Source organism: Saccopteryx leptura, chromosome 2, assembly GCF_036850995.1.
Source record: "Saccopteryx leptura isolate mSacLep1 chromosome 2, mSacLep1_pri_phased_curated, whole genome shotgun sequence".
In the NCBI taxonomy this organism is placed as follows: Eukaryota; Metazoa; Chordata; class Mammalia; order Chiroptera; family Emballonuridae; genus Saccopteryx; species Saccopteryx leptura.
The window spans coordinates 138714166-138858344 of NC_089504.1; the positions used below are offsets into that span (position 1 = coordinate 138714166).

The 144179-nt window shown below is 40.9% G+C and overlaps 1 protein-coding gene, 1 non-coding gene and 1 pseudogene across 2 annotated transcripts; 1 reads left to right on the plus strand and 2 right to left on the minus strand.

Moving 5' to 3' along the window:
* Positions 1–2584: 2584 nt before the first annotated feature.
* On the minus strand, positions 2585–2660 carry TRNAD-GUC (transfer RNA aspartic acid (anticodon GUC)). Its single transcript has one exon. It is a non-coding gene; the product is annotated as a tRNA-Asp (tRNA).
* A 4894-nt stretch (positions 2661–7554) lies between these two features.
* PKP2 (plakophilin 2) lies at positions 7555–107078 on the minus strand. The gene is made up of 13 exons (XM_066368940.1): positions 106792–107078; positions 89405–89517; positions 88136–88818; positions 79222–79357; positions 67428–67635; positions 54180–54357; positions 36615–36732; positions 35459–35623; positions 34240–34413; positions 28583–28736; positions 15056–15245; positions 7964–8051; positions 7555–7818 (listed from the first exon to the last, which is right to left on the minus strand). Exons 1-13 carry the CDS (start codon positions 107012–107014, stop codon positions 7750–7752), a joined length of 2499 nt encoding a protein of 832 aa, XP_066225037.1. The 5' UTR covers positions 107015–107078; the 3' UTR covers positions 7555–7749.
* On the plus strand, positions 93069–94225 carry LOC136393911 (ras-related protein Rab-32 pseudogene; annotated as a pseudogene).
* Positions 107079–144179: the final 37101 nt, after the last annotated feature.

The window sequence follows — 144179 nt, forward strand, 5'->3', positions numbered from 1 at the left end:
TTCCATTCTATTGATTTGGTCAATAAAGATGTAATGTGGATTTTACAGTGAGTAAAGGTGAAGAATGGTAGATATCAAGAGAGAATGAAAAAGAAGCACAGAAGCAGCTTCTGAAACGATTTTATTCCACCCTATTGTCTAACCGTGGTCGGCAAACTGCGGCTTGCGAGCCACATGTGGCTCTTTGGCCCCTTGAGTGTGGCTCTTCCACAAAATACCACGTGCGGGCGCTACCTCGATAAGGAATGTACCTGCCTACATAGTTTAAGTTTAAAAAATTTGGCTCTCAAAAGAAATTTCAATCATTGTACTGTTGATAGTTGGCTCTGTTGACTAATGAGTTTGCCGACCACTGTATACCAACCTTACCATCTTTAGTGTTCTCCTTGAAATCGTGAGTATTGGTTTGCCTGCAGTTCCTTGCTCTCTCATCGTTCTTTATCCACAATTTTTCACGGACTTTGTCCTAAATGCAATGTAACAGCCATAGCAGAAAAACTTCTTTCACCTGCATCCTGTCAAAGAATACTGTTATCTCACAGGGCAGAGGAAATCAGTTTGCTAAAAAACGTTGAATTCTTTCTTTCAGTGTCCCTACATAGGGAAGATGATGTTGGTCTACTACCCTGCAGCCCTTTTTCATTGTTTAGTAAAACCCTGACTTTTAAGTATTCACCATCAATGAGGCTTAGGGAGATAGGCCCAGCTTTGAGTGAAATATGGTTGGTTTAAGAAAGGAACACTAGTTTCATTCTTCTCACCAGGGTTGGTTTAGAAATGGAAGTGTGATATAATTCCAGGCAATAGGAAATGAGATGTTTTATGGAGGATTCTTGGAGGAAAAAATTTCTTTCCTTATTAAAAAAACAGATGCCAGAAAGAAATGTTACTTTCTGGCCTTGGAAGTGGCTTTGTGAAGATGGGATGTTCGGAGCTGCTGTAACCATTCTGTCAACATGAAAAAACCAACCAGGACACAAAAGGTCACAGGACGAGAATGGTACAGCAGAAGGATTGAAGGAATCTGGGTTCTTAAATGACTTTAATGAGCTAGTGAAATGACCAAGCCTAATCCTGAACCTGGTTTTCCCGTTATAAGACCTTTATGTCTTTGTTATAGTAAAAACATCATTTGTTGCTTATGCCATTTTGTGTTGAATATTTTTTCGTATTCAAATATAAATAGAGTATTCTAAGTGATAAACTAAAACAGGAAAAATAGAACATGACATGCTGTTTAACATGTTCATATGTAATTCTTATAAAAAGCTACTTAGGCAACACCACAAAAACAGATTACTTCTTCTATTTTTTTAAATTAGGAACCAAAAAAAATGTCCAGAGTAAGGAGTAAAAGAAATAAATTCTTAAGAAAAGAAAAATTTAAATTAATTTTATTTACTGTATTTATTTATTTTAGTGAGAGAAGGTAGGTAGGTAGAGGGAGAGAGAGAAAATCAATTTGTTGTTCTACTTGGTCATACATTCACTGGTTGGCTCCTGAATGTGCCCTGACTGGGGATCAAACCCACAACTTGGCATTTCGGGATGATGCTCTAACCAACTGAGCTATCGAGCAGTGTGAAAAGTCTTTTTGGTCAGTTTTCTAAATATTAGAATTTTCACACTCTGATTACAAGTTGTCAATTCTGACAACTCCTGGCTAAAAATTAAGATATCTTCTTTTTTTTTTTTTTTTTTTGTATTTTTCTTAGGTTGGAAACGGGGAGGCAGTCAGACAGACTCCTGCATGCGCCCGACCGGGATCCACCTGGCATGCCCACCAGGGGGTGATGTTCTGCCCATCTGGGGCGTGCTCTGCCGCAATCAGAGCCATTCTAGCACCTGAGGCAGAGGCCACAGAGCCATCCTCAGCACCCAGGCAAACTTTGCTCCAATGGAGCCTTGGCTGCGGGAGGGGAAGAGAGAGACAGAGAGGAAGGAGAGGGGGAGGGGTGGAGAAGTAGATGGGCGCTTTTCCTGTGTGCCCTGGCCAGGAATCAAACCCAGGACTCCTGCATGCCAGGCCAATGCTCTACCACTGAGCTAACCGGCCAGGGCCTGAAGATATCTTAATGATTCTCTACTTCTCACTAAGCATTTCTTGTTTTATAAGAGATATTCCAGAAGATCCTTATGTGTCTAGACCTCCTTAATCTTCACCCTACAGTTGATGATTTTGCATTTCCAAATATACGGTAAACTGTGACAGTGTCTATCACAATGAAGCCAGTTTCACTAAGATCAGAGCAATTTCTCATAAAGGTGCTTCTTCTTCTTTTTTTTTTTTTTTGCATTTTTCTGAAGCTGGAAACGGGGAGAGACAGTCAGACAGACTCCCGTATGCGCCCGACCAGGATCCACCCGGCACGCCCACCAGGGGGCGATGCTCTGCCCCTCCGGGGCGTCGCTCTGTCGCGACCAGAGCCACTCTAGCGCCTGGGGCAGAGGCCAAGGAGCCATCCCCAACGCCCGGGCCATCCTTGCTCCAATGGAGCCTCGCTGCGGGAGGGGAAGAGAGAGACAGAGAGGAAGGAGAGGGGGAGGGGTGGAGGTGGAGAAGCAGATGGGCGCCTCTCCTGTGTGCCCTGGCCGGGAATCGAACCCGGGACTTCTGCACGACAGGCCGATGCTCTACCACTGAGCCAACCGGCCAGGGCATAAAGGTGCTTCTCACTGGTCCTCAGCTCCAGCAATAAGTTCTCAATACATGCATGTTGAAAGATGTAATTAGTAATGGAAGCCCCCTTTTTCTAAAACAAACACCCAAAGAACTAGTTGTTATTGGGAAGAACATCCCAGTCTAGTTCTAAGAAAATCTGTAACAGTTTGGACTTGTTTTTATTCTTTGCTAGATGTATTGTGTGTTAGCAGCATACAGGTGAAAATCAGGTTTTGTAAAGATTTAAGTGCGTCTTGATGTGAAATTTATGAGGTCTGATGATCAGCCAGATATAGGGATGTCTGCTGCTGCCTCACCTGCTTCTCTGGGCTAATGACTACCTTAGAGTTCTCCTCTGGCCTGTAGATAGCAGCACTCCAGGTGGTGAACAGCAAATCGATGTTTCTCTGTCCCTTCCCCTCTCTCTCTAAAATAATTAAAGAAAAAAGAGATGGACTAAAAAATAAAAGCAAAGACACCCCAAACCAGGGAACTCCAGAAAATTTAGTTAGCATTTATTGAGGACATACTGTTAGGGAATGTTTTAAGTGCTTTATAATTAGAAACCTTTAACCCTCAAAACAACCCAACAAGGTGACTACTGCTTCATTCCTATGTAACAGATAAGGAAAGCTGAGGCCCAGAGAGAGCAAGAAACTTAACCCAGCCAGTAAGTGGAGAAGCCACAATTTGAGCTCAGGTGGCTGGTTCTAGAATCAGTCCTCTTCAACACTGTCAGACTGCCCCTCTGAACTCTCCAAGAGACAAGCCAGAAAGATCCACATTTCTCCAGCATGGAAACATGAGTCTGTCGTTTTTGCTCCCCACAGAACCCCCAGTCACCCCTACCGCTGTTCACATAGCCCCTGTGCCCTTTTTAGCTGTGACTTTGGAATGTAACTTAAACTCTGTTTCAGGCTATCTTCATGTATAAAATACAAAAAAGAAAATATATACACACACTTCATGAGGATACTGTAAGCAGGGGTCCCCAAACTTTTACACAAGGGGCCAGTTCACTGTCCCTCAGACCGTTGGAGGGCCGCCACATACAGTGCTCCTCTCACTGACCACCAATGAAAGAGGTGCCCCTTCCAGAAGTGCAGAGGGGGGCTGCATAAATGGCCTCAGGGGGCCACATGCAGCCCGCGGGCCGTAGTTTGGGGACGCCTGCTGTAAGGCATGCTCAATACGTCCACGACTGTCAGGCTAGTCTCTCGAGTCTCCACCTATGGACTCTGGTCTGTCCTCTACTGTCAGGGTAACACGGTGTCATCTTCTACACGATGATCTTTCAAATTTTTAAACGCAGGTAACACAGTGCCGTTCTCCAGGCTAAATAATGCCAGCTTCTTCAACTGTGTCGCCCAAAGTATTGCTTTCAGAATGCTTCCTCTTTCGCTCATATTTCAAACAGCTCTTCTACCAACGTGTGGCATCTTGATTGAGCACTTTCTTGAAGAAATCATAAAAAGAGAGAGCTCTTCTTTTCCTTATTTCTTAAAAGGTTGAAGTTAATTTCCTAAGAGTTGAAACAGTCAGTACCAGCATAAACTAAAATGTTAAACCTAAAACAGAATTTTATCTTGAGAAGTTTGTTTCCTTTTTTATCTATTTTCCTTCTTCCAACAAATTCTTTACTATATTAGTTACTGAGTCTTATGATGGACCCATTACAGGGTCATGTTGGGGATGAGTTGAATGAATGTTTGGACATTTTTCTTCTCTGTCACTTTAACAAGAACAGTCTTTTCTAATGCAAGAAGTTACTTTAAGGAGGCCATGACCAGATGCCTTCTACATTCCCTCTTAATCCTCAGATTCCATGACTTGAGGCTGCTGTAATTTTGCTCAAAGTACACATATACTGAAGTCTTCCTTATTCCAATGCAGTAAATTCATTACACCTTAGTAAAAGGAAGTTTCATTTATAACTTTAGTATCTATAAATTATAAATATATATATATATATATATATATATATATATATATATTTCTCATTCCCCTTATAGCAAATTGCTTCTTCAGAGGGTGATTACATTGGTTTTAAAGTGGTTTATCTCCTCATGCTGTTTATATTCCCATTTGATACGTTAATCCTCTATTCTGGCAGATAATCCTTTAATTATTTCCATCAGGTATAAACAAATGTTTCCAGTTTTAGAAACCCAGGGCAGCAACATACCATATTCCAGAAGACCACTGAGAATTCTTGACAAGGGAGCAGCCCTTTGGAACTATCAGCACAGATCAACGCAACGGCCCAGCTCAGCAGATCAGTTCCTTTGATCACATGGGCATGGTCGGGATACACGGGAAATAAAAGTGCTTTGTGTGTTGATCTGTGATCAAAACTGATAATCAGTTTTGATAAACACAAGGACCTCCCTCAGAGGTGTTCACAGCTAGCAAAGTAGTAAAATCTTTGTAAACAGTGACGAAGCAAAACACAGGGATCTAGCATAGTCTTACCTTTTGTGGTCACAGACTCACTCCATTTACAGAAATCTAACAATAAGTAACACATTTGTGTGTCTCTTTGTTTTTATATGTTTTAGTCACTAGCTAGTTCTATCTTTCTTACAGGAAGTGTTTCTTGGTAAAGAATTTAGGACTTTAATTTTAAGAAATATAAGCAATTACAAAGTATTAAACTCTTAGTAATCAGAGTTAAAATTTATAAAGTCAAACCCTCAAATGCCATGTCAATCATACCATATATTCAAAGATACACAAATAAGATCACAATACTGATGCAGGCAATGTTATTTTTGCCTTGCTTTGTGTTGAACTTTATTGAAGGCTCCACTGGTACCTTAAAAAGTACAGAAACTTCGCCTGACCAGGCAGTGGCGCAGTGGATAGAGCATTGGACTGGGATGCGGAGGACCCAGGTTCGAGACCCTGAGGTCGCCAGCGTGAGCGTGGGCTCATCTGGTTTGAGCAAAGCTCACCAACTTGGACCCAAGGTTGCTGGCTTGAGCAAGGGGTCACTCGGTCTGCTGTAGCCCCACGGTCAAGGCACATATGAGAAAGCAATCAATGAACAACTAAGGTGTGGCAACATGCAACGAAAAACTAATGATCGATGCTTCTCATTTCTCTCCATTCCTGCCTGTCTATCCCTCTTTTCTGACTCTCTCTGTCTCTGTAAAAAAAAAAAAAAAAAAAAAAAAAAAAAAGTAAATAGTACAGAAACTTCTTGAGCATATATCAAGTATCTGGAGGAGTAAGCTACTCCAAGTGCTTATTGTCAAAACTCTGGAAAAAGAGAATTTCTCTCTTCAGTATTTTAAAAATTGGTATCTAAATAATTTCAGTTTAAACTAGGTTAGTAAACTTCACTCTTCTTCATTGAGCTGTTAACACTGAAAAAAAGTCAAGTTCTAAATATAACAAAGACTTACACATTCAAATTGAAAATGGGAATTTATTGTCTATTATACTTTTCTGGCCAAAAGAAGAGGAAGAGTTTTTTCCTTATTACTTTCTTATAACATTGTCGTATTTTTTTAAAGCAAAATATAACAGACCTGTAGTTGAGAAGACTAATTTTTATATGAATGGTATTAACTACAGCCCTGTTAAAATAGCAATGGCAATAGCAACAGCAATACAGATTTGCTTTAACAGATGATGTTGTCAACTTTTAAATTTAGCACTTCTCATATCACTTCTGGATGGCCCAGCCTCAATGTAATTTCTTCATTTTTCTTCTCTAGAGTTTCCTTGACATAAGATAATGGCTTGAGGAAGATCACATGAGACTTAATGGCCTTGTGCTATTTTTTAAATGTTGGGTGGATAACGTAACTCATTAAAATGAGCTGTGTTGCCTGACCAGGCAGTGGCGCAGTGGATAGAGCGTCAGACTGGGATGCTGAGGACCCAGGTTTGAAACCCTGAGGTTGCTGGCTTGAGCGTGGGCTCACCAGTTTGAGCACGGGGTTCCCGGCTTGAGCGTAGGATCATAGACATGACTCATGGTTGCTGACTTGAGCCCAAGATCACTGGCTTGAGCAAGGGGTCACTCACTCTGCTGTAGCCCCCTGGTCAAGGCACATATGAGAAAGCAATCACTGAACAACTAAGGTGCCGCAAAAAGAGTTGCTGCTGCTTATCTCTCTCCCCTCCTGGCCCAGCAGTTTGAAAGGCCTAGGTCCCTTCTGTAGCCAGAGTCCGTTCTTCCACCAGCCCCCTGCAGTGGCTGAAGAAGTCCAGAAAATCGATTACATTGAATGCTACTGCTCAGAAGAGATTTGCATTTAATGCTGTTGTTAGAGGTAAAGCACCTCCTTGAGCAAAAATCTCATTTCCTCAGTGTTTAGAGGAAATACTGATTTTCATAGGGAGTTTCCTTTCTCTGTGGAAAAGATTTAAAACCTGCTAAGAGCACTACCTTTCAGTTCTTTTTCTATAGTCATACATGCTCTGCCATCTAAACCGAAGTTCACTTAAAAGCAAAGAAAAAAATTTAAGAGGATAAAAATAAGCACAAATAAAAAAAACAACAACAAACTGTTCTGCCATTACATTTTCTCCTGGAAAATTTAGCAACTCTTTCTCGTTTCCAGTGTTTCAACACTGCCAGACAATATGCTCATGGCTCATCGGTAAAGCACTCTGCGTGCTAGTGACAAAGTACGGGAACCAGGAAATATGCACGTAAGTAAAATCACTAAAATCCCAGTGATGCTGCAACAGCTTCTTACTTATTCTGTTACTGTCCATTCCATGTGAACTCACATTGTGCTTCCAAGAAGGCCATGCGTTGTAAGCCCCGACCACAGGGACCCCTATTTGTAGAGGGTAAATAGAGCCTTTGCCAGTATCATCTGGTGGCAAACTTGTGAAAATCTTCCAGAAGGTCAATAAAATCATATTCTGATGATCTGTTTTCTGGATTTGGGGGACTATGGACACAGAAAAGAATAAAAACACGGCATGCTTTTTTTTTTTGACGTTTCTTGAACTGGAAAGTAGAAAAATAGATGTTTTCTTTTCTTTCTCTCCTTCTCCCTTTCTTTCTTTCTTTTGTGGCTGAGAATGGTGAGGTTGGTCTTTCTGAGAGCACTTTTTCACTTTCCTCAGTCTTTAAGGGTGTGGTAGGCTTTAGTAGTCCGGCTGTTGACAAAATCTGTCTTCTTAAACTGAGCCTTCAGAATAAACAAACAAAAATGTGAATGGTAACATTTGGACACATAAAAATGCTATTCTTAGTGATTTCTCACAGGGGGCAGTCAAGCAGCCCACAGGATCTGGCTCTGTCGGCTACGACCCACGCCCTTCCAGCACTCTTACCTTCTTGTAGGCATTATGGAGCTCCGTGTGCGTCCACAGAGAATATAAGAGAACAGAAGCGGCTTTACTTGCTTTGTTGGAGGCATAGCTGAAAGAGGAAGAGGGCACGCCAGGATCAGTGAGAGTGTGTGTGGGCTCCCAGAGGCGGCCTCTGACGTTCTGTACAACCTCTTTGAGGGCTGTCACTCAGCAGCCCTCCATTAAGTCAGGCTACTCAACAGCAACAAGAGAATTAAGTCTACGGCCGCACCACCCTGAACTCACCCGATCTCGTCTGATCTTGGAAGCTAAACAGGGTCAGGACTGGTTAGTACTTGAATGGGAGAATGAAATGGTGTCACAGACCAGGGACCACTTTTCAAAAATTATTAATACATTTTTTAAAACCTGTAACACAGTGCTAAAACTAAATAGTTTACAGAGCAAATTCTTGATATTTTTTAAGGACTATATCCTTAGACATGTTATAGATCCTTTATTTAGAGAATATAACTTACACTTGTATATTTATATTGTCATTTATAGATAATAAATACATTTGTATGTTTATATGTGTATACATATATATATGAATGCAAATGTAAGAACGTAAGACTGAAAAATATATATCCCTCTCTTGACTGACTGCCTCTATAAAGGTAGGGGTAAAGTAATATTTTCAAGTTAATGAAATAAATTCTTATTGAAACATTTGTTAAAATAGTTTTTTTCTTTCTTTTTTTTATTAGATGAGAGGCAGGAGGCAGGTAGGCAGAGATAGATTCCCCACATGTACCTCAATGGCAATCAACCCAGCAAGCCCCCCACAGGGCGATGCTCTGCCTATCTGAGGCTGCTGCTCCGCTGCTTGGCAACCGAGCTATTTCAGCACCTGAGGCCTTTCTCAGCACCCTTGCTCAAATTGCTCGAACCATTCGACATTTGAGCCATGGCTGTGGGAGAGGAGGAGAAAGAGAGAGTGAGAGAGAAAGAGTGAAAGAGAGAAGAGGGAGAGGGTGGGGTGGAGAAGCAGATGGTCATTTCTCCTGTGTGCCCTGACCAGGAATTGAACCCAGGACTTCCACACACCAGGCCAATGCTCTACTGCTGAGCCAACCAGCCAGGGCCTGTTAAAATAGTTTCAAAATGTCTTTGTTCTTATATAGAGCAAATGTAAAATGTGTTCCTACTTTAAATTCAACCTCATTGAATTTAATTTTGTACTTAAGTTTTTGATGTTTTGCTTTTAAATTTGTCCTTCATTTCCTGTTTCTGGCTGAGGAGAAAATGCTTTGATTGTTCTCTCTTCTATCACTGAACTACCACATGGCTGAATTTTTTTTTCTAACAAAGAAACAGTATCTTTTATTTTTCCTACAATAGGAATTTGTAAACATGCAGCCCAAAATAGACAACACAAATCAGAGCTGTATGGAGAGGCACCTGCTGGTTTATTCATCAGCTAAAAGCCTTGCTCTTCCATATCAACACGGCAGAGAGGTTACAGCAAATCACCCCTGACAGACTTCCTGGGCACCTCGTGGACTCTCAGAGCAGCTTGCTCATAACCAAGATACTAAGTAATCCATTAAAGCTATGGTTCTTGTTGGGCAGATAAAATGTATTATGCTCACTTTGTTAAAGAGGCCGTTGCCCAGGTGATATTAATGTGTGTTGGGGTGGGCTAAAGGCAGGCAGAATCCTTGTAGCCTGGGGCTTGGTTTTGGGATTAAGCCTTTCCTACCCTTTTTGGTGTAAGGTGGTACAATCCTATCATGCCTCAGAGAAGTGACTTTGTATTAGAGACTTCCCTATTATGTATATTGGATTAAGGGTTTGGATTTCTACACTATAAAATGGGGATGGAACGAGAGTTTGCTCTCTTGGTTCCTGAGGTTAGCATGAGAGAGCGGAGAGAGGAGAGCCAGCAGCTAAAGGAGGCCACGTGGAGGAGGCCAGGAGAAGCAGCCAAGATGGCGGAGTGCTGAGTGAGATGCCAGTTTGTGTAGAGTTTGTATCTGGGATAAGGAAGGAGATGGGGAACTGAGGAGAAGAAGGCTGGTGAGCTAGAAACCTTTGATTCTAGGAAACTCGGATAAGTCAGTGGCTTTGTGAGCACTGAGTGTGACTGGGTTTTGGAGCCCAGTGTGTATTCTTACTTGCCCGCTGGGTGCAAGGTAGGATTAAAGGCTATGGCCCATCAGTTTTTGGCTCCATGGTTTCTTTACCGACTGTCCGAATCCAATGCGAACCTGCATGGGCCGGGCGGCTGTGATAGTGGCCCCGGCCCTGCCTGCTGGCTTTACAGTTCTCTAATATTTAAAATTGGGAAAAGTTCTTAAATACCAAGTGAAGGGGAACAGAATACATCACCCCACAAAATGCCTCTCTGGCACAGGATTATTCTAGGCTAATTATTTTAAAGAAACAGCAGACACAGGGAGAGCTCTGAAAACTGAGAAGTTACCCTTTGTAAAAGAAGACATTTGCATTTATAAGGGGAATCTCCATTTGTAAGGAGTGTTTTCCCCCCTCTGTATCAGAAAGTGAAGGATGACAAAGTCTTTAGAAACTTTTATCAATGGAGAAGGCAAGGACTTAAATCTGTATAATAACCTTTGTTTACTGTGCTTTTTTCCTGGTAACCATCTCCATCCCAACATCTTTTGTCTTTAGCTGGCGATGTTATTTAAGGAGGCGGCTTGGGCCATTTTAAGGAGTTACTCAGTTATTCTGGGTCTCTCCCATGTGTACAGGTCTACCATGTTATCAAATTTCTGTTTATCTCCTGTTAACTTGTCTTTTTTTTTTTTTTTGTATTTTTCTGAAGCTGGAAACCGGGAGGCAGTCAGACAGACTCCTGCATGCGCCCGACCGGGATCCACCCAGCACGCCCACCAGGGTGCGATGCTCTGCCCATCCGGGGCGTTGCTCTGTCACGACCAGAGCCACTCTAGCGCCTGGGGCAGAGGCCAAGGAGCCATCCCCAGCGGCTGGGCCATCCTTTGCTCCAATGGAGCCTTGGCTGCGGGAGAGGAAGATAGAGACAGAAAGGAAGGAGAGGGGGAGGGGTGGAGAAGCAGATGGGCATTTCTCCTGTGTGCCCTGGCCGGAAATCGAACCCGGGACTTCCGCACGCCAGGCCGACGCTCTACCACTGAGCCAACCAGCCAGGGTAACTTGTCTTTTTTATTGCAAGGATGTCTCAGCCAAGAACCTAGAAGGGTAGAAAAAAATTATTTTTCCTCTCCCTCACAAGAGTGTTATATTTGCAAAGTTTGTTTATAAGTTGGTTGATAGCACTTGGGAACTCATTTATTCAAAGATAAAATATTATAAATGACAACTGGTCCCCAGGCTGGCCCAAGTGAAAGGATTTAGCCTAGAATAAAACCAGAGGATATGAAATAGAGAATGTCACACATGCCCCCCTCAGAACAGAACTTATGAGCTGGGAGACTGATTCCCTGTACAGTGATACCTCGGTTCTCGAACATAATTCGTTCTGGGAGAACGGTCAAGAACCAAATTGTTCGAGAACCGAAACAATGAAACCCATAGGAAATAATGGAAACTGGATTAATTTGTTCCAAGCCCCAAAAATATGCCTATTTACTGGTGCTTTCTCACAAATAACGACTTCATTGATGCTGTCACCTGCTAACTCTTTTTCTTTAATGAAAATAAGAAGCAGCTTCTCCATTTCCTCCATTATCTGAGGCCTTTGCTTTGTTAACAATGTAACACCTTTGGCAACATTGGCAGCCTTTATAACAGCTTTATTCTTAAGGAAAGTTGAGATAGTAGATCTTGGCATGCCATACTCAGCAGACAGATCTGAAACACGTGTGCCCTGTTCCTATTTGGCAATGATTTCTTTTTTCAGCTCAATCGTTGTTCTCACAGCTTTCCGCTTACCTTTGTCTGCATTACCACTTCTGGCTTTCTTTGGACCCATGTCTAAGGGTTAAATTCAGTGTACAAAGCGTGCACAAAGCGTGAGTCTCTCCACAAAGCGTGAGTCTCACCACAAAGCGTGACTCTCACCACAAAGCGTGACTCTCACCACAAAGCGTGACTCTCTCCACAAAAACGTGATTCTCTCTCTCCACAAAGCGTGACAAAGCGTGACTCACACTGATGACGCAGGCAAGGCGCGCTCGGCCGAATGAACGCCATTCGGCTCAACTCGGCTAATCTCGGACATTTGAGTTCCAAATATTTGTTCGGGTTCCAAGACAAAATTTTCTCGAATTTCCTGGTCGAATACCGATTTGGTCGAAAGTCAAGGCGTTCGAGAACCGAGGTATCACTGTAAATGCTAATAAAAGAGGACAGACCCCCTCCCCCTCCTCTCCCAAGTAGCTTGTTGCAGCACCATTTATCAGAATTGCAATTCCTCTGCTCTTCACCAGTGAACTCATATTCTGGTCATTTGAGCTTGCCTCAGTTAATGTCTTCACTTAGGTAGACCCCCACAAATTATAGGTCAGCTATACAACACTCTGGCAAGGAAGCAGCAGGCAGAGCCAGCAGAGGTTCCTTGTTGACTTATTTTTTCTTTTTTAGACAGGGCATATGAAGACTAGCTCACAAATGGACACTCGGCAACACAAAAGCAACAGAGAAGCATATCTATATGTTGCTAAGCTATTAGAAGTTTCTAAAAGTGCATATTCCAATATGCTGGTTATGCCTGAATACACAAGTAATTAAAATCATATGGTCTTATGGAGATTTGCTCCATAAGAAATTTGGATGACTATCTGTTGGGCAGATAAAATATATTATGCTCACTTTGTTAAAGATGGCGCTGCCTACATGGAGGCCGTTGCCCAGGTGATATTAATGTGTGTCTCTGTGGGCTGTGGGCAGGCAGAATCCTTGTAGCCTGGGGCTTGGTTTTTGGATTAAGCCTTTCCCACCCTTTTTGATGTGGGGTGGTACAATCCCATCATGCCCCAGATAAGTGACTTTGTATTAGAAACTTCCCTATTTTGTTTATTGGATTAAAGGTTTGGATTTCTACACTATAAAATAGGGGCAGAACAGGAGCTTGCTCTTGGTTCCTGAGATTAGCATGAGAGAGCAGAGAGAGCACAGCAGAGAGCAGAGAAAGGCCACGTGGAGGAGGCCAGGAGAAGCAGTCAAGATGGCGGAGTGTTGAGTGAGAGGTCAGTTTGTGCAGAGAGAAGGAAGGAGATGGGGAACAGAGGTGAATAAGTCTGGTGTGCTAGAAACCTTTGATTCTGGGAAACTCGGATAAGTCAGTAGCTTTGTGAGCACTGAATGTGAGTGGGTTTTGGAGCCCAGTGTGTGTTTTTACTTGCCTGCCGGGTGCAAGCTAGGATTAAAGAAGATGGCCCATCAGTTTTTGGCTCCTTTGTTTCTTTACCAACTGTCCGAATCCAATGCGAACCTGCATGGGCCGGGCTGCTCTGATGGTGGCCCTGGCCTTGGCTACTGGCTTTACACTATCCCAAATAGTAATTTTTATTTTGCAGAAATAATTTGTTGTTTCCATGAAGACAGAGCAACTGCTATCTGCCAGGATCTGCAGACAGGTAAATAGTCTTTGCTCTCGAGGAAATGACCTTCTAATAAGTACTCCTTTTAATCACGTGACTCTGTATGTGGTCTTCATTCTCATGAGCTTTGCCAGAGGAAGACTGCAGAGCATGGGTGGGTTTAACTGGGTGGCGGGTGGTGGCGGACATGTGTGATTGTCCCGGCTACCACACACCCCTACGCTCATCGTTGTGTGGCCAAGCACACGTTTGTCCATTATAAGTGAAGTCTGTTTGCTTTGCAACTCATTAGAACTGAGCTGCAACATTTCTTTTTTGTTTATTTACAGAAGGAACTTGTATTGAACACGTCAAACAATTCAGAATTGCATAAAGAAAAAAGATAATAATCTTCATGCCCCGTTTGAATCCCATCACTATAAATTAAGTAATAATAATAATTTGGTTACACTAAGGTTTTCATTCTCTTGCTCCCTTTTTTAAATAGGGAAAATTCAAAGACAGAAACTGGGATGTGGGCTGATGTATATGCATTAGACCTTCTGTTCTCAAAAGGGAAAAAGAGGTGGAAAGAGATGAGATAAACTGGGCTAGAATTTATTATGCTGCCTCCCACTTCTTGTGTTATCACTACTTCTTCTTAGCCACATGGGCTGATACTGGCTCCACAGACTTCAGAGAGGAAAAGGGTACTCCCTGTCCACAGGACTCCCACTCTGCCTACATTCTGCTGTTCTTAAATCACAGCTGTAGTTCTCAGAAACAAATTCATTAATTTGGCCACCTGACCAAGTGGTGGAGCAGTGGACAGAGCAGCAGCTGGGAATGCTCAGGACACAGGTTTAAAACCCCGAGGTCACTGGATTGAGAGCAGGATCACCAGCTTGAGTGGGTGGTCGCCGGCTTGAGCCCAAAGGTTGCTGGCTTGAACCTCAAGGTTGCTGGCTTGAGTAAGGGGTCACTGGTGTGGCTGGAGTCCCCAGTCAAGGCACATATGAGAAAGCAATCAATGAACAACTAAGGTGCCACAAATTAACTCATTAGTGGTGGGCAAACTCATTAGTCAACAGAGCCAAATATCAACAGTACAACGACTGAAATTTCTTTTGAGCCAAATTTTTTTTAAATGTTTATTTACTGATTTTAGAGAGAGAGGAAGGAAGAGAGAGAGAGAAAGAGAGACAGGAACATCAATCTATTCCTGTATGTGCCCAGACAAGGGATCAAACCGGCAACCTCTGTGCTTCGGGATGATGCTCCAACCAACTGAGCTATCTGGTCAGGACTGAGCCAGATTTTTTAAACTTAAACTATATAGGCAGGTACATTCCTTATTGAGGTAGCGCCCACATGTGGTACTTTGTGGAAGAGCCACACTCAAGGGGCCAAAGAGCTGCATGTGGCTCGCGAGCCGCGGTTTGCTGACCACTGCATTAGGTCAATAAAATACTGGAAGCTATGGAGTATGATTATCTCTGAATCCTGTCCATGGCCCTCAATGACTGAATGTTCACAACCATATTTACACATGGGAGTGGTGGTGGGAAAGGGGAGACAGCTGATGGGCAGATGCTAAAGAACTTACGTGTCGCCTGTGCTGATAGTCATAATTTTCTGCAGGCCCCCAGTGTTTAGAAGGTCCTGGGCATTCTGGTAACTATTCTGGATTATGTTGTTCAAAGTGTAACAGGCAGAGGCTGTAGTTTCAATGAGAAGCTCAGTACTTGGAACTGTGTCAGGAATTATGGAAACCAAATCGGGCAGAGTTTCTTTGGCTAAAAAATGAAAGAAAAAGAACACTTGATTAAAAAAATTGTTTCTTTTTTTTTTAAAGATTTTATTTATTTATTTTTTAATTTTATTTATTCATTTTAGAGAGGAGAGAGAAAGGGAGAGAGAGATGAGAGAGAGACAGAGAGAGAAGGTGGAGAGGAGCTGGAAGCATCAACTCCCATATGTGCCTTGACCAGCAAGCCCAGGGTTTAGAACTGGCGACCTCAGCATTTCCAGGTCGACGCTTTAACCACTGCGCCACCACAGGTCAGGCAAAAAATTGTTTCTTAATCACAAGATCTCAATATATTTTGGGTAAAGAACATTTTGAAAAGGAAATACAACTGGTTAACAGTACATGGAAAGATGTAACCTTTCTAATACTTGAGTTTTAAAAGGATTTTTATAAAGATGACGTTCTATGCTCAATACACTGGAAATCTTTTTAGAAAGTAATTTGATAGAAATGTCAAGAATTTAAAAAATTTTGATTTAGTAATTCTACTTCTGGGAATTCATTCTAAAGATATCACATTAAAGATAAAAAAAACTTTTATGCAGATATCTTTATTATATATATATATATAGTATATATAAATGGAAAATTATGATAAGCCTAAATATTCCAATAGAATATAATTAACTAAAATATATCTGCAAAAGTTTTTATGTATCACAAAATCTATCTATGAAGCCTGTAAACAACAAGAAAATATTTATATTACTATTCCATGTGAAAAAATCCATATATTTATATAAAGAATACATAATATTGTAACATTAGGAAACAAAATGCACATAAGCATCCTTAGAAGAAATATATTAAAATGTTTATAGTTGTTTTTTCTACAATATTGATAATGACCGAAACATATTTTTTAAAAAAATTATCTCTGCTGCCCAAAGTTTCTTTCCTGTATAATTAATATTATTTTTTTAAAAAAGGCAGATTTTAAATTTATTTTTTTCACTAAGTATATAAGTTCTTGGTAGTAGGGTTTTATTTTGGCTTCTTTTGTAGTAACAAGAGAGGTATTAAGAGTTGATGATTTCATTATAACTTGCCCTATGGTATATATTTTGGGAAGTATGAATTTGTACTTGATGTTCTGCAGTAATTCTTTTTTTTAATAAATAAAATTTTATTAATGTTATTGGGGTGACATTAATAAATCAGGGTACATATATTCAAAGAATACATGTCCAGGTTATCTTGTCATTCAATTATGTTGCATACCCATCACCCAAAGTCAGATTGTCCTCCATCACCCTCTATCTAGTTTTCTTTGTGCCCCAACCTCTTCCCTCCCCCTCTCCCTCCTTCCCTCCCATGCTCCCCCTCCCCAGCAACCCCCGGTAACCACCACACTCTTGTCCATGTCTCTTAGTCTCGATATTATGTCCCACCAATGTATGGAATCATGTAATTCTTGTTTTTTTCTGATTTACTTATTTCACTCCATATAATGTTATTAAGATCCCACCATTTTGTTGTAAATGATCCGATGTCATCATTTCTTATGGCTGAGTAGTATTCCATAGTGTATATGTGCCACATCTTCTTTATCCAGTCTTCTATTGAAGGGCTTTTGGTTGTTTCCATGTCTTGGCCACTGAACAATGCTGCAATGATCATGGGGTTACATGTGTCTTTACGTATCAATGTTTCTGAGTTTTGGGGGTATATACCCAGTAGAGGGATTGCTGGGTCATAAAGTAGTTCTATTTTTAGTTTTTTGAGGAACCACCATACTTTCTTCCATAATGGTTGTACTACTTTACAGTCCCACCAACAGTGAATGAGGGTTCCTTTTTCTCCACATCCTCTCCAGCATTTGCTATTACCTGTCTTCTTGATAATAGCTAATCTAACAGGTGTGAGGTGGTATCTCATTAAGTTTTGATTTGCATTTCTCTAATAACTAAAGAAGATGAGCATCTTTTCATATATCTGTTGGCCATTTGTATTTCTTCCTGGGAGAAGTATCTGTTCATGTACTCTTCCCATTTTTTTATTGGATTGTTTGTTTGTTTGTTGTTGAGTTTTATGAGTTCTTTGTAAATTTTGGATATTAGGCCCTTATCTGAGCTGTTGTTTGAAAACATCATTTCCCATTTAGTTGGCTGTCTGTTTATTTTGTTGTCAGTTTCTCTTGCTGAGCAAAAACTTTTTAGTCTGATGTAGTCCCATTAATTTATCTTTGCCTTCATTTCTCTTGCCTTTCGAGTCAAATTCATAAAATGCTCTTTAAAACCCAGGTCCATGATTTTAGTACCTATGCCTTCTTCTATGTACTTTATTGTTTCAGGTCTTATATTTAGGTCTTTGATCCATTTTGAATTAATTTTATACATGGGGACAAGCTGTAGTCGAGTTTCATTCTTTTGCATGTGGCTTTCCAATTTTCCCAGCACCATTTGTTGAAGAGGCTTTCTTTTCTCCATTGTGTGTTGTTGGCCCCTTTATCAAAAATTATTTGACCATATTTATGTGATTTTATTTCTGGACTTTCTAATCTGTTCCATTGGTCTGAGTGTCTATTTTTCTGCCAATACCATGCTGTTTTGATTGTCGTGGCCCTATAATATAGTTTGAAGTCAGGTATTGTAATGCCCCCAGCTTCATTCTTTTTCCTTAGGATTGCTTTGGCTACTCGGGGATTTTTATAGTTCCATATAAATCTGATGATTTTTTGTTCCATTTCTTTAAAAAATGTCATAGGAATTTTGATGGGAACTGCATTAAATTTATAAATTCCTTTGGGTAATATGGCCATTTTGATTATATTTATTCTTCCTATCCAAGAACAAGGAATATTTTTCCATCTCATTGTATCTTTTTCAATTTCCCTTAACAATGCTTTGTAGTTTTCGTTATATAGGTCCTTTACATTCTTTGTTATGTTTATTCCTAGGTATTTTATTTTTTTTGTTGCAATCGTGAAGGGGATTATTTTTTGAGTTCGTTTTCTAATATTTCATTGTTGGCATAATAGAAAAGCTATGGACTTTTGTATGTTAATTTTGTACCCTCCGACCTTACTGTATTGGTTTATTGTTTCTAGTAATCTTTTTGTGGAGTCTTTGGGGTTTTCGATGTATAGGATCATATCATCTGCAAAAAGTGATACCTTTACTTCTTCTTTTCTGATATGGATGCCTTTTATTTCTTTCTCTTGTCTGATTGCTCCGGCCAGAACTTCTAGTACCATGTTAATTAAGAGTGGAGAGAGTGGACAACCCTCTCTTGTTCCTGATTTAAGGTGGAAAGTCCTCAGTTTTATGCTATTTAATATGATGTTGGTTGATGGTTTATCATATATGGCCTTTATCATGTTGAGGTATTTTCCTTCTATACCCATTTTGTTGAGTGTCTTAAACATAAAGTTGTGTTGTATTTTATCGAATGCCTTTTCTGCATCTATTGATAAGATCATGTGGTTTTTGTTCTTTGTCTTGTTGATATGGTGTATTACGTTAACTGTTTTACGTATGTTGAACCATCCTTGAGATTCTGGGATGAATCCCACTTGATCATGATGTATTATTTTTTTAATATGTTGTTGTATTCAATTTGCCAGTATTTTGTTTAGTATTTTAGCATCTGTATTCATTAGAGATACTGGTCTGTAGTTTTCTTTTTTTGTGCCGTCCTTGCCAGGTTTCGGTATGAGGGTTATGTTGGCCTCATAAAATGTGTTTGGAAGTATTGCTTCTTCTTCAATTTTTTGGAAGACTTTGAGTAGAACAGGAACAAAGTCTTCTTTGAATGTTTGATAGAATTCACTAGTATAACCGTCTGGGCCTGGACTTTTATTTTCGGGGAGGTTTTTAATATTTTTTTCTATTTCCTTCCTGCTAATTGGTTTGTTTAGGCTTTCTGCTTCTTCATGACTCAGTCTAGGAAGGTTGTATTGTTCTAGGAATTTATCCATTTCTTCTAGATTGTTGAATTTGGTGGCATATAGTTTTTCGTAGTATTCTACAATAATTCTTTGTATATCTATGATGTCTGTGTTGATTTCTCCTCTTTCATTTTGGATTTTGTTTATATGAGTCCTTTCTCTTTTTTCCTTGGTGAGTCTTGCCAAGGGTTTGTCAATTTTGTTGATCTTTTCAAAGAACCAGCTCCTTGTTTTATTAATTTTTTCTATAGTTTTTCTGTTCTCTATTTCATTTATTTCTGCTCTGATTTTTATTATTTCCTTTCTTCAGCTGGTTTTGGGTTGTCTTCTTCTTTTTCTAGTTCCTTAAGTTATGAAGTTAAGTGGTTCACTTGGGCTCTCTCTTGTTTGTTCATATAGGCCTGAAGTGATATGAACTTCCATCTTATTACTGCTTTTGCTGCATCCCATAGATTCTGATATGTCGTATTGTCATTTTCATTTGTCTTTATATATATTTTGATCTCTGCGCTTATCTCTTCTTTGACCCCTTCATTTTTTAAAAGTATGTTGTTTAGTTTCCACATATTTGTGGGGTTTTTTCCCACTTTTTTTGCAGTTGAATTCTAGTTTCAAGGCTTTATGATCAGAAAATATGCTTGGTACAATTTCAATTTTTCTGAATTTGCTGATGTTATTTTTGTGGCCCAATATATAGTCAATTCTTGAGAATGTTCCATGTACACTAGAGAAAAATGTATACTCTGTTGCTTTGGGATGAAGTGTCCTGTAGATGTCTATCATATCCAGGTGCTCTAGTGTTTCATTTAAGGCCAAAATATCTTTATTGATTCTCTGTTTGGATGACTGGTCTAGAACCATCAGCAGTGTATTGAGGTCTCCAATTATGATTGTATTTTTGTCAGTTTTTGTTTTAAGGTCAATAAGTAGCTGTCTTATATATTTTGGTGCTCCTTGGTCTGGTGTATATATATTAGGAATTGTTATGTCTTCTTGATTCAGTGTCCCCTTAATCATTATGAAATGACCATTTTTGTCTCCAAGTACTTTTTCTGTCTTGTATTCAGTATTATTAGATATGAGTATTGCTACACCTGCTTTTTCTTTGATGTTATTTGCTTGGAGTATTGTTTTCACTTTGAATTTGTTTTTATTCTTGTTGCTTAGATGTGTTTCTTGTAGGCAGCATACAGTTGGATTTTCTTTTTTAATCCATTCTGCTACTCTGTGTCTTTTTATTGTTGAGTTTAATCCATTTACATTTAGTGTAATTATTGACACTTGTGGGTTCTCTATTGCCATTTTATAAATTGCTTTCTGTTAGTTTTGTATCTTGTTTGATTCTTCTCTTTTGTTTTTCTATCATTTGTTTTTGTTTGATTGTATTCCATACTTCTTTCCTCTGTTGCTACCTTTTTTAAGTCATGTGCTTCTGTGGTGGTTTTTTCAAGTGTGGTTACCATTAAGTAATGAAAAGGGTACCTACCATATTCATTGTAGTACCTTATCTTATGAGTGTTTCTGCACTTCATCGTCCTTTGCTACTGTTAATCTCCATCCTTTCCCTTTTTTTTTGCTTTTGTTGTCACAGTTTATATTTGGTTTTATTGTATTCTTGGTGGAGCTTTTACTTGTGGTTTTGTTTTGTTCTTTGAATCTGGTTGGAAAACCCCCTTTAGTATTTCCTGGAATGGGGGTTTTCTGATGATAAATTCCTTCATCTTTTCTGTATTTTTGAATGTTTTTATTTCTCCTTCGTACTTGAAGGATAGCTTTGATGGGTATAGTATTCTTGGCTGAGAGGTTCCTCTCTTTCAGGGCTTTAAATATTGGGGTCCACTCTCTTCTAGCTTGTAGAGTTTCTGCTGAGAAATCTGATGATAATCTAATAGGCTATCCTTTATATGTTGTATTCTTCTTTTCCTTGGCTGCCTTGAGAATTTTTTCTTTGTCGTTGGTTTGTGCTATTTTCATTATGATGTGCCTTAGAGTAGGTTTGTTGTGGTTAAGAAAACTCGGTGTTCTGTTTGCTTCTTGAATTTGAGGCTTTAGTTCTTTCCACAGGCTTGGGAAGTTCTCGTCTATTATTTGTTTGAATATATTCTCCATTCCATTTTCTCTCTCTTCCTCTGATATACCTATTATTCTTATGTTATTCTTTTTGATGGAGTCAGACAATTCCTGTAGGGCTTTCTCATTTTTTAAAATTTTTGAGTCTCTCTCTTCTTCTCTCTGTTGTGCCTGAAGTTGCTTGTCTTCTATGTCACTAATCCTACCTTCTATCTGGCCTGTCCTAATAGCTAAGCTTGTTACCTCGTTTTTCAGTTCATGAATTGAGTTTTTCATCTCTGTTTGATTTGTTTTTATAGTTTCAATTTCCTTGGTAATATATTCTTTGTGTTCGTTGAGTTGTTTTCCGAGCTCCCTATATTGCCTTTCTGTGTTTTCTTGTATATCTCTGAATATTTTTAGGATTTCTATTTTAAATTCTCTGTCATTTAGCTCCAAGGTTTCCAATATATTAAATTTTTTCTCCATAGATTTTTCCACATCTGTGTTACTTCTCTTTTTTTTGTATCCATGATATTCGATTTCTTTTTTCTTAATGGCATCTGAGGGTGGTCTTGTTGATAGCACTAATGAGAATTAATAAAGAATAAAAAGTAAAAAAATAAAAAATAAAAAAAATTAAAAAAGGGAAAAAAATTTGGAAAAAACCCCACAAAAAACCCAATAATAATTTATTATTCCCCCCCCCCCCATTTCTTTCTTCTCTTCCCCTCCTCTCTCTTCCTCCTTAGGAAAATATTGTGATGAACTGTGAATTATATTATGCTAAATGGAACAAAAACTGCCTATAACGGAGGGCCTGAGTTGGGGGGAAGTGTTCAAGGGGCAAAAAAATAGGGACCCACAAAATGCAAAAAAGGAAAAAATTTGGGTCAAGTATAAAATGATTTGCTTGTGAGTGATGGTCGACTAAGAGATATAATGAGAGGGATAAGAGGGAAACAGGAAAAAGGAAAAAAAATAACTATTGTAATAAGTGGAGCAAAGACTAAATAGAATGGAGATCCTGGGTTGGGAGGAATGCTAATGAGATAAAAAGCAAAGTAAAAAGCACCCAAAATGCCACAAAAAAACCCACTTGAGTCCCAAATTAAATAATTTGTTCGTGAATGAGAGGAAAAGTAAAAGGAAAAAAGAAGAAACTAATAGAGAGGGAGAAATAAGAAAAAGGGGAAAAGGAAAGGAAGAAAAAAGAAAAAAAAGAAAAGAGAGAGTTAAGGGTTTTGGAGTGTAACCCTCATGGAGAGTAAGGAAGAAGAAAAGAAATAAAATGTAACACTTATGGGTAGTGTAGTTCAAGAAAAGGAAAGAATAAGACGGGCAGAGAATAAAAGGACCAAGGTGGAGGAAATAGAAATAATAATAATAAAGGCAAGAAGATGAAAGAATCAAAAAAATAGTGGAACAAGTTATAAAGTCTGTGGATTTTTCTTGATTTTGAGAGGTTAACTTCTTCTTCCTTTTTCTTTCCTCTCCCTCTTCCTGATATGTGACTCTGTACCCCAGGCTCTGCCCCTGTGGCACGCTTAGGTAGAGATTTGCAGTTGATGAGACTCTATGGCAATGTCATATATTTGGCTTCATTCTTGTTGGTAGTCAAGGCTTGTTAGCATTTGCAGGCTCCTACAATGAGAGAGTCTGTTTTCCCGGAGCCTCTCTCCTAGTCTCTCCTTCTTGAGTTAGCAGCCTGATGATCCAGCTATGAGGCTGCCGCCGCCTCTGCCTGGGGAGTAAGAGGCTCAAAGAGCTGGCATATCCCCACTCTATCCCCACTCAATGCAGGGCTCTGGGTAAGGCTCTGGCAGTCAGAGCCGCCAGCGTAATCAGGCGGGGCTGGGAGCCAATTGCTCTCAAGGTGACTTTCTATGAGCCTCCAGGCCTGTTCAGCATGCCTAGCACTCCGTGGGACAATTCTCCCCAGGCTTTCCGCACTTTGTAACCTGTTTTGGTTGGGAAGAAGATGCCGTAGTTGCTGCCTGCAGTACAGGAGGTCTTAACATCTGCCAAGTCCCTCTTTTTAGCGTATATCCCTGAGTATGAAAGCTCTGCCAATCAGAAGTTGCCCCCACCCCTTTAGCAAGAGGCACTAAAAAATATCATGCCTCTTGTCTTGGATCGCTGAACTGAGAGAGATCTTGTCAATTGGAGCTGAGTAGGTCAGTTGGGAGGTGAGCAGACTGTGGGTTAAGCTAATTTCAGCGATTGGATCTGCTGATCTGCTACAGAAAGGACTGCAAGTTGCCCGCGCACCCCTCCCCCAATGCTTGATTGTCAGCTTGAGTGGCTGGGTGAGGCACCATGTCACCTAGAGAAGCTTGGGCGTAGGGAAGTTCGCTTTGGCGCACTCCCTGCACGCTGCTGGCAGGTGCTGCTTGTGGCACGCGGGCAGCTGCTCAGGTGGCTGCTCGCAGCATGCATGAGCGGCTGGGTTGCCTAAGTGGGCTGACCCACCACAGGCACACTCTTTCCTCGGCTTGAACGAACTCCGTGCCGCAGCCTAGCCTCCTCCACACCCTTAGCCCCCCGACTCTCAGTTCCAAGTGAAAGCAGCCTTTGCTCAGGTTAGTGAGGAAGGCAGAGTGTTTCTTTGTCCGACTTATTTCCTTCAGGGTTGATTATATATTTAGTCAATTTTTCGCTCGATCCTACCTTCGCCCTTCAGTGTGTGGAACTTCCATACGCTCCAAGGATAGATTTTTCTGTCTGGTTGATGAACTTGTTGAAATTTTGGGGAGATTTGTTGGTCGCGCTCCTTATGGCGCCATTTCTCTAATAATTCTTTTCATGTATGTTTTCCTCTTTTTCTCTAAATACTTTGGACTCTCCTTAAAAGATATGAAGCATGCTTCTCTTGCTTTTGTTGCTCCTCACAGCTGTGTAACAGTGTTGAGTTCATTGCGGTTATACAACAAATACTTCTGCTTCATTTTATTTTTTCATCTGAGTTTATGTGGCACCCTGAACTGTACTCCTCTCTCTATGATACTGGGTTATAATTAGTTTTGCTGTTATCTGAATTCCCAATGAGGATTATCTCTTGAAGATAATCATTGTATTCATTTCTGGTTTTCCAGCAACCACTATGCCTATAACGGAGACTTACTCAATAAAAGGATCTGCCGCTATGTCATCCTGTGATAATACCTGGACCCACAGACAGGAAAGATGTACTTTCTGCTCAAAGGCCGGAACACTTTCTCTGCATTTAAGCATTACAGCATAGCATAGTGCTAAGAGCTTAGATCTCAACCTGTGAAGCCATAATTTAGCTTCAGTCCTGTCTCTGCCATTTAATGGCTGTGTGGTCTGGGAAGCTACCTACCCTCGCCATGCTTGATTTTTCCTAATTTATAAATTGGGGTAATAACAGTATCTACTTCACACAGTGAGGAATAAACAAATTAATATGTGTCACTGTATCATAGTACCCTGGGCACAGTAAGTTCTCAATAGAGATGAGTTGTTACCAGAAGGCTTCCTCTTTTTTAATAAATTAAACCATAGAATTAAAGGCCTTGATGACATGAATTTTTCTTCCACTGAACTTAGGTTGAAAACATAAAAAAGAAGTCTGTGGCAATCACAACAGAAAAGGCCCAATCCATGTGTCTGCAGGGTGCAGTAGCGGCTGCGGAGAGCCAGGCTGCCCACGTGGAGACCGATTCCCGCGGAGGGAGCCCCACCTCTCCTTCCTCACCACAACCAGCATGGACGTCCACGGCTACAGATTAATTTTAAGGCTGAAATGTAGGGTGCCATGTTTAAGGAGCAGTGAGAATTAGAGAAGATAGAGCAGGGGTCCCCAAACTTTTTACACAGGGGGCCAGTTCACTGTCCCTCAGACTATTAAAGGGCCAGACTATAAAAAAAACTATGAACAAATCCCTATGCACACTGCACAGATCTTATTTTAAAATAAAAAAAAACAAAATGGGAACAAATACAATATTTAAAATAAAGAACAAGTAAATTTAAATCAACCAACTGACCAGTATTTTTTTTTTTTCTCTGAAGCTGGAAATGGGGAGAGACAGTCAGACAGACTCCCGCATGCGCCCGACTGGGATCCACCCGGCACGCCCACCAGGGGCGACGCTCTGCCCACCAGGGGGCGATGCTCTGCCCCTCCGGGGCGTCGCTCCGCCGCAACCAGAGCCACTCCAGCGCCTGGGGCAGAGGCCAAGGAGCCATCCCCAGCGCCCGGGCCATCTTTGCTCCAATGGAGCCTTGGCTGCGGGAGGGGAAGAGAGAGACAGAGAGGAAGGAGGGGGGGGGGAGTGGAGAAGCAAATGGGCGCTTCTCCTATGTGCCCTGGCCGGGAATCGAACCCGGGTCCCCTGCACACCAGGCCGACGCTCCACCGCTGAGCCAACCAGCCAGGGCCCAACTGACCAGTATTTCAATGGGAACTATGCTTCTCTCACTGACCACCAATGAAAGAGGTGCCCCTTCCGGAAGTGCGGCGGGGGCCAGATAAATGGCCTCAGGGAGCCGCACGTGGCCCACGGGCCGTAGTTTGGGGACCCCTGAGATAGAGTCTTCAAGATTTTGTAGCATGTTTGTTTTTCTTAGAAAAGTAGTATAACTGTTTATATCAACAAAGCTTAACTCTACAGTATACCAAGGGAGGGTCTTTAGGTGTCTCTCTCTCTCTGTGCATATATATATGTATAATACCGGGTAAGGCAAAAGTAGGTGTACAGTTGTTCATATGGAAAATAATACAATAACTAATAATGACAAGAATAAACCTTCATGTACTCACAACTGTAAACCTACCTTTGCCCCACCATATGTGTATGTACACACACACACACACACACACACACACACTGGGGGTATCCATAAATACATTTACATTAGAACAATTAAAATTGGACCTTTAATAGTGACATATAAAATTAAAGGCCTTATCATGATATTGGAAAGTTATAGCTCAATGTCATATTGTTGAGGTAGATTTATTGACTGGCTAAAAACTCAGCCAAGACATTAGCTGGATGTTTGAAAATATTTGTAACAATGAATGTGACCTGAGATTCTAGAGATGTATCCAAATACTTCCTCTTGCTTGCACATACTGTACAGTATGTCATCTGATCCCAGGGAAAACACTGTTGGCAGCAAATATTAATCTCCCTGTTTGGGGCAGTTAAGTGACTGGCCAAGGTGACCTGTGGCAAAGGAGCATTGCAGGATGCAGACCCACTATTCTGTCACCACACAGTTGTCTTTCATTTATTCCTGGCTATTAATACTCTGACTCATGGACACAAAGCCAATTTAGAATTTAAAAACTATTTGTCTTGCTGAGACCTCTTCCCACTATTGCCTTTAAAGTGAGGGGAGGGTTAGCAGTGAAATCATCTTACATAAACTATGGAACTGCAGCTCTGTCTTCTGACAGTGAGAGGACGGAACCCGAGACCGGGCAGCACTGCCCTGAGGCACAGGTGTAACGTGTACAGTGCACTAATTTTCATCAGCGAGGTTTTAAAGATGGAGCCAACCCTTTATTTGGGGAAAGAAAAATAATCAAAGGATAATACAGCTGATTGAAGTAGAGCACAAAAGTCCACAGAAGACAATGGGGAGAACACTTTCATCATTTTGAAAGTGCCGATGGCAAAGTTTCTTTTAGATTGCCTAAAAAATTTCCAGGCTCTCTTTATATTTATATTTATAATGGGCATGAAACCACCTGTCCAGTGTTGCACTGCTGGCTGCCTTTGCAGATGACGTTATTAAAACATAACCACAGGCCCTGGCCGGTTGGCTCAGTGGTAGAGCGTTGGCCTGGTGTGAGGAAGTCCCGGGTTCGATTCCCGGCCAGGGCACACAGAAGAAGCACCCATTTGTTTCTCCACCTCTCCCCCTCTCCTTCCTCTCTGTCTCTCTCTTTCCCTCCCGCAGCCAAGGCTCCATTGGAGCAAGGATGGCCCGGGTGCTGGGGATGGCTTCATGGCCTCTGCCTCAGGCGCTAGACTGGCTCTGGTCGCAACAGAGCGACGCCCCGGATGGGCAGAGCATCGCCCCCTGGTGGGCGTGCCGGGTGGATCCTGGTCGGGCGCATGCGGGAGTCTGTCTGACTGCCTCCCTGTTTCCAGCTTCAGAAAAATACAAAAAAACCCCAACAAAACATAACCACAGACTTCAATATCTCTGATGCCATGTGTGTGTAATTTCAGAATAATCCAATCTGTTAAAAAATTTAAAAAAATTTGTTCATAATTTTAGTGAAATGACTAATTTAGGGAGCATTAGGATGCATAATTAATGTTAACATTGCCTAACGAGGTGGTGGAACAGTAGATAAAAGTGTCAACCTGGGATGCTAAGGACCCAGGTTTGAAACCCTGAGGTCAGTGGCTTGAGTGCAGGCTCACCAGCTTGAGTACAGGGTTGCCAGCTTGAGTGTGGGATCATCGACATGACCCCATGGTCACTGGGTTGAGCCCAAGGTTACTGGCTTGAGCAAAGGGTCACTGGCTCAGCTGGAGCCCCCCAGTCAAGGCACATATGAGAGGCAATCAATGAACTAAAGTGCTGCAACTATGAGTTGATGCTTCTCATCTCTCTCCCTTCCTGTCTGTCCTTGTCTCTCTTTTTCCCTTAAAAAAAAAAAAAAGAAAAAAAGGTTAACATAGTCTTCCTATTGTCCCATTTTATAGTTTTTGAGTTGATACACAGTTAGCAGATATTTCTAGGTATGAAGCAAATAAATGAAAAACTATTATGTGAGTATAACATAGTTACTGTTTTTGTCAATAATACAGACTCAAAAAAGGAGCAAACATGTTCAATGTATTTATTCTAAAACCATGTAGCTGAATCCACATATTCAGTGACTCTTTTTTGTCTTTTTTTTATTTTTAATGATCATCTGTCTATCCATGTTTCTAGTCCAACAATGGCCAAGTTTCTAAAGTGAACAACCACTGTGTGAGTGATTTTAATGTTTCAGAAGAGTGGTGCTTCAATAGACCACACAGAGGACATTCTGAAAGGCAGCGCATGGATTAAAAAGACGGCATTGGATGGCATGGCTGAGGGCTGAAAAATATCGAATATATTACTTATCTTGTTAATTATTAGTATGGTCTGAATTTGTTCTCCCTCAGTAACTAAACAACAAAAATAATGCTAGATATGAAGAAAGTCCTATTTGAGACCTAGTGAGAAAGTCTGCCCTTGATGTCTGGGTGCATACAAGTCAGGACTGCTTGTCACATTTTGCTCTTTATTCACATTTTCAGTCTATCATTGTAAAAAAAAAACAAAAAACGTGATAATGACAATGTTTTTTACTGCACTTGTATTTTGCGATATGGTCACATTACATCTAGACACTCTTGGAGACTCACCAATTTCATTGCACAGGGGAAGGTTCCGTGACAGATTCCTCAGCAGGGAGACTGCAGTCTTTTTCACACTTGGGTCACCAACATGCAGCATCTTCCGGGTGTGCTGCAGGCCATTTTCTTTCTGGACCACCGTCTGCGCTACCGACACCGGCATCTGTTTTGTAAGACACATCCTATAAATACGATCGCATTAGACTTCATGGTAATAGTAAGGTTCTGTAGATTACTAGAGCTTGAGCAAGGTGTTTTAAAAACCAGAGTTGCGATAAAATCAGCTTAAAGATATTGTCTTTAAATTCTCGTTGGGTTTTCAATTGCATTACTGGATAAAAAGAGTTTATGCAGTATTTTTAAATATAACACTGGATTAGCTACATCTTTTTGCATCTGTTATAGATAAAATGGGCCTGTCTTTTCCTTTTCTTTCTATTGATCCATCTGCCCTCTATTAACATCTTGAGCTCATCACTGTGAAAAAAACGTGATAAAGACAGTGTTTTAGAATCAATGTTGTACAAAGTGACATTATATTTATTGGTTGTTGGCTTACTCATTTTTCTCTGTTTTTCTTGTTCAAATTTTGGCATTTTATATATTTTAATAAACTTACTCATTTCTTAAAAGTCAGTTTATTCTTAAAAAAGACATTGGGCTTTTAAATAGATATGTATTGCCAGTTAGTTTATCTGTAATTCTATGCTTTGTGTCAGGCACTGCATATGCAAATTGCTGTTCCACATCCACTAGGAGCAAATCTCATTGGAAGAGGCTGGTCACCTATTTTCATGGCATCTGAGTTCTGACTAGATTCTTCCTAGCATTGATAAACCTCTAACAATACTGAGGCCTTATTTTCTGTGTTGCTAATGTTATAGATTTCTATTTGAAGCTATCTGAGGTCACCATAATTTCTGTAATTCATGACCATTCTTCAGGATGTATCTTCTCTGTTATCTTATTTAAACACTGCTTGTTTTCCCCCACCTCCTACAGATTGTTGTTCTTCTTACATTCTCCCCTGTACATTTAAGAACAGGGGCTCTTAAAATAGGGTCCAATATATACGGAGGGGACAGGAGATCCTTAAAACTACTTTTGCGTTTATAATAAACATTCTCAGGGAGAGGATCCATAACTTTTAGATACTCAAAGCCTCTTTGACTCAACAAAGCTTTAATAACCATTATTTTAGAATGTTTGTCTTTATCATAAACAAGTTATATTTTGTCTTTCACTAATTCACAAAACATTTCCACACTATCAGCTCTCCTCTGAGAAGAATCCTGCCTCCTGGAGAGGAGGCTATTTATTCTGTACAACCCCTATGTCTCGGGTACGGAGGTACATTTAACATGCCTCTCTTCCCAATGGCTCGTCTAGTATTTGTCTTCCCTCATATCTAAAACTCTGCTTTTTTGAGTCACTGACATTCAGCTCTATCACTCCCATAGCATTTCCTTTGTCATATCAAGACCTATTCGTCATTTCCCAACATCCACTGGGGGCTTCAGAGCCTGGCTCACAGTCTTCTCCACCGCCTATCCATTGCGGGCGACCACATCAAAAGTCACTGACCTTTAACTCTTCTGTACATGAGCCATGCACTTCTATGGTCACACAGAATCCATATCCACGCAGACACAGCTTGACTTTGAGAACATCAACTCCAATGTTAGACTCTGAACACAATTTCCTGTTCTCCTTGCTCTCTCTCCCACCATGTTCTTCCTTAGCCTTGCCAAGAACTCCTGCCCCTTCATCTCAAACTTTACCCCACACCTCACATTATCCATTCTCTCCTGCCTTTAAGTTCTTTCTTATTTAGATTAAGGTACAGAAACGATCACATCAAACACTAACTTTCTAATACCCTTAGCTCTTTTATCATTCTAGCTTTTTTTCACCTACCCCCTAAAACTGAAAAATTGATTTTATACTTGGTCACCATATATTGCGAAATGGTGCATTTGCAGGTTGCCACTTCGTAAATGTATGGTCTCCAATCTCCACCAGGAACCAAACGTTGCTAGTAAATTTGCTGTTTCTTAGACACCAGTGGGGATTTCTAAATCCCCAGAATGATCCTTTTGAAATTTGATCTTATTATATTCCACCTCAAGTTTAAATGCTGTGATGACTCCCGATTGCCTTCAGAATGATGTTGAAATGTCCTAGTATTGGCATATATAGTCCTTCACAGCCTGGCATCGTCTTTCCTCTCTTTCCTTGCTGTTACTCCTTAATTCTTTTTTTTTATTTTTAAGAGAGAGAGAGAGAGAGAGAGAGAAGAGAAGCATTGATTGATAGTTAAGTCACTTTAGTTGTTCATTGATTGTTTATCATATGTGCCTTGACTGGGGGACTCATACTGAGCCAGTGACTCCTTGCTTAAGCCAGTGACCTTGGGATCATGTTGCCCTGGGACCTCAATGCCCCAGGTCAATGCTCTATCCACCATACCACCACCATTACTTCCTAATTCTTTAGGTTACAACTATACTAAATTGTGTATCTCTACTATTATAGCATAAAATCTTTGAAAGGAGGAAATGTATCTTATCCATTTTTCCCCCTCAGTTCCTAGAATATGATAGGTCTTATATAAATGCTTATTGAAATGAACTGTATAAATAAATATGCTATCAAGTTTTCCTAAAGATTTACTATCATCTCAGAAGGCACTTGATAAGATGAGAATCAAGACGGACTAAAGTCACATATTATTATTGATAGATATGTGAATTCCAAACTGCCCTCTTTTTTAAAAAATTAATTAATTAATTAATTTTTTACAGAGACAGTGAGTCAGAGAGAGGGATAGACAGGAACGGAGAGAGATGAGAAGCATCAATCATTAGTTTTTCATTGAGCGTTGCAACACCTTAGTTGTTCATTGATTGCTTTCTCATATGTGCCTTGACCGGGGGGCTATAGCAGACCGAGTGACCCCTTGCTCAAGCAGGTGACTTTGGGCTCAAGCTGGTGAGCCTTGCTTGAACCAGATGAGCCCACACTCAAGCTGGCGACCTTGGGGTTTTGAATCTGGGTCCTCTGCATCCCAGTCTGATGCTCTATCTACTGTGCCACTGGCTGGTCAGGCTAGTTTTACAGACTAGAAATTATGTCATGATTTTATACTTACACTATATAATTATCTTTTAGGAAGCTATTCATTTCAGATTAGGTTCATTGCCATTGAAGGCATATGGCCATCAGTTGATCAGCACTATCTCAGTTATGAACATAAGGTTTACGGACTGGTTATTTTCTGGAATTATACGTAATGATTTGCTTTTCATGATTTTCTATCTAATCATTCCTTTTGGAAATTTATTCTTTGCTTTGATCATAAAATGATTATAAAATCAAGTATTCTTTTAATCACACAATCTAACAAAATTAAGAAAATTAACAATTATTCATAGAAGTCAAAATGATAATAAAAAGCATCTCATAAGTTATAAGAACAAAAGGTCTTTATAATATTGTTCCATGTTGCTAATCCTTTCTCCTATAAATCTTGAGGCAAGTTCAGTTCTAATGAGCTTGAGTATGCATTAATACTAGGTTAGAGTAGGCCAGCTTTCGGGGGACTGGACGGGTCTAAGGTTAGATAGATATGATTTTCAATGCCTTGACACATTTGGGGCAGTTATGCAGGTATCTCTGTTGTTTGGATTCCATGAGTGATGTTGGAGTGCAAGAGGCTAAAATCCAAGCTTAAAGGGTCTTGTCATAGTGAGCTATACTCGGATCAGAACAAGCTTAAATACACACACATACCACAATTTAATTTCTGACATTTTCATGTATGTTAGTAGTTAATAAGATGGCTTCTGTAGTTTGGGAAAGTCATAGAAATGGTGCTGGGAAACGTAGCTTGGGAAAACGAGAAGGTAAGAATGATAAATTAATGTCTCAGTGTCATTCAGGTCTCTTTAGTAGTTTCCCACTTCTATTTGTATAAAAGTACATTTGGCAGAAAACCAGATTAAAAGTTTGTTTGTATTCTTAACCATAGTGAAAGATAAATGTTGGCTTTAGTACTTCACAATTTTATTCAAAGCAGAGCAAGATTCTATGTAAATACATTAAAGAATTAATATGGTTTCTTGAAGAATAAATAATATTTTTGTGGTCTACAAGAGTGCTTTCCCCTATAAGGATGGGTACAGAGATTAGCCATACAATAAACTATTTTGGGGAAGCTTATTCTAATCACGTTATGACCAAAGCAAAGAATATAAGTTTAGATCAATAGTTAAATTATATTCAAAGAATATAAGTTTAGTTCAATAGTTAAATGCTATTATATTTATAGCATCCCGCCTGACCAGGCGGAGGCGTAGTGGATAGAGCGTTGGACTGGGATGCAGAAGGACCCAAGTTCGAGACCCCGAGGTCACCAGCTTGAGCGCGGGCTCAACTGGTTTGAGCAAAAGCTCACCAGCTTGGACCCAAGGTCGCTGGCTCGAGCAAGGGGTTACTCCATCTGCTGAAGGCCTGCAGTCAAGGCACATACGAGAAAGCAATCAATGAACAACTAGGGTGTCGCAAGGAAAAACTGATGATTGATGCTTCTCATCTCTCTCCGTTCCTGTCTGTCTATCCCTCTCTCTGACTCTCTCTGTCTTTAAAAAAAATAAATAAATAAATAAAATAATTTATAGCATCCCTAACTATGTGTAACTAGGTGCAAAAAAAAAAAAAAAATGAGGAAGGGAATAAGCTTTTACTGTTTTATGTATTTTGACTTTGCTAGTATAAATTAAGTGAGAAACAGCTCTTTATATTGTGTAATTGAATTTCTTGAACACAGAAGCACAGATGTCCCTTCCAATGCCATGCTGCAGTGGACATCTGTTGTGCTTGCCTGCCCAGCATTCATTAGTCCTTTTGGCAATAACACTGATTTTCCATAAGGTGCTACTTACTCCTTTACTATGCCAGTCCAGTCCAGTGGGTACAAGTGGCAGTGACCTTCTCCTGCTCCAACCCAAGTTCTGAAATTCACACGTAGACACATGACCCAGACCTGGCCAATCAGAACATCACAGACTCTTGGCCGCAGGTCCTGACTCAGAATGGGTAAGGGAGACTCATTCTCTGAGTTCTTAACGGAGCTACTGGGGGAAAAGTAATTTCTTTTCTTATAAGGACATTAGGCTGGATAAATGTAGCCTGAAATCTGTAGTGGCTACCTTTGCTACAACATGAAGAGAGCTGTTAAGAATGAAACCAACAAAGGAAAACAGAGCCCGGAGATAAGAGTCATGATTCTAACTGCTGGGGCACCTACGTCCCAATGACGAAGGGAAGACCCGTCCTGAGCTTCTCAGTTATATAAGCCAAGAAATCATTTATTATTTTATTATTATTATTATTTTTACCTAAGCCAGTTTAGATAGGGTTGAGATGTGTAACTGAAAGAGCCCTGACCAGTATCAGTCTGTATGAATTTTTCACTTGCAGTGGCTGGGCGGGGCGGAAGCTGAGGCAGAACGTTCTGGAATTCTGCAACTCTGGCAATTCCTGAGACCTGTCTTCACGGAAGTGAAAAAACTTTTGTTCTTACTTCACTGTCTCATGTCTAACCCTAATGTGGGTATGTCTCTAATGTCATTACTTTAAAGTCATAAAGCAGGCGTGATACTCACTGGTCCACTTCCTGCCGTGAGATTCTGGAGTGCTCCCAAAGACGCCTCCTGGGTGTAGCTTCGGACACTTTTGGCGATCAAGGACAAGTACATTCGTATCACAATGGAGTGCCACAGCCACTCCACACCCTTGGGGTTGCTTTTCTCCTCTGGCATGGGAACGTCCTGGTATTGCTTACCACACACAGGATAAAATCTGAAATTAATGCCTTTAAGGGATGTCTACAATTCTATACCCACATCAAGAGACTAGAAATACTGCCTAGTCTAGAGCAACTAATAGTTGGTATAATAAGAAGCCCCTGAAACAGAAATGAAAAGGCAAATATGTATGATGACTTCCAATCACTTAACTTTTAGCCCACGATGATGATTTCTCCCTAGCAACATCCCATGCCCCTCAACTTTACATTTCACGGAGAGAAAGGACTCAAGAATAAAGCATAGGCTGTCCCAGAATAGTGTTCAGGTTGCTGTTAAACTAAAAGCTAAATTAGGCACAAACTCTCTAAAGATAAGAAAACCAGGCCTCTTCCCTCAGAGTCCAGTAAGTGGTCTGGAATCACATCAGAATTCTAAATTGACTGGCTGTTCTCCTAGTTCACAAATACGACACTCTGAAGGGCAGGACAGGCCCCGCTCTTTGGGTTTGCAAGAAATGCCAGGACGGACAGTACTGCTTCCTATGGGTTTTGCCTTTAGGATGTCCAGAGTTTATTTTTATAATGTCCAAATCTGAACATCAAGGCTGTTTTTAATGTTAAAACAATTTATACACCATTGGCCATGTTGCATTAAGCCTATTTCCTAAGCTATAGAGCATAAAGCAGCTTGATTTAACAGCTAACAATGCAAATCAGAAGCCTGACTGCTTGGAACTGAATCCCATCCTCTCAACTAATCTGCTACATTATTTGGGGGAAGCTGATTAACCTTTCTGTACCTCTGTTTCCTCTTCAGTAAGTGAGGGTATTAATAGTATACACCTCGTAAGGACTAAAAAAACTCAAAATAACGTCTGATTAGGGGTGGGCCAAAATAAGTCTCTCACTGTTTATATGGAAAATAATACAATGATTAATGAATAGTAATACAAAAATAAACCCTGTGTTTCATGTGTACTCACAACTGTAAACCTACTTTTGCCCACCCCAGTATAGTCAGCACTCAGAAATATACTCACATAAACACCTTTTCTTTTGAAGCCCTCCCAACATACCTCTTTCACTTTCCTGCTTCGATTGCCAAAACACCCAATACTTTTGTTGTTGTCAGTCTGGATATTCCGGTTTTGAATATAGATACTCTGGGAATATTTCTCTGGGAGCTCTGTCTCCAGCTGGTAGGAGAGGTTATGAAGAATGCACACACAGTTCTCTGTGGCCTGAGAAAAGACATAAATATTGATCATATATATACGGACATCCCTTTTTTTCTTTTTTTTTTTAAATAAGACTTTATTTACTCATTTTACAGAGGGGAGAGAGAGAGAGAGAAGGGAGTAGGAGCAGGAAGCATCAACTCCCATATGTGCCTTGACTGGGCAAGCCTGGGGTTTTGAACTGGTGACCTTAGCGCTCCAGGTCAATGCTTTATCTACTGCGCTACCACAGGTCAGGCCAGACATCCTTTCTTAAGTGTGATCTCACAAGACTTATTAGGCTTTAGCTCTTACCAGGTTTCCTGGATGCTTGAACTATAGGGAGCTTGGGGGAGTGGAATGGGTATGGTTAGAAAGGTTAAGGCTAGATCATGAAAGGTCTACACACACGATAAGGAGGCTGAATTTCTTATAACTTTGTAGAGCCGTTCTAGTTTACTTTTCTAAGAGTATGTTTGTTCAGAATAATTCTGCATTTGAAATACATAACTTAGTAGTCATGTGGGGTTGGAAAACAGGGGGGAATGTTGTTTGTAGGGACCACTCAGGAGTCAGCTGTGATAATCAGTATAAAACTTCTACAAACTAGGACTGCAGAGGTAGTATTAGAGAGATATGGATAAACCAAACGGTATTTCAGAGGGAGAATTTCAGTAGATGAGGAATGGGGGGGGGGTAGTGCGAGATTTCTCAATTTCTATTTTTATTTGGTGGATGGTAGTAATGATCAAGAAAGATTATACAGAGGAGCACGTTTGTGGCATTTGGGCTCTTTTCAAATATCTACATAGAGTTGCTAAAAGAAATTTAGATCTGAAAAGGACAAAGCACTGGGCCTTCACAGATTTTAATATTTCTAAGCATGTATGGGAAATCTTAAGCTCAGTAAATGAGTAAATGAATAAAGCTAAACTCAAACAGGTACTTCAGAAATCCTCTGAGGAGTCTTAGACAAAGAGAAGTCCATATGTGAGAGATTTAACTCCCGCATCACCTTGTCATCTGGCTGGTAATCTGCAATGGTTCCTCGGACATAATGGACCAGCGAGTCAATCAGGCCGTCACACCTTCTCATCACTTTCCTCCCATCAGGGCCAGCTGAACTCATATTTCTATCAGGAAAAACAAAATGAAAGAGCATGAGACTTAAGCCATGTTTCCCACAGGCCTTTGTTTCAAAGCTTTACTTGATGTTTCTTTCTAGGGTTTGGCAAACTGGCAAATTTGTCAAAATGTAACAGACTTGTCCTGGGGTCGATATCAAATGGTTCAACGGCCATTAAATCTGGATATAACTTCTAACTATATTCACATAACATGTCATCATTAAAGGTCTTCTGTTTACTTCTTTCCAAACACCAAGGTCATAGCCTTGTTTACTTCTTCATCCCATTTTTGAGAGGTAAACATAGGAAGCAAAGATTTTGCAATTAAAAGAACAAATGAGCCTGACCAGGCAGTGGCGCAGTGGATAGAGTGTCGGACTGGAATGCGGAGGACCCAGGTTCGAGACCCCAAGGTCACCAGCTTGAGTGTGGGCTCATCTGGTTTGAGCAAAGATCACCAGCTTGGACCCAAGGTCACTAGCTCAAGTAAGGGGTTACTCGGTTTGCTGAAGGCCCATGGTCAAGGCACATATTAGAAAGCAATCAATGAACAACTAAGGTGTCGCAACGAAAAACTGATGATTGATGCTTCTCATCTCTCTCCGTTCCTGTCTGTCTGTCTGTCCCTGTCTATCCCTCTGTCTGACTATCTCTGTAAAAAAAAAGAAAGAAAGAAAAGGGTGTTAGGCTATATTATTTGGGGTTTTGTAGGTTTCGGTGTAAACTGTTATTGACAAATATTAAACCAGGTGTTCTAAAATGTGATGATTCTATCATGAAAATGGCAGAGAGATGTCAGGAAAAATGCAGGGTTTCACAGTGTGTTAGACCCAAGTCAAACACATAACCTATAAATATCTTTGCACTTAGTCTATTTCTAATTTTGCTAAGCCATGACACCTTTCTATAAACAGTAACTAAATCTACAAGTGGAGGTTGTTTCCTTATAGAGAATGAAAGCTTAGCTTATAAAGTAACGTATTTGGGAATCATGTTTCAGATTCAAATCATGTTTATATTGCCATGTTCCTTTAGATTAAGTTTTTCTTGTTAGCATTAACCATTTAAAAATATTTTTTTCCCCTAAAATGTTAACATCTTTGTCAATAATAATGGCGAAAGCACAATACCGTCTGCCAACTTCGACTGCTGAGAATGATTCCTAATACATTTATCAAACCAGTTCCTTATACTGGCAGACAGAACATTCAAAGCACATTAAAGACTTGTCTATAATGTCTCAGTGTCATTCTGGACAACAGAAGAACTACAATTCCGAGAAATATGGAGGTCTTATTTTCTTCATTTTAAAAATAAAATATTGAACTGAGTGATTTCAAAAAGACTTTATGCTCCCAAATACTACATTCAAGAACATTGAAGAACAAATGCCCAGCGTTATTGCAAGAAACAAAGGGAACCAGGGAGGAGCACAGAGCGCTGTTCTTGGTTCCCCTGGAGATCACATTTATAGGCTGAAACCGATGATGCCTGGCTATGCTTAACCCACAAAAATGCAATTTCATGACTCAACCTAATAGTTGAGAAGTTAAGACCACTACACCTAAAATGAAGGATATATTAACAGTTTAAAGGTTGTTCAATTGATACAATGAATTTTAGATTTCAACAAAATCTTATCTGTGACTTTGGTTCTCATTTGATATTTCTAATTAAACATTCATTTCCTTACTTTTTACTGTACCTGAATAACTCTGACACCTTCTCCATTAAAAAAAGACAATGAAGGGTTCATAAACTTAATGAAATCATTTTTATTACAGTTTATTCTCAAGAACTGACCACTGGAAACAAGATCCCCTATCTAATTTCTGAGCAAGTCCCCTTATTTTTTACACTTGGAAAAACAGAGCTCCAAAGAGTTTAAACTACTTTTCCTGGTGACAGTAAGTTAGCGGTAAAGTTGGGACAGGAGAGCTGCTCTTAATTCTGTGCCCTGGGTGGCTCCAGAGCAAAGTGCAGCTCATCTAACATTCATTCAGCCTGCCATTTGTTTAGCAAATACCATATGTCTCCAATTCCAAGACAATGTTATCATGTTTTAAAGCTTCCCTTTGAACTTTTCAACCTCTGGCTTGGAAACATGGCAGTGCTTTAAGATTGCTTTGACAATCAAAGGCCTGTCTTTCCCACTAGCTAAACCCCACTACATATCTCACAGATGGATGACTTAGCTTTGTTTAACTTCAGGGTGTTTATTTTGGGTGAGAACGGTCATTCAGTTTGGCAGTACTGACAGTTCACATGCACTAACTGTTGTCTTGTAGTCTGGCATTATCCAGACTCTACTTGCTTGAAATGGGACTTATCAGGGATTTCTGGCAGTTGATATCTTTGCTGACAGAAAGCGCAGAGAACCCACTGCTTCAGCATTTGCTCCTGCATGTCAAAAATAGTTCCTACCTCACTCAGCCACCCAGAAATACGAATGATAAGAATATATTACTTTATAGCACTACGTCCATGAATAGAAGTCATTAGTCAGAAAGGTATTTGTTACTGTAGCAACCAATAATTATTAGAAAATAATAGATCCATCTTAAAGTATTTTTCAACGGCTCATACTTCATTTTGTGGGAACCAGAGAATTAACATGGCTAATCTTAGGCAGAACTGACCCTTTTATAATGTATCCCCTGAATCCTGAGAAGAATTTACCCATAACTCTTTCCTATGTATAGCCCAAAAGAGGTTTAATATGGAAAAATATCTGAGTAAATGTGTGTGTACCTTTTAGGAAACTAAAACTGTACACTATTGTATACCAAAGTTTTTTGTTTGTTTGTTTGTTTGTTTTTTTGTGGCAGAGACAGAGAGAGTCAGAGAGAGGGACAGATAGGGACAGACAAACAGGAAGGGAGAGAGATGAGAAACATCAATTCTTTGTTGCAGTTCTTTAGTTGTTCATTGATTGATTTCTCATATGTGCCTTGAACGTGGGGGCTACAGCAGACCAAGTGATTCCTTGCTCGAGCCAGCGACCTTGGGTCCAAGCTGGTGAGCTTTGCTCAAACCAGATGAGCCTGTGCTCAAGCTGGTGACCTCAGGGTCTCGAACCTGGGTTCTCCGCATCCCAGTCAGATGCTCTAACTACTGCGCCACCACCTGGTCAGGCTATTGTAAACCAAAGTTTAAATGTAAAAACCAGGCCCTTAGACCTGGACTTGGAAGCTGTCCCCCTCTTCACATAAAGGCAGGATTATTTTGGAACTTTTAACCTCCACTGGGCCTGAGTAAGGGGAGACCAGCCTGATCTGTAACTTGTGTTTGAAGTTAAAATTTTTTCTGGTAATATCAATTGATTTGTAAGGGGTGGGAAAGACATAATCTGAACTCTGTACATCTCTGAATAAAAACTTCATGTACTTAGGAGGATTCAGGTGTTTTTTTCTGAAAGCAAATCAGTAAATCATGACTTTCCCCAGGACCACTCATACATTCCAAATGAGTGTCACAGTAAAAAGGCAGAAAGAAAACCATACTCTCTGGACCTTACTAGAATTAAAAGGAAGACGGGCACATCTTTAAGATTAGTGACAGTGTGACTAAACCTTCAATTCATATGGCACACAAAGAACAGACAATGTCAAATGATAAAAAGAGTTGCGGTTTAGTGTGTGTGTCTGTGTGCTAGACATTATCCTAGGTACTTTACAAATATCACAATCTGTGATTTTCACAAAATTCCTGAAATTAAGGTTCGCTAACATCTCATTCAGAATCTTGACCTGTGACTCTTGTTTACAATCAGAATGACTTGCTTCTAACAGGGTTTGTCCTGGCCCTTCCTTGTGTGCAGGTGGCTACAGGCAGGTGCCCCCTCAAACAGCCAGTCTGCCCGCACTGAAAGTCCAAGCCCAGCGATGGTCACCTGCTCCAGGGAAACAATGTGCTGACAGGCAATGTTTAAAGTAAAAGGGTATAACTATTTCCAGGACATGAAAATGGCAGACAATAATAGGAATGGAGTGAATCTTTTCAAGACACTTTGCCAACAAAATAAGTAATTCTAAGAGGCAGAGATCTTTTTTTTTTTTTAAATGGGGCCATTTCTACTTATACTAGGTATGGTTTCCTACCAACACACAATTTACGTGTTCATCGTATGCAAGACCTGCTGCACATGGGACCAGTCTTAAAGTTCTACCAGCACACTGAGACAGTGATCATCTCAATGCTTTTTAAAAACTGTGGGTACGTCTTCCTCTTCCCTAATAATCACAGGCTTCCTCATACTGTTATAAATTGTGCGTTTAAGGCCCCCAGTAGTACCAGTCAATTAAGTTCTTGGTCAGAGTCCATTCTAAGACCCAATAGGCACTTGATAAGACACTGGCAGATAAGGAGGCATCCTTCTTCCTCTCGTTATTTGAGATTTAGGTCTGTGCTTTTGTATAACTCTCAGCTGATACATATCAAACAGTTGGGCCTTGTCTGTGATTAACCCAGAGAAAGCAGGAGAGGCAGCCTGTGGTTGCATAGAACAAAAGGGGAGCCTCATTTGAACTGACAGAGCAATAGAAGTCTCTGCCCAAAGAAGGGCTTGTCTGTTATTCTGAAGTCAACATCAGATCCTGAGGGTATCCGCAAACATCAGCCAAAGTCAACTGTTATATCTGTAGACAGAAGGAACGCTGGAGGTAGAACAAAGCTCTACAACCTACACGTTTTGTTCCTCCCGGGACAAGGAACATTCACTGAACAAAGAGATGTTAGTATCTATTACACATCAAGAAACTAGAACGTGGAGGAGAAAATCTATCCTTGCAATCCTTTAGTTCTGCTTTCCTGAATTTTTGGATCTTCCAAAAGTATGCTGACGAGTCTATGCAGCCAGTAATCATCTGGTTGGTAGGCAACAGTCATTTCCCCTTGATTTAGCAAGCTGTTCAAGGTAGAGTGCCAAGTTCCACTTAAAATCAATTATAAACAGCAAATGAATTTCTAAAATATGCCCAGAAGCCACTGGAACTTGAGCAGCTGTTCTTGACACATCAAGTAGAAGTTTAGGATGCCAGACTAGGCTTGATGGAGAGGCTCAAGACCTAGAGTAGAACAGTATACTGCTTTGATAGCCTGCACCTCCGAGGCAGGGAGGGTTTTAACCACAGCATAGCAAGAAAGTCTTCAGTGGCATCCAAATATCTCAACCTACTCACGGGTTTTTTTTTTAATATAATGATGAATTAAAAAAATATTTAATAGTAGTCTGACTGTGATGATAGTTTCTACGTTTTTTGTAAAAAAGACCACCATAAATTGTAAGCTATATGCAGATTTTCTTTTTAAACATAAAGAAATTTTTTAAAATCTCTGACAAAGACATTTTTGGGAATTCCTTTTTCTTTTCAAGACTCAACTCATTAACTGATGAGGAAAGACAAGCAAATATAGTCTTCTTGATATAATAAAAGTTATTCTTCTGTTTCCTGATTCTTCTTCTTCCATATTTTCCTTATTCATGTATTTTTAAAATAATTATCCCAGGTCTGGGCCCAAACTAGGCAGTCAATATTTATGGACCGATAAGTAATAACAAAGAGTTTTTTTGGCAAAGAGAAATGTCATGTTTTCTGGGAAGTACATCTTTTTAATCTGGGTCCACCTGCGAAAGCCATGAATAATAGGGTAGTGGAAAATTTAGTCTGAAGAGTGGGTACCTTTGCAAGCGAGGTGGTTGTAGCTGTGCTGCTTGACAATTCCAACGAGACACAAACTCTCAGAAACATTGGGGTCAGAGAGCAGAGAAGGGTTAGCAGGTAAGCACGGCTGCTTTGTTTTGTTTGATTATTTGATTTGTTTTCTTCACCAATTTAATTATTGTTAAGAGATTTCAAAATAATGAGCTAAAACCTTTGAGCAATCATTTTGTAAAATTATGATCTAATTTAGCCATTTAAATACCTCTTACACTTTTTAAATTTACTTAAAGAAAGTTTACAAAATAATTCATTAAAACATGTTTGTTTTTGTATGTCTAAAATAACCAATTTATAAAATGAGATTATGACTGACTGTGTAACATTACTAGAAATACTGCCAATTCCATTATTTATATTTACATATCAAATGTAAAGAGTTTAAGTAATTAACCACATAACAGGTTGAAGTTCGTGATTCAATAATTGCCTTTATATTTCTAGAAAAGTCACTCTTCAGAGTGAACAATATGGATACTTCTATCAGGTTTACAGTGTTTCAGCTAACATTCTTATAGTTTTATGTTACATATTTTCTCAGAAGTAACTAACCATGATTAAATTAGAAAAAAAGAACAAACTTACAGACACAGACAACAGCCTGGGAACTGCAGGGGGAAAGAGGGCTAGAGGGAAGTGGAGAAGGTTAAAAGGAGGACAGACAGTGATGGAGGGACACTTGATTTGGGATGAACACACAATACAATATACAGATGAGGTATTGTAGAACTGTGCTCCTGAAACCTGTACAATTTTATTAACCAAAGTCACCCCAATAAATTCAATAAAAAATTTTAAATGATTAAAAAAAGAATGTAGATTCTGGATATTAAGCTTATATTCTTATAGAAAGAAAAACAGGCCTGGGCCAGTTGGCTCAGTGGACAGAGTGTCGGCCCGGTGTGTAGATGTCCTAGGTTCTATCCCCAGTCAGGTCACAGAGGAGAAGCAACCATCTGCTTCTCTCTCCCTCCCTCTCTTCTTCTTCTCTTCCTCTTTTCCTCCTACAGCCAGTGGCTCAAATTAGTTTGAGCATCAGCCCCTAGCACTGAGGAGAGCTTGGTTGATTTGAGCATTGGCCCCAGATGGGGGCTGCTGGGTGGATTCCAGTTGGGGTGCATGTAGGAATCTGTCTCTCTATCTCCCCTCCTCTCACTTAATTAAAAAAAATAGTTATTTGATATCAGGTGAATTAGACCCTCATTTAATCAATTATCTTCTTAATTATCTAAATAATAATCTGGGATAATGTATAGGTTAAAACCAAACAATTCCTTTTCTGTCATGAGTATTCAGAATAAGTGGTGAGTGAGCAAAGGTAAATAGAATGAAAATGGATAATTAAGGAAATGTAGAATCAGTAAAGTTCTGAAGTCTGATATTCAGAGAAGCATAAAAAAGTGAAATTTTGCCTGACCAGGTGGTGGTGCAGTGGATAGAGCGTCGGACTGGGATGCAGAGGACCCAGGTTCGAGACCCCGAGGTCACCAGCTTGAGTGTGGGCTCATCTGGTTTGAACAAAAGCTCACCAGCTTGGACTCAAGGTCGCTGACTCAAGCAAGGGGTTACTTGCTCTGCTGAAGGCCCGCGGTCAAGGCACATATGAGAAAGCAATCAATGAACAACTAAGGTGTTGCAACTTGCAATGAAAAACTAATGATTGATGCTTCTCATCTCTCTGTTCCTGTCTGTCTGTCCCTGTCTGTCTCTGTAAAAAAAAAAAAAAAAAAAAAAAGTGAAATTCCGTGTAACAATGATTTTTTTGCATGTGTGCTGTAATTGATAGATAGACACTCTCTTTCCAGAGAATGGCTAGTATAGATATTCAAAACAATTTGCCACTAACCTCATGGCTAATTTAGAACAAGACTGATAGTTATAGCTTTTCTTTCTAAAGGTACAGTTTGCTTTAACCACTCCCCATCCCAGCTAGATTTACTGATAGGTGACAACAGAAATTTCTTTTAAGACAGTTAAAAATTTTAGTACATATACCTATATTATACATTCACCAAAACACATTTACCACACCACAACACATGGGAGAAAGTGAAGGTTAAGTCAGTTATAGGAGAAATGCATTTTTGATTAACTTGCATAAAATAGGGTTAAGAAAAAGGAATATGCTTTACAATGTGCTATAGTAATGTTTGTCATTTTGTCCTATCATCCTAAACAAAGTGGCAAATTCTGGGGAGGTTTATACAGTACAATGCAGAAACAGTAGTTAGTCACACTGTGGTGATAAGGTTAAGGCAGCAATTTTATGATCCTTTCTCAGTATGATCACATTGAAAAACGACAGAAATGAAGCAGTGATAGAATGGTGAGCTAAATATAGAGAGGAACATTCAAACACTCATTCTCTTATTTTTCTTTTTTAAATTGATTTTATAGAGAGAGGAACATTGATTTGTTGTTCCACTTCGATTGGTTTGATCCAATTATTTTCGCATTCATTGGTTGATCCACTCATTCTCCAACAGCTCCTTCAAGGGGACTCTCCCGTCAACATTTTTTTCACAACCACCAGGCAACTTCAGTTAAGCAACTCAGTGCCTCCGCACCAGTCTTCTCATACCTCTTTTATCAAATGTAATGTGATTATCTCTTTAGGTGCCTCTATCTCCCACCAACCCTCGAGTTTCTCCAGGACAAAGATAGGTTCCATGCCCCTTTGAAATTTCAGAAACTTAAAAAGTGCTTTGGATATTACAGGCACTTAAGGAATAATGATAGGGTTGGATTAGAGCAAGAGGAAAAACAGACCAAGTGGTAAAATCCCAAGACGGCTGGACTGGTTGCCTTTCTCAAATATCTGTAACTGTGGAGGAGTCAGTGGCACTTAATTTCTTCAACTGAAGGAGGAGACCATATCACATGCTGCCTAGATGTATCTATATTTGGCTTGAAGTACTTTTTGTCATAACTTTGAAGCTCACTGCTCTTTGAAGTAAGCATTTGTTGCCATTCTCTAGTTTGAAAGACCCTACCATTTCCCAGGGTGTGACACCTGTCCACTTACGTACATGCCAGCCCCCTAGAGGCACATTAATTCCTGCCCTCTCAGCTGTTTCCAAACCTCTTCTTTAAGAGAACAAAGACTTAGGGAAGAGGAGGGAAGAAAGAAAAGAAAGAAGGAAAGAAAAGGGAAGAAAGAAGCTATGAGAATGATATGGAGGAATAAAGAAATAATAAATGTTTGGTAGAAATTTTGAATGTACCTTTCATAACCATTGGTTTTATATATGTCACATCCAAAGGTTTTCCAAGTGTGAAAATCAGTGAGGTAGAAAACAGATTTGATAGCCAGGTCACCCCGACTCCCAAGCACTTACCGGTCCGAAAGGAAAGCAGGGACGACAATGAGTGTGTAGGAGAGGCTGCATGCAGAGGAGGAGGCTGCTGCTTTCCGGTAATTACAATTCTGTGACTGTCACTTAAGTTCTTTAGAATCTGAAATATCTGGAAGAGTATCTTACTGATTGCAGTAAGTTATTAAATTAGCTTAGCTCTTACACTTCTTGCTCTAATAAAAATAATTTTAAAATATAAAGCATTTTAGGTTTTTTCCACTAAAAGAAAAAGGAAAATGCTCAAGTTTTAGAATCCCTTCCAAGAAAACAATTGTTTCTTCTTTGAAAAAAGATGTGTGTGGAGAAATAGGCCTATAACCTAATAATTCACATTTTTTGTTAAAGTAATCATGTAATGGAAATTCAGTATCCACAGTTTGCTAGTAACTGTTTAACAACCAGCTTTCTCAGGCAGGGGAGCAGGAAGATCTCTGATTTGTAGTGCTTGCCAATTTCTGTGGTATAATTACTCCACCATGGCTGATTTCAAGCTATGAACATGATGTCACGCATGTGTAATTATGAAGAGATGTTGGCGACTGCTCCTGCTGGTTCTAGCACAAATCAGAGTATACCAATTCATTTTTCTCTCTCCTACCTTGGATTTTACTACTCATTATGCTAGTATAATATGGCTTAAGAAAAATGTTGAAATTTGCATGAACACATTGTTTTCCTTATCGTGAAATCTGTGTCCCCCTTCAGTGAGTAACGTCAGCCCTGAGAAGTATGTAATTCCAAAAGGACCTAAATAAAGCATCAAGGCCCATGGGAAATGCTGCTGTAAGCAGGTGTCAGCCCTGTAAACAATGCCATACTTGACAAATATGGTGCACCAGTGCTAGCCCTTCTGAAGGATAAACGTGCATGTTCTGACATAGGAGCACAATCTCACTGTAGCAGCTTCAAGAGGGCAGAACCCAGGCACTGCCACAAGTTCATTAACAAAGCAAACAATTTCACTGAAAAACACTGAAATGCAGATACAATGTCCATAATGAGACCTGGACATGACTGCAAGTGGCCTGCTTGACCCTGTGAGGCTGCCAGACTGTGAAGGGGGGAGGTTTTATCCACATCAGCATAGTCTGTAGCCACGTGACTAACCTTCATGTATCCAGTACCCTACTGAAGAGCTTTGGCTTTGGGAACAGGCTTCCTGGATTAAATTCCAGCTAGTAAGTTGTGTGTGATGGGAAAATCACTTAACTTCCCCAAGCCCTAGTTTCTTCATCTATAAAAGGGAAAACATACTTTAAAATGGTGTCATTCTGATGGGAGTACATTCAGCAATTACAACTTCTGGAAAATGGGTGACCACTAGGGCACTGCATCACCTGAACCACACAAGTCTTTTATTCCTCATTCACAGGGGAGACTAGGGGAAGAAATTGTCCAACAATATCTTTCTCTTTAGATTTTTGCCTTCTCAATATACCTTTCCTGTCGATATAATTATTCTTCTTCATCCAGAACGTATAGTCCTATCCTCCCCACACTAGCACATAATGAACTCCTTTACATGACCTTCATAGTGAACTCCTTTACATGACCTTCATAATGAACTCCTTTACATGACCTTCAGGGCCTCCAGAGTCTGGCCTTGGCCTGTTTTCCAACTTCTGTTTCATTACTTTCCACCACAAATTATAGATACTCTAGCTAGACTTGATCATTCATCTAATGTTTCATGTATTTTCATTTGTGCTCTCACTCATTTATTCTTTTCATTTGTATACTTTATACTTGCTTACCTTAGGCTAGAAACTTTTCTAGGTGTTAGGAATTAAAGATTTTTAAAATGCATAGGCTTGTCTGCATTTGTCATGAAAGCCCAATGTGCAAAAGAAGAGGACGCAGAGATGAGATTAAAAAAAGAAAGAAAGAAAAGAAAAAAGAAAAAAGCGAGTCCCAGGGGTGCTGAATTTCAGTCCCAGCTTTGGAGCCGTGGTTCCTGGTGTGCTTCCTTCACTTCCACAAGTGACTATCAACAGCTCAGCCACATGAGCCAATGAATCCCAACTTGGCATCAGCAAGCTGAGTTGAGCTTCAGCCTTTTCAAATGAAAAAATCCTGACTGATGCCACATTAAGAACTCTGCTGTACATGGTAAGGTAATGGGTACTAGAGAGAAATTTAAAAATGCAAAATGTTTTAAAATGGGTCAAAATGTTTTAAAGGCGCAAAAGTGTATTAAAAAAGCAGTTCCAGCCTGACCACAGGAAACAGAGGGACAGCTGTCAAAGGGAAGGGGGATGAGGGGATAGGATCAGAGAAGGTGAAGGGGTTAGTGAAATTATATATACATAACACAGAGATACAGATAACAGGAGCAGCAGGTCCCAGAGGGAAGGGGGGTGGGAGTTGGGGGACGGAGGCTAAGGGGGGGTAGGTAGGTACATGCGGGGGAGGGTGTTGTATTCAGAGGGACGCTTGAATCCATGTTAACACAATAAATTAAAACTAAAAAAAAAAAAAAAGCAGTTCCAGCCTGACCAGGCAGTGGCGCAGTGGATAAAGTGTCAAACTGGGATGCTGAAGACCCAGGTTCAAAACTCTGAGGTTGCCGGCTTGAGCACGGGCTCACCAGCTTGAGTGCGGAATCACCGACTTGAGCGCAGGGTCGCTGGCTTGCACAGATATGACCCCATAGTCGCTGGCTTGAGCCCAAGGTCACTAGCTTGAGAAAGGGGCCACTCGTTCTGCTGTAGCCACCCCCACCCCCCTACCCCTGGTCAAGGCACATGTGAGAAAGCAATCAATGAACTAAGGTGTCACAACAAAGAATTGATGCTTCTTATCTCTCTTCCTTCCTGTTGTCTGTCCTTATCTGTTCCACTCTCTGTCTCTGTCACACACACACACACACACAGCAATTTCAGTGGACTGTACAAAAGATGGATTCAAGGGAGACCATTAAGGCGCCTCTTATGCTGTTCAAGAACTTAGTCCTTCATCCTTAGAGAACTTCTGAGTATTGAAAATAGACCGCCAGGGCCCAGCTCACCTGGCGCCTCTCCTCCAGTGTCTTTCTAATCTCACTCAGCTGGCATGAATGGTCCTTTGTTGGGCATTCCCGCAGCACTGCGCTCGGACCTCTGACGCCGGCAGTGCATCGGAATCACCCTGAGAGCTTCTGATTCAGTAGCTGAGTGGTGGGACCCAAGAATTCCAACAAGTTCTGGGTGATGCAGATTCTCCTGCTCTGGGGACCCCACTGTGAGAACCACTGCTCTAACACATTTCACGGTAGCAGTATTCTAGATGGTCTGCTCCTCAGCATCCCCTGCCAAATGAAAAGTTCCTAAAGGACTTCCTAAATTAGCCTTGTAAAACTCTCAGAAGCTAACGTTATGTATTACACAAAATTGGCATCTGATATGCACTACTGTGTGATTAACTGTGGAAATAAGAGAACCATCTTAGTATAACAGAAACATCAGTTAACACCCAGATTCCCTTACAGACAACAAAACAAAACTCCCTCGCAAGAGAAAAAATCAAAAGGCAGAATGTATCCTGACTTCTTTGGAATTGCCTAATTTTGATTACATCCTCTATCTGATTTCTTTTTATCCTTGGACATAAGGACAATAATAATTTCCCAATATGAGAAAACTTGATGTAAGTGGACCCTAGAGAAGTTAAGACTAGCACTTTCCCTTCCTCCTGCATGTGTTTCTGTTTCTTCTTGATTTAGTTGGCATCTGATAGTCCAAGCGGAAAAACATTTCAAGCATTTTTCATTCCAGTATTTAGAAATGCTGATCAAAATAACTTCTTTATAGCTGTTCTTATGGTAAGACTTTCTGTCCTGTTAAGCAGTATTGCCTAATAGCTATTTAAAAACACCTAGGGATAAATTTAATCAGGAGGCGAAAGCTTAAGACACTGAATAAGACACACATAAATGGGAAGATATTCCATACTTGTGCCCTGGAACAACTGATACTGTTAAAAAGTCCATACTACCTAAAATAATCTATAGGTTCAGTGCAATCCATATCAAACTTCCAATGGCATTTTTCACAGAAATAAAAGAAAAAATTCTATATGGTAATTTGTATGGAACCACAAAAGACCCTGAATAGCCAAAGCAGTCTTGAGAAAGAAGAATAAAGATGGAGGCACCATGTTTCTTGATTTCAAACTATATAACAAAGCTATATTATTTAAAATAGTATGGTATTTAAAAAGCAGTATGGGTATTGACACAGATCAATGGAACAGAATAGAAAGTCTAGAAATAAACTCACCTATATGCAGTCAATTAATTCACAAGGATTCAAGAATATACAATGGGGAAAGGAAAGCCTCTTTAACAGATAGTGTTGGGAAAACTGGACAGCCACATGCAAAAGAGCAAAATGGGCCTGACCAGCTCATGGCACAGTGGCTAGAGTGTCGACCTGGGATGCTGAGGATCCAGGTTTGAAACCCCAAGGTTGCCAGCTTGAGTAAGGGCTCATCCGGCTTGAGCACAGGCTCACCAGCTTGAGTGCGGAGTTGCTGGCTTGAGCATGGGATCATACACATGACCCTATGGTTGCTGGCTTGAGCCCAAAGATCACTGGCGTGAAGCCCAAGGTTGCTGGCTTGAGCCCAAGGTCGCTGGCTTGAGCAAGGGGTCACTGGCTTGGCTGGAGCCCCCTGTCAAGGCACATATATGACAGCAATCAATGAACAACTAAGGAGCCTCAATGAAGAATTGATACTTCTCATCTCTCTCCCTTCCTATCTGTCTCTCTCTCTCTCTCTCTTTTTTTTTTTAAAAATGAACAAATGGGACCAATATTTGGCACATATAGAACAATTAATTCAAAGTGAATTAAAGACTTGAAACCATAAAACTCCTAGAAGAAAATACAGGCAATAAGCTTTCTGACATTGGTCTTGGTAATGATATTTTGGATTTGACAGCAAAAGAAAAGGCAACAACAATAAAATACAAGGAAGACTACATCAAACTGAAAAGCTTCTGCACAGCAAAGGAAATCATTAACAAAATGAAGAGACAACCCACTGAATGGGAGAACAATTTGCAAATCATATATCTGATAAGGTGATAAGGGGTTAATATACAGAATATATAAAGAACTCATACAACTCAACAGTAAAAAATAATTAATTAAAAATTAGGCACAGCCTGACCAGGCAGTAGCATAGGGGATAGAACATTGGCCTGTGACAGAGGACCCAGGTTTGAAACCCCAATGTCACCAGCTTGAGTATGGGCTCACCAGCTTGAGCACAGGGTCACTGGCTTGAGCGTGAAATCATAGACATGCTGGCTTGGGCCCAAAGGTTGCTGGCTTGAGCAAGGGGTCACTGGCTCTGCTGTAGCCCCTGGTCAAGGCACATATGAGAAAGCAATCAATGAACAAGTAAGGTGCCACAACAAAGAATTAATGCTGCTCATCTTTCTTTCCTTTTCTGTCTGTCTGTCTCTCTCTCACTAAAAAAAAAAAAAAAAAAATAGGCAGAGGATCTGAATAGACATTTTTCTAAAAAAGACATAGAGATGGCCAACAGGAAAAGATGCTCAACATCACTAATCATCAGAGAAATGCAAATCAAAAACCACGGTGAGCTATCAACTCACACCTTTTAGAATGGCTACCATCAAAATGTGAATAGGCAAGTGTTGTGAGTGTGTGGAGAAAAGGGAACCCTTGTGCACTGCTGGTGGAAATGTAAGTTGGTGCAGTACCTACAGAAAACAGTATAGAGGTTCCTCAGAAAATTAAAACAGAACTACCACATGATCCAGCAATTCCATTTCTGGGTATTTATCTGAAGAAACCAAAACCACTTACTCAAAAAGATATAAGAACCTCATGTTCATTACAGCATTATTCACAATAGCCAGTATATAGAAACAATCTAAGTGTCCATCGAAAGAAGAACGGATAAAGGAAATGTGGTTCACACACAAACAATGGAATATTATTCAGCCATAAAAAAGAAGAAAACTCTGCCTTTTTTGGCAATATGGGTGGACCTTGAGGGCACCATGCTAACTAAGTGAAGTAAGTCAAGCAGAGGAAGGCAAATATTGTACGATCTCACTTATATGTGGAGCTGAAGAAAAAACCAAAACCAAAACCCGAAATCACAGATCCAGAGAACAGACTGGTGACTGCCAGAGATGGGAGAGGAGCTGGGGGGCTGGGGCTGCTGGCAAAGTTGTTGAAGGGAATCAAAAGATGTAGATACAAACTTCTAGTTATAAAAAGAAGTAAGTCCTGGGGATGTAATGTATAGCATGGAGACTACAATTATAACTGTATTGCATGTTTGAGAGTTAAGAGAGTAAATCTTAAAAGTTCTCACCACAGGCCCTGGCCGGTTGGCTCAGTGGTAGAGCGTCGGCCTGGCGTGCGGGGGGACCCGGGTTTGATTCCTGGCCAGGGCACATAGGAGAAGCGCCCATTTGCTTCTCCACCCCCCCCTCCTTCCTCTCTGTCTCTCTCTTCCCCTCCCGCAGCCAAGGCTCCATTGGAGCGAAGATGGCCCGGGCACTGGGGATGGCTCCTTGGCCTCTGCCCCAGGCGCTAGAGTGGCTCTGGTCGCGGCAGAGCGACGCCCTGGAGGGGCAGAGTGTCACCCCCTGGTGGGCAGAGCGTTGCCCCTGGTGGGCATGCCAGGTGGATCCCGGTCGGGCGCATGCAGGAGTCTGTCTGACTGTCTCTCCCCATTTCCAGCTTCAGAAAAATACAAAAAAAAAAAAAAAAAAAGTTCTCACCACAACAAAAATAATCTATAACTATGTATGGTGATGGATGTTAACTAGACTTATTGTGGTGATCATTTCACAATATATAAAATAACGAATCATTATGTACCTGAAACTAATATAATGTATGTCAATGTATATACCTCAAAGAAAAAAATTAAAATAATAAAAGCACCAGGTTCAAAATTATTTTTCTAACCATGTCATTAAATTAGATGTTTGTGGATTAAGAGTAACAGGAAGGCTGCTGTGAGACCAGTAGCTGTGGCCGTCGTGGCCATGCAGGTGCAGGTTCCCATTAGATTCAGGCAGACGGTAAAGCAACAGTGGAGCCAAAAAATGGTGGGCCATTCCTTTATTCTAGCCTCGCAACAGCAGGTGAGTAAATATACACAGCGAGAAAAACACTTCCCTTTCACTCAGAGCTCACAAAGCTACTGACACGTCCGGGTTTTCCTAGAACCAAAGGCCCCCACCAGTCTCAGTCATCTTTGGTTCCCCTTCTCCTTGCACAAACTCTGCAAAAACATGACTTCCCCTTCTCCTTCCTTCTTCTCTCCTTAACACTTTTTTTGGGGAAAACTCTTCCTCCAGCAACATTCACCTAACAGTGGCCCTTCCCAAGCAGGAAGGTAATTAGCAATTTCACAGATCACATACTTGGCTTGCTGCTCAGTGCCATTTTCTTTTTTTTGTGTGTGACAGAGACAAAGAGAGACGGAGAGAGGGACAGACAGACTGGAAGGGAGAGAGATGAGAAGCATCAATTCTCTGTTGCGGCACTTTAGTTTCTCAGTGATTGCTTTTTCTTATGTGCCTTGACCAGGGTGCTACAGCAGACCGAGTAACGCCTTGCTCAAGCCAGAGACCTTGGGGTTAAAATGGTGAGCCTTGCTCAAAGCAGATGAGCCTGCACTCAAACTGGCGACTTCGGGGTTTCAAACCTGGGTCCTCCACATCCCAGTCCGACACTCTATCCACTGCGCCACTGCCTGGTGAGGTGGCCCAGCAGCCATTTTTAATAATAAAAGTGAGCAAACTCAAAAGATACAAATTTTACAAACTCATTTGCCCAACACCTGCCTTAAACCCTGTGAGACAATGAAGGCCTGTCTACACAGACTTCTAGGTGGTCAGATCAGCTTTCTGGTTTCTCTACTGGAACTAGCATCCTTTCTCTTAGGAGCTACTGTGTGGATAGCTTCGGAAATCAAACATATCTGGAAAAAATACTCTGTTGAGACTTAAACCTTAAAAATTGTCTCCACATCAGTGTTTTTCAACCACTGGTCTGCGGGAGTCGGTGTGCCAAAAATTTCGTGCTGATCCATGAAAGAGCTAACAACCTCGATGTTGTATGAAGATCATGAGTCTTTAACCATTGGGTCTGTAATCTTCATACAACATCAGAGTGGTAAACTCTTTCACACACTGGCATGAAATTTCTGATGGACCAGCAATTAAAAACCACTGCTCTACACTGTGGTTCTAGTAGAGTGATCTTATAGTATCTCCAGGTAATGGGCTAGAGTTTTAGACAGACATGGATACAGTAATTAAGGGGTGCACAGAGAAAAGGTGTGTGTGTGTGTGTGTGTGTGTGTGTGTGTGTGTGTAGGGGGGAATGAGGAGTGGCATTACCTTAGGCATCCTGTGACATTGTAGAATATATCAAAATCGAGCAAACCATTTGCTTTAGGGTAGTCTCCTTCTGGCCACCCCGAAAAGGGGATGATGATATTCTCAGTCAGGATAAGCAAGGCTTCTGTTATCATGAGATTCTTGAGTTTGTCACTAGAGGACAAATTCCACAGCAAACCTAGAATCAGAACAGTGCAGGGTTGGTTCAGAAGGACTGCTGAACAGATCAGAGGCCAGCACCCCTGGGGCTATGGCCTGTTATAAAAAAGAGTGGGGCCGGGGTGACAACCCCTTTCCCAACTGAAAAAACTTGTTTAGAGCTAATTAGATGACAATGCAAGCTGACCCTCTCTCCCGCTCTCTCTAAAAATCAATCAATAAATAATCTAAAAAAAAAAGCCCAAACAAACCAAAAAGATAGATACATAGACAGAGAAAGGGGGGGGGGGGAGAGTGCTTACAATATAAAACTATGCAGTTTTAATTCATCAGGAATGTGAAAGCAAGCCAGAAATCCCTAGACATTTATTGCTGTTTCTCTTAAACCCCTACCTACAAAGCTGAGCTCATTGAGATAATAAATTCTGAGCTCATCAACAAAGAGGCTTGAAATGATCCTCTTGTTACTAAGACTTCAACATTTTTAAAGGGTCATATTTATTCTCCCTTAGATGCATGGAAAGAATACCTTCCTCTGCCTCCTGCTCCCCACTTCCTGCAACTTCCACCTGACATTTGCCTCCTAACCATGGCAGAAGGCCCGCAGAAAGCCTCCCTACGCTGATGCCTGTTAACAGCAGGCTGAACAACGTCAGCAGTCACTACTTATTGACTCCCACCCAGTCAGAGATTTTTTGTCCTCCTGGAATCTAGGCTGGCAACCTCATGTATTTCTTACATTATAGTCTGGCAGTGAGGGAGAGACAAGAGTGTCTTCTCTATCTGCCAACGTGGATGGCCTCAGCATTGGTCTAAGTAAGGCTGGTACCACATTTACTCATTTAACTTTCCCTTTCCTTTTGAACTCTCCCCACTCCCCAACCCCATTAAAGAGAAAGGCCATCTGTTGGGCAAACAAATTTGTAACAAGTGTTTTTTTAGGTTTGCTCCTTGTATTGGGGCAGCGGCATATGTGTATAGCTATGGAAGGATGTGGTGCTTGCACTCAGGGCGGCAGATTGCAAATTGAGGACTGTCTGCCGTTGTGGGGAGGGGCCACTGTTTGCTATGGGTCCCCCTCCTTGGGGGGCTGCTTTGCTGGGAGAGCCTAGAGGGAGAGAGGGAGTGCTGAGGGGCTTGGGAAGCGGTCTTCCCTGCCTGTTTGCTCATCCAACTGTTATGAGACTTTGATAAACAGAACGGCCCACCATTTTCTGGCTCCACGGTTCTTTTACCATCTGCCTGAATCCAATGAGAATCTGCAGGGCCACAGCTGCGGCCACTGGCCTTACACCATATCAACTCAGGAAAAAATGAAGAAATAGGACACTGTACTTTCCAGGGCATTTGTGAGACCAACTGCAGCTGGGTACTGAGAAAGAACACAAAATGGTCTATACATTTAGGGTTTGTTTTTCTTACAAATTTTTTGCTCAGATACTTCTGGTTCAGTGCAAGGGCTCCACGTCTATTGCTTGTGATTCCAGTGTCTCTCAGGAGGTATAAAGTTGCCTGGCCACCTTTCACTCCTCAGTAAAGTTCCTTGAGCTCACTAACATCCAGAAAAGAAGAAAGAAAGTGGGACAGAAAGAGAAGCATTCTTCATTTCCTTCCTTATTCACTCGCCTGTTGTCCTGTCAATAACTCCTGCTTGATAAATTCACCGCTTTGTCTGCACGAAGGAGAGGTATACAGAACAGTCTCCTTTATGTAAAACGCAAGCATGGCCATCTTGGCAGAATTACCTGGTGATATCATCTCCCCCTAACTTTAATGACTGAAATAATACTCTGTATATATAGTTAATGCTTGGTAATTATTCAAGCATACTTGTTCTTGGCCTGTCAGTTAGAATACGCTAGGCCTGATGCAGTCTTTTGTGTTTACAAAGTTTACTTTGGCTGTACAGGTAACTAATTTCTAAAACAACAAACTAATTTCCACTGCAGCCTGCACTTAGCTTCCTTTAGACATAGCAACTCTGGCTCTGGCGTCTTGTAAGGGCTAGAATTCTGGCTAAGGAGGAGGTCTTTTCCTGATCAAACTAGCACTGGGGGTTAGTCATCAGCAGTGTTGTGTGGTGTGGTGTGCCCCCCCACCCCCGCCACAGGTTTTGCAAGACAATGACTTCATTCCTCCCACTTCCTCTAAAGAGGCTCCAGAAGGGAGAAAGAAAGGATTAAACTCCAAAGGTGGTTGGAAACAATGAAAGGCACATCTGAAGTTGAGTTTTGGTTACTAAGATACAAAATAAAATTAAAAAGAAATGAGAGAAAAAGGAAAAAAGCTTCCTGTACTAAATAAGCAAATTAAGAGTCTCTGCTTACGGTGATGGTGATGGCATGAGACTTGAGTTGGGGTGGTGAACACACAATACAGTGTACAGATGATGTGTTGTAGAATTGCACATCTGAAATCTCTTTGATTGAATTAACTAATGTCACTCCAATAAATTAAGAAATAAGTCTCTGCCTGCCAGAGAGAGGCATAATGACATTCCCCCTTGTATAAAAGACCACACAGGCAGTCAAAGGAAAAGTACACCTTACAATAAAAGCCAGAGAAGATTTATTTGAACAAGGGAGTGAAATTTTCCTTCAACATTCAAGCTTGACATGCAATTACTATTCCTACATTATTTCTATGGTTTGTGATGTTTTTAGTATATATAATTTAAAAATTTTAAATGTAGGATATTGTATAGAAATGTCATGCCTGCCAAATTTCTGTATGGTACAAAGCTAGGAAAGAGCTTAAATGTTCCCTCGAGATATGAGATCATAAACTCATATATACACACCCTCACACATATGCACATAAAATCAATAAATGACCAATTACAAATTGGGAAAATAAGTATGACAATATGAGACAAAGAGTTAATACTCTTAAAATACAAAGTTCTTATAAATTACTAAAAATTAGTATGACTAGAGTGAGATCGGTTGGCAATGGGGGAAGGTCACGTGGGGAACCAGGCCTGGGAACTTTGGTTGGAACCGCCCACACCCATGAGCACCAAAAGAAACTTCCCAGAAGCCCTTTGAAAAAGAATGACTGTCAGCCAATGAAATTTCGCCACATCATATCAACTTGACCACCCTAACAACCCTATAAATTACTCCCACATGGATCCCCCACAAGTGACTTCTCTGGCCCCTGTCCCCTGGACCAGAGAACCTCGTCTGGGAAGTGCTCTACTAAATAAAGCTTTTGCTTATCCACACTTGGTGGCTATGCCCTTCCTTCTTCCTCAGTGGGGAAAATACCTTACATTTGGTGCTGAAACCCGGGAGGAGCTTGAAGCCTGTTGGGGCCACTCCTCTCCCCTTCCCCTCTGAGGAAGAACCAGGACCTCCGACTTTCCACCCACTTTGGCACATGATGCGGTAAGTCCCCTGCCTCCAGCCTTCCCCTCAGTTCTTTCTGCCGAGACTCCCTGTCCGTAATCGCAGCTGCGTCAGGGACACCTATTATCTGTTCCGAGTGTGTGTATGCCTGTGGAGACATCCCGAACACATCCACTCTACTCAACCGTTTGGTGACCAAAGGCTGAGTTGCGGAATGCCAATTCTCATCTCTGATCACTCCCAGACTGAGGGTGGCCCTGGGGGCACAGAAATCTAAACCTGATTCAAAAACACTCCTGGAGTGCCTTATCCAAAATCTCTCCCTCCCTAAAGAAGAAGAAACTGTTCTTTTTATCCACTGTGGCCAGGCCACAGAACCCACTGAATAATCAAACCAGGTGGCCTCCTGAAGGGACTTTCAATTTTAACACCCTCACCAATTTAACTATTGCCAAAAAATTTGGAACTGGTTGGAGATGCCTTACATTCAGGGCTTCTAGTATTTGTGCTCCCGTCCTAATCTCTGTGCCGCCTCTTCTACGGCACAGGCCCTCTTTGGCCAGAGAAACCTCAGCTAAATCCTCCACTTCTGATCTTTCCTCCTCCGCCGATCCCCAACTCTCTTCCCCTCCTGCACGGCTCCCTCCATCCTATCGGGCTCCTCTCCCCCCTTCTCCGAATCCTGTTTCTCATTCACCTGCAAATACCAGTCCTTCTTTCTCCTTCCCTGCTGGCCAGGAGCCTCTCCCTTCTCCGCTGTGTTCTTAAGCCCCTCCCCCATCAGGCCACCCTCCACCGGCCATCAGCCCTCATGCGGGTTTGCCAACCCCAGTCTTCTTGCAGGAAGGCATGGCCTTGTCCTGCCTCTGGCTCCGGCGTTTCCGGCCAGATCTGGGTGCCGGGCTCCCCAGGAGCCTGCCCTCCTTTTATTCTCAACCCCCAAGCCCCTATCCGAGACCTGGTGAACATGGCATTTAAAGTTTTTAATAGTCGCGGCTAGTAGAAAAAGGCTGAAGCTGTTTGCCAGGCTCGCATGCAGCAAAAGGTAATGCTCCAAATCCAGACTCTTGTGGCAGCCCTGAGGCCAGCACAGCAACAGGGGCAAGGCACAGGAGGTGCCTGACCCAAGTCCGGGCCGCAAAGAGGAACCCTACCAGGAGCTTGCTTGAAGTGTGGCAAGGAGGGTCACTGGTCCCGGCAGTGCCCCTGCCTGAGGCCACACACTAAGCCTTGCCCTGACTGCAAGCAGCCTGGTCACTGGCAGAGCGATTGCACCTTTTGGGCAACAGGCTCTTCTTCAGCGTCTCCACATGGAGGACAAGCCACTCAAATGGGAGGCCCAGCCAGCCAGGCGGGCCCACCACTCGACTCCTAGGCCTCATGGACGACCGACACAGCCCGGACTCGAAGACCCCCATCACCCTCGCCAAGCCCAGGATAATGTTGCAAGTAGCGGGTAAGTCCATCTCATTTCTTGTGGACACGGGGGCTACCTTCTCTGTTTTGCCATCACATTCTGTACCTCTAGTTCCCTCACGGGTCTTGGTTATGGGAGTGGATGGGACCCCTTAATTTCCCCTTTGCACGCCACCCCTGACATGCAGTTTGGACGGAATCCCCTTTTCACACTCGTTCTTAGTTATGCCCTCATGCCCTGTACCCCTTCTGGGTCGGGACATTCTACAAAGTCTTGGAGCCACTATCCTGCTGAGAACATCTTCCTCACTACCAAGGGCTCCCCCATAATCAAGACTACCCTCATTTCTAACCTTGTCTCTCACCTCAAGCTTGCCCCCACGCAGGACCGCTGGCAGTCGGAACCACTGGGCCCTACCCGTCTCCGGCTCACTAAAAGGTTGGGCCCTGCAGATCCTCCTGTTGCTCCTGACCCTCCCACTGAGAACCTGCAGCCAGAGTGAGTTCAAGCAGGGAGCAATGCTGTTCAATGAGACTGGCCTGATGGAAGAAAGCATCGGGGTCCTCCACTGTCTGCAAAAGAAACTGCACAAGGACCTCTCCTCCCACAACCCGCTTAACTCCTGGGGGCAGTCACCCATTCTGACCTGAACTGCCCCTATCCTAGGTCCTCTTCTAATTATCAACATATTACTCATATTTACTCCTCTTTTTAAAATTCCTATGGGACCGCATCCACGAAGTTTCTCGAGTAACAGATGCTCCTACACCCATATACATGACTCCCCTCAGAGCCACCACCTTCCGACCTCCCTTTCCCACAACGCCCCTAACCAGCAGGAAGTAGCCAGATGAATAGCAGCGCCCCTATCTAACACAAAAGGTCAGAATGTGAGGTTGGTTGGCAATGAGGGAAGGTCATGGGAATTTTGGCTGGAACCGCCCATACTCATGCGCGCCAAAAGAAACTTCCCAGAAGCCCTTTGAAAAAGAACGACCGCCTGTCAGCCAGTGAAATTTTGCCACATATCAACCCGACCACCCTAATGACCCTATAAATTACCCCCCACGCGGATCCCCCTTGCGCGACTTCTCTGGCCCCTGTCCCCCGGACCAGAGAACATCATCCGGGAAGCTCTCTGAATAAAGCTTTTGCTATTCCACACTTCGTGGCTATGCCCTTCCTTCTTCCTCAGTGGGGAAAAATACCTTACAACTAGTACAAAAATTAACTCAAATATAAAAGATATTAAGAGTCTATTATACACAGGAATGCATGTTCTCTAGTAACTGAAGAAATGCAACAGCTAGATATCATTTTTTGTGACCGTAGGAGGTGAAACCAGAACTAGTGGTGGAAATCTCAGGAAGGAGATTTTGGCTCACTGAAAGTATAAACTTCTAAGAGAGCATTGAAGAAGAGAAAGAGCTGCTTGTAAGATCCAGCTCTATTGCCAGTGGAGCTGATAAAAATTAGCTCTTTTACCAAAATATCGATAAGAGGGTTTTATTCTGAAATCAGTTTTAGACTAGACTAGCCGTTTCCAAATGAGGCCAGTGGCAAATCAAAATCACATATTTCTGGTCTATATCCCAAAATGAATGAGCCAGAATCTCAGGATGAATTCCAGGAATTCATTTTATTTTTTTGACAGAGACAGAGAGAGTCAGAGAGAGGGATAGGGACAGATAGATAGGAAGGGAGAGAGATGAGAAGCATCAGTTCTTTGTTGTGGCATCTTAGTTGTTCGTTGATTGATTGTTCATTGATTGTACTCTCATATCTGCCTTGCCGGGGTGGGGGTGGGGGCGCTACAGCAGAGCGAGTGATCTCTTGCTCAAACCAGAGACCTTGAGCTCAAGCCAGCAACCTCGGGCTTCAAGCAAGCAATCTTTGAGCTCAAGCCAGCAACCACGGGGTCATGTCTATGATCCCACGCTCAAGTCGGTGAGCCCAAGCTCAAGCTGGTGAGCTGTGCTCAAGCCAGAGACCTCGGGGTTTCAAATCTGGGTCCTCAGCATCCTTGTCTGATGCCCTATCTGCTCCACCACTGCCTGATCAGGCCAGGAGTTCATATTTTAAAACTAATTCCCATTTCTTGTATTGGGAAACCAATGGCCCACAAGACTCTGAATACATATTGTTTCCAACAATCTGATCTTAGACTCCCTGACATAATATTTAGATGTTAGATTTTCATTTGTCTTGCCTTTAACTTCTGGTCAATTTATTCACAGTGCCTAATTTCAATTATTATAGTTCTCTGTTGCAGCTGGTCTGTCTGTAATTTCTATCATTAAGATTTCATTCCAGCCAAAAAGAGAGAGAACTGGATTCTACTAAGAGGTATACTTTGAATAATGAGCAATAATGATAATTGCATTATCCAGAAATGTATTGCCAACTGTGATATTTGCAAAAAAATTGCTAACAATAAAGGGATCTTATAGATATTAAAACCCATGTTTTATTAATATTGCCCTCTAGGACTGGAAGTATAGCTATTTAAGTCTGCATAACAATTAGGTAGCAAAACTTGCAAATTTTATGATTAAGTGAATCCTTATCATCGGTACAGGAGAAGGGGGAACAGGACAAGGAGGAGAACTGGGTTTTTTAACCTTGTTTTTCAAGTGATCACAGAATATGAGGATTTTTTTTTCTTTCTTTCTTTTTTTTTTTGTATTTTTCTGCAGCTAGAAACGGGGAGAGTCAGTCAGACAGACTCCTGCATGCGCCCGACCGGGATCCACCCGGCACGCCCACCAGGGGCTATGCTCTGCCCACCAGGGGGCGATGCTCTGCCCCTCCGGGGCGTTGCTCTGCCGCGACTAGAGCCACTCTAGCACCTGGGGCAGAGGCCAAGGAGCCATCCCCAGCGCCCGGGCCATCCTTGCTCCAATGGAGCCTGGGCTGCGGGAGGGGAAGAGAGAGACAGAGAGGAAGGAGGGGAGGGGGATGGAGAAGCAAATGGGCGCTTCTCCTATGTGCCCTGGCCGGGAATCGAACCCGGGTCCCCCGCACGCCAGGCCGACGCTCCACCGCTGAGCCAACCGGCCAGGGCCCATGAGGATTTTTTTTAACAATCTCCTTTGCATGGATATACTCTTCCTTTCACCTAAATGCTGTCAGTTTTACATAGAATATCACATTATCATAAAGGCCATTTATTCCAAGTCATAAATAAACCAAGGGGACATTGTTGCACATTACAAATGCAGAAAAAATAGTACACACTTTAAGAAGGTGCATAATATTTTATAGCAAAATGTTTTTGATATTTTATGAAAATACAGCAAATAAATTAAATTATTTCCATAAAATAATGCAGAGGTTAATATGAATTTGCAACAAATTTCTTTGGCAGTCATTCCCTGACTCTTCCTTATGCAATATTCAGAAGAGGGATAAGACTCTCCTGCTTCAGCCTGACTGGTGGTGACATAGTAGATAGAGTGTTGATCTGGGATGCTGAGGCCCCAGGTTTGAAACCCCAAGGTCACTGGCTTGAGCGTGGGCTCATAAAGCTTGAGTACAGAGTTGCCAGCTTGAGTGTGGAGTCATTAACATCATCTATAGTCACTGGCTTGAGCCCAAAGGTCATAGGCTTGAAGCCCAAGATCAATGGCTTGAGCCCAAGGTCTGGCTTGAGCAATGGGTCACTGGCTCAGCTGGAGTCCCCCAAGTCAAAGCACATATGAGAAGCAATCAGTGAACAATTAAAGACCCCCCCCCCCAAATACTTCTCATCTCTCTCCCTTTTTGATGGTCTTTCACGTGCAAAAAAAAAGAATCCTCTGCTTCTTTCGATTCCTACCACCTGTCTGATTTAATCCAAAGCAGAGCCCTGCACACTACAGTCAGTGCTCATTACTCAGTGACCTTGAAGATGAATCTCTGAGACTTGTATGTACTGTTCTTATTTCAACGTACACTACCACACTCACTGTAAGGGAGGGGGAACAATCTCATGGAAGGCGGGAATCTGATCCTGAAGCGTTTTCATTGGAAGAGGGAAGAGCTTCCCTCTTTGGTACAGAAAACACCAGAAAGGTCAGTGAGTTGACATTCCCTACAGCAAACAAAGCTCTGTTACTAAACTTCTTAGGCATATATATATCTGATGGTTATAAACTGATGGTTTATATATATAAACTGATGGTTCTTTTAATAACTTGGTCAGAAAAGTCAAGGTCTTACCTGAAAATAGATCTGATTCTCTTATTTATATATAATCTAAATATTCCCAGGCCACAAATCTCTCTTTTTATATATTTGATCAGACAGCCAGAGTTGCTGAGAAACTTACATGAGCACCACATTGTTACTGCAATAAACAGACAGGCACAAAGTAAGTGTCCACCTAATAATAAAGGATGCAAAGGTAGTCCAGAGAAGCCCCTTCCTTCAAAACTAGGGGTGAGGGTGGGAGGGGCTGACAGTAAATAATGGAGGGATGGCATCTGACAATACTTCATAGAAGTGATATTTGAGACAACTAGTGAAGGGCGAGAGGGCTCTCTAGGAGTGGAAGAGGACACCAGTCCAAGGCAACAGTGGCAAAGATATCAAGACAGAAAGGAAACACGGCACAGACCAGCAGATCCTTTAGGATTGAGAGCTTGGGATGGATGAGCATGAGAGGAGACAATGCTCCAGGGGTCACCAGGCTCAGATCGCAACATCTTCGGGTGGTATGCTACAGATCACAGACTTTATCCTACAGATACTGAGCATAATGAGACAATACTTTCATTTTAGAAAGAAATCACTAGCAGAGTGCTGGAGAGGCGGGGAATATGTGATACTGAATCACAGAGGTCAGGTATGAGGCTACAGCAAGAGCAGATCAGAGGGAGGAAGGCTTGAACCCAGGCAGTGACAAGAGGAGAGAGGGAGTGTCAATGAGGAGTTGGCAAGAGCTCTTTGAGCTGTAATCCTCAAAGACAAGGCTCTTATCAGAGACAGGTAAAAGTTCGTCATCCCCTGCCCTCATGCTATATGTAGTAGACACTTTTTTTTTTTTTTCCTGAAGCTGGAAACGGGGAGGCAGTCAGACAGAATCCTGCATGCGCCCAACCGGGATCCACCCGGCACACCCACCAGGGGGTGATGCTCTGCCCATCCAGGGCATCGCTCTGTAGCGACCAGAGCCACTCTTGCGCCTGGGGCAGAGGCCACAGAGCCATCCCCAGCGCCCGGGGCCATCTTTTGCTCCAATGGAGCCTCGGCTGCGGGAGGTGAAGAGAGAGACAGAGAGGAAGGAGAGGGGGAGGGGTGGAGAAGCAGATGGGCACCTCTCCTGTGTGCCCTGGCCGGGAATCGAACCCGGGACTTCCGCACGCCAGGCTGACGCTCTACCACTGAGCCAACCGGCCAGGGCCTAGTAGACACTTTTGATAGAGCAAAACACCCAGTAAAACTGGATTCAAATCTGGGCTTTGTTCTTTACTAGTTTTGTAACCTTGGGCACTTTACTTAATTTCCCTGAACTTCACATTGATCGTATGTAAAACATCAATAATGCCTTATGGAGAGGAAAGGAGAAACAGAGATGAAAAATGAAAAGCCCAAGTTTAGAGACCCATAGTAGAGGCTCAATAAAACAGACAAGAAAAGATTCACATATATGGTTACTCACTTTGTGTTTCTAAACAAAGAAGCTTCTGAGGCCCCGAATGACACTTATTTAACTTTTCTATTTGTAGAGCTAAAGGAAGTGATTTAGAAGGATTTGTATCAAACATTGAAAGTTCAACCCAATTCAATGAACATGCAATGAACACCCTCTGGAAGGAATATTTTGGCTTATACTAGAAATCCTGGGACTTGCATAGTCAACCTCCATTTATCAGCTCTGTAGATTACATGAAGATAACCAAATGGTTTCTGTGGCATCAATACCACAGAATGTTCTCTGACCTTAAGTTTCCTATTGCCTACACAAGAAGAGGAAGCCCGGTTCAATGGATTACTTCCCTGACACACACCCCTCCCAAGCGTTGTAGCAACCACGGTACCCTAACTCCAGTCACTCTTATTGGCGCTTCTATTCAATGACCAGCAGCTTCTTTCTGCTTCTCTGCTGTGCTAGTTGTGATGTACACATTGCTGGGAATAACTTTCACTTTCCTTTAAAACACCATTTAAAGCCTATCCCTCTTTAAAGGTCCACAATGAAACATACCTCCTTCATTAAATCTTTTCTTTTTTTTTTTGACTCATAAATATGGGACATGTTGGCAGAAAGGTAATATGGTACAAACCTCCATATAGTTTTATAAAATTAAAATATATCAAGATAGAAAAAATTTGATATTCTAAGATACAAATGAGTAGAGGACATATAACATTTCATAAAAGAAAAAAAGAAACTTGTTAAAGTGGGGATGGCATAAGTGCAGTATATTCAATTTAAAACCATATTTATGAAGTACCTCCTTTTTACATAAGAACACTGTCAACTATTACCATTAAAAAAAAAGTATATAGCCTGACCAGGCGGTGGCGCAGTGGACAGAGCGTCTGACTGGGATGTGGAGGACCCAGGTTCGAGACCCCGAGGTCGCCAGCTTGAGCGCGGGCTCATCTGGCTTGAGCAAAAAGCTCACCAGCTTGAGCCCAAGGTCGCTGGCTCGAGCAAGGGGTTACTCGGTCTGCTGAAGGCCCACAGTCAAGGCACGTATGAGAAAGCAATCAATGAACAACTAAGGTGTCACAACAAAAAACTAATGATTGATGTTTCTCATCTCTCTCCGTTCCTGTCTGTCTGTCCCTGTCTATCCCTCTCCCTGACTCTCTCCCTGTCCCTGTAAAAAAAAAAAAAAAAAAAAAAAAAAGTATATATATTAAAAGGGTTAACTTCTTTGGGTCTTAAGTTTCCTCATCTGTAAAATTGAGATTTAATACCCAATAATACCTAAAAATAACTGAAAACCTAAGGCTTGGCTTATAATTAAATTTCAAAGTGTTTGTGTATCACCTGGGACACTGGAGATACTTAAAGCTTCCCCAAGACAATGCTACCGATGACTCCGCCAGGAATGCTCCCTGCACGCAGTGATGTGGCAGGGAGCTGCCGCAGAGAGCTGACTGCGAGGCAGGGAGGGTGGCCCGAACGTGGGTGAACCACCTTCTCCTCTGCCATATGCACTAGTTCTTCAAATAAAACTAGCCTCCCTTCTCTGTGCTTCCCATATTTCTAAAATCTTTGCTTGAATTCTATCTGATTAGGTCATATTTTCAATCCATTGGGTGGAAAGGAGGTATTTATTGGTTCAAATCAGTATTTGAACAGGCTGACCAGGCAGTGGCGCAGTGGATAGAACGTTGGACTGGGATGCAGAGGACCCACGTTTGAGATCCCGAGGTCGCCAGCTTGAGTGCAGGCTCATCTGGTTTGAGCAAAGCTCACCAGCTTGGGCCCAAGGTCGCTGGCTCAAGCAAGAGGTCACTCGGTCTGCTGTGGCCCCTGGTCAAGGCACATATGAGAAAGCAATTGATGAACAACTAAGGTGCCACAATGAATTTATGTTTCTCATCTCTCTCCCTTCCTGTCTGTCTGTCCCTATCTGTCCCTCTCTCTGACTCTGTCTCTGCCACAAAAAAAAAAAAAAAAAAAAAAAAATCAGTATTTGAACAGAAATATGAAGTACAGAACTGAAAAACATATCCAGTCACTCATTTTTTTTTCCTTTTTTGGGGGCAGGGGGGTGAAGAGCTAGGTGGGCTAGGGAGCTGGCATTTTAAGGAATTCGGGTGATGGAAGGATTGAAAAATATAGTTTCTGATATTTTGACCAATTTGACTAAATTGATCCTCTACATCAGGACACTATTTGACTCTCCAATTTATTTTCTTTATATAGATTTAGCAAATAGAATGTTGCGTAAATGATAAAAAAAAATTTGGCGTGGTTCTTGTTGGGTTTCTTTCAGAATGTTTTGGACTCTTGGATAATATTGGAACCCCAAACATTCTCAACATTATAAAGTTCGCTGTTAGTGAATTTATGCAGAATTTTCATGCAGGGAGTCTTGTCAAGAAGTTGTTTTAAAGACATGTAGTCAAAGGTGCATAGACTTTGTAATTAAAAATATTAAGCAAAAGCCTCAGACTAATTTCCCAGTCAGAAGAAAAGGAATTCAAACTTAACTTGAACCTGGGGTCTAGCCAGTGGGCAACAATGTTCTTTGAAAGCCATCTGTCAAATAACAATGAGCCCGTCAATTAAATTTGTTCCAGGAAACTTCAGAAAAAAAGACGATATAACACATCTAGCTGTGGTGCACCTTGTATGCCCTGTAATGTTTGGTAAGCTACCTGTTATTTGTTTTTTAGTCTCCAGGTCTCTGGTTTGCTTCAGCACCTGCAGCAGCCGAGGTACCCCGTTGAGTTCAGCTACCTCCAGCTTGTTGTCGTTGTCTTCAAATACCAAGTTCCTCAAGGCCCCACACGCGGCTCTCTGAACGTCTTCATTCTGAACTTTTAGGAGCTGCAGAAGCTTGGGGATGCCGCGAAGCTGATTAACCTGAGGAAGAAGTGGATACATATTCATATTTCAGATATTTATTAATTTTTATGTGGTGTAAAAACATTCAATGAGATATAAATGAACAGGTAAAGCTGATTTTAACTCCCATCAATCAACCACTATGTGTGGTACAACCTGAGACTCACAGCATACAATGTACTCCTGCTGTAAGAAATCTCTAATTGAGGAGCATATGATGAATTAGGGAAATTCAAACAAAAACCTATGGCTCTGGCCAGATAGCTCAGTTGGTTTGAGCATCGTCCTGAAGCATAGGGGATGCCAGTTCGATCCCCAGTCAGGGCATATACAGAAACAGATTGATGTTCCTGTCCCCTCCTCCCCTCCTTCTCTCTCTCAAATCAATGAAAATAAACATTAAAAAAAAATCTTATGGAAAAATGAAGGAAAAAGTTAAATGATAAAGGGTAAATCAGTGATAGCTAACTGGACAGAGTTAAGTGATAGCCCTGGCTGGTTGGCTCAGTGGTAGAGTATCAGCCTGGCGTGTGGAAGTTCCGGGTCCGATTCTGGCCAGGGCACACAGAAGAAGCGCTCATCTGCTACTCTACCCTTCCCCCTCTCCTTCCTCTCTGTCTCTCTCTTCCCCTCCTGCAGCCAAGGCTCCATTGGAGCAAAGTTGGCCCAGGTGCTGAGGATGGCTTCATGCCTCCAAGTCAGGTGCTTGAAATGGCTCTGGTTGCAACGGAGCAATGCCCCAGATGGGCAGAGCATCGCCCCCTGGTGGGCATGCTGGGTGAATCTTGGTAGGGAGCATGTGGGAGTCTGTTTCTCTGTCTCCTTGCTTCTCACTTCAGAAAATAAAATAAATAACTACAATAACAATAAAACAAATTTTTTCCTCCTCTTTCTCCTCCCACTTCCATCACTAGGAAGAATAAGCACAGTGTTAAGAGTATTACATATATTATCTAATCAATAGCTTGCTAGAACTTTAAGAAGAAAGTACTCTTTTTGGTCCCTTGAGGCTTCACTGTAATGGGGAGTAATACTTCCTTCGGAGGAGACGTTTGCAGAACAGGAGACAATGGAAAGGTGGACCACAGCAATTTCGATGGGCAATGTCTAAAGCCATTCGAATATTATAATGACAAGGCTAATGATAAAGATTTCATTTCAGCCCTGGCTGGATGGCGCAGTTGGTTAGAGCATCATCCGGAAGCACAGACACTGAGGTTCTGATTCCCAGTCCGGGCACATACAGGAACAGATCGATGTTCCTGTCTCTCCATTCCCTCTCTCACTAAAATCAATCAATAAAAATTTTTTTAATTAAAAAAATAGATTTTATTTCATAGCTATCAGTTAAATCTGGTCTAACAGAATATCTATTTGATCACTTTATCTATAACCATTACTATTTTACCTTAAAAGCAGAAAGGCACAATTTATTTTAAAACAGGCCTATGTTTCCCTAATTTAGTCAAATTCTATTACATCGTTGGGTTTTAAGGTGGTTCAGCTCACTCCATAAAATGCCAGCAAGACTAAATCTTCACAGTAGCAGCATAAACATCAGATGCAGAAAGAAAATCCCTTGTCCTGAAGGTAATTTGGCAGCTTTGGAAATATTACTTAACTTAAAATTTATAAATTGCCTTCTTCAAAATACGATATGAAGTGGCTTACTGACCACACTGCATTTCCAGCTGCGATGCTAGCATTAGTGAGAGGTGGCCCACGGCAGCTTCCACTGCCCTGTCTGGGAGCGTGGACACGGGCTTCTGTGTGAAAGCCTTCTGACCCGTTCTCTCAGCCTGCCACCTCGGTCCCCATGGCTTTCAGCACTTGCAGACACACCATGCTCAGATAAAGGCTGAGACCTGACTACCGTTCCACTTTACTGTAGATTTGACTTCCTAGTGTCTGGCACCTACCCCACATTTAAAAATAGAATTTAGTTACTTTAATCCTTTTTATCAAGCAAATGGATAGAAATCATACCAAATGCATAAAGATGATCCCAGTCCCCTCATTGCATAGAACTAGAAGGACACTGGAAATGAATTCTGTATATATTAGAACCAATGTCACAGGGGCTGTTCTTGCCCCTTTAAATTTAGGGCAGCAGCTGGAACCAGAGAGGTCACATCTGTTTCCCAGTTACACTAAATCCTCAGGGGATTTGTTCTCTCTTTGGGGTTAGGAAAAAAGATAAAGACTAACATGAATGTCTCAGAACTTCAAAGGAGCTTTCATTTGAGATGGTTTCTAAATATATGAAAGGGCAAAATCACATATTAGAATTTTAACTTTTTCTTGGACTCTATTCTGATTCTCTTCCCTGCCAACTCTAAAATAATTAAGTGATCTGGATTTGTGGTGGCAAATTCTCAGAGGGAACAGACAGCCTCTGTTGGGCAAGGGCCCCCTCGAGCCTATGCCTTTGCTCTCACTTCCTTTCCTGCTGGGAGGGCCCGGCCCCCACTGCCTCTCACCAGCAAAGCCCTACTCATCCTGCAGGAGCCAGTTCAAATGTCACCTTCTCTGTGAAATGTCACTCCCCTTCTCTTCTTTCCCTCCCTTTAGAATTAATCACTCCTTATAAAATGGTATAACCTTCAGGAAGGCAATTGGCAATTTATATCAAAAAAATAAAAATCTTCATAAGGAACCAATCTGAAATGCAGACACAGAATAACACACAATAATAGTACCTACGTTACTCATAATAGTGAAGAAGAAACCATAAATGGCCAACAACAGGGGAGGGTTGGTTAATGATTACCAAGCATATCCATGGGAGAGGTAGGACAATGTTCAAACTGACAACTATTGTATTAGTCATATAGTTTCCTCATCAGTCAGAGGAAGATTAGCTACTGAGGAAGATTAGCTACTGTGTAAGATTAGCTACTACTATCACCATTAATACGCCATCATTAAAATGCCTACAAACTATTAAAGTTATGAGAAAATGCTCATGATATACTGTTATTAAAAAAAACTGAGTTCCCAGCTGGTGGTTCAGTAGATAGAGCATCGGCCTGGCATATGGATGTCCTGGGTTTGATTCCTGGTCAGGGTACACAGGAGAGGTGACTATCTGCTTCTCCCCCTTCCACCTCCCCATTCTATCCCTCTTCTCCTCCCACAGCCAGTGGCTCAATTGGTTTGAGCATGGCCCAGGCACTGAGGATAGCTCATTTGGTCTGAGCATGACAGCCTCAGGTGCTAAAAATAGCTCGGTATTGGAACATTGGCCTTAGATGGGGTTGCTGGGTGGATCCCGGTCAGGGTGTATGTGGGAGTCTGCCTCACTATCTTCCCTCCTATCATCTTAAAAAAATAAAATAGTTGAATAAAATATCTGCATTTCTATTCACAAATACAGACATAAAAAAGGGAATGAGTTTCAGAGGTTTGGGAGAAATGGTGGGGGTATAAATTATGAACGGGGCTTGCTACTTTGTATATTTTTAAATGGCAGTATTTGTGCATACTTTTAACAATCACAACAAAAAGTCCCCACAGAGCCACATATTCAATTGATTACAACAATCTTCATGTGGGGTTAGGCAAAAGTAGGTTTATAATTGTGAGTACAAGAAACAGTTTATTCTTCTGTTATTAATTTTTTTAAAATTTATTTATTTTTTACAAAGACAGAGAGTGAGTCAGAGAGAGGGATAGACAGGGACAGACAGACAGGAATGGAGAGAGATGAGAAGCATCAATCATCAGTCCTTCATTGCGCATTGCAACACCTTAGTTGTTCATTGACTGCTTTCTCATATGTGCCCTGACCGCGGGTCTTCAGCAGACCGAGTAACCCCTTGCTGGAGCCAGCAACCTTGGGTTCAAGCTGGTGGGCTTTTGCTCAAACCAGAGGGGCCCGTGCTCAATCTGGCGACCTCATGGTCTCGAACCTGGGTCTTCTGCATCCCAGTCCGACGCTCTATCCACTGTGCCACCGCCTGGTCAGGCTGTTATTAATTTTTATATTATTTTCTATCTAAACAACTGTAAATCTACTTTTACACCACCCTGTATATGCATTAAAAAAATCAGAGAACAAAACATAATGATAATAATGGTGAAACCATGGGTATGTTTTTTTTTCCTCTTTCTTAATTTTTCAAATTTCTTATAATAAATCTGTATTAGTTTTACAGTAAGACTTTACAAGACAGGTACGGCAGTCACTACTTCTGTGATGAGGTCTGAAGCAGCCATAAAAATAAAACCCATTTAAGAAGGGAGGGTCATGCCGGTGAAATTATGGAATTTGTTCTTTCTCCTGCAAGCAAACAGGGCAGCTCATAAAAGGTCTCCTGGAAGCTGTGAGGAGAACAGATGAGGAATGGATAAGAACAGAGGAAGGGAGATTAATTAGGAGGCAGCTGGATTAACAGAGGTGATGGTGACTGGGGTGAGCTGTACCGCTACCTGGGTGAACTACCGCTCATAGAGGCTATGGTGACCAGGGTGAGCTGTACCGTTACCTGGGTGAACTACTGCTCACAGAGGTGATGGTGACTGGGGTGAGCTGTACCGCTACCTGGGTGAACTACCGCTCACAGAGGAAATACTAGTCCTTGAGTTACTTATTCTGGGGCAGGCATTGCAACATGATCTGATTGCATTCTCACAGCTCTTCGTAGGACAATTACTCCTCTATATAGATAGCAAAACTGAGGCTTAGAGAGGCAAAATATCTTGCTTGAGGTTACCAGGTAATTAGGGTACTAGGATTCAAATCCATCCCTGAGTGACTCCTGAGCATCAATGCTCAAACCACCAAGTGTCCTACCTGCTAAACGCAGGAAGAACAAGTTTAGAAGGAGGGTTGGATAATAGGGAAGTAAAGCAAAAATAACGCATACATCTTTTTGATAAGTCGATGTTGATTTTAGTGGGAAGTCTAGAACATAGATGGACATGCAGTTTGGAACCCGGGGGGTGGGGGGGATGAGCTGGAGATGACTATGGGTCCTATGCATGTAGTCACACATTAACAGAAGCCACAGAAGTGGATGCAGCAGGTCAAAACAAGGTATTGAAAAGTGCCAGGGAGGCATCTAAGAAATATTCAAGCATAAACTTTTCACAGAGGAAACCTGAAGAGGCCACAGAGGTGGTGAAAGAACCAGGAGATTCTGCACCAAAGAAAAGAACGTTTCAAAAAGGAGAGAAGCTCAACAGTGTTATACGCTGAGACTCCTAATTGTATAAAATAAGAACTGAAAAGTTGCCACTGGTTTTAAAAGTTATGACTTAAAATTTTTATCTTTATGTCCAAATTGTAACTGTTCTTTACACATATTCAAAAATTACAGCATTATACTTAATGTTAGCAAGATTTTGTTAATATTCTTGAGTTATTACATCATAATTCATAAATTTTCTACAAAGCATGTTTTTATTTTTCAATATCATTTTTATGTTTCATTATTCTCAAATCTGGTCTTTGTTTTAGCTTTATCACAGAATGAGAGTTAAGAAGGCAAGCACAACTTTAATTCTATATTTAAGCAAAATAATATTTGTAATCAAATCAGCAATTTAAGAGATAGTGGAAATCTAGCCCAACTTGGGTAACGAAAGAAAATCCAAGTCTATATTATAAAATAGAAATACACATAATAATGACCAGTTTTCAAAGCCTGGGAATAAATAAGATTTAAACATTTATCTGCGTTAGCCATAAAAAGGACCAATTTTTAGCCCAATGCTCCTGCAAACCGCCACCGCCGCCAACTTTGCAGTCGTCTAAGAAGTCCCCGCAGAAGCAGACCCTCCAGCCACACGCAGGCCTGCGGGCACAGCAGCTCCAGCCAAAACCCTGACTTGCAACGACCACACTGCAGCTGGAAGTGCTTCCCTCTGACTAGGCTTACCTGAGCTGCAGGACTGACCACACTTTCTTTTCCCTCTGTGAAATCTACTGATTTCCTGAGTATTATCAAAGCTGGTAGGCTCTTCTATGTTGGGCTTTGAACCCCTATGCATACCTAGTTGAGTTATATGTTTAAGTTAGGTTTGTTTCCCAGTGTATTGATGTAAACTGTAATTGTTATTGTAATGCAACTTATTTACCTATTCTGAAAATGAATGAAATATAAGTATGAAAAAACTTTTGCCTCTGTGAAAACATATATGAATGCTTTGGAAAGATGAAATTAAAGTGAAGAAAAATAATATTAATGTAGAAGACTAGAGAAAATGTAAAAATATAGAAGCATCTGAACTCATATGAGTTAGTACCATTAAGTTCTTATCTCACCTTAAAGAAATGAAAAATGGCAGATAATACATAAAGGGCATGTTTATATAAGAAATAAGATGACAAACTCTTTATATATGTGTTTTATTTTTATTTATTTTTAAAAATTTTTTTTAATTTATTCATTTTAGAGAGGAGAGGGAGAGACAGAGAGAGAGGAGAGACAGAGAGAAAGAAGGGGGGAGGAGCTGGAAGCATCAACTCCCATATGTGCCTTGACCAGGCAAGCCCAGGGTTTTGAACCGGCGACCTCAGCATTTCCAGGTCGACGCTTTATCCACTGCGCCACCACAGGTCAGTATGTGTATTATTTTTAAAAAGATGTTCTCTGTAACTGTTTGATGAACTGACCAACTATTAATCTTGATTTCAAAACACAGGAGAATTTCTACTATAAATGATACTTTTTGGGGGGCTTGTCAGATTAACAAAAGGAAACAACAAAAAAATAATATCCTGTGGTAGTAATGGCTCACACTGTTGGTGGGAGTGTAAATTTGTACCATTTGGGGGAGGAGTTATTAGGGAGTTATTTATCAAAATTAAAAATGACTTAATAGTAAAAAGGACTGAATTACCTACTGCCTGAAACAATTTTAAACACCAGACAAAACATACAATGGTTTCAATAACTGGACATGGGGCAACGACAGAAAGTGATTCTGAGGATGGAAAACAAGCACGCGAGCCTCACTGCGGCCTCAGGGCCCTTTCTGCACAGAGCTCCCAGGCTCCAGTGGGGTCCCTGCCTGGAGAGAGCTCCCAGGCTCCGGTGGGGACCCCGCCTGGAGAGAGCTCCCAGGCTGTGATGGGGTGGCAATGCAGTGAGAGGAAAGTGGAATTCAACAAGTGGAGTTGAGGAGACAGAGTCTAGAAGAAGCAAGAGGAGAGTGTTTGCAGGGAAGCGCACCAAAGACCTGCACAGGAGAACTCCTGAGATGTGCAGAGGGTCCCACCCCAGCATTCAACAGTGCATCAATTAGTGCACATGTGCGAGAACACTGCCCGGGGCCAGGGAAATAACCCCCAAAAAAGGATAGCGAACAGCTCCTCATGCTAGCAGAGGCCCAGGCACTCTGCCTGTTTTCATCCAGCCAGAAAACCTCCTAGTGGATGGGAATTCGTCAGAGTTCTCAGAAGCGTCTTGCTTTAAGAAATGAGGACTAGTTAGTTTTAGAAGAAATGCTGCTCTGGTCCCACCAAACAAATCTCCAAAGCAGGATTTGAAAGGATCACACTGTTTTCAAATAACTTACCAGTAATTGCATCCTAGAATACAGCTCAAGTATATGTATTTACAGCAAAATAAAAATATCTAGCAGTCAACATAGATAAAATTTATAAGTGGCATTCAATAAAAAATTTTCAGGCATGCAAAGAAGAAGAAAAATATGATTCCTAGTGAGAAGAAAACACAGTCAATTGAAACCTACCAAGAATGAACACATATGTAAGAATTAGCAGACAAGGTCATTTAAGCAGCTATTTTAACAGTCTTCCATATGTTCATCAATCTGGGGGAAAGATAAAACATGTTACGTAGGGACATAGAAGTTATAAAACAGACTCAAATTTAACTTCTAGAGATGAAAATATAATTTATGAAATACAAAAATATACTGGATAAGATTAATCGCATATTAAACATTGCAGATTAGTGAATTTCAACCATAGCAACTGAAATTATCCAAATGGAAGCACAGAAACAAACTAAGAAAGAAAAACAAGTATGAATGAGCTGTGCAACAACTTCAAACAGCCTAATAATATGCATGTAAATAGTTCCCAGAGGAGGGGCAAAAACTATCTGAAGAACTAATGGTTAAATATCTATTTCCAACCAAAATTCCTAATGTGCTAAAACCCAGAAATCTACAAATTTAAACTAAATGAACTCCCAAGCACAAGAAACCTAAGGAAAACGACACTAAGGCATATTGGGAACAAATTGCTCAACACCAGTGGAAAAAAAAAAGTCTTCAAAAACAAATTGGGTGGGCAGGATGTGAGGGGTGGCAGAGACACATTATGTATAGAGGCAGAATAAGAAAGACAGGAAATTTCTTGTCTGAAGAAATTACAGTTAGACTCTTCCAGAAAACTGAAGAGGAGAGAACACTTCCCAACTTATTCTGTTAGGCTAGTATCAACCTCAATCCAAAACTGGACAAAGATATTACAAGGAGAGAGAATCATAGATTAATATCCTTTATAAATATAAGTGTAGGCCCTGGCTGGTTGGCTCAGCGGTAGAGCGTCGGCCCAGCATGTGGAGTCCTGGGTTCGATTCCCGGCCAGGGCACAGAGGAGAAGCACCCATCTGCTTCTCTACCCTTCCCTCTCTCCTTTCTCTTTATCTTTCTCTTCCCCTCTCACAGCCAAGGCTCCATTGGAGCAAAGTTGGCCCGGGTGCTGAGGATGGCTCCATGACCTCTGCCTTAGGTGCTAGAATGGCTCCGCCTCAAAAGAGCAACACCCCAGATGAGCAGAGCATCGCCCCCTGGTGGGCATGCCGGATGAATCCCAGGTGGATCCCAGTCGGGCCCATGTGGGAGTCTATCTCACTGCCTCACCGCTTCTAACTTTGGAAAAACACTAAATAAATAAATAAATAAATATAGGTGTATAGTTTCTTAACAAAATTTTTGGAAACAAGCTAAATGTTCATTGATAGATACATGGGTAGAGAAAATGTTATATATATATGATATATACTCCATATATATGTAACAAAAAATATATACAACGTGAGAATATTAAGTCATATAAAAGGAAATCCTGCCATTTGTGACAACATGAATAAATCTTATGTGCATTATGCAAAGTGAAGTCATAAAAAGACAATACCATATGATCTCATTTATATGTGGAATCTAAAAAACAAATAAACAAACAAAGCCCTCCCCACAAATCACAGATACAGAGAACAGATTGGTGGTTGCCAGAAGTGGGTATTTGGGGAGTGGCTGAAATGGGTGAAAGTGGTGAGAGGTAGAAACTTCCAGTGGTAAAATACGTAAGTCATGGGGATGTCGCACAGGGCATGGTGACTCTAGTTAATACTACTACATTACATATTTGAAAGTTGCTGAGAGTAAATATATCTCAATTTTAAAAAAAGATGTTAACAATACTAAAATATAAAACATTGTCCTTTCTTAAAAAGAAAACTACTCACAAATACTCCCTAGATTAAATCTCTCCAAATAATAAATAAACAAACTCACAGGGAGCACACCACTTAATAGTGAAAAAAGACTGACTGCTTCAAGGACAAGTCTCACTTTTTAACAATGTGCTGGTGGTTCTAGTCAAAAGAAAAAGTAATGTAAGTCACTCATATCGGAAAGGAAGAAACAAAATTGTCTTTGTTCACAAATGGCATTATCTTCTATGTAAAAGTCTGATGAATCTACAAACAGCATACGAGAACTAATAAGTGAATTTAGTGGTATGACAGGATACAAGATGAACTGTATTGATTAAGCTGTATTTCTATATACTGGCACTGGACAATGAAAAATTAAACAAATAAAAAAAAGAAAATAAAGAAACCTGGCCATTTATAAAAGTACCTAGAAATATGATATCCTTAGGGATAAATCGGACAAAAATCACTGAAGACTTCTAGAGTAAAAACTATAAAACAATGCTGAGATAAATCAGAGATCTAAATAAAGATTGCAATATATCTTGTTCAGGGGTCAGAAAACTCTATTGTTCAGATGTCAGTTCTCCACATGTTGATCTATGGAGTCAATGTAATCTCAAACAAAATCCCAGAAGTTTTATAAATATAGAAATTGACAAGCTGATTCTGAAATTCAAACAAAACTGCTAAATACCGAGACTAGCCAAAATAGCTAGAAAAAGAAGAAAAAGGACTAACATTACCTAATTTCAAGGCAATATAAAACGACAGTTATTGTGACAGTGTGGTATTTGCATAAATATAGACAAATCAATGGAATAGACTACACAGTCCAAAAACAGACTTATTCACGGTGATGAATTACTTTTCAACAAAGGCACAAAAATAATTCAGTATCAAAAAAGTCTTTCAACAAATGGTGCTTGAAAAATTTCATAAACTTATTTTTTGAAAAGCAATTTGAACTCACATCTTGTAATATATACAAAGATTAATCCCAAATGAGGCCCTGGCTGGTTAGAGTGGATAGAGTGTTGGCCCGGCATGCAGACGTCCTGCTCAGGGCACGCATGAGAAGTGACCGTCTGCTTCTCTTTCCCTCCCTCTCCTCCTTTTCTTTCTCTTCGCTTCTCACAGCCAGTGGTTCAATTGGTTTGAGCATCCATCCTGGGTGCTGAGGATAGCTCAGTTGATTTGAGCATCAGCCCCAGACAGGGTTGTTGGGCTGATCTAGCACAAGACACATGTGGGATTCTATCTCTCCTCCTCTCACTTAAAAAACAAACAAACAAACAAACAAAAAAACCGCTTGCATTCTTAAAAAAAAGTTAAATAATCTCAAATGAACCATAGACCAACTATAAAATCTAACACTTGTAAAACTTCTAGAAGAACATATAGGAGATTATCTTTGTGACTGTAGAGGTCAGAAATATTTCTTAGATACACCATAAAAATCATGTTTCACAAGAGAAAAAAACTGAATAGCCTAAAATACATACTCACTCCCCCCCCACCCCCCAAGTACACAGATTGCTGACAGTTGCCTCTGGGGACAGCTTCAAAGGGAGAGAGAGGTTGGGGAGACAAAGAAGGGGGCTGTTTGTGTAGTGACTTACTTTCTAAGTTTCTGAATTACAAGACATTCATAAGTGAATATTTTCTTTTAAATTAAAAACTCTCAATAAATATTTTTATTTTATGTTTTAAAAAATTGAGCTATAATTGACATACAACTCAATGAAGATGTTTAAAAATGTAAGTTAGCCTGACCAGGTGGTGGCACAGTGGATAGAGTGTTGGACTGGGACGCGGAGGACCCTGGTTCGAGATCCCAAGGTCACCAGCTTGAGCACAGGCTCATCTGGTTTGAGCAAAGCTCACCAGCTTGGACCCAAGGTCGCTGGCTCGAGCAAGGGGTTACTCGGTCTGCTGTAGCCTCCCGGTCAAGGCACATATAAGAAAGCAATCAATGAACAACTAAGGTGTCACAACGCAGAATTGATGCTTCTCATCTCTCTCCCTTCCTGTCTGTCTGTCTCTATCTGTCCCTGTTTCTGTCACCAAAAAAAAAAATAAATAAATAAAAATAAAAATGTAAGTAAAGTATTGGTTTCGGTTTGCAGGGTTGCAATAATAGATGGGGGAGGTGCTAGTTTTGCAACGGACCTCAGGCAACACTTACCCTTTTCCGAGCGTCAGATTTCTGGAAGCACTCGTGCTGTATGAAGGTGGCTGCCACTGAGATCCTGGCAGGTGGTGTGCGGTCAGCATCCAGCATACTCACTGCCCGCTCCAGCGTCATCTCCAGGTCCGCATTCCTATACAAACAGTCACAGATTCAGCTAAATCCCAAACCTGCTCTCTCCTGCCTACCAACCAATCTTCAAGAGATGACTTGGCTAACATTGGGAAGCACCCAGAACATCTGAGTCCTGGGTCATCTTTAGCCAAGAGAAAAATCAGTCCCTGACCTCAGAAGCTGGAGGAAGCGAGTAGCTGAAATACTCCAGCTTTAGTCAGACTAGCCTCAAAGATGTCAATGAATTGAGCAGAATCATAACATATACCAAAGAAAGAAACTGAACTCCGTTTAAGGTAAATGTGGAGTGTGATAATTACATCTTAAAAAGTGACTTTAAAGGCACAAGACTTTAGATGAAACTGAAATCTGGCCACAGAAATGAAAAATTATGGTTACCCTGGTAATGTCACATCTGTAGAGAAAACACTTTTCTTTAAAACTCATTAGATTTTTTTCAAAGCTGTTCAGGATCTGTTATTTCACCTGAAGATGAGCTTTTAAAAAAGCATTCTAAAAGTGTTCTTATTTAATGAATATAACAGTGTATAAACAATAAAAGCCAGGGAAACTGAGCTGATTTTGTTCAAATAAATCATGCTGGTATGACACAATCCATCAGGAAAGGTAATGATTAAGTGCAATTATAAATATATTTTTTCCTTAAAAAAATTTTTAATACATATTATCATTTGTTTTGCTGTTAAGATGACACTGACCTTTTTTCTAGCTAGTCTCATACTTTTATCCTTTACTAATTGCAGGTATTTATAGTGGCGATGAAATCTGATGCAGTTTGACATAGAGAAGATAATTTATAGAGGACAATTAAAATTGCTACTTATAAAAAATAATAAATGTTAACTCCCAAATGCCTCATAGAACTACCCTGGTTTCTCCTCTTTTATTTCTGCCTAGAGCAGGGGTCCCCAAACTTTTTACACAGGGCGCCAGTTCACTGTCCCTCAGACCGTTGGAGGGCCGGACTATAAAAAAAACAACTATGAACAAATCCCTATGCACACTGCACATATCTTATTTTAAAGTAAAAAACAAAACGGGAACAAATACAATATTTAAAATAAAGAACAAGTAAATTTAAATCAACCAACTGACCAGTATTTCAATGGGAACTATGCTCCTCTCATTGACCACCAATGAAAGAGGTGCCCCTTCCGGAAGTGCAGCGAGGGCCGGACAAATGGCCTCAGGGGGCCGCATGTGGCCCGCGGGCCGTAGTTTGGGGACCCCTGGCCTAGAGGGTGACCAGATTAGGAAGTCTACTATCGAAGTAGTTCAGCTTCCTTAAGCATCACCTCAGAGAAACTACTCAGGATGCTCATGTCATAGAATTATGGCTAAAGACATGCCTTGAAGGTAACCTAGGCCCCAGCTTTTGCTTCAAAGATTGTTACACCTGGCCCTGGCCGGTTGGCTCAGTGGTAGAGCGTCGGCCTGGCGTGCAGAAGTCCTGGGTTCGATTCCTGGCCAGGGCACACAGGAGAAGCGCCCATCTGCTTCTCCACCCCTCCCCCTCTCCTTCCTCTCTGTCTCTCTCTTCCCCTCCCGCAGCGAGGCTCCGTTGGAGCAAAGATGGCCCGGGTGCTGGGGATGGCTCCTTGGCCTCTGCCCCAGGCGCTAGAGTGGCTCTGGTCACAACAGAGCGACGCCCTGGAGGGGCACAGCATCGCACCCTGGCGGGCGTGCCGGGTGGATCCTGGTTGGGCGCATGCGGGAGTCTGTCTGACTGTCTCTCCCCGTTTCCAGCTTCAGAAAAATACAAAAAACAAACAAACAAAAAAACAACAACAACAACAACAAAAAACAAAGACTGTTACACCTGATTCATTCCAGGTAATAAACTCCAAAGACATTGTGGGAGGGTGTTTTCTGTACCTGCTGGCAAGCACAGTGAGTAAATTCTCTCTTCCATCAGGCTAACTCACAATATATGAACGTGTGTTCAGATGTGAGCATGTGTTGTGTTGTGTTGCACGTGGTGTGTGTTTGTGTATGGGCAATGTGGTGGCTCCAGTGAGGGGATAAATGAGCCTCCGGACTGAAAGCTAATCCCCACTGCTTCTGAAGCACATGTTCAAATGCCAAAGTGTTACCTCAGGAGTGTAAGAGCATTGAAAATGAAACAGAAAACAGTTTTGGCATCTATACTGAGAATTATATAATGATCTCATATTTTAACATGTTGTGCCTCAGGAGTCAATTTAATTGGTAAAAATATGCAGGCTATTACCATTAAAACCAGAATTTGAGTCATTGCTTAAAAATATAAATACACTTTTAAAAAGAGAGGAAAGTATTTTATATGCAAACATTCCACTGCCTTTACAGAGAAATCAAAACACTACCAGTCTCAATTTAAATGGCAATTTTAAGTCTTTAGCATCTACCTCTACAAGTGTTTTGAGAGACCACTCATAGCATAAGAACAGGCTTTTTTTAACTCAGCTTTTTTTTTAAAAAAAAGATTCATCCAGCCTGACCAGGCAGTGGAGTAGTGGATAGAGCGTCGGACTGGGATGCGGAAGGACCCAGGTTTGAGACCCCGAGATCGCCAGCTTGAGCGCAGGCTCATCTGGTTTGAGCAAAAGCTCACCAGCTTGGACCCAAGGTCGCTGGCTCGAGCACAGGGTTACTCGCTCTGCTGAAGGCCCGCGGTCAAGGCACATATGAGAAAGCAATCAATGAACAACTAAGGTGTTACAACGAAAAACTGATGATTGATGCTTCTCATCTCTCTCCGTTCCTGTCTGTCTGTCCTGTCTATCCCTCTCTCTGACTCTCTCTCTCTGTCTCTGTAAAAAAATAAAAAAAAATTAAAAGATTTGCCATTAATCCACTTTATAAGTCACAAATGACTCAGGAGAGTTTAAATTTCCCAAAATAATTCCATTACTTGAATCCTTTATTATCCTGAACATGATTTACAAAGAAGCTCTGCATTCACTCCTAGCCAATCCAACACCATTTTATCATTAAAAACAGTTCTTAAACTGAACAAAGACTTCTTCAAAAAAAGTCTGCCATGGCTGTCAGGGCGTCAGTTTTCCATTTTGTTCCTGTCTGTGATGCCCAACTCTAAAACATGGCGTATGTTCTGACCCCAGCCTGGCTCCACCCCTGCCATCCTCAATCCCCTCTTAATCCTCTTCTGATCAACTGCCACATCCTCCTATTACACCTGACTTTTAATACTTTTTTAGACAATGCATGCCTCCTCACAAATCACTCTCCAATTTTTCTAGAAAGCCCATCCTTCTACCTAATTATCTATTCTTCAGGACTCAATTCAAATATCCTCACTTCTATGAAATCTCTCTAGTGCCCTTTCCTCCAGCTAGAGCTATTCCTTCTCTCTTCTCCTATAGCACTCCTCCCCTCCATCCCCTTCTTTTTCTTTTTTCCTCCTTTCTTCTTCCCTTCCCACTCACCCATAAAGCACTTCCTGAAGCCTGCAGAAATGTGGCTTGGGAATGGGGTCAGGGGAAGAGAGGACCAGGAACTGCAGCTGTTCCTGGACCCCATTATCCCCTGAACATACTCGCCAGAACAGTCTTTTCAACATAGCATTGGTTAATATGTTAAAATAAGGTCAATGTAAATGAAAAATATAAGAGGAGGCGAGGTTAAATATCCTTGGTTAGAATATGAGCTATTTAGTAATAAATAACAACCAATGTTTTTATGTGTGCAATCCCTCAGCAACCAGCGTCCCTGCCAGCTAACAGCAGAGCCCTACCGCATGCTGGTTCCCAGACGCTAGAATAGGATACTCTGCCGAAGGCCAACAGACAGAAGCTGATGAGTGGAAAGCTCCTGCGTTGTGGTCCCAGATGTTCAGGAAATGCAAGTTCCCCTGCCTCAGAGAGATTTTCAGTGATGAAAGCACTGCTTTGGAAAGATGACTCTGGAGTGGCCGTGTGTTTCTAGAGACAGTTTTGAGGGCACTACACGAGTCTTAGTGGAAGCAAATAAGCCTTGAACTTGGCTGTTAAAAATGAAAATAGTTGAAGAAGACATGAAGAATTACAGAACTTAAGGAAGGTGGTAATTAAGAGGATGTGTAGGGAAGCTGGTATGACTTCTTTCCTGCTCTGCACTGCTCTACGCCACAGAACTGACTGGTGATCCCCCTGGAGATCCCGTCTCTCTCTTTAATCTCAGCAAACCGCCCTCTTGTTCTCTGAATTGCTAAACACATCAGTATGGACCACACAACCTGGCATTTGATGCATCTTACTGTCTTTCCTGATTCTCTGACCTTCAATATCCCACTTAATTTTCCTTTATGGTGCGTACTGCAGTGCTGGGCACACTGGGTGAACCACCAGTCCCCTATAAGTATAGAAATCATATTTTCAGAAAAACTGATCCAGGAGGTTTTGCTTGGTGACTTCTTGAAACTTTCTTAAAAGTCCGACTGAGAGCAGGTGCTGACTGTCTTTTACTGCCATGCCTTGGTTTTCAGCTGCACTAGCAACTAACTCTCTGACCAGACATTCTTCTTTTGGAAAGAAACATCCATTGTTTAATACCTTATGTCATTATGCAGGTTTATAGTGTTATCTAGCTACTCTACAGAAATGTTCCATAAATGTGAAAGAACAGTTCTTTACAAGTGGGACTTTCATTGGACGTAAAAAGGTAAGATTCTAAAAATAGGGGTCGGGTAGATCTGAAATGTGTGACAACACGAAGAACAGCCGCGGAGGGGGCAGGACTCTCAAGGGACAGTCTGAGAAACTGAAATGAGCCTAGGGGCACACCAAAGCAAGGGAGAGCCCGGCAGAGATGTCACCTTGATCACTTATTTTCCTCATTATAGGAAATAACCTCTGACTTTCCTTTCCGTAGAAAGCAAAATTTTCAAAGAGTTCATTTCTATGATTTCTGGTCTCTAAGATGGCAACTTTAGGAATCATCAAGAATAGATTTTTTTGCCCTTTATTTTAAATATCTTGACCCCAAGTGTTCCTTCTATTCTTTGAAATATAATTATTCTAGTAAAATCTACCCTATTTGTTAAAATAATAACCTGAAACTGTGGTTAATACTTCTAAAATCTGAGTAACAAAAAAACCTAGATGGTAAAAAGGAAAGAGTTTATATTTCATTTCTTCCCTCTTTAATTCCTTCATTCTCTCACCATTCATTTATACAGTGATTGTGATGGATCTACCTCTGTTTTATGGTGCTGAGAATATAAAGATAATAAGACACACTCACAAGAAGCTCAAAGTCTAGAGGGAGAGCAAGTAAGTAAATGAATAACTACAAGATATTATTCTGGTAGAGACACCCACACAGTACAGCTAACTGGGGCACATGGACCAGACTGGGCGGGGAGTGGTCAGGAAAGAGATGCATTCTGAGCTAAGCCAGGCAACACCAGAGCTACTGGGGGAAAAGGAATGATAGGCAGGCAGGCAGGCAGGTAGGTGGATGGGTAGGTGGGAGGATGGGTGGATGGATGGATGGATGGATGGAAGGAAGAAGAAAGGAAATATATGAATGAATACCTTCCATTAAGGGAAATAAAAGAGGTTCCAAGTGGCTTGAATGTTTGTGCAGGGGTGTGTTTGGAGATGGTGGTGATGAAGGGTGAAGATGAGAAAGATGAGACTAAAGGGATGAGCAGGGGAAAACACAGGCCTTGTATGCCATGCTAAAAAGTGGGAAAACTTGGTAGGGTTGTGGGGAGGTTATAAACTGGGGAGAGAAATAATCAGCTTTGGGAAGCTTATTAAAACAGTGCTAGAGAATGGTTCAGAGCAAGTAGGACCTGAGACAGATCAACCTAGGCAATAAAGATGAAAAGAAGAGTAAAAATTTAATACCCATTAAGGAGATAAAGATATAACATGGTGATATGTGATTGTGAAGGAAGAAGATAAGAATGACTTCCAGGTGTATAAATGGTAGGGATTTAGTATGAGGAAATGGTTAGCAGTAGAAGGTTGGGAGGGGCTGATAAACTTAGTTTTGAATCTACTGACTTTGGGATGTCCAGGATGTTATTGGAAATACAGGGTGGAGCAAAAGTCGGTTTACAGTTGTTTGTATGAAAAATAATACCATATAAATAATAATACAAGAATAAACTGTTTTGCCTACTTATAAGTGTAAACCTACTCTTGCTCCACCCTGTACACACAAATCTAGATTCAGAATAGAAGACAGCTGAAGACGAAACTCTGGGAGTCACAGGATTTATTGTAGGACACAGGGCTCCTCTGGAAGAGCGCTGAGACTTGGAAGAGAAGGATTACCAAAGATGACTTCTTTGGGCATGCAGAAAAGTCTTTTCAGAGAAGACTAAGAGGAAATATGTGTGGAGGCAAGCAGAAAACTAGGAGAGGCTGGTGCCCTGAAAACCAAAGGAAGAGAGAATTTTGCAGACAGTGGTGTAAGTGCTGCCCAGAGGTTGAGTACTGTAAGGACTGAATAGGTGTGCCTCGAATGCAGCAATAAGGCAGTCATAGGTGCATTATGGGGAAAGTGTTTCGGTCAAATGGTGAGGACCAACACCATATTGCAGTGGGTTGATGACAGACTGGAATGTGGGGGCTCAGAGATGAAAGAAGAGAATGCCAGTTGCTGGAGGAAGTGGCATGATAGCTTTGTTATGATTAAAATCATTTTATTAGGATTGTGCCTAGCACAAATCCCAGAATATAGTAGGTATTCAATAAATTTTGAATTAGCCTGACCAGGAGGTGGCACAGTGGGTAAAGCATCGGACTGGGATGCGAAGGACCCAGGTTCGAGACCCCGAGGTCGCCAGCTTGAGAGCGGGCTCATCTGGTTTGAGCAAAGCTCACCAGCTTGAGCCCAAGGTCGCTGGCTCGAGCAAGGGGTCACTCAGTCTGCTGAAGGCCCGCGATCAAGGCACATATGAGAAGGCAATCAATGAACAACTAAGGTGTTGCAACACGCAACGAAAAACTAATGATTGATGCTTCTCATCTCTCTGTTCCTGTCTGTCCGTCCCTGTCTATCTTTCTCTCTGTCTCTGTAAAAAAAAAGAAAAAAAATTTTTTTGAATTAGAAATGTAAAAGCCTTGATCAGCTTTTTCCTTCCATAACCCTTTGAGTAGTGAGTTTTTTTAATGCTCGCTGACCCCTGGGAGTGAGTTTTTTTTTTCCAAAAAATAAAATTAGTTCCAGTTCCAGTTTTATTAACTTAAAATCATGTATGTTTGATAAACAATTTATGGAAGCAAGAACATACATTTACCTTTTTTTACTGTTGCCTTACACATTTTTAAAATAAATCAATCGTACTCTGGATGGTCAGGAGGCACGAGGACGTACATGAACGTTCACTCAAAGGGTTAATTACCTCATGAATTTTTCTTCCTTATAAGTGTGTCCATATTGACAAAGATTTGCTTTCTACAAGAAATGCTTGAAGTCTCATGCACAATTTTGCTTTATAAAAAACATCTCCTGCTTCAAGTTTAGACTAGCCCTAACATCTTTTATTAGCAGGACCTGCACAGTCAATGAATCCTGTACAATTCCACTTAAAGTGATATTAAACAATTAAGCAGCATTATAATTCAAACAAAAATCACATATTTAATGTTTTGCCATAATGATACATCATTATTTCAGGACTTGGTCACTTATTCACTCATTCATCATCAACCTTTTTTTTGCAACTTTCTCAGTTTTTAAAATTTGTGCTTCAGCACGCAACTTGAATAAGGGTTAGGTTCCAAAGATTAGATTAGTCAAGACATAAAGCAAGCAAGAAGGCAAAGGAATGACTTTGAAAATTTAATTTTTTAAACTATTTGGTATTGCCAAAAAATACCCTCCAAATCACTGATATCAGAATTAAAAAGTAAATGTATTAGGCAGAAAAGGCAGGAAAGACACATCTAAAACTTAGGTGCCTTTGCTTAGCCCTCGGTTTTATGGTAGTAATTACCAGTACAGCATTTGCGGTTCACTCAGCACCAGGAATACGTCTTTTTTGCCATTTTCCTTCCTTTATTTCAAGAAAATGCCTGCCATTATCCATTTCTTCATCTGCCTTGGACTTAGCCCTTGTTCAACAAAGCGGTAGCCATTTCTGCAGCCAGCGTCTAATTTGGAACAACAGATGGACTAATCATCACATTTCCCGGCAAAGCTGCCATGAGGTAGCCTGGCCTCTGTCCCTGAAATAAATAGGCTAATCTGTCAATTAAACAGCTGCCTGAGAAGCCATTATTTATTTATTTTTTTTCCAATTCTTTTTTTTTTTTTTTCCTGTATTTTTCTGAAGCGGAAACGGGGAGAGACAGACAGACTCCCGCATGCGCCCTACCCGGGATCCACCCGGCACGCCCACCAGGGGCGACGCTCTGCCCACCAGGGGGCGATGCTCTGCCCCTCCGGGGCATCGCTCTGTTGCAACCAGAGCCACTCTAGCGCCTGGGGCAAAGGCCGAGGAGCCATCCCCAGCCCCCAGGCTATCTTTGCTCCAGTGGAGCCTCGGCTGCGGGAGGGGAAGAGAGAGACAGAGAGGAAGGAGAGGGGGAGGGGTGGAGAAGCAGATGGGCGCTTCTCCTGTGTGCCCTGGCGGGGAATCAAACCTGGGACTTCTACACGCCAGGCCGACGCTTTACCACTGAACCAACCGGCCAGGGCCGAGAAGCCATTATTTTAATCACTTATCTCTGGAAACCTCTCCGTGCAGCCTCAGAAGTGCCAGCTCACAGCGGCTGTAAGGGCTGTGGGAACAAAAAGTGCTGGCAGGGAGCGCATGGTGGTGGGAGTGGGCGCTCACCTGAGCTGGGAGTCAGTGAAAGTGCTTCTCTCCGCAAGCATGTTCCCGCTGCCCCCTGCTGCCACCTGGCCCACGGTCATGTGTGTCCTCCGCCCGCCGGAATCCACAGCGACACTGGGCCCGGCGTCTCTCACCGTGCGGCTGCTGTGGAAGGAGCTCTGATGCCAGGAGGTCCGCGCGCCCCTGTTCTGAGTGACGGGCTGCAGGGGCACCAGCGGCCGGACCTGCCCTGAAGTCAGGTAGTTCTCCTTCTCCAGGAGGTTGCCCATGCTGTGACTGGTCCCCGGCCTGGGGCATGTGAGCATCACTGGGTTGGGAGGGGCACCGTCAAAAACGCTGTCGTTAACAGATCCGTACTGGAACTGTCTGTGGTAAGTGTCATAGTAGCGCTGTCTGCTCACGGGCCCCGCGGTGAAACCGACAATCTCAGAGCGGGCGTATCTGGGGGGCATGAGAAGGGTGGACCTCCGACTTTCCTGGTGCCGCAGCGTGTGCCCCGCCTGGCTCCTCTGGCTGTACAGGTGATCGCTGTGGGAGTAATGGGCCCTCTCAGGGCTGCTGTCTGGAGAAATCTCCAGTCTTCTCAGGGGCTGCCTCAAGGATCTTTCTTCCACTGACTTCTGCGAGCTGTACTGCGCAGTTCTTCTCCCCCAGCGACCTTCGTAAGTGGTGGTAACGCCGGACTACACGAGAGAGAAATCAAGTTTAAATGAGGCATAAAGCAGTTTCCATCTTTGCTGAAGATGAACTATTCCAGAACTATTACACAAGGTGTCCGTTTCTCTGAATCACACGGAGAAATAGGGCCCCTTCTGGGTAAAATCTGTTTTTAAATAAGAGTTGATTGACTTGATTGAGGATTTATTTGCACCAGGAGTTGATACTGTAACTTATGGACACAGACAATAGTGTGGGGATTGCAGGAGGGAAAGGAAAGGGGTGGAGGAGAGGGAGAGGGGATCAATGGTGATGGAACGAGACATGGCTTAGGGTGGTGAACACACAATACAATATACAGATGATGTATTGTAGAACTGTGCACCTGAACCCTGTATTACTTTATTAACTAATGTCACCCAAATAAATTCAATAAAAATTTTTAAAAAATGTTCCCAGTTTTCAACCGTGTCCACACAAAATCAATCTTTTCACAATTCATTTAGGAAATAGTAGTATTTGGGAAAGGTGACATTAAAAAAGAATCTATGAGAGTTGAAAACTGTTTTCATGGTAATCTGATAACTAGTGTTACATTCTTTGGTATCCTACCTTGAGCATGTCATAGGTTTTAGGAACAGGGGAATGCCCGCCAGCAAAGTCATTTTCAACCAAGTGTAGGTTGTAGACATACTCAGGAACACTGCTAGTTCGGTGAAGATTTCCTGCAATCAAGCATATGGATGAAAATAATATAAGTGGGTCAACCAGTAGTTAAACATTATATGACAATTATATATTTATTTTAAATTTCAGTATGAAGGCCAAAAACACATATTAGATTTACATTACTGTTTTTAATGCTGGTTTAACCTCTTGGATGTGGCAAATGATCAGTGGTGATCATAACATTCCCTACAGGCTTTTCAAAATAAAAGTTAAATTAAAAATAAAATATAAGTTAAATTAAAAATAAAATATATAATTAATATTTTTAAGGAAAGAGAATGGGAGAGGAAATTTGCACAAACATCCAAAAATGTTTGTTTGTTACAATGCTGAGAAATTTGGGAAACCACTTATTGGCTTAGGTGGGTCTGTACTATATAAAGTTCAGCTTCTTAAGTCACACCACTCTATTCCCAGGGCTGGACCCCAGAAGCTTTCTGAGAAGGCTGGAGGTGTAGGCAATAAATACAAGGGTGACTCAACACTAGTAGATAAGATAGCTTGTATAAACAACAAGGTGACTCTGTGTGGTCAAAGAAAACATGCACCGCTTGAAAGGGACCAAGCCGAGGCTTGAAAACAACCAAGCCTGGCATGGAGGTATCTGGCCACGTGAGAGTGAGACCGGAGAGGAAATCGACCTCTGCTCTACAAATGACTGTGTTTTTGGTATCAGCTTGGTTGGCACACTCTTAGTTTGGTGATCTAACAGCCAGCCCACTCTCCTGCAATTACTGAGTAGGACACAGCCCATCCTGCTCTGCTCGGTCCAGGGAGTGCACAGGGACTCTCAATTGTTGCATGTCTCTTAAAACACTCCTCTGAGGATCAGGTGGTAGAAGACAGTGTACTCCTTGACCCTTCTCCCAGCTTTTTATTTGCTCTTCTTTTATAATCTCTTACCATCTTAAAAAAAAAAAAAAAAGAAAAAAGAAAAAAAAAAGCTGGTCAAAATAAGCAAAGATCTCTAAAACCTAAGAAATTTCTAATTCCCTAATTTTAGCCAAAATTTTTTGTTATGGCCCTGGCCAGTTGGCTCAGTGGTAGAGCAACTGCCCAGCATGTGGATTTCCTGGGTTTGATTCCTGGTCAGGGCACACAGGAGAAGAACCCATTTGCTTCTCCACCCTCCCCCTTCTCACTTCTCTCTCATTCCCTCCTGCAGCCATAGCTCGATTGGAGCAAGTTGGCCCTGTGCACTGAGGATGGCTCCATGGCCTCTGCCTCAGGTGCTAAGAAGAGCTTGGTTGCTGAGCAATGGAGCAATGCCCCAGACGGGCAGAGCATCGCCCCCTAGTAGGCTTGCCAGGTGGATCCCAATCCAGGCACATGCTGGAGTCTGTCTCTGCCTCCCCTCCTCTCAATTAAAAAAGAAAGTTGTACTTTTTTTTGTCATTTAGTATTCTTTTAGAAATCAGAGAAAAAAATACTCAATTCTTCTAAGCTTCAGAGACCTCATGAAAGATACTGAGAATAAGATGACACAGGCAGTCCCTTTCCAACATAATTGAAATACACCAACACACTTTTCCAATAAGTTGTTATAAAGTCAAAGCTTCAAAGACTAACAATAGATTCACAAGTTATTTTGAGAGAAAGGGAGAATGGAGATTGTCAAGAGCGCTGAAAAGAATGAATCCATCCCAAAATGTGCATGTATGTGTGTATTTCCTGGACCAGGTTTTAGGTCTCAAGGGGTCCTGGGGGAGGTAACTGCAGGTATGTAAATATCACTCTAAAGACCAGGGAAACTGAGTTAAGTTAGGCCTCTCCTGTTTATAGGGGGCTGATTTCTCCACAAAGGACGGTAAAAGGTCAGGCAGCCCTTTACTTTTTAATCTCAATGACAGAAAAATGCCTGAAACCAGAACAAAGAATGAGGAAAGTAATCTCCTCTAAAACCCCAGAGCAAAGTTTCTGAGTGGCCTTATGATTCAATGCTCAATGCCCACCTCAGGCTCCTGCCTAGGCTGCCCACAGTCCCTAACTCTGCCCTCACCATTCCTTCTGCCCCTACCCCAGGCTATCAGGAAGGCAGGGCTGCAAGGGTCCTGCTGGTGTGGGAGTCCAGCTAAGCAAGTCCAAGGAACATCCTGGCTCTAATTCTGACGGGTCTGGGGACCAGACCTCGTCACTGGGGGGTGTGGCGGGGGCAGTGCTTAAACTGTGCCTCTCTCCAATATAACAAAGCCCTTTACTACAGGGTTTTGTTTACTGCAGAGGTTATGGCAAGGCAGAGAATTACTGGTCAGTTGATATGTAAGAAACCAAATTTATTACCTTTAAAAAGGGTAGTTTAGGGGTATCCATGTTCAGGATTTTAAATTATATAAAAACTAAAGATAGGAAAGTCAGGGACAATCTAGAATGGGAAAACACTAATGGCATATATGAATGGTTGCCAGAATATTCATTCCTGTTACTCTATAATAAAATGGCACATGATGAAAGGGTGTGATTTTAGGAATCCAACAAAATTTCTTCAATGGGTCCCACTAGCCCACCATCACCTGCAGTGTTCCAGGAACACGTAGACGTTCAGAAACAGTTACTGGGGGGCTACCTGCATCTTTAAGCCGAGATTCCTGCAAGGATTTTTAAAAGGTATAAGAATCTTTGGACAGGACCCAGGGAAACAGTATATACTATCAAAAGAGCTAATCATTGAGTTTTATAATCAGGCCTGTTGGAAGTAAAACGTTTAACTCACATTGTTGGTGGGGGTTGTAAGGTTTTTTAAAGCAACTTGTATGAACTCCTTACATTTCAGTATTATTTTTCTTTCAGGAACTCAAATTATATGTTTCTTTTCAATATTCTGTGACGCAGAGCCAGCTATTATCATTTTCCTTTATAAAGAGGGAAACAAATTACTTGCTTTAAATTGCAAAGAGATTCAGTATCAGGTTTGAATTCTGGCTTCCTCCTTTCCATTGGGCTCTGCTGTTTTAGTGCACTGTGGCTTTCTGAAACTGCCATTTATTAAAGCATTAAAGGGATGATCATACCTAGTTTTTGATATGAGGACAAAGAACAATCATTCTCTTTCCTCTAGAACCTTTGCCTGGGCAACTCCAAATACCCTGTAAATATTAATTCTTTATTTTCTAACATAAGTCCTTATAAGGAAGCTTCTCTTTTAGTTTTCAGATGAATGAACTGAGACCAGTTTACTGGTTCCCAAAATAACTACAATGTGGTTGGTAACAGGGAATGAAATAAGACTCGATTTTTAAACCAGATCCTCTTCTTTTGCCAGCAAGGTTGTGACTCCTGATATCCAACCTGCAGGTTAGTACAACAGATGGTTCCTCTGGTCAAAAGGCCAGTCTGAAACAGCAAATGATGCAGATTAATTTGCCTAGGCAGTCATGAGTTTGAGATCAGTATAGTGGATTAAAGGAGAATTAGCAGCTGTGTTGTAAGATTTTAAAGAAATTCTGAAAGGGGTGGAATTTTTCCTTAAAAGATAAATATTAATCAGGGTGGAAACTAATCCCTTTAAGGAAAGTCATTTTCTAGTCAATCAGAGAATCAAGTATATACTATGACTATTGAACATATAAAACAATGCAGCCAGGAAATATTTTTCTCTAAAGATAGAACAAGAGAGCAAATAAAAATACACTACAAAGAGAGCACCTGCCGGCTGCAGCGGGGTGGGGGGCGCGCATGGCACCTCTTTAAAGTGCTGGTCATCGGTGAGCTTGGCATGGGCAAGACCAGCATCATCAAGTGCTACGTGCACCAGCTCTTCTCCCTGCACTACCAGGCCACCATCAGGGTGGATTTCGCACTCAAGGTCCTCAACTGGGACAGCAGGACGCTGGTGTACCTGCAGCTGTGGGACATAGCGGGGCAGGAGCGGTCTGGCAACATGACCCACATCTACTATAAAGAAGCTGTTGGTGCTTTTGTACTCTTTGCTATATTGAGAGGTTCCACGTTTGAAGCAGTCTTAAAATGGAAGAGTGGGCCCTGGCCGGTTGGCTCAGTGGTAGAGCGTCGGCCTGGCGTGCAGGGGACCCGGGTTAGATTCCCGGCCAGGGCACACAGGAGAAGCGCCCATCTGCTTCTCCACCCCTCCCCCTCTCCTTCCTCTCTGTCTCTCTCTTCCCCTCCCTCAGCGAGGCTCCGTTGGAGCAAAGATGGCCCGGGAGCTGGGGATGGCTCCTTGGCCTCTGCCCCAGGTGCTGGAGTGGCTCTGGTCGCAGCAAAGCGACGCCCGGAGGGGCAGAGCATCGCACCCTGGTGGGCAGAGCATCGCCCCCTGGTGGGCGTGCTGGGTGGATCCCCGTCGGGTGCATGCGGGAGTCTGTCTGGCTGTCTCTCCCCGTTTCCAGCTTCAGAAAAATACAAAAAAAAAAAAAAAAAAAAAAAAAAAGGAAGAGTGATCTGGACAGTAAAGTCCATCTTCCAAGTGGCGGCCCTATTCCTGCTGTTCTCTTAGCTAATAAATGTGACCAGAAAAAGGACAGTGGCCAGAATCCTTCCCAGAGTGACCAGTTCTGCAAAGAACATGACTTCACTGGATAGTTTGAAACCTCCGCCAAGGATAACATAAACATCGATGAAGCAGCCCGGTTCCTAGTGGAGAACATTCTTGTGAACCACCAGAGCTTTCCTAATGAAGAAAATGATGTGGACAAAATTAAACTGGAACAAGAGACCCTGACAGCAGAGAGCAAATCTCAGTGCTGCTGACGTGGCCTTGGCTCCTGTCTCATGCTTTCAGGATGTGGGATGTGACCTGGCTTGATTTCTCCATTTGGGGCCAATTCCTGAGAACAGATTAAGGTGGTAGCTGTGCAGCTCTGTGGATTTTCCCAGGGCTGTGCTTTAAAATGACAAAGATGGCGCCCCTGGGAGCCTACGCCTAAAAGAGGTGTCTGTGTTATAATCCTAATAGTGGCTCTGACCTTAATGTGAACACTTAGGCTTCTGTTGTTACTGCCATCAGATTCAGGGTAATGTTTACATCCTTCTTAACATCTCTTAAAGTGACAGTGTAAGCACTGGGGTGGTAATAAAACTCTCCTTGCAGTCTTACAGTAACTATATGAGTCCATTTTTTGTGTTCCATCTTCATTCTGTAGAACACATTTAGACTTTTAGCCACAGAAAGCTTGAAGTTTCTGGTCTTTTCAAATATAATAGTCATGGTCAAGGAGAGAATTTATTTCAAAGCATATACAATTAAATCCGAGGTACTGTGGTATGAGTTGTGACATAAACTGGCTCATTTGTGCTTTTATATAAAGTTTTGGGCATTTAAAGTATAATACATGAGAAACTGAAATCTGGCTCATAATATTTGTATTGCCATTCAACCAAACTAAGAACAGAATAAATATGTTGACTGAAAAAAAATGTTTTATACATCAGGCACATCCTTTTTTTTTTTTTTTTTTTTTTGGTGACAGAGACGGAGAGAGGGTCAGACAGACAGGAAGGGAGAGAGATGAGAAGCATCAATTCCTTCTTGCAGTTCCTTAGTCTCCTTAGTCGTTCATTGATTGCTTTCTCATATGTGCCTTGAGGGGGGGGGCTCAAGGCACCATGGGATCATGTCTATAATCTCATGCTCAAGCCAGCAACCCTGCGCTCAAGATGGTGAGCCCATGCTCAAGCCGGCAACCTCGGAGTTTCGAACCTGGGTCCTCCATGTCCTAGTCTGATGTTCTATTCACTGAGCCACGGCCTGGTCAGGCCAGGCACATCTTGCTTTAAATAATTAAATCCAATGTGAAAATCCACATCTTCTAACATGAAAAATGAGGGTGTGGCTATATTTCAAAGGGTTCATTTACTTCGCCAAAGGAGTTAGATATCTTCCTTCCCTAAACCAAATTCATCTGTGGACTTGCTCTGGAGCCTCCGGCTCTAACCCTTTCCATGTGTCTGGACAAATCGTTTAGATGCCTGTTTCCCTTAATTCCAGCTACTAACAGAGTTGCTGAGAGAGAGGTTTACTTGAAAAAACACATTCATATGCTTTAAATTGTAAAGCAACATGCAAAAATGAGGTGTTTTTGGAAACAAAATCTGGATCACAAAGAAACTTGTTTTCACCCTTTCTCTTGAATTAATCTGTTCTAGAAGAAGGAGTAAACCAGTTTGTGAGCTTTAGTTTACATTGTGCTGTACCTCAGAGTGTTTATTCTGGTAAATTTACCAGTGGTATTGAATTTCACTTTTTCTGCTTTTTGGGGTTTTTTTTTTTTGACAGAGACAGAGAGAGTCAGACAGGGAGAGACAGGGACAGACAGACAGGAAGGGAGAGAGATGACAAGTATCAATTCTTCGTTGTGGCACCTTAGTTGTTCAGTGATTGCTTTCTCATATGTGCCTTGACCAGAGGGCTACAGCAGACCTAGTGACCCCTTGCTCAAGCCAGTGACCTTGGGCTCAAGCTGGTGACCTCGGGGTCTTGAACCTGGGTCCTCCGCGTCCCAGTTCGACGCTCTATCCACTGCAACACCCCCTGGTCAGGCTTCTGGTTATTTTTGATTGACCCAGCCCTGAGGACCACAATAACATTGTTGCGATTTTCTTTTCTTCTTCTTCTTTTTTTTTTTTGGCCATTTATTTCACTTGCACCATGCAATTTGTATTTTGGGTGTTTCATAAAGGAGGTGATGATTTACAGGGAATATTTCAAATTAACTCAGGCAACATCACCCAAACCTTTTCTTCTGAGAACACCATGGACATTGTATGGAGCCCACTTTAAGGGAAATGAAAGAAGCAGTTATAGAACTTTAAACCCCACTCTCCTCCAATAAAAAGCAACTCAATTCAGGTCATAAAAAGCAACTCAACTCAACTCAGTTTGCAGGGGTGGGGCAGCAGAGGGGTTGGGCTAAAGGAAGAGGGTGAGAGGCGTTGGTTTTGATGGAAGGATTTCAAATTGCTCAGAAGATGGCAGAGGGGTAGTTGACCTTACAGGATAATGTAATTTTCTCTCTTTCCTGGTCTGAATGTTGATCTGAACGATATACTATCCCCTAAGCAGTAATTAGGAAAAATACCTTGATTTCTGGTCATCTATGCAAGTATTGTCCAAAATAATAAATTATTTTAGGGTTAAAAAAATAGGTTGATTTCCATAATCAGTTTTCCTTTGTGGCTTTTATGAGCAGCTTTATTATCTAATTGGTTAAATCTAATACACTTATGAAATCACACTGACAAGCCTCTATTTTGACATCAGTACCTATATTTGGGCACATTTAAAAAATCAACTCCAGCTTCCTTTATGGTAAGTTGATGATAGAGAATTGCTAAACGAACAAACAAAAGCTTCATATACCCTGCTTTTATTAGAAAAGAGTAACATTCATAGTCAGTAAAGCATATTTTATTTCAAGCTTTTAGTACTTTCTGAGCCTGGTTAAAAAACTAATCTGGTTCACACTGAGCTTTAAAAGGAGAATGTCAGAGATGGAGGTACAAAAAATTCTCATGAAAACAAGTATTGTTAAATGTATGCATGGACTTTTTTTTGCCACATTTACTGAGTGGATGAAGGGCATTCTCACCAATTAAGACTATCCACATTCCAGAAAATGTCAACATCTCTCGGAAAGGGCTCACAGTTGTTTGAGAAGGGCCCCAGCGGCACCCTGCAGAAGAACTTCAATCACAACTACAGAGAACTCAGTCTCCTTGCAAAGAAAAAGAGGCTCTGGTTTGACAGATGATGGTGAAATATACTGCTCACAAAAATTAGGGGATATTTCAAAATGAATATGAAGTGATAAAAAAAGAAAGATCTGATTTTTAAAAATTAAACAATAACATCAGAAAAGCAAACAAGTCAAAAAAAGTTGTTCGATTATGCAAATAAGATGCAAAACAAACTTTTATTTCATTGGTGAAAATGCTTGATACAAAAGGCTGAAAGCACTGACCCCTAATTTTTGTGAGCAGTGTTGAAAGGAGCTGGCTACCATTTGCACTCCTGCTGCCCTGTGTAGAACACGGACCAAGGGTGCTACACAGGGCTTTCTTTACAACTTGGGGTCTGTGTACTCGCAATTCCCTATCAGTGTTGTTGTTCAGGAGAATGGTTCTGTCGAAACCCTCAATGTCTTGGGTGAAAAATACATCCACAGGGTTCGGATGAGGTTGGGCCTAGCTTGTTCAGTATCTCAAGCTCGGAAAGACGAGTGAACTAAGGAAATGCCATTAAACTTGTATCAAATTCAGCTCTTTTGCTTCAATAAGCCATAACAGTTAAAAAGACAGGTATCAAGAAATTTTGGATGGTGTGTACAATTCTGAAAAAGGAACAGTTCAGTAGGCTGATGAATACGATCTAAGTTGACCTGGTACAGAAAATGCAAGATGTCAGGTGATTCCTCAGACTTATCAGTGACATATTAAAGATACCATAAAAGCCATGTATTGACTTGGGGGGAAATGTATGTATAGAAATCAGTAGGCATTCACTACTGGTGTTGATTTAAACGCTATCCTTAATTGTGCTCACACGCAGTTGCCTTCACAGTGGAGATGCACAATGGTCATTTTTGATGGAAAATGAACTTAGAAGTCTAAAAGCTATATCACCTCTTGTATTTGGTCTTCGTAAAGCAACCTCTGGGTAACAAGAGCTCTCTTTCTCTGCAAACCTTATAAACATTTCACTTCTTCCATTAGAGTAAAATTGGGGGCATGCTTTTACAGATGAGACATGGCATCTTGAAACTTATTAGAAGAAATCTGTACAGCAATTCATATTTCAGTGGCTCCTTAAAGTAATTTATCAGCAAAAGTAGTAACTCAAAAGAAAACATGAAAAATGTTAGGACCCATCAAGAACCATACATCAGGACTTATGAGTTAGTCACACATTTTTGCCTGTGTGGGCATATAATAGGATTCTTTCCCCTAGATCCCTGGTCGGCAAACTGCAGCTCACGAGCCACATGCGGCTCTTTGGCCTCTTGAGTGTGGCTCTTCCACAAAATACCACGTGCGGGCGGTACCTCAATAAGGAGTGTACCTACCCATATAGTTTAAGTTTAAAAAATTTGGCCCTGGCCGGTTGGCTCAGCGGTAGAGCATTGGCCTGGCATGCAGGGGTCCCGGGTTTGATTCCCAGCCAGGGCACACAGGAGAAGCGCCCATCTGCTTCTCCACCCCTCCCCCTCTCCTTCCTCTCTGTCTCTCTCTTCCCTTCCCGCAGCCGAGGCTCCATTGGAGCAAAGATGGCCCCGGCGCTGGGGATAGCTCTGTGGCCTCTGCCTCGGGCGCTGAAATGGCTCTGGATGCAACAGAGTGACGCCCCAGATGGGCAGAGCATCGCCCCCTGGTGGGTGTGCCGGGTGGATCCCGGTGGGGCGCATGCGGGAGTCTGTCTGACTGTCTTCCCGTTTCCAGCTTCGGAAAAATGAAAAAAAAAAAAAGTTTAAAAAATTTGGCTCTCAAAAGAAATTTCAGGCCCTGGCCGGTTGGCTCAGCGGTAGAGTGTCGGCCTGGCGTGCGGGGGACCCGGGTTCGATTCCCGGCCAGGGCACATAGGAGAAGCGCCCATTTGCTTCTCCACCCCCCCCCCTTCCTCTCTGTCTCTCTCTTCCCCTCCCGCAGCCAAGGCTCCATTGGAGCAAAGATGGCCCGGGCGCTGGGGATGGCTCCTTGGCCTCTGCCCCAGGCGCTAGAGTGGCTCTGGTCGTGGCAGAGCGACGCCCCAGAGGGGCAGAGCATCGCTCCCTGGTGGGCAGAGCATTGCCCCTGGTGGGCGTGCCGGGTGGATCCCGGTCGGGCGCATGCGGGAGTCTGTCTGACTGTCTCTCCCCGTTTCCAGCTTCAGAAAAATACAAAAAAAAAAAAAAAAAAAAGAAATTTCAATCATTGTACTGTTGATATTTGGCTCTGCTGACTAATGAGTTTGTCCTAGATTAACATTAAAAAACAAACAACTTCTTTTATCTTCTTTTATCCTTACTTTCTAAGAAAAATGACCAGATATTTATGGAAAGCACATTTTCACACCATACATATAAGTACTTGCTCTGGCTGGAAAATGAGCAGAATTTGTTGGTTTCAAACACCATGGTGAAAAAATGTTTTAAAACACATCAAAGTCTAATAATATTTTGCATTATTGGAAAAAATTAACGAAATGTATGCAGTTGTGATTATTGTGTAATTATTATTATTGTTAACACAGCTCACATAATCACCCTAAGAAACAATTCAGTGTACCAGATGTATAGCTGGATAGTATGGGCTATGAATTCTTACAAAGTTGAATATGCCAGGAGTTGGCATTGGTGGTATAGCGTGGTGAGCACAGCTGCCTTTCCAACAAAGCTGAATATGCCAGGGACAGACCAGTGCTCTGGGGAGAAAGGGCCACCTGCTCCACATGCTACTGAGGACTAGTCAATGGATATACCAACCAGCCACCAGAAGTCCTTATTTTTCAGGAGCCCCCTTACGAAGTTTGAGGTTATCCTCTGATATACCAGTTGATGGCATTTTGGGGATAATCTTCAAATAACTGCCCAAGGTCCTTTCATATTACTGATATCTATAGAATGTATTTTGAGTAGCCAGAACAGGTGGTTACAGAATTCGTGATTATAAACAGGTAACTCAGTACACTGGTGAAGAACTAAATTGCTACATTCTGGAAGTTTCTAAATCTCTTAATTCCTGTAATTTGTCTCCTTACTTTGGCATTCCTGCCAATTCATTTGCTGAGCTATCCCATGATGATTACTTTAGAACTGCAATGACAAATATCACATACTCTCACAATGATGCAACAGTCAAAAAGAAGAATTTAAGTGTCACACCAATAAATTCAATTTAAAGTTTAAAAAAAAACCCATGAATTTATGAAACTCATGAATTTATTTATTTAGCTTTAAGTTTACTATGGGATTTTGGAATCCGTCTTAAGTCATGATATTTCCACAGCCTCTCAATTGTCACGGCTAACCTCTTTCCTTCCAACTGATTCATAACTGCTATTCCTTCTCCTTTAAATCCTCCAAATCTGTCAAAAGTGGTTTCAGAAAACTCCTGCATTTCCTGTGTTTCTTCCCGATGAAACATCTCTGACTCACAGTGATCAAAGCTTTCACTTGTATTTAAGTTCTACCTCTAAAATATAAGGACAGAGGAGGGGTTCGAGAGAGTGCTGTGTGTGGAGGACACAACAAGACTGAGTTTTGAGGGGCTTGTAAGAGTTAACTGGGCCAAGAGAAGGGAGGGAGGAGTGCAGCAGGGGTAGGAGTAAGAATACCAAACAAGATAAATCGCACACATTTGTTTGGGCTGTGGGAGTAGTGATGATTGGATGTAGTTTGAGAAGTTGCAGGTTTGAGATCACAAAGACCTTGGAATGCCATGCTGAATGAGGGTTTACTCCTGTAGATAAGAGCAAGAAAATAAATTGAAGGAAAAGAAATCAGAAGATGATTAGATTAAATCTTAGAAAATCTACCCTAGTAGCCATGGGGAGAATGGGTTGGAGTGAGGGCAGAATAACACAGGAAAAGATTGTCTTTTCTTTCAAAGTACATTTTTACTTCACTGACATGAAGACTCATGCCCTTTACTTCCACTTCCAGTACAGTCCTGCATCAGCACTTGACAAGTTAATTGTTGATTAGTCATATTTCTTTATACATTCAAAAATGCTAGTTATACAAATTCAGTTTGTACTTAATCCTCCTGGCTGACATCTATCCTGTGGATTGCCACAATGGAGCCAAAAATCTGAGGACAATAGTTGCTTGTGTGTTTCTATTTTATAGTGGATTGAAGGTACTCAAATATTTTCTACTATTTCTCTGTCATTCTAGGAATACAGAAGAAAAATTTCCACCAAATGAAGGCAGGCTTTCTTCCTGAGTGATTAGAAGAGCTATGTTCATTTTGGCACAATTAGTTCTACATCTGGATTATATATACTTACTGTCATTCTTTTCTCTGTATGGCTTATGTATTTATCTGTAATATTTTGATGGCTTATAATAAGTTCCCATTATCTGCCAAGAAAAGTTCCCATTTTTCTCCTTCAAAAAAAGGTAATCAAGATACAATAATTCCGATGTGATCCTTCTCAACCCCCATGGATGTATTACTGAGATTTAAAATTTAGTGGGAATAACTTATTCAGCTTCTAATGAGTAACATTTTCTTCCAAAAATAAAGGAATTGCTGAAATTTGACAATAATGTTCTGGCCATATTATTTGACTATATATTTGATTATAATAGGCCTAAAGTTGATTATTCCAACAACATAAATATGTGAATTCTTTTAATGGTAATGGCAACTGTGTTCTCTTTTCTGTAAATATGCATTTTTCTCTAAGGGTACATATTTGGTTTCCTAGCTCATCTGTAAGCACTTAAAAATATAACAACTATTTTTACGTCCAATATCCAATCACCAATTAACTACATTACACAAAGATACAAAATAGATTTCTTAATAGTTCTGTTGTAAGAGGACCTGAAATTCTGTTATTATTTATGCCCTAATAAGGCAGGGGAATGGCATTCTAATACAAAGATTTAGTTTTCTCCTAATTTTGCCTATTCTCACTTGCAACATTGCCTTTTACTATTTAGTTCCCCAGAAGACTGGCATCTATGTCTTCACACATATGTGTACATACACAAAACACCTGGAAAACATTTATGGCAGAATCATATAATTTAAAATTTCCAAATGATATCTGCGATAGAACCAAATGATCCTATTAGGCCGTATTAATCAAGTCTGATTTTTAAATAGAGATTTTAGCAACATATTTGTTATTATATTTCATTACTATCATTGATAGGTTGCCAACAATCTGCGTGTTCTCTCAGAAAAGAAAAAAAAAATTAGTAATTTTTATGGATCAGACCAGAAATTCAATTTGAGTGTAAAATCAGTGTTAACTATTTGAGGATAAAATAATATAAATACGTATATCCTTATTTTAATACACGAGAGAATAATTTAACGTTGATATCCAAAACAACACTTCAAGAGAATGAGCTAATGTGAACAACAAATACCTAGAATATTTCCTTCAAGTGAGCTATCCTGTGTTCTCATGAGTGGAACCACTAGCACAGGGCATAGATAACATTAATGAGCCTTTTAAAAAGCCTAAGGGAGCAGCAGTCTTCTTCTCTTTAAGGTAATTTCCTGTATCTTATCTGTGACACATAGAGTAAAGAACTTTTATAATCACACACTGTTCCATTGATTCTGCAGCCTCCCTACCAAGCCCTGCCTGCCTCAAGACCTCACCCATAAAAGATGTGTTCTTAACATTTCTAGGGATAGAGAGCTCATTTTTCGTAAACACCGTTATGCTAACATTCTAATTCCTTTGACTAATTAAAATCAGAAGAATTTTTTAAAAAAAGACACACTTTTTTTGGCACTCATTTCAAGAGATTTGCTAGACATTGGACAAAAAGTGCCCCATGGGCTATAGCAGGCAGACACGAAGGTACATTAAATCAGGTGGCACTATTGACACTACATTTAGAGTAGCATGTCATGTCCTGACCACCCCAACACCAAACTCCTTTTTTTCCCTCCCCTCTCCAGATCTCTCCTATTGATACTTTCTGAATTACCAGTCACCTCCCTTCCAGAATTGCTTCATTCCTGGAATTCCTTTTTGGCAATCAAAGCATTCAAACAGAATTTAAACGTCTAACCCCTCCCCACCACCCACCACCAGGGGTCAGGTAGCCTTTCTTGCTACCTTAGCCAGTGTTCAGTCCTTTCTCCAGAAGGCCCTCTGATCACAGATATTCAAAAGATACTGGCCAGGAAAACTATATAAGTAAATGGCATGCCTCAGGTTTTTATGGTAGGTTTCCAAATTAGTTGCAAATTTTATTAAGATATTGTTCATTGTGTTTTATAAGTATTACATAACAATTTAAAACATGACTTTCTTCCTACACAGGCACCTAGCGGGAGACATTGTAATAAGTAAAGTAGTAGTACTTTCAAAGTAAGTATAATAATTGAGATGTAGACACTTAAAATTTTTCTTCTTGCTGATACCTGCAATTCTTAAAATGTCTTCTGGTGACTTTTATAAAAGAATTTTAAAAACTCCCTACAATACAGACTCATTTCTATATACTTCTGCCCCTCTGTTCCCACTCCCCATGAGTTATAGCTAACTTTAGAACCATTCAGCACAGCTTAACAACCAAAGGTAGAGAGATTTACAATGGAAACCACCCACCTATACTAAAGCAGTAGAGAGAACCAGATGTGTTCAAGTCCTCGCACAGTATTTATTAACAAATCAGCCCCACATATCTCATCTGTTTTCAGCCTAAATCTTACAGGTATGTCAACAATTCAGAATTCTCCAGGGCCCTGGGGCTAACAGCAGTTAACACCAGGGTCCTTTCTTCCCAGAATTTCTTGTGTTGATACGGGATTCTTTCCAGACCAGCACTGTATCAACAATTGCTTGTCTGTTTCAACTTTATAGACATGACAGTAATAGGGAAATAATAAACACAGTACTCACAAGCATCAAAAGCCCCTAGAACTTTTCAATGAACTTTAATTAAACAACATACTTGAACCACCTCTGGCAATTGTTCCATGGCAGGTTAATGTTAAATTCCTTTCAAGCCGATTACTTTTTTGAGTCTCAGAAAGCTAGCTGAGGCTTTAAAGTAAGTAGGTGTTGTTAGCTGTCTTATCACTCTGCCTGACTTGCACTTCTGTGTAGGCTGCTGCGTCTATTTCAGCTTGCTAGGAAGCCCCTGTTGCAATCAAAATATTTCAAACATTTTGTTCCGTAGTTTGAAGAGCCACTCAACCAGTTGCCCTTAGCATTAGAGCAGAAGCACCATGACAGTGCCCTTTGCTCTACCAATCAGTTCTGTGAACTATGAAATATTCCTGTTATTACTGCCTAAAATGCTCTTTCCTCCAGCCACCTCCTTCTGTCCGGTCCTAGTAAATTTTGGGGATCTAAAATCCCAACTCCTCCAAGAAGCTTTTCAAAATTCCCTTCCGTGAGTGGTCTAATTCATCCATCTAAACTCCACAATGTATTTATCAGCTGTTCTTTTTTCAGGGCTGATTACCATTTATTATTTGATAACACATTTTTTTTAGAGGGAGGTTTCTTTCTTCAGACTTTGAAGTCCTTGCTTTAAAGCAAGCAGTCTGTTAGTTAATCAGACTCATTTGACAGTTCTTGAATTCACGAAGCAACATGAATTCATCACATTGTAGAGAGAATAGGTCGTGTGTGGGTTTGGGACTAAGTGTCCAATAAATGTTGAGGGACTAACACATTTTCAAATGTGAAATGACTCCTCATGTCTATCTCATATAATTGTTTTAAAGATATAATAAAATGCAAACATATTTTTGAACAGGGTTAAGCACATAGTAGAAGCCCGGCAATGCTCCCTTTCCTTCTGTTCATTCCCGTTTATTGACTAGATGTCTGCTTGCTCTTTCTGGCTAGCGATTCTCAGAGGGAACAAAAGAATATCTCATTTGCATCCCTGTGTCCAGGAAGTAGAAGCTAGTTTGGTTCCAGTGTAGCACTGGACCAGCACAGGCTAAATAGACGCAATACCTTCATTGGTCAACAACTGGCCTCAGTTTTCCTTGAGTCATTAGACAACCTCCTAAATATAAATTTAGGGGGTTTTTTCCCCATGGACTGTGGCAATTCTGTGCCCACTGTCTCAGAAACACCTCAATTTTATTTAAGAAAAAAATGGAAGGGAGATTTAGTGTCTAATAAAAATGCTATTTTGTATTAATAACCAATAAGCTTAATTAATAATATGACTGATGAGTGGTTTAAAAATTCAGGTTTGAAGTTTAAATATCAGTTCCACTACTTACTATCTGTGGGAACTTGAGTATTACCTAACTGCTTAGTGTCCTCATCTGTAAAATGGGGATTAAAGTACTTCCCTAACAGAGTTTGTTTTGTTTTTGTTTGGGGGGGGATGGTCTGGGCAGTGGAGGATACAACACAATGAACTGAAACCATATAGCCCAATCTTTGGCACATAGTAAGCACTCAGTTGCATTAATTATAATCATTAAACATCTGTTTAACTTTTAAATATCTAAACATTGACTGCCTGATCCTTTAGGATTCTTTTACACAAATGAAAAGCAATACAGTCTCCTAGGGTGTGCTGTTTTAAATTTCCAGGATGATCTGCAAGCGTTTTTATTTTTCCTAATGTGTTCTCCATTTCCCACTGCCCAGTTACTTCCTTGAGAAATAGTTCAACACTGCAGGAAACAAACTGATATCCCAACATAATTAACTGGTCAATATCTTTCTTCTTCTCCTCTTTTCTCTAACAAGCTTATAACATTTTTATAATAAAAATAAATTAATAAAAGTGGGACTGTGTAGCTCTGATCATCTGACTTTTAGCAGGGGAGAAAATATTTAATGTTTTCCAATTTTTACAATTAGTTTGCCTTCTTCGTCACCTGCCATCTTCCCTATTAACTACTGATACAGCTTTTACTTCTTTTTAAACTCTTTTCTCCTCTGCAAGGCCGAGGGGGTGGGGATGGGGGGGGGGGTACTGCGGCCTGCAGGGCCAAAGTCCCCTTCCTCCTCCCCCTCTTCCTCTGCGGGGTGGTATGATTGTTCCCTGACCCCAAAGCCTCCTTCCCAATTTTTTCACTTCCTAGATCAACTGCTCGCGCGGTACACTGGGTGGAGCGCCCCGAAGTCCGTGGGCGAGGCTCCGCAATCCCAATTCAGTTTCCTGGAGCACCAGTACTTTCAGGTTTTCTTTTTCAAAATTTTACTGGGATCATAGACTGTTTAAAAAATCTAATAAAATCTGTAAAAAAAAGGATCATACCAAATTTCTGAATAAAATGTCAGTGTTTATGGACGCCTGGAGCCTCCAGGTTACGACTCTTGTACGGCGGGCGTGGGGAGGCGGGAGAGGGGAGCAGGTTAAGGAAGGAGTGAGAATCTTGGACTGAATTCTTTCACAGATATATATGTGCATTTAATATACGTAGATACACATATGACAAAGCTGAGTAGGAAGTTATTTCAGAAAAGAGTGCTTTCCCCAAGTACGCCAGTGGGAGTTGGGAGGCGAGGCAGCTGCTACAATGGGACCGCGAGCAACAGGTGGGCAGGACACCAGGTCCCGCACCCCCAAGAAGCAGTGAGTCGAAACAACGGGGTGAGGGAGAGGTAGAGAACGGGGTAGAGGGGGCGGTCATGGCGGTGCAGGTTGCGGCGGGGCTCCACTCACCGTTGCCCACGAAGCTGCGGCCCTTCCGGGCCAGGGTCTGCTGCACCTGTTCTTGGATCCGCAGGTTCTTGGCCGCCTGGACGCTGCGGCCGCTGCTCCCCGCCAGCTTCAGTTTGGCCTCGGAGGGCAGAGCCAGGCTGGAGCTGTCCAGCTGCTCCAAGATCTGCTGGCCCAGGACCGTCCGGATGTAGCCGCATTCAGCGGGGGTTCCGGGGGCTGCCATGGGACCGAAGGAAGCGACCAAGCTGCTCGCCCGCCTCGAGACCTGCGGGTGAAGCTGCAGCGGAGCCGGGATCACTGGTGCGAGCCCCGCCCCGCCCCCCGTCCCGGCCCCGCCTCCGGCCCGCCCCCGGCCCCGCCCCCGCACCGGTGAGAGGGGAGTGAGGCCACGGGAACCTGGTAGTCCAGCCTCCCCCGGGGAGGGGCGCGGCTCCCGCCGGGCAGGCGCAATCGGCCTGGGAGCGGGGGCGGAACCGGGGGTGGGCGCAGACACCTGGCTAGTTGGACCCGCCTTCAGAGAGGTGGGGGAGGGCACAGTCCGCCGAGGGTCGCGCGCACTCTGGAGTCACCTAGGGTTTCGCCTGCAGGGCCGCGCCCAACTTGAGTTGCCTTGCTGGGCCTCCGCCCAGCCCTCGAAGGATGTGATTTCCGCTCGATTGAGGAGGGGCCGCCCTCCGGGCAGGTGCGCCCTGGACAGTCATGTCTGTTCCTGGGCTGAGGATTGCCTCTGGAATTCTCTAGTCAGTAGTATATCTGGTTAGTCAGGCTGTGGCAGTCTGTTCCAAACATTTCGTGTATTTTCTGGACCTTAGGGTGAAAAGGGGCTACTTGGTCAGGCAGGACAAAAGTAGAAGGAAATTGTGCCAAGAAGATGACATGTGTGAAATAAAAGATTTTTTATAATATGGTAGTTTTTTTTTCTTAGTACAACTTCAGGAACTATGTACTTTTTGCACAGATGCAGTCTCAAACATATGCTCTTCCTCACTGAGATCTGTTTCCTCTTACAAATACACATTGTACCCAGTACACTCTGCTCACCAGCTCCTCTCCTACGAGCACTCCCACACAGAGAGACTCCAATAAGAGGCACTAGGGAAGAGCACACTTTTAATAGGTGATAATTTTTAATAGCCCTTTAAATGTTGATTAAGTCCTCGTTCTGACAGGCTCTGTAGGGGGGCTCGTGAAAGGGCCCTCTGACTTTCAATTGCGTCTTCCACAACTTACATTTATCGCGCTATTAATTAAGTTTCACACGTAGTTGACTGCCAGGAACTTGAGAGCTAAGCTCAACAGAAAGGGTCCTTGACCTTAACGTTTACAACCTAAGCCACTTGTCCTCTTTGGACTTGAGAAGTAGAAAGAAAAACATCTATCCCTGGTGTTAAGTAAGATAACCTTCCTTTGAATGTTTGGGTTCCTACATTGCCCTTTCCCTCAAATCACTTAGTTACTGTACAACTCCACTTATTCGGGTCTGGAGTGGCTATGGCTGGAGAACACAGTTCCCTTTCGCATTGTCCTATGCATGCCCTTTCATCTTTACATATACCCTAATGCACACGTACATGAGCTTCCAGGGAGTAAGGAGAAATCAAGGGGCTCCAATCCTGAACAAGGAAACGGGGATAGTTCTGACACCGGTTCTTAACCAGTCACATGGAATGTAGGGCTTAAGTGAAGTCATGTGGATGGTACGTCTTGGAAGTAATTCCTCCCATCTCTGCAGGACCAGTCTTGAGGTAGATTATACCTTGTGAAGAACTCAGTTATGTAGCCAGTTGAAAACATCCAACCCTGATGCTAAGATTCAGTGAAGAGAGGGGTGAACAGAAGGGGAAATGACGATAGAGACTTCCAGCAACAAACTTTGTTCCTATCTTCTCTCCTCTCCTTGGTCCTGGCCTCTTTTGGTAGCTATGAGGGTGCTGCTTTGAAAGAGGATTTCAGTACCTGCCCCCACAGGGCCACCTGTTCATTTACTTTTTTTCTCTCAAATTGATTTCTTTTTCTTTTTAAGTGTGATGTTGTAATTGACGATCCTATTAGGTAGGTACCCGTATTGAGCATGTAGAAATCTTGATTTGGGTAGTTGGGTGATTTGACAGGAGGAATATGGTAAAAAACACAGCTTGCGAGTGAGGGAGGGTTAAATCTTAGCTTATCTTTTATAAGTACGTAGTGTGGCTTTAAGCAAGTTTCTGTACATTTGTAAGCCTCAATTCTCTTAATCTATAAAATAGGAGCAATAAAAAATACACCTGTTATGAAGTGCTGCTGTAAGGATTAAATGGTAAGTGGATATAAGAAATCATCAATAAATAATTGTTCAATGATCTTTAACAAACATCCCTCTGAGATCCAATTATGGATTTTCTCACCTCTTTTGGGTCTCTGCTCATGTCAGCTTATCATTTGAATGATATACTTGCATGCAAACACACTCCATAGCACTCATTTTCTTACACAGGATTTATGCTTTGCTTATTTAATTGTTTTCTCCTTACTGCAGCATAAGCTTACTGAAAGCAGGGATTTTGTTTTGTTCACTGTTGTTCTCCAGATCCTAGAATAGTACACATAGTAGACAATAGGTGTATTTTTAATTGATGAATAAATTAATGATATATAAAGCACTTAGTATATTACATGGTATATGAATGTTTAACAACTGTTAGTAATAATTATTTAAACATACATTATTGGTAACTTTTTGTGTGTGTGTGTGGCAGAGACAGAGAGAGTCAGAAAGAGGGACAGATAGGGATAGACAGACAGGAAGGGAGAGAGATGAGAAACATCAGTTCTTCATTGCGATTTCTTAGTTCATTGATTGATTTCTCATATGTGCCTTTACTGAGGGGCTACAGCAGACCGAGTGTCCCCTTGCTCGAGCCAGCGACCTTGGGCTTAAGCTGGTGAGCTTTGCTCAAACCAGATGAGCCCATGCTCAAGCTGGCAACCTCGGGGTCTTGAACCTGGGTCCTCCACATCCCAGTCTGATGCTCTATCCACTGCACCACCGCCTGGTCAGGTGGTAACTTTTTTTTTTTTTTAAGTCAGAGAACCTTATGTATTCTAGGTATTTCTTTACTATGTAATATTCCTTATAAATTAAAAAATAAACTACACTGAGAACATTTAAAAATACTTTCTGAATTCAGTGATTCGGGAAAACAATCCTTTTGATAATAAGATAAACATAAATTCATTAAGGCTCCCTTTGGAGATGAGAATCCTGTTGTAATAGCAATCATTAATTATAGGGTGAGGCAGTATGCAGACTCTGGCATTGTGCACCCAAATCTTGTCTAGAGGTGCTTCTATTCCAACAAAATGCAGGCCCTGCCATGTTTCCTGGGAAAGCTGCCTAGCCAACTTCCTGAACTGTGAGCAAGGCCTGAGATAACTGCTGAAGGTAGCTACCAGCCAACAAATTAAAGCACGGAAATAAAATGCTGTGAATGCTTCTGTGGTGTTTGGCTGCTCTATAATCTGTGACATTTTAATATTTAGGCCCAGTTTTGAAAACTCTTTTATTTCTTTTGTTTTTCACTTACCAGCAAAATTTGATAAAAGAAAGAAAAAGTAGAACCACAGGAATGTTGAAATGGAATATAAATAACAGATATCTGAATTATGAGGAAACAATTGTAAGTTTTGTTTTCCTTCTGATGGAAACTTACAATAATGATTTAGAAATTCTTGAGTTCTACACTTGCCTTTTAATTTGATTTACACACTATGGCTTTAAAGCACTCATCTTTAATTGTTTTCCAATCTACAGTTAGGGCCTCCTCAGAGTAATTTCATTTTCTTTAACCATATGTACATTCCAGTATGGGACATTTCAATATGCAAAAATTTCAGGAAGTTACTAAAAACCTACATATAGTATAAAATTTAGAGCAGAAGTAATAATTTCGTGGAGACTATCAAAGAATATGAAGGGCATCAAAACTCTGATCCATATTTAAAAAACAAACTCTTAATACATTTTCCTGAGTGTCTTCTCTCATGAAGTATTTTCCTGTTACTATTTGTAAGCTATTATTTTGTATTGCTTTTAAAAAGTATTTCCTAAATTAGTGTAAGAGATCTGGCAGGTACAGAATTTAAAATAAACCTCAGGTTTTGTTTCCTTTTTTAGCACACGGTTGTGTTGCCAAGGCAATGGGTAGCGGGTTATCATTTGCCGCATATAATGAGAGTGGATCAGGACTGGAAAGGGAGCTCTGGACGTGGAGGCTGAACACCACTCCCCAAAGGAGGCTTTCAGTAGCAATGAGGGTCAAGATGTTTCTCTTTAATGCAGATATTAATTTTGTCTGCTAATATGGATATATTGTGAATGTGTAGGTCTGAGAATGATTCTTTTTAAAAGCTCCCAAATATGGTGTGAGAGGTAGAAACCAGATGGGCAACCACTAGTACTGGCAATGAGCAATTTGTTGATAGTTACTGAAGCTTTCAAGACGGTTCCTTTAATCATGACTCATGGCATATATGAGCTGGTAGATCTGTTAAAATGATTATCTTCTGGGCCAATGGTCACAGCTACTGCATTACTGCCTGTCAGATCTCTTATCTGATGGCCAGAAAGGCTGAAGGGAGTGGACAACTTGATCGATTCCTATCACATATTCTTGTCTTTATTAGAGACCATGGTCTTCACTTTGTCTCCTCCATGAATCTAGCGATGAGTTAACTAGCAGGTGCTTAATAAGTCATGAGTGTAACTTCTCACCTACAGGCATTTTGATTAACTAGTTTGCCTCTGTGTGGGCCTAGGTGCAGCTGAACAAAAGGATCCTGAAGGAGGTGGCCTGGCCTGAAACCAAACATCCAAGTGACTGGAGCGCCTATGGGAGCACAGTGTTTAGTGATTTTTAACCTTACGAAAGTAGCAGGGAAGTTCAGGAGAACTGAATTTTTTATATAAGTTTTTAGAGGAGCTAGCATCTCAGTGTCATGTATTGTTTAAATTATTAAAATTATTGCACTATATACTTTTTTGTTTGGAAGTTATTTGAATATAAAATATTGATTAATATATGTGTATATTCTTTTTTTTTTTTTTTTTTTTGACAGAGACAGAGAGTCAGAGAGAGGGACAGACAGACAGGCAGGAAGACAGAGGAGAAGCATCAATTCTTCATTGTGGCACCTGAGTTTTTCATTGATTGCTTTCTCATATGTGCCTTGACCAGGGGTTCTGTAGAGCGAGTGACTCCTTGCTCAAGCCAGCAACCTTGGGCTTAAACCAGCAACCATAGGGTCATGTCTATGATCCCTCGCTCAAGCCAGCAACCCCACGCTAAAGCTGGTGAGCGTGCACTCAAGCTGGTGACCTCGGGATTATGAACCTGGGTCCTCTGCATCCCAGTCTGACGTTCTATCCACTGCGCCACTGCCTGGTCAGACTGCGTATATTCTTTTATAAATAAATTAGCTGTATTTTAAAATTTGTCTCCTTTTTTCATACACACAACTATTTCCTTGAAATTCTTAAAATAGAAGTATTACATTCCATATAGAAAAATAATACAATCTGATCTGGATTTTAAAAACCCCACTAAATTCCCTTGTTTCCTTCACAAACATCGTCATAGAATGGAAGGGTGATAAAAAGGTGTGCTGAAGCCAGAGCTGGGTTTGATTTGTTCCTTTACTGTGTGACTTTGGGCAAGTTACTTAAATTCACAGATCTTCAAATTTTTTATTTGTAATGTGGTGTCATTACATTACTAGTCTTGGCCTCACAGGATTGTCAAGAAGATTCATTTAGATACTAAATATAAAGTACTTAGATCTCTAGTCCATACTTAGTATATCAGTTACCTATACGTAATTGCAAAAAATCCATCCCAACATGTAAGAGGTTAAATTGAGAAAAATTTCCTTTTCATGATTTTGTGGTTGATTCCACAATACTTCTGTGGGTCTGTCCTGGGTTCATGCATCTGGTAAAGGTCTAGTGGTGGCTTGGCTGGGGCTGGATTGTCTGAGACAGTCATTGTCATGAGTGCGGGGCTTTAACTGGTATTACTGAAACAGCTGGGGTGGTTGAGCCTCACTTTCTGTGTGGCTTCTCATCTGCCAGTAGGCTAGCCCAGGCTTCTTTCAGGATAGTCTTCAGCAGCATTCTGAGACAGCAAAAGTAGAAGCAATAGGCCTTTTTAGGCTGAAGCTCTGGCACTTGCTTAATGTCATTTTGACTGTTTATTCTTACTGGCTAAACTGGGTAACAAGACTAGCCCAGATTCAGGGGGTGAAGAAAGAGATGCCTTTTTTTTAGCAAGAGAGAGAGAGAGAGAGAGAGAGAGGAGAGAAAGACAGAGACAGAGATAGGCAGGAAGGGAGAGAGATGAGGAGCATCAACTCATAGTTGCGTCGCATTAGTTGTTCATTGATTGCTTCTCGTATGTGCCTTGACGGGGTGGAGTGGAGGGCTCCAACTGAGCCAGTGACCCCTTGCTCAAGCCATGATGTTGGGCTTAAGCCAGCAACACTGAGGCTCAAGACAGTGACCATGGGGTCATGTCTCCCATACTCAATCCAGTGAGCTTGCACTCAAGCTGGATGAGACTGTGCTCAAGCCAGTAACCTCGGGGTTTTGAACCTTGGGTCCTCAGCGTCCCAACTCGATGCTCTATCTGCTGTGTCACTGCCTGGTCAGGTGAGATGCCACTTCTTAAAGGAGAGACCACAAGGAGTATGCATGCAGGGATGCAAGGAGCTATTGTGGCCATCTTTGCAAACCATCTAACACCCTTACTGTTCAATAAATGGTGGTTGCTACTGCCTGACCAGGTGGTGGCACAGTGGATAGAGCGTCAGACAGGGATGTGGAGGACTCAAGTTCAAGACCCCAAGGTCTCCAGCTTGAGCGTGGGCTCATCTAGTTTGAGTAAGGCTCACCAGCTTGAGCCCAAGGTCGCTGGCTCGAGCAAGGGGTCACTCAGTCTGCTGTAGCCCCCTGGTCAAGGCACATATGAGAAAGCAATCAACAAACAACTAAGGTGCTGCAATGAAGAATTGATGTTTTCTCTCTCCCTTTCTGTCTGTCCCTCTCTCTGACTCTCTCTGTCATAAAATAAATAAATAAATAAATAAATAAATAAAATAAAATAAAAAAATGGTGGTTGCTACTATTTTTCTCATAATCATTGTTATTATTATTTGGAATTGGCTATCTTGCAGAGGTTGGCAGGTTGTTATTACCTTTTGATGGCTGAAGGAACAAAGCCAAAGGAAAGAATCTTGATTTGCCCAAGATTAGTGAATACAAATAGCTCTCTTCTTGTTATATCACTGGGTGGTAAATTCTGTTTAGAGAAACACTGAACATCTTTAGAAATCAAGTGCGGTTCATCCAGCCATGTTTCACTGGATGTGAAGGATTCACTGTTAGTCCGCTACTGGTTTAAAAGTGAATGGAGTCCCAGTTTGCATCTCAGTGCAGTCACCGGTGCTTGAACAATCATCATCTTGGATTTTCTTCAGAGCATACACATTAATAATTAAAAGAATAATAAAAGTGCAACATTGATCCTTAAAAATGATCAATGCTATATAACAATTTTATTGTGACATTCCTATTTAGAAAGATAAGGGTGAAATACATGATACCTTTAAGATAGAAAGAAGGAAAGTGGACTATTCACTTGGAATCTAGGTGCTATGGTTCACAAGAACAGCAACTGCCAAGAGAGATGTGAAAGAGAGGACAGACCAGTGGCCGGCAAACTCATTAGTCAGCAGGGCCAAATATCAACAGTACAACGATTGAAATTCCTTTTGAGAGCTAAATTTTTTAAACTTAAACTATATAGGTAGGTACCTTGTTATTAACTTAATTAGGGTACTCCTAAGCTGGCCTTTGCTAAAAATGTCCCATGCTATTAGGTCGCATGTGGCTTTCGAGCCGTGGTTTGCCGACCCCTGGGATAGACCATTGTTTGTCCAACCCTGTTACTTTACATTGTTATTCCATTATTGTCTTTGTTTGTTCAGAATGCTATACAAAATACCATAATCTAGGTGGTTTAATAACAATAATCATTTATTTCTTAAGTTCTGGAGGCTGGGAAGCCCAAGATCAAGACACTAGCAGATTCAGAGTCTGGTTAGGACTTTTTTCCTGCTTCAGACAGCTGTCTTCTCACTATGTCCTCACAAGGCAGATGGGGAAGGGATCTTTCTGGGGTCTCTTTTATAAAGCACTATTCCCATTCATGAGGGCTTTGCCCCTGCCCCCAAAAGCATCCCCCACTTCTGACCCAAGTACCTTCGAAAAGTCCTGCCTCCTAACACTATCACAGTGGGCATTAGGTTTCAACATATGAATTCTGGGGACACAAACATTCAGACTATAACAAATATGTTTTGTCCTCTTTTATTAGGTCTGCAGCATAAACCCCAATTTAGACATTGTCCAGGTGAGGTTGTGTGTGTGTGTGAAGTAGCGTTCTTTTTTATTTCATGATGAAATACACCTGTGCATTACTTCTTTCCTTTTTCTGGATGATGCTTTTCTGAATTTTCAAGGGATTTACTTTTTCCTGTCATTCGGATTTGTTTAAATATCTTCTCCTCAGAAAGAATTGCCCTGATCAACTAACTAGTCTTAAGTAGCTACCCTGTCATTCTTCACAAAGCACTCACTATGGCCTGACAGTTTCCTTATTTACAGAGGTATATATGTTCATATGTATTGTTTTCCATACTAGAATGTAAGACCCATGCAAACAGTAACTTTTTCTTGTTCACCAATTCATCTGTAGTTCTTAGAATCCATTCATATAGTAAGCTCACAGGACTTGTTCAATAAATGTATAATAGAAAGACACTTTACTTTTAGTTATCTTTTTAAACAGAGTTTCAATGTGGGAACAAATACATATATATTTACTTATTAAGTGAAAGGTGGGGAGGTAGAGTAGACTCCTGCATACACCTCTATTGGGATCCACCAGGAAAGTCCCCTACCAGACAATGCTTTACCCATCTGGGCCACTGCTCCGTTGCTCAGCAACTAAGCTATTTTAGCACCTGAGGCAAGGCCATTGAGCCATCCTCAGGACCAGGGGCCAACTTTGCTCAAATGAGCCATGGCTGTGGGAAGAGAAGAGAAGAGAAGAGAGAGAGAGAGAGAGAGAGAGAGAGAGAGAGAGAGAGAGAGGAGAAGCAGATAAGTGCTTCTCCTATGTGCCCCGATCAGGAATTGAACCCAGGACTTCCACACTCTGGCTGACGCTCTACTGCTGAGCCAACCAGCCAGGGCCAGGGCCAAAATTTTTAGTATTTTTTATATGGTTTATAGTGAAAGATGAGATTCTGAGGTTTATATACTTATTTTATTATTATTATTTTTTAAGTATAATGATCTGAAATGATGTGTTAAATATAAGTAAGGTTAAGCAATTGCTTCTTTTTACAATTTGTTGTAAATCCTGGAATCTGAAACCCAGAGCTTACTGCTGATTTCTGGAAAATCTCCCAGAGCCATCCCCTAAATCCTCTAAAGGGCAAAGACCTTTTGGGAAGCCCTGGATTTTCATGGTTTCAGGGACATGTCTAGACAGGACACGTAATTCTGCATTCCTGAGCCCACTTGTATTATCATTACAACCCAAGTTTTCTGAAATTCCCTACTATCTCAATTTCACTGAACTAAACAAGTTTAAATTGGAACTTGTTCAGATCTGTCTTTTTTAAGCTTACAGTCTTAGTATATTTCAGGTAGTAGAAAAGCTTTGAAGAAATATTCTGGCCATAGAACCAAAGTCAAATAGGAATCTAGTGATTTGTCTGTGGTAAAGAAGAAAAGGTAGAAAAGAAGTTCCTTTGAAGTTGAAGTTGTGACTGTGGCAACAGCTTCTGATAAAAAGGGATCAGAATGATTTGCTGGGCATTTGGATCAACGCTGCTCATATTTCAATGTTCTAGATTTTAGCAGAAACATCAAGCTTTGAGGCCATGAATAATAAGGCATATTGACTCAATAAGTCAAATTTCAAAGATGTTCTCAGGAGAGTCTTTAGGCGAGGAAATGACCCTTAGTGACAGTTGCATGAGGGATCAAGGCAGCATCAGTGGTCCTGTCATTCTGAGGTCTTCCCCACCAGCCTAATCCTGGCAAGCTGACTTTATTTCACAGTATGGAACTCTTCAGCACAGACATTCTGAAGCAGCCAGGCTAAGATTCTTATTAGTCCCTAAATTACTGGTGCTCATTTCCTATTATTTTCAGCAGCTGCTGCCTAGGTTAATTCAACCCATCTCTTAAGGCCCCGTTCATGCTCCTGCTCCTTAGCAAGCCTGACTTCATCTGTTTTCCTGGTTTTCACCTTGCCCCACCTCCTAGACCCCACAGAATTATTTGTTTTTGCTCTTGAGATTTGAACAAGATGATATATATTTTTTCAGATCTTAGCCTGGTGTCCTGAATAAAGAGGCCCATTTTATATGTGTTTGCATATATAGGATTCTTAAAATAAAAATTAAGGGATAACAAATGAATAAAAATGTGTGATATATAAAGAAATACAGCCTAATGGTTAAGAGCGTAGCCTCTGGAATGAGCTGAACCTGAATTATTTTCCTACTCTGCCACTGAATAGTTATTTAACCGTGGTCAGGTTGTCAAACTTCCCTAAGGCTTAGTTCTGTCTTAAAGATGGGGGTAATAAGTACTACCACATTTAATAGGATTAATATCATAAGTAAAATAACAGTTATGAACAATTTTATAAATCATAAAGCACTATAGGCATGTTAAATTTACCTTGCATATTTTAGAATTTTAAGAATGTGTCATCAAAGTAACAAACTCTTTTAAAGTCAGAAATATGCAAGACAGTAGTTAGAAGCATAGTATCCAAAAACGTAAGGTACATTCTTGTCTAGGAGGCCTTTCCATTGCAGATTGTAGGTAGAGAGATAAAATGAAACTATGTAAAAGATAATAGCAATAGCATGTTGGAAATGATTCAAAACAACACTGAAGGAGGCAGTGTAGGGTGAGGTGCCAAATAAATTGGAAAGATCGGCAGTACCCCTGAAGTCCCAGGAGTAAGACACTGCTTTCCTGTTGGTGCAATCAGGGAGGATATGTGTAGAGATTGAGACTGTGGTTGTGTACTAATTGAGCTGAATCTGTAGAGTGGGTAGGACTCGAGTAGGTGGAAGGCAGGTGGAGGGTAGAAGAAGGTGGGCAGCAGAAATGAGGAGATAGAAGAAAAGTGGGAGAGTTGGAAGGCTGACAAGAAACTAATCTGGCTCGAGTAGTTCTGGCTCCTATTTCTAGAACCAGGTGAACATTAGATTCAAAGAAGAAACTTTAAAAATCATACAGATTCCTGGGCTCCAGTGCAGACCAATATCATCAAATCTCAGGGGTGGTGTCTGGGATCTCTAGTTTGAAAACACTTTTAATGTGCTTCTGATGAACAGTCAGGTTTGGGAACCACAGGTAAAAAGGATTAATTGACCATAATGAAAGAAATTGAGTTGAGGTCCATATTCCAAGGACTTGAATGTTAAGAATAGATTTTGTACTTTAGACAAAAGTACTTCCCAAATTTTAGTAATGTATGGATAATTTTAAAAGGGATCCCATGAAAAAACTGCAATTAGTTAGTGAAGAGCCCTGAAAAGTTTTGGAGGAATGACAGTGCTTTGTGGTATGAATCTAAGATACTCATCTACTTACTTATATTCTCTGGAATGGCCTGGAAGGGAAAAGAAAGTGGAGGTGAACTGATAAGTGAAGATTCCACAGAGGTCCTGCAGGGTTAATGGGGGTCAGAAGGGGAATTTGGGGCTCTGGAGTATGTATGTTCGCAGCCAAAGGAAGGAATAGTAGCAGAAGCCTTGGTTATACAGGAGGGATGTTTAGCACCATTCAAATGACCCCTAAGAAATTCAGTTCAGTGGTTTAGGAGGTCAAGACTGCTTCTTTTCTCTGTCTCCTTAGGCTCTTAACACAAGCAACTCTTGGGACATTTTTTCCACTCACTTGTTTGGGAATCCCAAATTTCTAGTCCTGCCCTTAAAAAACTATTTTTGTATAAGTTTTCTCTAGTCAACTTCTAAGTTTAAAGCAGTCATTTTTAAAGCACAGTGTACAGACACTCAGGGTACCCCAAGATCCTTTCAGAGAGTTCTACAAGGTAAAACATTTTCATAATATTACTATTGGAACTTTACCTGAATTTTCTGCTCTGTTGCCATTTGCACCAATAGTGGAAAACAGTAGTGGCTGGAACTGCTGGCCAGGCAGTGGTCCTGCACTGCACTGGGGTTCATTGTAGTCTTCTTGGCCATACACTTGCAGTAAAAAAGAAAATCTGCTTTCACTTAGGAATATCCTTAATGGGGAAGTAAAAATGATAAATTTTATTAAATCTTGATCTTTGAGTATGTGCATTTTAAATATTCTGTATGACAAATTTGGAAACACATATAAAAAACTGCTGCACACAGAAGTGTGAGGGTTGTTTTGAGGGAAAGCATTTGTGCAACTGTTTGAGTTGTGAGTGAAACTAGTCTCTTTTTTTTCATGAGATTTTTTACTTGTAAGAACTGACAAAATATTATTATTTAGATGTGGGTAATTGGCATGTATTTATGTGTGTGTGTGTGTGTGTGTATGAAAATAAATAAACTGTCAATTCAAGGACACAAACTATAAGTATATATATGTTGCAAATGACAAGGTTCAAGTTTCTAAGTAAAAATTAGAATTTTGAAAAACATGCATCTGCTCATTGAAAATTTCCCATGCTTTGCTGATGAGATTGATGGTGATATTAACAAATACGATTTTTTGTTATTGTATAATAAGATGTGTTATTGTATAGTAAGGAGATAACGTAACTCAGTGAACCAATATTTCTAATGTTACAATCATGCATGGATGAAAGAGCTATTCAAAGTGCTGCATGGACAAGAGAGCTTAGTGTGTCCAAGTAAGAAAAATTCATTCATGTCGTTTCAGATCTCACATCACAACTGACCTTTAAGATTCTACCATTTGTTGTTTTCATGTAGTAGTAAGGTGACCAATCATCCTCCTTTAGGGAGGACAGTCCTTCTTTTGTAAGTCCCATCCTACCTCGAAAAGTGTCCTCCTTTTTTGATATTGAAAGACTAATCTGTAAATGTTTGTTCGATGCAGAGTCGATCCATTGCATATGATGTGATGTATTTGTATTTGACATGATGATTTGTCAAGGATCAGTTCATTGCAGCAAGATGCGATTATGAGATGCATTCACTCTGCATGGGAGACCTTGAGAGAGCACGCGATATACCAAGCACGCAAATGGCTTTGTGTACTTCTTACTAAAATGTGACATGGCTCATATGACATTGTAGACTCACGATTATTTCTTTCTCAGTGAAAATTCAATCATAAACAGGTAAGCACAATTCACGTTTTATTAATTATCTATTTAATAATTTACAAATACGTATAATTTTATTTACAAGTATTTTCCTGAAATTTGAGTTTTAAAGTGGAAATCTAACCTCAAACCATATCTAGTAATAATGCATTTTGATTAAATAGTTGCATAAAACAGACGTTTTTTAATTAGAAAATGGTAAATACACCTGAATAGCACTCCAAGTTAGTGGTTTTGTTTGATATTTAGTTTTACTAAATGAGTACTTTTTTCTTACAATTATTAAAAAATAATAGACATGTAAGCATAATTACAATATAAAATATTACAAATGTTCTTTTTTTTTTTTTTTTTTGTATTTTTTCTGAAGCTGGAAACGGGGAGAGACAGTCAGACCGACTCCCACATGCGCCTGACCGGGATCCACCCAGCACGCCCACCAGGGGGCGACGCTCTGCCCACCAGGGGGCGATGCTCTGCCCCTCCGGGGTGTCGCTCTGTTGTGACCAGAGCCACTCTAGCGCCTGGGGCAGAGGCCAAGGAGCCATCCCCAGTGTCCAGGCCATCTTTGCTCCAATGGAGCCTCGGCTGCGGGAGGGGAAGAGAGAGACAGAGAGGAAGGAGAGGGGGAGGGGTGGAGAAGCAGATGGGCGCTTCTCCTGTGTGCCCTGGCCGGGAATCGAACCCGGGACTTCTGCACGCCAGGCCGACGCTCTACCACTGAGCCAACCGGCCAGGGCCCAAATGTTCTTATTATGCATTTATCATATTATTGTATGTTATTGTTGCAATGAATAAAATGTTTCTTTTATTTATGATCTTGTTTTCTTCAATTTATTACTCATACATCTCTGAAAAGGCTACTGAAATACTCTATCCCTTTTAAATTACATGTCTGCATAAGGCTGGAGTTTCTTCCTGTAGTTCGATAAAACAACTTAACACAACAAAATGAATGTAGAAGCAAGAGTGAGAATCTAGCTATCTTACATAGCTGCAAATGTATAACAATTTTACTCTTGTCATTAACTTTTTATTTTGGAAAATATAGTTATCTTTCCAAGAAATACGTTATTTATGTTTACTATATATAATGGTTCCATTGTTTTGAAAAATTCTAAGTTTTAATTACTAATATAATGAATATTGACAGACATGACCCACTCAATTAATGTTCTTTGGGTTCTTTAAGAGTGTTTGTGAATGTAAAGAGTTATAGAGACCAAAAAGTTTGAGAATTGCTGGTTTAACTAAAGTTGCTCTGCCTATTCCTACAGTTTTTTCCTTCCTTTTACTGTCATTGGAGACTAATGAAAAGAGAAGGGATATGCTACAAAAAGTATCACAGTTGTTCCTCAAAAAGTTAAACAGCCTGACCAGGCGGTGGCACAGTGGATAGAGCGTCAGACTGGGATGCAGAGGACCCAGGTTCAAAACCCCGAGGTCACCGGCTTGAGTGTGGGGTCACTAGCTTGAATGTGGGATCATAGACATGACCCCATGGTCGCTAGCTTGAGCCCAAGGTTGCTGGCTTGAGCAAGGGGTCACTCGCTCTGCTGTAAACCCCTGGTCAAGGCACATATGAGAAAGCAATTAATGAACAAGCAATCAATGAACAACTAAGATGCCTCAACGAAGAATTGATGCTTCTCAACTCTCTCCCTTCCTGTTAGTCTGTTCCTATCTGTCCCTCTCTCTGTCTCTCTCTCTGTCTCTGTCAAAAAAAAAAGTTAAACATAAAATTACCATATGACCTAGCAGTTTCACTCCTAGGTATATAGCAAAAAGAATTAAAAACTGGTACTCAAACAAATACATGTACACACATGTTCATAGAAAAATTATTCAAATAAGCCAAACGGTGAAAATAAACCAAATATTCATCAACAGATGAACAGATAAACAAATCATGCTATATACCAGGGGGCTCGCGGGCCACATGCGGCCCCCCGGAGGCCATTTATCCGCCCCCGCCGCACTTCCGGAGGGGCACCTCTTTCATTGGTGGTCAGTGAGAGGAGCATAGTTCCCATTGAAATACTGGTCGGTTTGTTGATTTAAATTTACTTGTTCTTTATTTTAAATATTGTATTTGTTCCCGTTTTGTTTTTTTACTTTAAAATAAGATATGTGCAGTGTGCATAGGGATTTGTTCATAGTTTTTTTTATAGTCCGGCCCTCCAACGGTCTGAGGGACAGTGAACTGGCCCCCTGTGTAAAAAGTTTGGGGACCCCTGCATGGAATATTATTTCGCCACGAAGAGGGATGAAGTACTAATACATTTACATCATGGATAAACCTTGAAAACACTAAGTGAAATAAGCTAAGACACAGAGGGTCACATATTGTATAATTACATCTGTAAGAAATATCCAGGATAGGTACATTCACAGACACAGAAAGCAGATTGGTGGTTGCCAGTGATAGAGGGGAAGGGAAACAGGAAGTGACTGCTTAGTGGACATGGGGTTTCTTTTTGATTGGTGGAACTGTTTTGAAAGTAGATAGAGGTGGTGGTTGTACAACTTTGTGAATGTAATTTATGCCACTGAATTGTTCGTTTTAAAATGGTTAATTTTATGTTATGTGAATTTCAAATTAATGTAAAAATATCAGAGCTGGATGATACAGGACTTGGCACTTGATGTGGATTCAGAATTTCTTTTTCAGTTTTACTCAAGCAAAATGAACAGTATCTGTTTTCTTTCTGTTGGCAGTGTTTCAAGTATCTGGTGCTAGTATAATCATTATTTTGGCTATTATCAGACTTAGCTATGCAATTTTTGCTTTGATATTCTACCCAGTTGTTGTGTTAGGAAGAAGGCAGAATTAGGCAGTATGCTAAAATTAAATCAGTATTTCTTACATAAATGATGGGTTGGGCAAATCTGTTTTTGGTAATAAGTCTCCTTTGAAGTCTAAAAGCAAGCAAGAAACTTGAGATTGCTGATATTTTCTACAGAAGAGTGAAATTCACTGAGTGAATTTATCAGGCAAAGGTGGGGCTACTCATTACTCATTGGGTTTCTATTTCAAGGTATAGGTTCTTCTGTCCCTTACTTAACAAAATTTCGGGAAATGTTTTAAGTGTGTTGGATTATGATAGGCAGTTGGCTCATAGCTCTGGAGTTTGCCATTAGCTTCTTTTCCCCAGTAACCAGAAACAGTATGACTCATCAAGAAGATTGCATATTATGTCTTTGTGTATAGTCTAATTTTCCTTGAAGTCTGCACAATAGACATTTAATAAATTGGTCAGTAGCATAGCAAGATGGTCATATTTCTGATAACACAAAGCAGCAACTAAAGAAGAGAGAAAAAAATCTAAAGAGGTCTTTGTGTTAGGATTTCTGACCTTAAGATTAGGGTGTGAGGGTGGAGAAGGCAATACCCTAACCCTAACCCTAGCTTCAATCTCATTTGTAAAGATTCATTAATGGTACAACTCATGGAGGATTTTGTGAGAGAATGTACATATGTATATGGAATATATAGGATTTTCCAGTAAAGGGAACACACACAAACACATACATTTATTTATATAATGTTATAGTTATACAATGTTATAGGCTATATATATTTATAGATAGGTTATATAAAATGCTAGAACTAAAACTGTGCTCGTCTAAAAGGAAAGACCAAGCAGCAAAGGAAGGTGGAATTAGTTCAACTTTCCTTTAGCTGAAAAAACAGATACATAAATAAAGCAAAAGATATAGTGACTGCTATTAGGAAAATATATACTGGGTAACATTTAAAGAAGAGAAAAATAAAGAAGCTCTGTGAAGGACAAGAGATGAAAGGAAGAAGGGTCGAATGAGGATAAAGTATTCCCAGGAAGTTCATTTGAATGGCATGAGGATGGGCAAATGTAACATTATTCAGTTACATAGACTATCAGGTCAGCTTACATTTTCTAATATTATAAATTAGGAGAGGTGTAGGACAAAGCAAAGCAGAGATTTACAAACCTTGCTGATATTCAGAATCACTCTGAGAAACTTATAAAAGCACACATGTCTATGCCCCACCCTGGTGATTCTGATTCTGTAGTTCTTGGGTAGAGAGTCCAGGGATCTGTGTTTTTAAAAAGATCTCCAGATAAGTTTTGATACACAGCTACATTTGAGAATGGCAGACATGGGAATATTTGCCTCTGCCCAGTGGTATCTGCTTAGTCCCTTCACATAATTCCCTTCTCTTTGCAGAGCAAGAAAAAAAGACATGGTGGAACAACCCAATTCAAAACAGAAACAATCATTACCTTTTAAAAATGTCCATGAGAAACTATTCATACTATATTTGTCTCCTTTTTCTTTTCTGATGACTTAGGAATGAGCCAACTTCTCTCTACAGCTGAAGACAAGCTACAGCAGTGACATCAAGTGGTGGTTGTCGGGTATTTTCTTTTTTATTTGAGGCTTTGATATTTAAACAAATTAACTAAAATAGGGTGTTGTTTTCCTACCGGCTTCTTCAGTTTGAGGATGTATTTTTTAGTCCCTGCATACCTCACTCGACAGAAATGCTAAAAGAATAAACAAAATTTGACCTTGATGTGAGATCTTTTGCGTGCTTTCCAATATAAACACCTTTGTTTAGTTGTTTCTAGAACCAGGTGGTTTCAGTGGAGTAAAAGAAAGCCTACACAAAACTCTACATGCAAAAAAATATGATAATGTTGAAGAAACTGTCAGCAGTTTTAAAACAATATGACTCATAAGTGAGAGAGCACTATGAACCTGACGAAAGTGAGAAAACTTTGAGCCAAGAAAATTCAATGAAAATTATAATGAAGCTCAAAGCTCCTTTTAAAACCATCTGCAGTGAGCTAAAAGTTAGGAATCCGAAGAATAACAATACCAAAAAACTGAGTTTTAAGGAAAGAAATTAAGAGGTGGCTTTCAGGATTTTTACCTTATAATTGCATTCATCAAAGATTTCCTCAAAGAGTGATCTCACAGTATATTTATACTATGACTAAGTTTATAAAAACTGGATAGACACAGTTTAAAGAAATACAATTGCTGAACAGACCGTGACACACCCAAATTACAAAGAAAAGAAAGGAGTTAGGCAATTAATTGGCATGTAGATGTTCAGTTACTCTGTACGATGGTGCTTCAAAACACTGGCAGAGGAGGAACCCTCAATGATTTAAAAACAAAACAAAAACAGAGGAGATAAGATTACTCTTGATCCCAGGGACGATTATTTTGTATGTGGAACCAAAGATTTGGTTGAATACCACAGAAATTCTGGTAGATGAGCCGCTCATCCCAGGCCTCCGATGCTGGTGTGAGAACTGTAGAATGAAGTCACCAATTCACAGGAGGTGCTTTTTACTGTTGCACTTGTGTTACTCAAATGTCATTTAGAAAATACTTTTAATATGTCTGTTTTATGCTTCTAAAATCTGAAAATAAAAGGAACTATGTTTTATTTTAAAATTCTAGAATTAGCTACCTTCTAAGTAGGGGACAGAATGGATTCTCAGTTAGCTCCTTGATGGTTACTCATTTTAAGTCACAAGTAGAAGGCTGATACATTTATAAGAACTAAAAATAGCAGCCAGCTGATAGGTAGGTCATGGACTTGCTGCTGCCTTAGACAATCAGTGTTCAGAAACCATAAACAGGGAGAGAACTTTTATGAGTTATCTATTTTTGAGCTAAATGTTCTAAAATTTGTGAATGACTAAGTGATGAGGCATCCTTCTGCATGTCACGTTCATATGTGAATAATGGGGAGGGATTAATGAGTGTTCTTCTTTAGTGTCTAAGTAATAAATCATTCTAAGATGAGGAAGAATTCTTTGCTTTGCCTTAAACTGAAAGTGTCCCTGGATTGAAATACTGGAAATACTTTATAAATCCCTATGAGATTATCTAAAGGCTCCAAATAAAAGGATAGAATTTTCCGTTTCATTTTACCCAATCAGATGTTAAAACAGATCGAAAACACAGACATAGCATCAACATTCAGCTTGTAGCCAATAATAATTGCCCTTCTGCCAAGTCATTCTATGCTTCCTTCTCTAATGACTGTGTAACACCGAGTAAGCAGGAGATCAAGTCGTTAGAGTAGACTGGGGCTGGAACATGACACTTTCTTCAGAGATAGATGGATGTTGTTAAGAAAACAAAAGAGGCCCTGGCCGGTTTGCTCAGTGGTAGAGCGTTGTTCTGGCGTGCAGGAGTCTCAGGTTCGATTCCCGGCCAGGACACACAGGAGAAGTGCCCATCTGCTTCTCCACCCTTCCCCCTCTCCTTCCTCTCTGTCTCTCTCTTCCCCTCCGGCAGCCAAGGCTCCATTGGAGCAAAGTTGGCCTGGGCACTGAGGATGGCTTTATGGCCTCTGCCTCAGGCTCTAGAGATGGGCAGAGCATCGCCCCCTGGTGGGCATGCCGGGTGGATCCCGGTTGGGCGCATGCAAGAGTCTGTTTGACTGCCTCCCCGTTTCTAACTTCAGAAAAATAAAAAAAAAACCCTAAAACCAAACAACAACAACAAAAAACAAACAAAAAAACAAAAGAGATGATCATACCTGCATCTTAGGAAGACATAACTGGTAGTGGTGTGTAAAATACACTGGTGGAGATGAGACTGAAAGGAGTGAGACTGGCAGATACCATGGCTGGAGAAATAGAAAGGAGGGTACAATTAATGGGGTTGGCTACTGTAAACTTTTCTCTCATTTAAAAAGAGTGAGTAGCCTAACCTCTGGTGGTTCAGTGGATAAAGCATTAAGCAAAATCACTGAGGTTGCTGGTTCATAACCCAGGGCTTGCCTGGTCAAGGCACATATGGGAGTTGATGCTTCCTGCTCCTCCTCCCTTCTCTCTCTCCTATCTCTAAAATGAATAAATAACATATTTAAAAAAATAAAAAGAGTGAATACTAGGGAAAAAAAAGTGAGTTGAATACATGCTGGTCATTGTTGAGGAAAGAAAATAGTTAATTAAATGTGACAGTAAAGTCTGAAGTCCTAACGGATGGATTTTTTTTTTTTTTTTTTTTTTTAACAGAGACAGAGAGAGAGAGAGAGTCAGAGAGAGGGATAGATAGGGACAGACAGGAATGAAGAGATGAGAAGCATCAATCATCAGTTTTTCGTTGCGACACCTTAGTTGTTCATTGATTGCTTTCTCATATGTGCCTTGACCGCGGGTTTTCAGCAGACTGAGTAACCCCTTGCTAGAGCCAGCGACCTTGGGTCCAAGCCGCTGAGCTTTTGCTCAAACCAGATGAGCTCATGCTCAAGCTCCTGCCTGACCAGGCGGTGGCACAGTGGACTGGGATGCAGAGGACCCAGGTTTGAGACCCCAAAGTCACCAGATTGAGCACAAGCTCATCTGGTTTGAGCAAAAGCTCACCAGCTTCGACCCAAGGTCGCTGGCTTGAGCAAGGGGTTACTCGGTGTGCTGAAGACCCGTGGTCAAGGCACATATAAAAAAGCAATCAATGAACAACTAAGGTGTTGCAACGTGCAACGAAAAACTAATGATTGATGCTTCTCATCTCTCCGTTCCTGTCTGTCTGTCCCTATCTATCCCTCTCTCTGATTCTCTCTCTGTCTCTGTAAAAAAAAAAAAAAAAAAAAAAAAAAAAAGTATTACTTGTTCCTAAGGAAATCACTCATCATTTACATGAGGGAAAGAAGAAAATGTGGTCAAGAGTGCAAAATGCGCCCTGGCCGGTTGGCTTAGTGGTAGAGCGTCGGCCTGGCGTGCAGAAGTCCCGGGTTCGATTCCTGGCCAGGGCACACAGGAGAAGCACCCGTCTGCTTCTCCACCCCTCCCCCTCTCCTTCCTCTCTGTCTCTCTCTTCCCCTCCCGCAGCCGAGGCTCCACTGGAGCAAAGATGGCCTGGGCGCTGGGGATGGCTCCTCGGCCTCTGCCCCAGGCACTAGAGTGGCTCTGGTCGCAACAGAGCGACGCCCCGGAAGGGCAGAGCATCGCCCCCTGGTGGGCAGAGCATCGCCCCCTGGTGGGCTTGCCGGGTGTATCCCGGTCGGGCTCATGCGGGAGTCTGACTGTCTCTCCCCGTTTCTGGCTTCAGAAAAATACAGAAAAAAAAAAAAAAAAAAAAAAAGAGTGCAAAATGCTGCAGAGGTGAAGAAAATGAGAAAAGACTAATGAATGTGTGTAACAATTGAAGTGGTCATTGGTGATTTTTTTGAGAAATAAATTTCATAAACTTTTAGGCTGAAAAAATCCTACAGGAAATCTTTGAACTCTCCCTTTCCTTCCATTTTTAAATGTGGTAAAACTGAGACTCAAGAATTTAAAGGATGCATGGGGTGGATAGGAGGTAGATAGGGGTGGGTGGGGGGTGGATAAAGGGTGGATGGGGTGGATAGGAGGTAGATGGGGTGGGTGGGGGTGGATAAAGGGTGGATGGGGTGGATAGGAGGGAGATGGGGGTGGATAAAGGGTGGATGGGGTGGATAGGAGGTAAATGGGGTGGGTGGGGGGTGGATAAAGGGTGGATGGGGTGGATAGGAGGGAGATGGGGGTGGATAAAGGGTGGATGGGGTGGATAGGAGGTAGATGGGGTGGGTGGGGGGTGGATAAAGGGTGGATGGGGTGGATAGGAGGTAGATGGGGGTGGATAAAGGGTGGATGGGGTAGATAGGAGGTAGATGGGGTGGGTGGGGGGTGGATAAAGGGTGGATGGGGTGGATAGGAGGTAGATGGGGGTGGATAAAGGGTGGATGGGGTGGATAGGAGGTAGATGGGGTGGGTGGGGGTGGATAAAGGGTGGATGGGGTGGATAGGAGGTAGATGGGGTGGGTGGGGGGTGGATAAAGGGTGGATGGGGTAGATAGGAGGTGGATGGGGGTGGGTAGGGGGTGGATAAAGGATGGATGGGGTAGATAGGGGGTAGATGGGGGTGGATAAAGGGTGGATGGGGTGGATAGGAGGTAGATGGGGTGGGTAGGGGGTGGATAAAGGGTGGATGGGGTAGATAGGAGGTAGATGGGGGTGGGTAGGGGGTGGATAAAGAGTGGATGGGGTGAATAGGAGGTAGATGGGGGTGGATGGGGGTAGGTAAAGGGTAGATGGGGTGGATAGGAAGTAGGTGGGGGTGGGTGGGGGTGGATAAAGGGTGGATGGGGTGGATAGGAGGTAGATTTGCCCAGTATCTAGGAGCACTAATTCTCTACATTTATTTTGATATCAGGTTTGTGTCTTGTATTCCTCTTTCTTTATCATTGTTTTCCATAAAGAATGCTCTGAGCTAATATGCTTTCTTAATCACTTAAATTTGGGGAATGAGAAAGCCTAATGAGCTAAATTCTGATAAGCAAAACTGACTCTGGGGAATACAGGAGAACATTACTGACAGCATGGGATATACAATGATCATCTACATTTAATTTTAGAGAAAAACTCAGAATTTCTTTCAGTACCTCTTTCATCCAGAGGATGGCTTTCTGTGCATCTCCTAACTAAAATAAATGTCCATGTTTGGGGGTAGATGAACAGGAGGTGAAGAAGTGGGTTTTAGACTAGGTAACTTCCAAAAGCAATTCCTTTTCTATTCCTGTATAGCAGAATGATGAGAGTGAAAGCTCAGCTGCCCAGGGTTGAGCAGTCACCAAGATGTGAGGATTGGAGGCAGGGTAAGGTGACTATTTATGAAATAAGTTTGGTAGCAAATGACAAGAGGTTGCTAGGAGAGGAACGTAATGGCACTAAGGAAAAAAATAGGAAGAGGTAAAAATAGAGTCTTTACTGGATGTTTCTGATTCTGACTCAGTCCCATCCCTGAGTGCTCTATTTACACATTTCTTTATTTGTTATTCCCTTTCATTAGACTCCCTTTGAAAATTCACTTTTCTGGCCCTGGCTGGTTGGCTTAGCAGTAGAATGTCAGCCCAACATGTGAATGTCCTAGGTTTGATTCCTGGTTAGGGCACACAGGAGAAGCACTCATCTGCTTCTTCATCCCTGCCTCTCTATCATTTCTCTGTCTTCCCCTCCTGCAGCCATGGTGCAATTGGAGTGAGTTGTCACTGGGTGCTGAGATGGCTCGATGGCCTCTGCCTCAGGTGCTAAGAGGAGCTCAGTTGCTGAGCAACAGAGCAATGCCCCAGATGGGCAAAGCATTGCCCCCTAGTGGGTTTGCTGGGTGGATCCCAGTCCATGTGTATGTGGGAGTCTGTCACTGCCTCCCCTGTTCTCACTAAATAAAAGAAATTAAAAAAAAAGAAAAAGAAAATTCACTTTCCCTCTGACATCCTTCCTAAAAATAACCATCACATTCTATACTACTGTATCCTATACATGATTTTTAGTCACATGTAATAATTATGTACCTTTGCTTGTTATATGCTTCTGTTCAGTTTTTAAAAATTCAGCAACTTAAAGATTGTGTTTCATGTATCCAACCCTAATACCTTATTACACACGCAGAGAGATGCTCACACGGGCACTAAAATTTGTTCTTATTTTTGCCATCCTCTTCAAATCATCTTTAAGCCTTTTAGTCATTCAACATATTTCTGAACACTAGTGGGATGAAGAAATAGATACAGACCAAGGTGGATGGGACTCTGTCTGCCACACCACTGGTTTCCAGTCCTGGAAAAGTGGGTAGCTTTGTGGCCCATGTAGCTGTTTATTTACCTAACAGTCATTGCCTCTCTTCCTTCATGCTAACTGAACCTTCCTTCTGTTTAGACATTGGACAGGCAGCAATGGGCCCTCCCCTTGTGCAAGAAGAGAGCCACATGTGATTAAGCTAGTCACATTAATCTTGTTCTTCTTTTCCACGGGAAGAGGGTAGGCTTGGTTCTAGTTATGGCAATGAAACACAAAGGAAGTCTTCTGAGAATATGTGACAAACATTGATAACAGAGAGAACACTTGGTGGGTTGGTACTGTCTGACCCCTCTCTACTTTTTTCCTAAGAACACCAGTGGGAGGAAGTGCTAATTGGAACTGCAGTAGCTTTCCTGTGACCTTGCTGTAAAAGCCAGGAGAATCTCAGAGACTCTTACCTGGAACACTGACAACTCTGAGCTGATAAACTGGGTTAACTTACCCAGATGTTTTGTTAACCATTAGTTATATCTCTTTGGCTTAAGCCTCCCTTAATCAGGATTTTTTTCCTCTCTCTTTTTTTGATTACTTGTATCTGAAAGCATCTCAATAGAATCTCTGATCCAAGGCCTGTCCATGAGGGTAAGGTAGCTAGGTGGGAGATAGGAACATTCCAAAGTTGAGAGAATTCAGAGAAGTTATTTATTAAGGAATGTTTGAAGTAGTGCAGCTGGAGAAAGAATAATTATTGAGGGCTAAACGTCAAGAGTTGTGGAGAATGTCTCCAAAGTCTACGCAATGTCTAGCATGCTAGATCACAATAAATACTTATTAAATGTACTTATTAAAGAACAATGCTGATGGTCAAATTTAGCATATGTGATAAGGGCAAGGAAAGTGATCAGGAGGATAATAAGTGAAATAAAAATATAAAAATGCATTTAAGAAATAGGTCAAGAATGTGAAAAAATATTTGCAAATGATACCTCCAATAAGGGGCTAATATACAAATATATAAAAAAATTGTACAACTCAGTAATAAAATTCCCCAAATAATTGAATTTCAAAATTGGCAGAAGACCTGAACAGACATGTTTCCCAAAAAGATACGTAGAGGACCAACAGACATATGAAAAGATGCTCAATGTTACTAGCTAAAATGGATATGAAAATCAAAACCACAATGAGATACCACCTCATACCTGTGAGAATGGCTATTATCAATAAGACAGGAATTAAGTGTTAGGATAGTGGGAATGTAAATTGGTATAGCCACTATGGAAAACAGTATGGGGGTTCCTAAAAAAATTAAGAATAGAGTTACTATATAAACCAGCAATAGCTCTTATAGGTATTTATCCCTAAGTTTTGAAAACACTATTTGTAAATATATATATGTATCCCTATGTTCACTGTAGCATTATTCATAATAGTCAAGATGTGGAAACAATTGGTGTCCCTCAACGTATGATTGAATAAAAAAGATGTGGTATAATGGAATATTACTCAGCCATTAAAAAATGAAATACTGACATTTGCGACAATATGGATGGATCTTGAGAGTATCATGCTAAGGGAAATAAGTCAGATGGAAAAAGACAAGAACCACATGATTTTACTCCTCTGTGGGATATAAAGTAAAAGGCAACAAACAAACAAACAAACAAACAAACAAAAAAACTCATTGACACAGACAACAGTATGGTGATTACCAGAGGGGAAAAGGTTGAGAGGAAGATAAAAAGGGTAAATAGGATTAAATATATGGTCACAGAAGGAGACTAACTTTAGACAGTGAGCACACAATGTAATAATACACAGATGTTGTGCTATAAAGTTGTACACATAAAACCTATACAACGTATTTAACCAATGTTACTTCAATAAATTTAAATTAAAAATGAAAAACTACTCCAAATAGCTCAGGATGAATAGCTGAGTGTTAAGTTTATGTGGATGTAGTGTGAAGTTTGGTGAAGGGATAGGACACTAAAGTAACCATCTATACAGCGTTAGACACTCCAGGAATCCCCGATCTTTTATGGGAGATAAAACATGCATATGAATGTAATGCACTATAGATCAGTAAGTACAGATAAAGGACTGTAGAAATCAATGGTGGGAAGGATTTTTGTTTGGATAGTAAATAAATCAAGAAGTGGTGACATTTGAGCTGGATTTTGAAAGGCAGAAATTGACATGCAGGAGGTGGGTCAGGCAAAGCAACAGGAGGAACAAAAACATGGAGTCAGGTTTGGTGAAGATGGGTGATGGGTGATAGAGTGCCCTTTCTCTCTTTTCCATTTTGTCCGTTCACTCAAAATAACCTCTTTTCCTTAAAAAAAAACCAAAGTTTAGGTGACTTGTTTTAATTCCATTTTTTACTTTTTAATTGTGTCAAATACAAAAAACATAAAACATTTACCATCTTAACCTTTTTTTTAAGTGTATGGTTCAGTGACATTAAGTACATTCACATTGGGCCCTGGCTGATTGGCTCAGCGGTAGAGCGTCGGCCCATTGTGTGGATGTCCTGGTTTTGATTTCGAGTCAGGGCACACAGGAGAAGCATCCATCTGCTTCTCTACCCCTCCCCCTCCCCCTTATCTCTCTCTTTTTCTGTCTTTCTCTCCTGCAGCCATGGCTTGGTTGGTTCAAGCGCATCAGCCTGGGAGCTGAGGATGGCTACAAGGAGCTTCTGCTTCAGATGCTAAAAATAGCTGAGTTGTGAGTATGGCTCCAGATAGGCGGAGCATTGGTACTAGATGGGGTTGCCAGGTGGATCCTGGTTGGGGCACGTGTGAGAGTCTGTCTCTCTATTTCCCCTCCTCTCACTTTGAAAAGAAGAAAAATAAAAAACAAATAAAAAAGTACATTCACATTGTTTTATAACCAATCTCCTGAACTCTTTTCTTCTTGCAAAAATAAAACTCTGTATTCATTAAACTGACTTCCCATCACCGCCCCCTCCCCCAGCCCTTAGCCCTTGACAATCACCATTTTACTTTCTGTCTTTGACTATTCTAGGTACTTCATGTAAGTGAAATCATATAATATTGATATTGGTCATTTTTTTGTGACTGGCTTATTTAGCATAATGTCCTCAAGGTTCATCCATGTTGTATCATGTGTCAGAATTTTCTTCCCTTTTAAGGCTGAATAATATTGCATTTTATATATATATATATGATATAGATATATAAATGATATATATATATCACATTTTATTTATCCATTCATCTACTTATGGACACATGGATTGCTTTCACGTTTGGCTATTGTGACTAATACTCCTATGAACATGGGTGTACAGATATCTCTTCAAGACTCTGCTTTCAGTTCTTTTGTATTTATATCCAGAGGTACAATTGCTCAATAATAGAGTTATTCTATTTTTAATTTTTTGAAGAATTGCTGTACTGATTTTTATAGTGGCTGCAATATTTTACATTTTCAACAGTGCACTAAGGTTCTGATTTCTCTATATTCTTGCCAACATCTGCCATTTTCTTTCTCTCTCTATATATTTAAATATATTTATATTTATTTCTAAATATATACATTTCTATATATATTGTGGTAGTCATCCCAGTGGGTGTAAGGTGGAATCTCATTGCAGTTTTAATTAGCATTTCCCTAATGATTAGTGATGGGGAGGATCTTTTCATGTGTTTTGTTGATCTTTTGTATATATTCTTTGGAGAAATGTCTACTCAATTCCTTCGCACATTTTAAATTTTGTTTTTGTTTGTTGAGTTGTCTCTTATCATTCTTAAAAATGCCTAGTGTTAACGCTTAAATCTGTTGAGAGAATTGTCTTAGACCACTTGTAAAGCTAGCCCAGTGGCCAGTATTATGCCACATGTGGCTGAACTTGTCATTAACAGAAAGACTGAACATAGCAGATGAAATGGTCTTTTTTTAAGTATGATAAATAATTGAGTTAAAAATAATAAAACTCACTTCTGAATAAATATTGAACATATATTTATTGAATGTTTACTATATGTTAGGCATGGTTCTCTTGGATATATTAAAATATATACATAAAAACAAGATACATTTCTTTTTTTATTATTTTATTTATTTTTTTAATTAAATTTAATGCAGTGACATTGATAAATCAGGGTACATATGTTGAGAGAAAACATCTCCAGATTATTTTGACATTTGATTGTGCTGTATAACCCTCCCCCAAAGTCAAATTGTCTTCTGTCACCTTCTATCTGGTTTTCTTTGTGCCCCTCCCCTCCCCCACCCTCTCTCTCCTTCCTCGCCTCCTCCCCCCTCCCACCACCCCCATTGCTATCACATTCTTGTTCATGTCTCTGAGTCTCATTTTTATGTCCCATTTATGTATGGATTCATATAGTTCTTAGTTTTTTCTGATTTACTTATTTCACTCTGTATAATGTTATCAAGGTCCATCCATGTTATTGTAAATGATCCGATGTCATCATCTCTTATGGCTGAGTAGTATTCCATAGAATATATATATATAACAAAGCTTTTTAATCCACTCATCCTCTGACGAACACTTGGGCTGTTTCCAGATCTTCGCTATTATGAACAATGCTGCCACAAACATAGGGGTGCATTTTTCCTTTTGGAGCCGTTCTATGGTGTTCTTGGGGTATATTCCTAAAAGTGGCATAGCTGGGTCAAAAGGCAGTTCGATTTTCAATTTTTTGAGGAATCTCCATACTGTTTTCCACAGTGGCTGCACCAGTCTGCATTCCCACCAGCAGTGCAGGAGGGTTCCCTTTTCTCCACATCCTCGCCAGCACTTATTCTGTGTTGTTTTGTTAATGAGCGCCTTTCTGGCTGGTGTGAGGTGATATCTCATTGTGGTTTTAATTTGCATTTCTCTAATGATTAGTGATGTTGAGCATTTTTTCATCTGCCTATTGGTCATCTGTATGTCCTCTTTGGAGAAGTGTCTATTCATTTCTTTTTCCCATTGTTTGATTGGATTGTTTGTCTTCCTGGTGTTGAGATTTACAAGTTCTTTATAAATTTTGGTTATTAACCCCTTATATTGTCAAATATGTTCTCCCATTGTGTAGTTTGTCTTTTTATTCTGTTTGTATTGTCTTTAGCTGTGCAAAAGCTTTTTAGTTTGATATAGTCCCATTTGTTTATCCTGACTTTTATTTCACTTCCCTGTGGAGATAAATCAGCAAATATATTGCTCCGTGAGATGTTGGAGAGCTTACTGCCTATGTTTTCTTCTAAGATGCTTATGGTTTCACGGCCTACATTTAAGTCTTTTATCCATTTTGAGTTTATTTTTGTGAGTGGTGTAAGCTGGTGATCTAATTTCATTTTTTTGCAGGTAGCTGTCCAATTTTCCCAATACCATTTGTTAAAGAGGCTGTCTTTACTCCATTGTATTTCCTTACCTCCTTTGTCAAATATCAGTTGTCCATAGAGCTGTGGGTTTATTTCTGGGTTCTCTGTTCTGTTCCATTGATCTATATGCCTGTTCTTATGCCAGTACTATGCTGTTTTGAGTACAATGGCCTTGTAGTATAACTTGATATCAGGAGGTGTGATACCTCCCACTTTATTCTTCTTTTTTAAGATTGCTGAGGCTATTTGTGTTCTTTTTTGGTTCCATATAAATTTTTGGAATATGTGATCTATATCTTTGAAGTATGTCATTGGTATTTTAATTGGTATTGCATTGAATTTATACATTGCTTTGGGTAATGTAGACATTTTAATGATGTTTATTCTTCCTAACCATGAGCACGGTACATGCTTCCACTTGTTTGTATCTTCCTTGATTTCTTTTATCAATGCTTTGTATTTTTCTGAGTACAAGTCTTTAGTCTCCTTGGTTAAGTTTACTCCTAGGTTCTTTATTTTTTTGGTTATAATAGTGAAGGGGATTGTTTTCTTAATTTCTCTTTCTGACTGTTCATTGTCAGTGTATAAAATGTATAAAATGCCTCTGATTTCTGAGTATTGATTTTATATCTTGCCACTTTGCTGAATTCATTTATCAGGTCCAGTAGTTTTTTGACTGAGATGTTAGGGTTTTCTATATACAATATCATATCATCTGCAGAAAATGATAGTTTTACTTCTTCTTTTCCAACTTGAATGCCTTTTATTTCTTCTTCTTGTCTGATTGCTGTGGCTAGGACTTCCAGGACTATGTTGAATAAGAGTGGTGAAAGGGGGCACTACTGCCTTGTTCCTGATCTTAAGGGTATTGCTTTTAATTTTTGCCCATTGAGTATGATGTTGGCTGTGGGTTTTTCATAGATGGCTTTTTATCATGTTGAGGTATGTTCCCTGTATTCCCACTTTGTTGAGAGTTTTGATCATGAATGGGTGCTGGATTTTATCAAATGCTTTTTCTGCATCTATTGAAATTATCATATGGTTTTTCTCCTTCTTTTTGTTTATGTGATGAATCACATTGATTGATTTATGAATATTGTACCAGCCTTGCCTCCCCAGAATAAATCCCACTTGATCATGGTGTATGATTTTTTCCATATATTGTTGGATCCGGTTTAATAATATTTTGTTGAGGATTTTAGCATCTATATTCATCAGAGATATTGGCCTATAATTTTCTTTCTTTGTGTTGTCTTGGTCTGGTTTTGGAATCAGAATTATGCTTGCCTCATAAAAGGAGCTTGGAAGTCTTTCTTCCTATTGAATTTTTTGAAATAGTTTGAGAAGGATAGGAGTTAGTTCTTCTTTGAATATTTGGTAGAATTCAGTTGTGAAGCCATCAGGCCCCGGACTCTTCTTTGTTGGGAGTTTTTTGATAACTGTTTCGATCTCATTTGTTGTAATCGGTCTGTTTAGGTTTTCTGATTCTTCCAGATTGATTTTTGGAAGATTGTATGTTTTAAGGAATTTGTCCATTTCATCTAAGTTGTCAAGTTTTTTGGCATACAGTTCTTCATAGTATTTTCTTACAATATTTTGTATTTCTGTTGTGTCAGTTGTTATTTCTCCACTCTCATTTCTAATTTTATTTATTTGAGTCCTCTCTCTCTTTTTCTTGGTGATTTTAGTTAAAGGTTCATCAATCTTGTTTACCTTTTCAAAGAAGCAGCTCCTAGTTTCATTGATCCTCTGTATTGTTTCTTTAGTCTCTATGTCATTTATTTCTGCTCTGTTCTTTATTATTTCCTTTCTTCTACTACATTTGAGCTTTACTTGCTGGTTTTTTTCTAGTTCTTTTAGATGCAGGGTTAAGTTGTTTATTTGAGCTTTTTCTAGCTTCTTAAAGTGTGCCTGTAGTGCTATGAACTTCTTTCTCAGTACTGCTTTTGCTGTGTCCCATAAATTTTGAGTTGTTGTATGATCATTGTCATTCGTTTCTAGGAATTTTTTTATATCTTCTTTGATCTCATTCTTAATCCATTCGTTATTTAACAACCTGCTATTTAGTTTCCATGTGTTTGAGAATTTTTGAATTTTTCTGTTGTTGTTCATTTCTAGTTTTATGCCATTGTGATCTGAGAAAGTGCTTGATATGATTTCAATCTTCTTAAATTTGTTGAGACCACTTTGTGCCCTAACATGTGGTCTACTATAGAGAATGTACCATGAGCACTTGAAAAGAATGTATATTCTGCTGCTTTAGGGTGAAAGGATTCTGAAGATATCTATTAAATCGAGTTGATCTAGTGTGTCCAGTAAGTCTGCTGTTTCTTTGTTACTTTTCTTTCTTGAGGATCTATCTAGTGATGTTAGTAGGGTATTGCAATCCCCTACTATTATAGTATTGCTGTTGATCTCGCCCTTTAAATTCATCAAAGTCTGCTTTATATATTTAGGTGCTCCTATATTAGGTGCATAGATATTTATAATAGTTATATCTTCCTGTTGGATTGCTCCCTTTATCATTATGTAGTGACCTTCTTTATCTCTTACTATATCCTTTGTTTTAAAGTCCACTTTGTCTGATATACGTATTGCTACCCCAGCTTCTTTTTCATTTCCATTTGCATGAAATGTTTTTTCCATCCTTTTACCTTCAATTTATGTGTATCTTTTGTTCTAAGATGTGTCTCTTGTAGACAGCATATGTACGGGTCCTGTTTTCTTATCCACGCAGCTACCCTATGTCTTTTGATTGGATCATTTAATCAATTTACATTTAAGGTTATTATTGATATATAGTTGTTTATTGCCATTTTATTCTTTAAAGCTGTATTCATTTTTTGCTATATTCTTTTTCCACTTTGATCTGTTTACAACAGGCCCCTTAACATTTCCTGCAGCATTGGTTTGGTTGTAATGAATTCCTTGAGTTGTTTTTTGTCTGGGAAGCTTTTTATTTCTCCTTCCATTTTAAATGATAGCCTTGCTGGATAAATTAGTTTTGGTTGTAGGTTCTTGTTCTGCATTACTTTGAATATTTCTTGCCATTCCCTTCTGGCCTCAAGTGTTTCTGTTGAGAAGTCTGATGTCATCCTCATGGGGGCTCCTTTGTAGGTGATAGCCTTTTTTTCTCTTGCAGCTTTTAATATTTTCTCTTTATCGCTTAGCTCTGGTATTTTAATGATGATGTGTCTTGGTGTAGGTTTCTTTGGGTTTCTCTTTAATGGAGTTTTCTGTGCTTCTTGAACTTGTGAGAGTTTCTCCTGCATTAATTTAGGGAAGTTTTCACCTATGATATGATAATGATTGAACAAAGTCTCTATCCCTTGTTCTTTCTCTTCTTCTTCAGGAACCCCTATGATATGGATGTTATTTCTCTTCATTTTGTCACGGAGCTCTCTAAGAGTTTCCTCAAACTTTTTGAGTCTCTTTTCTTTTTTCTTCTCTGCTTTCATGCCTTCATTCAAGTTGTCCTCCAAGTTGCTGATTTGATCCTCAGCTCTATCTATCCTGTTTTTAATTCCTTCCATTGTGGTCTTTATTTCTGATATTGTATTTGTCATCTCCGACTGATTCTTTTTTATACTTGCTATTTCTTTATTTAGGTGTTCATAATGACCATCCATTGTTGTTCTAAGATCCCTAAGCATTCTTAAAATCATTATTTTGAACTCCGCATCTGGAAGTTTGATTATTTCCATATCACTCCGTTCATTTCCTGAAGTGTCTTTTGTGGTTTCATTTGGATTGCACTTTTTTGTCTTCTCATTATGTCTGTGTTTGGGTGTTTTGCTTATAGAGCTGGTTGAGTCTAGGCTTGGTGTTGTCTGCCTGCAATTTTCAGTTGTGTTATTTCTAGGCCTTCTTGGGTTGGTATTAGCTATTATTTGTAATCCACTTTTGGATATGGGCAGCTTTGAAGTCTTGATTTGTTTGTTTTCTTAACAGGTGATAGTCTTGTTTACTGATCTCAGCAGGGGGCTTCCTTGAAACTGTATCCAGGAATGGGATGGGTGTAACCTGAGACTCTGAAGGCCTCTTCAGCCAACTAATCTCTCTGGGGGCAGGGTGTTTTCTCAGCTTCAGTAGGCGGAGGTGTATCTCAGATCTCCATGGATACCTGAGTTACTGCCTCTCCTCCCCACTTCTTGTTTTCAGCTGTGTCTTGTTGCGCTGATTGGAGCTGGAGAGATGTCTGGAGATCTCTGATCTGGAAGCAATTCAGTACTGTTTTGTGGGGAAGGATCAGTCCCTCCCCCAGCTATGGCCGCCTCCAGCACGAATGAGTCAGCTTTTTTTAGGTCGTTTCCTGCATTCCTTAGCCTCTCACAGTCTGTCCCTCTCTCTTTCCTTTCCACTTGGGAGATAAGCTGGTCTTTTCAACACACCTCGCTCCCTGGTTGCCAGGCAAGTGTCTGTGAGCAGTATTTTCTGCTCTTTCCCTGGAGTTAGATCCCCTCTGGGCTCTCAGCCTCACCCCCCCCCCCTCCGTTCCTGTAAGCAGGGGAGATTCAGGTGCTCCCTACCAGGTTTGTTGTGGCTTCTTCTTTGCTCTTTGGTTTTTGAGAGCTGTTCTTGTAGTCCAGAGTTGGTTTTTCACGCTGATTTTTTCCTAAATTGATTTGTATTCCAGTTTGGTGGTGAGAGCTGGGTGTCTGTGCCAAGATACATTTCTTGTTGTCATAAAGCTCATCTTTCAAGGGGTGAAAGAAATAGTAATCTAATAACTACATATGTAAATAAAATTTGGTATTGAGAAGAAACTACAGTAATATAAGGGATAGAGAGTTTCAGGGTTGCATTATGATATTTATTTATTTTTATTTCAGGAATTATGTGGTGCCTTGGTGTAATTTTTTTTGTTTCTTTATTTTTCTTTTCTTTCTACTTTATTTTAAAAAATTAATTTTAATTTATTGTGTTTACATGAATTCAAGTATCCCACTCAATATAACACCCTCACCCCCAATCAAGTGTCCCCATTAAACCCTTTTTGCCTCTCTTCTACTTACTCCCCCCTACCCTCTGGGATTTGCTGTCCTGTTATCTGTATCTATGTGTTATGTATATATAATTTCACTAATTCCTTCACCTTCTCTGATCCTGTCTCTTCATTCCCCTTCCCTCTGACAGCTGTCCCTCTGCTCCCCGTGACCCTGCCTTTGACTCTTCTGTTTCTCATTAGATTCTGTTCATTGGATTCTATATATAAGTGAGATCACATGATATATTTTTTTCTGTCTGCCTTATTTCACTTAGCATAATAATCTCCAGATCTATCCTTGCCATTACAAAAGATAAGATTTCCTTCTTTTTCATAGCTGCGTAGTATTCTATTGTGTATATGTACCACAGTTTTTTAATCCACTCATCTACTGATGGACACTTGGGTTGTTTCCAGATCTTGGCTATTGTGAACAATGCTGCCATAAACATGGGGGTGCATTTCTCCTTTTGAATCAATGATTTGGTATTCTTAGGATATATTCCTAAAACTGGGCTAGCTCGGTCAAAAGACAGTTCCATTTTCAATTTTTTGAGGAAACGTCATACTGTTTTTAACAGTGGCTGCACAAGTCTTCATCCCACCACCAGTGCAGGAGGGTTCCCTTTTCCACACTCTCACCAGCACTTATTGTGTGTTGCTTTGTTAATGAACGCCATTCTAACAGGTGTGAAGTGATATCTCATTGTGGTTTTAATTTGCATTTCTGACGTCAAACATTTTTCATATGCTTATTGGCCATGTGTATGTTCTCTTTGCAAAAGTGTCTATTCAGAGCCTTTGCCCATTTTTTTAATTGGATTGTTTACTTTCATGGTGTTGGGTTTTAGAAGTTCTTTATAAATTTTGGTTATTAATCCCTTATCAGAAGTATTGGTGAATATATTCTCCCATTGTGTAGATTGTCTTTTTCTTTTGTTTATATTGTCTTTATTGTTTGTTTGTTTTTTTACAGAGACAGAGAGAGAGTCAGAGATAGGGATAGATAGGGAAAGACAGACAGGAATGGAGAGAGATGAGAAGCATCAATCATCAGTTTTTCGTTGTGACACCTTAGTTGTTCATTGATTGCTTTCTCATATGTGCCTTGACTGTGGGCCTTCAGCAGACCGAGTGACCCCTTGCTTGAGCCAGCGACCTTGGGTCCAAGCTGGTGAGCTTTGCTCAAACCAGATGAGCTCAGGCTCAAGCTGGTGACCTCGGGGTCTCAAACCCGGGTCCTCTGCATCCCAGTCCGATGCTCTATTCACTGCGCCACCACCTAGTCAGGCTTTATTGTCTTTAGCTGTGCAAAAGCTTTTTAGTTTCATATAGTCCCATTTGTTTATTTTGTCTTTTATTTCATTTGCTTGTGGAGATAAATTGGCAAAACTATTGCTGTGAGAGATATCGGAGAGTTTACTGCCTATGTTTTTTCCCAAGATGGTTATGGTTTTGAGACTTATGTTAAAGTCTCTTATCCATTTTAGGTTTATTTTTGTGAATGGTGTAAGTTGGTGGTCTAGTTTCATTTCTTTGTGTGTAACTGTCCCATTTTCCCAACACCATTTTTTAAAGAGACTGTCTTTACTTCGTGGTATGCTCTTACTTCATTTGTGAAATATTAATTGACCATAAAGGTATGGGTTTATTTCTTCATTTTCTGTTCTGTTCCATTAATCTGTATGCCTGGTCTTGTGCCAGTAGCAAGCTGTTTTGATTACTATGGCCCGCCTCATAGTATAACTTGATATCAGGAAACATGATACTTCCCGTTTTAATCTTCATTTTCAAGATTGCTGAGGCTATTCGTACTCTTTTTTAGTTCCATGTAAATTTTTGGAATGTTTGTTCTATATCTTTGAAGTATGTCATTGGTATTTTAATAGAAATTGCATTGAATTTATAGATCGCTTTGGGTAGGATAGACATTTTAATGACATTTATTCTTTCTATCCGTCAACATGATATATGCTTCTACTTATTTGTATCTTCCTTGATTTCTTTTTTAAAATGTCTTATAATTTTCTGAGAACAAGCCTTTTACCTCCTTGGTTAAATTTAATCCTAGGTACTTTATTTTTTTAATTTTTTATTTTTTCCAGTCTTTCTTTTATTTTAATTTGTGTTTACATGGATTCAAGCGTCTCACTGAATATAACTCCCTCACCTCCCACCCCTCTGTCTCTTTTTATACCTCTCTTTCCCTCCTCCCCCTTACTCCCTCCTCCTTTACTCTAGGACTTGCTGTCCTGTTATCTATACCCGTTATGTATATATAATTTCACTAATCTCTTTACTGGTACTTTATTTTTTTGGTGTAATAGTGAAGGGGATTGTTTCCTTAATTTCTCTTTCAGATAGTTTATTGTTGGTGTATAAAAATGCCACTGATTTCTGAATATTAACTTTATATCCTGTCACCTGGCTGAATTCATTTATCAGATCTAGCAATTTTTAACTGAGACTTTAGGGTTTTCTATGTATAGTATCATGTCATCAACAAATAATGATAGTTTTACTTCTTTTTTCCAATTTGGTTGCTTTTTATTTCTTCTTCTTTTCTGATTGCTTTGGCTAGGACTTCCAGACTATGTTGAATAAGAGTGGTGAAAGGGGGGCATCCCTGCCTTGTTCCTAATCTTAAGGGGATTGCTTTTAACTTTTGCTGATTGAGTATGATATTGGCTGTGGGTTTTTCATCGATGACCCTTATTATGTTGAGGTATGTTCCCTGTATTCCCACTTTGCTGAGAGTTTTGATCATAAAATCAAATGTTTTTTCTGCATCTATTGATAAAATCATGTGATTTTATCTTTCTTTTTGTTTATTTGATGAATCACATTAATTGATTTGTGAATATTGTACCAGCCTTGCCTCCCAGGAATAAATCCCACTTGATCATGATGTATGGTCTTTTTGATGTATCGCTGGATCTGTTTTACTAATATTTTGTTGAGAATTTTAGCATCTATGTTCATCAGGGATATTGACTTATAGTTTTTTTTCTTTTCTTTTCTTTTTTTCATTTTTACAGAGACAGAGATAGAGTCAGAGAGAGGGATAGATAGGAACAGACAGAT

Bases quoted from the DNA above. Each gene is read 5' to 3' on its own strand.
- PKP2 (XM_066368940.1), bottom strand. From the start codon at position 107,014: ATGGCAGCCCCCGGAACCCCCGCTGAATGCGGCTACATCCGGACGGTC. The intron at 88,819-89,404 runs GTAGGATACCAA...TCTCTCGTGTAG, and splicing joins AAACCTATGACATGCTCAAG to TCCGGCGTTACCACCACTTA. The intron at 7,819-7,963 runs GTAAGAGTGCTG...TTTATTCTGAAG, and splicing joins TCCATAATGCCTACAAGAAG to GCTCAGTTTAAGAAGACAGA.